Source organism: Triticum aestivum, chromosome 3B, assembly GCF_018294505.1.
Source record: "Triticum aestivum cultivar Chinese Spring chromosome 3B, IWGSC CS RefSeq v2.1, whole genome shotgun sequence".
Taxonomy (NCBI): domain Eukaryota; kingdom Viridiplantae; phylum Streptophyta; class Magnoliopsida; order Poales; family Poaceae; genus Triticum; species Triticum aestivum.
Window position 1 is genome coordinate 157,617,659 of NC_057801.1, and position 144,179 is coordinate 157,761,837.

The 144,179-nt window shown below is 46.0% G+C and overlaps 3 protein-coding genes, 1 long non-coding RNA gene and 3 pseudogenes across 22 annotated transcripts; 3 read left to right on the forward strand and 4 right to left on the reverse strand.

The window, feature by feature from the left end:
• Positions 1–17,096: 17,096 nt before the first annotated feature.
• On the reverse strand, positions 17,097–17,558 carry LOC123067417 (flavonoid 3',5'-hydroxylase-like; annotated as a pseudogene).
• A 3,361-nt stretch (positions 17,559–20,919) lies between these two features.
• On the reverse strand, positions 20,920–27,886 carry LOC123069140 (uncharacterized). Of its 13 annotated transcripts, XR_006432288.1 has the most exons (6): positions 27,367–27,880; positions 25,899–27,290; positions 25,667–25,794; positions 25,164–25,228; positions 24,835–24,960; positions 23,015–23,369 (listed from the first exon to the last, which is right to left on the reverse strand). XR_006432288.1 is itself a non-coding variant. In XM_044491915.1 (5 exons), exons 2-5 carry the CDS (start codon positions 26,621–26,623, stop codon positions 21,694–21,696), a joined length of 783 nt encoding a protein of 260 aa, XP_044347850.1. In that variant the 5' UTR covers positions 26,624–27,290; positions 27,367–27,885; the 3' UTR covers positions 20,920–21,693. The 13 variants fall into 13 exon arrangements, 12 of the variants coding, with proteins under 12 accessions (XP_044347850.1, XP_044347853.1, XP_044347845.1 ...); XM_044491915.1 differs by lacking the exons at positions 23,015–23,369; positions 24,835–24,960 and adding an exon at positions 20,920–21,698 and having other exon boundaries at positions 25,667–26,353; positions 26,598–27,290; positions 27,367–27,885; XM_044491918.1 differs by lacking the exons at positions 23,015–23,369; positions 24,835–24,960 and adding an exon at positions 20,925–21,698 and having other exon boundaries at positions 27,367–27,881.
• A 1,931-nt stretch (positions 27,887–29,817) lies between these two features.
• LOC123065101 (uncharacterized) lies at positions 29,818–33,128 on the reverse strand. Of its 2 annotated transcripts, none has more exons than XR_006430901.1 (4): positions 32,537–33,128; positions 31,508–31,553; positions 30,761–30,921; positions 29,818–30,489 (listed from the first exon to the last, which is right to left on the reverse strand). It is a non-coding gene; the product is annotated as an uncharacterized lncRNA (long non-coding RNA). The 2 variants fall into 2 exon arrangements; XR_006430900.1 differs by having other exon boundaries at positions 29,819–30,489; positions 30,761–30,857; positions 32,537–33,126.
• A 310-nt stretch (positions 33,129–33,438) lies between these two features.
• LOC123069142 (arginine--tRNA ligase, cytoplasmic) lies at positions 33,439–39,604 on the forward strand. 3 transcript variants are annotated; one of them, XM_044491924.1, is made up of 18 exons: positions 33,439–33,609; positions 34,187–34,295; positions 34,886–35,019; positions 35,130–35,205; positions 35,289–35,390; positions 35,492–35,707; positions 35,789–35,869; positions 36,356–36,439; positions 36,523–36,627; positions 36,960–37,138; positions 37,321–37,405; positions 37,552–37,756; positions 37,847–37,916; positions 38,147–38,216; positions 38,346–38,435; positions 38,525–38,593; positions 39,038–39,130; positions 39,174–39,604. In XM_044491924.1, the coding sequence occupies exons 2-18, from the start codon at positions 34,230–34,232 to the stop codon at positions 39,282–39,284; spliced, it is 1,836 nt and encodes a 611-aa protein (XP_044347859.1). In that variant the 5' UTR covers positions 33,439–33,609; positions 34,187–34,229; the 3' UTR covers positions 39,285–39,604. The 3 variants fall into 3 exon arrangements, with proteins under 3 accessions (XP_044347859.1, XP_044347857.1, XP_044347858.1); XM_044491922.1 differs by having other exon boundaries at positions 39,038–39,604; XM_044491923.1 differs by lacking the exon at positions 39,038–39,130.
• Positions 39,605–40,840: 1,236 nt separating this feature from the next.
• Positions 40,841–84,041, forward strand: LOC123069143 (B3 domain-containing protein Os03g0620500-like; annotated as a pseudogene).
• A 1,069-nt stretch (positions 84,042–85,110) lies between these two features.
• On the forward strand, positions 85,111–88,698 carry LOC123069145 (B3 domain-containing protein Os03g0620400-like). 3 transcript variants are annotated; one of them, XM_044491928.1, is made up of 7 exons: positions 85,111–85,233; positions 85,801–85,910; positions 86,403–86,880; positions 87,007–87,233; positions 87,353–87,785; positions 87,883–88,082; positions 88,186–88,698. In XM_044491928.1, exons 2-7 carry the CDS (start codon positions 85,809–85,811, stop codon positions 88,447–88,449), a joined length of 1,704 nt encoding a protein of 567 aa, XP_044347863.1. In that variant the 5' UTR covers positions 85,111–85,233; positions 85,801–85,808; the 3' UTR covers positions 88,450–88,698. The 3 variants fall into 3 exon arrangements, with proteins under 3 accessions (XP_044347863.1, XP_044347860.1, XP_044347861.1); XM_044491925.1 differs by having other exon boundaries at positions 85,193–85,910; XM_044491926.1 differs by having other exon boundaries at positions 85,193–85,910; positions 87,903–88,082.
• A 77-nt stretch (positions 88,699–88,775) lies between these two features.
• On the reverse strand, positions 88,776–94,049 carry LOC123069144 (NF-X1-type zinc finger protein NFXL2-like; annotated as a pseudogene). The gene is made up of 13 exons (XR_006432290.1): positions 92,775–94,049; positions 92,230–92,343; positions 92,100–92,155; positions 91,722–91,788; positions 91,361–91,453; positions 91,050–91,135; positions 90,792–90,954; positions 90,448–90,648; positions 90,109–90,299; positions 89,880–89,960; positions 89,481–89,687; positions 89,267–89,356; positions 88,776–89,183 (listed from the first exon to the last, which is right to left on the reverse strand). The product of XR_006432290.1 is annotated as an NF-X1-type zinc finger protein NFXL2-like (transcript).
• Positions 94,050–144,179: the final 50,130 nt, after the last annotated feature.

Genomic DNA, 144,179 nt, shown 5'->3' on the forward strand with positions numbered 1-144,179 from the left:
TCGTTACCGGCAAGTCTCTTTACTCGTTGCGTAATGCATCATTCTGTAACCAACTCATTAGCTACATTGCTTGCAAGGCTTATAGTGATGTGCATTACCGAGAGGGCCCAGAGATACCTCTCCGACAATCGGAGTGACAAAACCTAATCTCGAAATACGCCAACTCAACAACTGTCTTTGGAGACACCTGTAGAGCTCCTTTATAATCACCCAGTTACGTTGTGACATTTGGTAGCACACAAAGTGTTCCTCCGGTAAACGGGAGTTGCATAATCTCATAGTTGTAGGAACTTTGTATAAGTCATGAAGAAAGCAATAGCAACATACTAAACGATCAAGTGCTAGGCTAACGGAATGGATCAAGTCAATCACATCATTCTCCTAATGATGTGATCCCATTAATCAAATGACAACTCTTTTGTCCATGGATAGGAAACTTAACCATCTTTGATTCACGAGCTAGTCAAGTAGAGGCATACTAGTGACACTATGTTTGTCTATGTATTCACACATGTATTATGTTTCCAGTTAATACAATTCTAGCATGAATAATAAACATTTTATCATGATATAAGGAAATAAATAATAACTTTATTATTGCCTCTAGGGCATATTTCCTTCAGTCTCCCACTTGCACTAGAGTCAATAATCTAGTTCACATCAGCATGTGATTCAACACTAATATTCACATCTGTATGTGATTAATACCCATAGTTCACATCGTCATGTGATCAACACCCAAAGGGTTTACTAGAGTCAATAATGTAGTTCACATCGCTATGTGATTAACACCCAAAAGAGTACTAAGGTATGATCTTGTTTTGCTCATGAGAAAAGTTTAGTCAACGGGTCTATCACATTCAGAGCCGTATGTATTTTGCAAATATTCTATGTCTTCAATGCTCTGCACGGAGCTACTCTAGCTAATTGCTCCCACTTTCAATATGTATCCAGATTGAGATTTAGAGTCATCTGGATTGGTGTAAAAGCTTGCACCGATGTAACTATTTACGACGGGCTCTTTTATCACCTCCATAATTGAGAAATATTTCCTTAGTCCTTACTAAGGATATTCTTGACCAATATCCAGTGATCTACTCCTAGATCACTATTGTATTCCCTTACTAAATTCAGAACAAGGTATACAATAGGTCTGGTACATAGCATAGCATACTTTATAGAACCTATGACTGAGGCATAGGGAATGACTTTCATTCTCTTTTCTATTTTCTGCCGTGGTCGGGATTTGAGTCTTACTCAATTTCACACCTTTGCAACACAGGCAAGAACTCTTTCTTTGACTGTTCCATTTTGAACTACTTCAAAATCTTGTCAAGGTATGTACTAATTGAAAATCTTATCAAGCGTCTTGATCTATCTCAATAGATCTTAATGCTCAATACGTACGTAGCTTTACTGAGGTCTTTCTTTGAAAAAATCCTTTCAAACACTCCTTTATGCTTTCCAGAAAATTCTACATTATTTCCGATCAACAATATGTCATTCACATATACTTATCAGAAAGGCTGTAGTGCTCCCACTCAGTTTCTTGTAAATACAGGCTTCACCGCAAGTCTGTATAAAACTATATGCTTTGATCAACTCATCAAAGCGTATATTCCAACTCCGAGATGCTTGCACCAGTCCATAGATGGATTGCTGGAGCTTGCATAATTTGTTAGCACCTTTAGGATTAACAAAACCTTCTGGTTGCATCATATACAACTCTTCTTTAAAAAATCCATTAAGGAATGAGTTTTGACATCCATTTGCCAGATTTCATAAAATGTGGCAATTGCTAACATGATTCAGACAGACTTAAGCATCGATACGAGTGAGAAAATCTCATCATATTCAACACCTTGAACTTGTCGAAAACCTTTTGCAACAAGTCGAGCTTAGTAGATAGTAACACTACTATCAATGTCCGTCTTCCTCTTGAAGATCCATTTATTTAACATGGCTTGATGATCATCGGGCAAGTCAATCAAAGTCCATACTTTGTTCTCATACATGGATCATATCTCAGATTTTATGGCCTCAAGCCATTTCGCGGAATCTGGGCTCATCATCGCTTCCTCATAGTTCGTAGGTTCATCATGGTCTAGTAACATGACTTCCAGAACATGATTACCGCACCACACTGGTGCGGATCTTACTCTGGAAGACCTACGAGGTTTGGTAGCAACTTGATCTGAAGTTTCATGATCATCATCATTAACTTCCTCACTAATTGGTGTAGGAATCACTGGAACTGATTTCTGTGATGAACTACTTTCCAATAAGGGAGAAGGTACAATTACCTCATCAAGTTCTACTTTCCTCCCACTCACTTCTTTCGAGAGAAACTTCTTCTCTAGAAAGGATCCATCTTTAGCAACGAATAACTTGCCTTCGGATCTGTGATAGAAGGTGTACCCAATAGTTACCTTTGGGTATTCTATGAAGACGCACTTCTCCGATTTGGGTTCGAGCTTATCAGGTTGAAACTTTTTCACATAAGCATCGCAGCCCCAAAATTTAAGAAACGACAACTTTGGTTTACTGCTAAACCATAGTTCATACGGTGTCGTCTCAACGGATTTAGATGGTGCCCTATTAAATGTGAATGCAGCTGTCTCTAATGCATAACCCCAAAACGATAGTGGTAAACCGATAAGAGACATCATAGATCGCACCATATCTAGTAAAGTACGATTACGACGTTCGGACACACCATTACATTGTGGTGTTCCAGGTGGCGTGAGTTGCGAAACTATTTCACATTGTTTTAAATGAAGACCAAACTCGTAACTCAAATATTCGTCTCCATGATCAGATCGTAGAAACTTTATTTTTCTTGTTACGATGATTTTCCACTTCACTCTGAAATTCTTTGAACTTTTCAAATATTTCAGACTTATGTTTCATCAAGTAGATATACCCATATCTGCTCAAATCATCTGTGAAGGTGAGAAAATAACGATACCTGCCGCGAGCTTCGACATTCATTGGACCACATACATCAGTATGTATGATTTCCAACAAATCAGTTGCTCGCTCCATAGTTCCGGAGAACGGCGTTTTAGTCATCTTGCCCAGGAGGCACGATTCGCAAGTACCAAGTGATTCATAATCAAGTGATTCCAAAAGTCCATCAGTATGGAGTTTCTTCATGCGCTTTACACCGATATGACCTAAACGATAGTGCCACAAATAAGTTGCACTATCATTATTAACTCTGCATCTTTTGGCTTCAACATTATGAATATGCGTATCACTACTATCGAGACATAATAAAAATAGACCATTATGTAAGTGTGCATGACCATAAAAGATATTACTCATATAAATAGAACAACCATTATTCTCTGATTTAAATCAATAACCGCCTCGCATCAAACAAGATCCAGATATAATGTTCATGCTCAACGCTGGCACAAAATAACAAATATTTAGGTCTAAAACTAATCTCGATGGTAGATGTAGAGGTAGCGTGCCGACCGCGATCACATCGACTTTGGAACCATTTCCCACGCGCATCGTCACCTCGTCCTTAGCCAATCTTCGCCTATTCCGTAGTCCCTGTTTCGAGTTGCAAATATTAGCAACAGAACCAGTATCAAATACCCAGGTGCTACTGCAAACATTAGTAAGGTACACATCAATAACATGTATATCACATATACCTTTGTTCACTTTGCCATCCTTCTTATCCGCCAAATACTTGGGGCAGTTCCGCTTCCAGTGTCCAGTCTGCTTGCAGTAGAAGCACTCAGTCTCAGGCTTAGGTCCAGACTTGGGTTTCTTCTCTTGAGCAGCAACTTGTTTGTTGTTCTTTTTGAAGTTCCCCTTCTTCTTCCCTTTGCCCTTTTTCTTGAAACTGGTGGTCTTATTGACCATCAACACTTGATGCTCCTTCTTGATTTCTACCTCCGCAGCCTTTAGCATTGTGAAGAGCTCGGGTATAGTCTTGTCCATCCCTTGCATATTATAGTTCATCACGAAGTTCTTGTAGCTTGGTGGCAGTGATTGAAGAATTCTGTCAATGACACTATCATCAGGAAGATTAACTCCCAGTTGAATCAAGTGATTATTATACCCAGACATTTTGAGTATGTGTTCACTGACAGAACTATTCTCCTCCATCTTACAGCTATAGAACTTATTGGAGACTTCATATCTCTCAATACGGGCATTTGCTTGAAATATTAACTTCAACTCCTGGAACATCTCATATGCTCCATGACGTTCAAAAATGTCTTTGAAGTCCCGATTCTAAGCCGTTAAGCATGGTGCACTAAACTATCAAGTAGTCATCATAGTGAGCTAGCCAAACGTTTATAACGTCTGCATCTGCTCCTGTAATAGGTCTGTCACCTAGTGGTGCATTAAGGACATAATTCTTCTGTGCAGCAACGAGGATAAACCTCAGATCACGGACCAAGTCCGCATCATTGCTACTAACATCTTTTCAACTTAGTTTTTCTCTAGGAACACATATAAAAACATAGGGAAGCAAAAACATAGGGAAGCAACAACGCGAGCTACAACATAATTTGCAAAATACTACGAGGACTAAGTTCATGATAAATTAAAGTTCAATTAATCATATTACTTAAGAACTCCCACTTAGACAGACATCTCTCTAGTCATCAAAGTGATCACGTGATCCAAATCAACTAAACCATGTCCGATCATCACGTGAGATGAAGTAGTTTTCAATGTTGAACATCATTATGTTGATCATATCTACTATATGATTCACGCTCGACCTTTCGGTCTCTGTGTTCCGAGGCCATATCTGTATATGCTAGGCTCGTCAAGTTTAACCTGAGTATTTCGCGTGTGCAGCTGTTTTGCACCCGTTGTATTTGAACGTAGAGCTTATCACACCCGATCATCACGTGGTGTCTCAGCACGAAGAACTTTCACAATGGTGCATACTCAGGGAGAACACTTCTTGAATATTTAGTGAGAGATCATCTTAAAATGCTACCGTCAATCAAAGCAAGATAAGATGCATAAAGGATAAACATCACATGCAATCAATATAAGTGATATGATATGGCCATCATCATCTTGTGCTTGTGATCTCCATCTTCGAAGCACCGTCATGATCACCATCGTCACCGGAGCGACACCTTGATCTCCATCGTAGCATTGTTGTCGTTACGCCATCTATTGCTTCTACGACTATCGCTACCGCTTAGTGATAAAGTAAAGCAATTACAGGGCGTTTGCATTTCATACAATAAAGCGACAACCATATGGCTCCTGCCAGTTGCCGATAACTTTGGTTACAAAACATGATCATCTCATACAATAAAATATAGCATCACGTCTTGACCATATCACATCACAACATGCCCTGCAAAAACAAGTTAGACGTCCTCTACTTTGTTGTTGCAAATTTTACGTGGCTGCTACGGGCTAAGCAAGAACCGTTCTTACCTACGCATCAAAACCACAACGATAGTTTGTCAAGTTAGTGATGTTTTAACCTTTGCAAGGACCGGGCGTAGCCACACTCGGTTCAACTAAAGTTGGAGAAACTGACACCCGCCAGCCACCTGTGTGGAAAGCACGTCGGTAGAACCAGTCTCGCGTAAGCGTACGCGTAATGTTGGTCCGGGCCGCTTCATCCAACAATACCGCCGAACCAAAGTATGACATGTTGGTAAGCAGTATGACTTGTATCACCCACAACTCACTTGTGTTCTACTCGTGCATATAACATCAACGCATAAAACCTAGGCTCGGATGCCACTGTTGGGGAACGTAGTAATTTCAAAAAATTTCCTACGCACACACAAGATCATGGTGATGCATAGCAACGAGAGGGGAGAGTGTGTCCACGTACCCTCGTAGACCGAAAGCGGAAGCGTTATGACAACGCGGTTGATGTAGTCGTACGTCTTCACGATCCGACCGATCCAAGCACCGAACATACGGCACCTCCGAGTTCAGCACACATTCAGCTCGATGACGATCCCCGGACGCCGATCCAGCAGGGTGTCGGGGATGAGTTCTGTCAGCACGACGGCGTGGTGACGATGATGATGTTCTACCGACGCAGGGCTTCGCCTAAGCACCACAACGATATGACCAAGGTGGAATATGGTGGAGGGGGGCACCGCACACGGCTAAGGAACGATCATGAAGATCAACTTGTGTGTCTAGAGGTGCCCCCCTGCACCCGTATATAAAGGAGGGAGGGGGAGGTGCGGCCGGCCCCCTAGGGGTGCGCCTGGAGGAGTCCTACTCCCACCGGGAGTAGGACTCCCCCTCTTGCCTTGGTGGAGAAGGAAAGGGGGAGGGGAAAGAGGAAAGGGGGGCGCCGCCCCCCCTCCCCCTTCCTTGTCCTATTCGGACTAGGGGGGAGGGGGCGCGCGGCTTGCCCTGGCCCGCCCTCCTCTTCTCCCTCATGGCCCATGTAGGCCCAATAACCCCCGTGGGGGTTCCGGTAACCCCCCGGTACTCCGAAAAAATCCCGGTTTCTCCCGGAATGATTTCGATATCCAAATATAGGCTTCCAATATATCAATCTTTATGTCTCGACCATTTCGAGACTCCTCGTCATGTCCGGGATCACATCTGGGACTCCGAACAACCTTCGGTACATCAAAACATATAAACTCATAATAAAACTGTCATCGTAACGTTAAGTGTGCGTACCCTACGGGTTCGAGAACTATGTAGACATGACCTAGAACTATTCTCGGTCAATAACCAATAGCGGAACCTGGATGCTCATATTGGCTCCCACATATTTTACGAAGATCTTTATCGGTCAAACCGCATAACAACATACGTTGTTCCCTTTGTCATCGGCATGTTACTTGCCCGAGATTCGATCGTCGGTATCTAATACCTAGTTCAATCTCGTTACCGGCAAGTCTCTTTACTCGTTATGTAATGCATCATTCCGTAACCAACTCATTAGCTACATTGCTTGCAAGGCTTATAGTGATGTGCATTACCGAGAGGGCCCAGAGATACCTCTCCGACAATCGGAGTGACAAAACCTAATCTCGAAATACGCCAACTCAACATCTATCTTTGGAGACACCTGTAGAGCTCCTTTATAATCACCCAGTTACGTTGTGACGTTTGGTAGCACACAAAGTGTTCCTCCGGTAAATGGGAGTTGCATAATCTCATAGTTGTAGGAACTTTGTATAAGTCATGAAGAAAGCAATAGCAACATACTAAACGATCAAGTGCTAGGCTAACGGAATGGGTCAAGTCAATCACATCATTCTCCTAATGATGTGATCCCGTTAATCAAATGACAACTCTTTTGTCCATGGATAGGAAACTTAACCATCTTTGATTCACGAGCTAGTCAAGTAGAGGCATACTAGTGACACTATGTTTGTCTATGTATTCACACATGTATTATGTTTCCATTTAATACAATTCTAGCATGAATAATAAACATTTTATCATGATATAAGGAAATAAATAATAACTTTATTATTGCCTCTAGGGCATATTTCCTTCAAAAGGCGCTTCACTCCCCGGCAAAGGCGCTAGAAAAGAGACTTGATGACCCACAAGTATAGGGGATCTATCGTAGTCCTTTCGATAAGTAAGAGTGTCGAACCCAACGAGGAGCAGAAGGAAATGATAAGCGGTTTTCAGCAAGGTATTCTCTGCAAGTACTGAAATAAGTGGTAACAGATAGTTTTGTGATAAGATAAATTGTAACGAGCAACAAGTAACAAAAGTACATAAAGTGCAACAAGGTGGCCCAATCCTTTTTGTAGCAAAGGACAATCCTGGACAAACTCTTATAATAGGAGAAGCGCTCCCGAGGACACATGGGAATATCGTCAAGCTAGTTTTCATCACGCTCATATGCTTCGCGTTCGGTACTTTGATAATTTGATATGTGGGTGGACCGGTGCTTGGGTACTGACCTTACTTGGACAAGCATCCCACTTATGATTAACCTCTATTGCAAGCATCCGCAACTACAACAAAAGTATGAAGGTAAACCTAACCATAGCATGAAACATATGGATCCAAATCAGCCCCTTACGAAGCAACGCATAAACTAGGGTTTAAGCTTCTGTCACTCTAGAAACCCATCATCTACTTATTACTTCCCAATGCCTTCCTCTAGGCCCAAATAATGGTGAAGTGTTATGTAGTCGACGTTCACATAACACCACTAGAGGCTAGACAACATACATCTTATCAAAATATCGAACGAATACCAAATTCACATGACTACTAATAGCAAGACTTCTCCCTTGTCCTCAGGAACAAACGTAATTACTCACAAAGCATATTCATGTTCATAATCAGAGGGGTAATAATATGCATAAAGGATCTGAACATACGATCTTCCACCAAGTAAACCAACTAGCATCAACTACAAGGAGTAATCAACACTACTAGCAACCTACTAGCACCAATCCCGGACTTGGAGACAAGAATTGGATACAAGAGATGAACTAGGGTTTGGAGATGAGATGGTGCTGGTGAAGATGTTGATGGAGATTTCCCTCTCCCGATGAGAGGAGCGTTGGTGATGACGATGGTGATGATTTCCCCCTCCCGGAGGGAAGTGTCCCCGCCAGAACAGCTCTGCCGGAGCCCTAGATTGGTTCCGCCAAGGTTCCGCCTCGTGGCGGCGGAGTCTCGTCCCAAAAGGTTCTACCTTATTTTTTCTCATCGAAAGACTTCATATAGGAGAAGATGGACATCGGAGAGCCACCAGGGGGGCCACGAGGTAGGGGGCGCGCCCAAGGGGGGCGCCCCCCACCCTTGTGAGCAGGGTGTGGGCCCCCTGGCCTTCATCTTTGGCGGCGATTTTTATTTATTTATTTTAAGGTATTCCGTGGAGTTTCAGGACTTTTGGAGTTGCGCAGAATAGTCCTTCAATATTTGCTCCTTTTCCAGCTCAAAATTCCAGCTGCCAGCATTCTCCCTCTTCATGTAAACCTTGTAAAATAAGAGAGAATAGCCATAAGTATTGTGACCTAACGTGAAATAACAGCCCATAATGCAATAAATATTGATATAAAAGCATGATGCAAAATGGACGTATCATTGTCGCTTTATTGTATGAAATGCAAACGCCCTGTAATTGCTTTACTTTATCACTAAACGGTAGTGATAGTCGTAGAAGCAATAGATGGCGTAACGACAACGATGCTAGGATGGAGATCAAGGTGTCGCGCCGGTGACGATGGTGATCACGACGGTGCTTCAGAGATGGAGATCCCAAGCACAAGATGATGATGGCCATATCATATCACTTATATTGATTGCATGTGATGTTTATCTTTTATGCATCTTATCTTGCTTTGATTGACGGTAGCATTTTAAGATGATCTCTCACTAAATTATCAAGAAGTGTTCTCCCTGAGTATGCACCGTTGCGAAAGTTCTTCGTGCTGAGACACCACGTGATGATCGGGTGTGATAGGCTCTACATTCAAATACAACGGGTGCAAAACAGTTGCACACGCGGAATACTCAGGTTAAACTTGACGAGCCTAGCATATACAGATATGGCCTTGGAACACGGAGATCGAAAGGTCGAACGTGAATCATATAGTAGATATGATCAACATAGTGATGTTCACCATTGAAAACTACTCCATCTCACGTGATGATCGGACATGGTTTAGTTGATTTGGATCACGTGATCACTTAGATGACTAGAGAGATGTCTGTCTAAGTGGGAGTTCTTAAGTAATATGATTAATTGAAATTAAATTTATCATGAACTTAGTCCTGGTAGTATTTTGCAAATTATGTTGTAGATCAATAGCTTGCTTTGTTGCTTTCATATGTTTATTTTGATATGTTCCTGGAGAAAATTGTGTTGAAAGATGTCAGTAGCAATGATGCGGATTGGATCCGTGATCTGAGGTTTATCCTCATTGCTGCACAAAAGAATTATGTCCTTAATGCACCGCTAGGTGACAGACCTATTGCAGGAGCAGATGCAGACGTTATGAATGTTTGGCTAACTCAATATGATGACTACTTGATAGTTTAGTGCACCATGGTTAATGGCTTAGAATTGGGACTTCAAAGATGTTTTGAACGTCATGGACCATATGAGATGTTCCAGGAGTTGAAGTTAATATTTCAAGCAAATACCCGAGTTGAGAGATATGAAGTCTCCAACAAGTTCTATGGCTAAAAGATGGAGGAGAATTGCTCAACTAGTGAGCATGTGCTTAGATTGTCTGGGTACTACAATCGCTTGAATCAAATGGGAGTTAATCTTCCAGACAAGATAATGATTGACAGAGTTCTCTAGTCACCATCACCAAGTTAGTAGAACTTTATGATGAACTATAGTATGCAAGGGATGACGAAAACAATTCCCGAGCTCTTCGTGATGTTGAAATCGACGAAGGTAGAAATCAAGAAAGAGCATCAAGTGTTGATGGTTGACAAGATCACTAGTTTCAAGAAAAGGGCAAAGGGAAAGAAAGGGGAACTTCAAGTAGAATGACAAGCAAGTTGTCACTCCCACGAAGAAGCCCAAAGCTGAACCAAAGCCTGAAACTGAGTGCTTACACTACAAAGGAAATGGTCACTGGAAACGGAAATACCCTGAATATTTGGTGGATAAGAAGGATGGCAAAGTGAACAAGGGTATATTTGATATAAAGGTTATTGATGTGTACCTTACTAGTGTTTATAGTAGCCCCTGAGTATTTGATACTTGTTCGGTTGCTAAGATTAGTAACTCGAAATAGGAGTTACAGAATAAACAGAGACTAGTTGAAGGGGAAGTGACGATGAGTGTTGGAAGTAGTTCCAAGATTGATATGATCATCATCGCACACTCCCTATACTTTCGGGATTAGTGTTAAACCTAAATAAATGTTATTTGGCGTTTGCGTTGAGCATGAATATGATTTGATCATGTTTATTGCAATACGGTTATTCATTTAAAATCAGAGAATAATTGTTGTTCTGTTTACATGAATAAAACCTTCAAATGGTCTTGCACCCAATGAAAATAGTTTGTTGGATCTCGATCATAGTGATACACATATTCATAATATTGATGTCAAAAGATGCAAAGTTAATAATGATTGTGCAAATTATTTGTGGCACTGCCGTTTGGGTCATATCGGTGTAAAGCGCATGAAGAAACTCCATAAAGATGGATTTTCAGAATCACTTGGTTATGAATCATTTGATGCTTGCGAACCGTGCCTTTTGGGCAAGATGACTAAAACTCCGTTCTCCGGAACAATGGAACGAGCTACTGACTTATTGGAAATAATACATACCGATGTATGCGATCCGGTGAGTGTTAAGGCTCGCGGCGTGTATCATTATTTTCTGACCTTCACAAATGATTTGAGCAAATGTGGGTATATCTACCTGATGAAACATAAGTCTGAAACATTTGAAAAGTTCAAAAATTTCAGAGTGAAGTGGAAAATCATCGTAACTAGAAAAATAAAGTTACTACGATCTGATCATGGAGACGAATATTTGAGTTACGAGTTTGGTCTTCATTTGAAACGAAGTGAAATAATTTCGCAATTCACGCCACCTGGAACACCACAATGTAATGGTGTGTCCGAACATCGTAATCGTACTTTACTAGATATGGCGCGATCTATGATGTCTCTTATCGGTTTACCACTATCGTTTTGGGGCTATGCATTAGAGACAACTGCATTCACGTTTAATAGGGCAGCATCTAAATCCGTTGAGACGACACCGTATGAACTATGATTTAGCAGTAAACCTAAGCTGTCGTTTCTTAAAGTTTGGAGTTGCGATACTTATATGAAAAAGGTTTTCAACCTGATAAGCTCGAATCCAAATCGGAGAAGTGTGTCTTCATAGAATACCCAAAGAAAATTGTTGGGTATACCTTCTATCACAGATCCGAAGGCAAAACATTCGTTGCTAAGAGGGTGCCGATGCTCAACAGCAAGGAGGGTGTACTGGCAATATACACATTCGTGTGCAGCCCCAGCGGTAGGAATCAATTTGAATATAATAGCACTTAATTAAACCAAATAAATGAATGAAAGCATTTATAAAAGCTCCTTCCCTTGTATTGCTTTAATGTTGCTAGTGCAAAAAATAGACTGATAAGTTCAATAAAAATGTGTATATTAAAATGGGTATACCTTAACTAAAACTATAACAAATACATCTGCACATTAGCACAATTACTCTGCACTTTTGTAAATTAATTATGGCCACCAAACAGTGCAAGTAAAATTTTAATCAACATGAAAGATGAAGAGTACTCAAAGGCGATAACCAAGTCATGCTATCTATTAAAGAATAAAGATGCCATGAGTAGTACACACCAAGATTAAATCAGTGACCCTGTATAAGCCGTTGGCAGTGCAGCAGCATCAACTCAGACAATCATTATAGGCAGTCCAAGCTGTTTGCATTGTTTTAGACCGGAGAAATTGATTGCACAATTGCATCAGCTACAGTACAGAATTGCCTCACCTATAAGTCATAACATCAATACTCTAATGTATGACCAAACGATCAACGACTGTTGAGAAAAACAAACCGGCTGATCCGATTAGGATGGATTGAATAATTGATGATCGATACGAACTGAATGGCAAAAACGATGAGGATCCCAGATGTGACAAATATAAACATGACTCAAGATGACAAATTAGATGAAGCCTCGCCGTTCAGTCTGTCAATGACGAGGAATCCTTCTGCTTGATGACGGCGACAGTGTCCATGGCATGGATTGACCGAGACCAATGACTTATGGGTAGAAACAAAATAGTTCTGTTGCAGAGCCGGAACTAACACATAGGAGCTAGAGGAGACCAATATCTTGATGGTGATGTTCTACGTACAGATACATGCATGTATGTACCACGCGTGCTAGCAAGCAAGTCAACCGCATCAAGCCGTCAATCTTGGGGCAAACCCGGGAGACGATGGCGGCTATGATGAGCCGGGCTGTGCTCGAGGGCGACCTCTAGGCGCCGTTCTGTCGCCCCATCCTGGTCGCCATAACCTCCCAGAAGAGCCACCGGCGCACGTCTCACCCTCCTTCACGGACGTGTAGATGGCGTAGTATCTATCATGCGGAAGTAGTGTCCTGCGCCGCCATCGTGCAGCCGTTGGACCACGCATAACAACGGATCTCCGACACCAGCGACGGCTTCCACAACACCATCGCCACGTCCTTAATGATGCATCCACTTCTTCATGAAATCCACCGGAGCGTCGCTGCTCGGCCCCACTGGCCCGCTCCTTGCCGAGGCCCGGCGATCAACTCTTCTCAGCAGTCTCCTCATCAAGAGATACAAGAATCGTCTAGAACTCCTATCATCAGCACAAGGAGGGCACCCAGTCGAAGGAACTCGCCCGCGCAAAGGAGGGTAGATGGGAGAGGAATAAAACTAAGACAACAGGAGGCTGCACAACCGGAGACACGCCGCGATCGATCTACTTGTAGACGCAACAATGTGTGGCGTGGACAGAGACCAAGTTAGAAAAGAAACGTTTTTTCCTTGTATATAATCCTGGACGGAAACAATCCGTCGTGTCTCGGCCCACCGGGGATGCCATCGTCGCCAGGATGAGGATGCATCTATGCCTTGCTCGTTCGGGACGTCGCTTATACGTTTTAAAAATTCAAACTGAAAACGTAAATTCACAGGAAGAAAGCGTATTGTGACAGTGAATCCGGAGACTCAATCCGTGCTTTATTATTACTAGCACAAATGCCCGTGCGATGCAACGGGAGACAGAAGACCTCACTTCACTAACCCAATGGCTCAAGATCTCCTCCTCCTCTCCCCATGACCCATCACCAGACATGACATCATCAATAAACTCCTTGAAATCCTCCACACTGCCACACGAGAAACAAAATAAATATTAGCATTGTCCACAGATTCACCACCTTTAGCTGATATAACAGAGGAAAGTGCGGAGTTTGTGTCGCACACAGTAGGGACTCTGAGTCCAACTCCTTGTACTTCGGTGACGGGCGCTAGTGGGTCGAGCTGAAAAATAAGAGTGAAGATTTGTTTTGTTCTTAGAAAAATATAGCATATGACCAACAAATAATGAAAAGTTTTTATTATGATTTAGACATAGTTTTTTTGCATGTGTTATCGCAATATTTTGCTCTTGAGTTAAACAATTCTGATACGTCAAACATTAGTTCACAGTAACGTATATTGGTTTTTGACGTCAACAATTCATATATAAAGAAGTGGTTCAGCCGTGGCATGTGCACCTAAACACAACACCTCACAATTTAGCTACAAAAAAGCGGTTCAAGATGATTTAGACACAAAGAAGAAATTCATCAAATCAATAATTGAATAAGCCTTGGAGCATGTAGAGAAACTATGATATTTTTGGGGCATAATTACCAAAGGTCTTGTATATGGGGTGAAGTAATTCTTGGTTTATGTTCATTTAAACATGGTATTTAATTTTTCTTGTCGAATATCTTATTGTTGTTCAACACACTTATATTCTAATTAGATTGGAATCACATTATAATTTACTTTAACTTTAATCGTATGTTCTGTTTTACTGGTTAAATTTTATGTTTAAGCCCTATAACTTAATTTTAAATAACAGAAATATATTTAACACTTACTTCTTGTTTATTATTTTGCAATTCAGATGTAAATGAAGTTGTATTTTTATCCACCCATTTAATAAAATATGACTAATATTATTATCGGGAATTATAATGCACGGATGTGTCTGCTCATCCTTTCAAGCGCGATGGGTGCCACACCATTTAATGTGTGAGACCGGCCGCGCATGTGATGATGATCCTATTGCATGCTACTGTCGTGTTCGCCGTGGGTGATGCTCTGTAAGTCGCGCCTTAGTGCATCCATTAGTTTTTTGAATTTTCATCGAAATTCATGTTTGTATGCGAAAGATTAAAAGGAAGACAAACTACATGCAAAAAACCAAATTGTTTTTCGCTAGATTTTTGTATTTTTTTTACTTTTAATGAAATTTGGCATGTACTTGGATTTTCATATTTTTCAGGTTTATTATCTTCTTCTTTTTTGGTGGCGACATTGCTCTATTCGCACACATACATTTGTTCCTACTTTTGTCGATGCACAGACGACATTTTTCCTACCAAATATTGGATGTACACATGAACTTTTTCAAACCAGCTACCAATGCAGCACCATTCCAGGCCATACCCACAATCATGTTTTATTAGAGAATCCAATCAGCTTTAATTAAGAGCCATGCATGAGGTGGCTGCACGGCTGGGCCAGGGAGGCTGGTCTTGGGCGCGAGCGCTGTGCTGGGCCTTGGAGGGTCACGCGGCCCACACGAGCGAGCAGGGGAGGCTTGGTCGTCGTTCTCCTCGAACCAGGGCATAGGCAGGAGGTGGCTTGCGGTGGCGCTGGAGGCAAACTCCGACGGGGACGGCGAGGGGTGGTGCAGATCCAACGCGGGAGTGGTGGGGATGGGTTTCCCGCGGCCAGATCCGAGCATGGACGACTCGTGGCGGCGGCTGTGGAGTTCCTGGCGGCCTGAAGAGAGAGATGTGATGTAGAGAGATGAAGAAGGAGGAGAGAGAGATGCGCTGCTCTGCTGGTCCGGCAAGGACCGCTCGTCGGCGGCGAGGCGAGGTAGAGGAGGTCCGGCCGACGCGGTCGGGCGTAGCAGGGAGCTCGAGGGGGCGCTCAGGGAAGCGGCGGCATATTGGCGCAGCTCGTCCCAAATTAGCGGCACGAAACGTTTTTTTTACTTATTTACTGAACTGCGCGTTCAACTACTCAAAATCACAAGGTTTTTTTCGCAAAAAGGACGCGACGGTGAACCCGGAGACCCAATCCGTGCTTTATTATTAGGGAGAGATTATTACTAGCAAAAATGCCCGTGCGTTGCAACGGGTATAAAATAGATCTGAGTGTTCATGTGATATTCAAGAGTTTACTGTCACGGTGAATAATAAGATTTTCCAATTATATTGGTTGTAAGACTCGTAAGAATCCACTTTATGAAGATCTTATTGTATTCCAAAAGCTCGTAATATTTTTCTCTACCAATATAACTACTTCTTCAACTCTCTCCAAAAAAAATTTAATAAGTTGTTATTTAACAACCCCGTGTAAAAATAATTAAAATATCTAAACATTTGTGGATTGAGTAAATGATCGGCTAATCCTTCGATGCGAAAGTAATTGTGCATCATTCACATACTTGTACCTATATCTCTCAATCCCTATTAACATTGATTCATATTTATGCTTTCCCATTTTAAAAATATGATGGCCGAAAAGTAAAGTATTTACAATGCTTGTCGTTCTTTGTTGACACGTTGCCGTCAGCAGTAGGACCACACCCTCCACGCCAACAAGACCACTTCCATGGACATTATCGTTGGGCATCGATGGGGATCAGGATTAGGGTACGCAGAACTGCGGGATAGATGGTACGACGGAGGGTAGTGCTCCCCCTTCCCAGCAGTCGTGTTGGGTGAAATAGGACGCGAGCAAGATGCACCGATGTCGCACTCTCTCTATTCTTCATCCCTCCGTCTCTCCACCCTGTCTCACCCATGGCATCCAGATTTGAGAAATATCTTCATGGACAGCAAGCACTGCTGAGCTTCAAATATCTTCTCCCTTAAGAAATATTTTCTTCTAATATTTTACTCACTTTTAATTACTATACTCCCTCCACTCTAAAATAAATGTTTTAACTTTGTATTAACTATGATACAAAGTTGTAGTGAAATTATGACACTTATTTTAAAAGAAGAACGCATATATAATGTAACAACAAACACCATCAAGTAACAACAAACAACAGCAAGTAATAATCGTCGCTCTTCCAGAAAATAAATATTTGTAATTGATGCTAGCGTGCATGCATCCGGTAGCTTCTAACCGGTACAAGACCAATTCCATTTGGTTTCATCATTAAATAAAAGCACCGACCGGCCAGCACCACTCCTTCTCATCCATCTGCCCATCTGCTTGCCTTATCCTCATCGCCACTCCTCCTTCTCACTCAGCGCTACTCCTCCTCCTCCTCTTCTACATGTTTTGTGCCGACGATGCACTCCACTCTCCTGGAGTGCGCGCGGCCGTGGTGGCTGGCCAGAGCCAGGGCAGCACCCCTTATCGGCGAGGAACCCATAGGCGCCATGGAAGCTCCTCTGTCGTGGGTCTGATCTGGCCGTCCCGCCCCAGTCATCGGCCCGCTCCAGATCCGGCCAGCAGCCTCGCCTCCGATCCGTTTCGGACGGCCCCGCCCACAGCCTCCGCCACCTGTGACATGCCCCCAGAGGCCCGGCCGATCCCGCGGCGCTCATCCTTGCTTCGTCCTCTGCTCGCGACTCGCGTTGTCCGTCTCGCCCCGGCATGCTCCAGGCCACCAACCGGAGCATGTCCACGAAGTCCAGCCGGCACTCCTCCCGGGCGCGCTCCTCGGCCGTTGCCGCGTGCTCCACCAACAGTTTCATGTTGAGCCCGTCGAACTGGCGGTGCACCCGGTGCAGCTTGGCCTGCACTCCCTGCAGGTCCCACGACAGCGCCGCTGATGTTGAACTTCCCCGTTCCGGTTAGGAGCGACACAGTCATCTCCTTGTAGCTGCTGCACTCGTCCTCCTCCCGACCGCAACGCCTGGGCCGGTCCCCACCCCCCCTTCTCTGCTCCGAAGTTGCTAGCTCGTGAGCGCCAAGGCAACCACGACCACTCTATCTTAGGGAGATCGATGGGTTCGGTTCGTTCCACTTGGGAGTTTATTCCTCCTTCTCATTCCGTTTCCCTTTCCTTGCTCCCTCTTGCCCATTACGGAGGAAATTCCGTTCTTTTCCCTTCTCCTCGCAAGAAATTTGTTCCGTTCTCTTCTCCTATGAGGAAATTCGTTTGGTTCCCTTTACTTGAGGGTGGGCCCGGTGGTGGTGGCGCGCGGCGGAAGGCGAGGCCGGCGGCGGCACACGCCGGATGGGCGGTGGCCGGCGGTTACGCCGGATGGGAGGCAAGGTCATGGGTCTCGGGTGTTTTTTTTTCTTTTCTGTTGCCCATACCGGTTCAGGTTGACTGGTTAATAGGATTGCGGGTTGATTATCAGTAAAGTCAGGATGTTTTCTATAAAGTGGATACGGACGACAGAAACCCAATTTTCTTTATTATTATAGGTAAAGAGGTAAAGACTAGGAAAATTGCTCGTGCGTTGCAACGGGTGGAACTATATGTGTTTTACTTCCTCACTGTGTTCGGGTTCATGCCCTACATCGCGTACATCCACGTGAACCGTGGGTCTCATTGCCTAATATCGGATCTGCCTTAACTCCACCAGGAAGTCCGGCTGTCCACCATCACCATGAAGGCCCAATACGGTGGCAAGGTGCAGCAGCCTCGGTGAGGGCGTGGCCTACAGGATGCCAAATGCATTTGAGAAGGTTTCAAGGTACCGAACAGGCACCGATGTCGCCCTCAGCCTCATACTCCTCCTCCACCCAACGATTGGCCTAGGGACCACTCGAGCACTCATCAGAGTGAAGCGGGCATCCCAATTCTGCCTAGGAGGGTACGTTTGCACAAATTGGTGTGAGGCGGGCGTCCTTAGCAAGGTGGTGTGTCTTGCTTCTCTACGTTAGGACCGGCGAGTCAAGAGAGGTGGGCTTCTTCCCGATGGCATAGTCATTGACAGACATCCTGGTGCTTCGCCCACCCATGATTTCATGCTTCGCGCACCCATGATTTCATGCTTCGCGCGTAAAGACATAGATATATAGCTAGAGATGCTCTTTATCTCAGAATCTGAAAGGTACAATGCATAACTGACTGGTATATGTAAGCTATTTACCATTTAATGTTTTGCTGTGTACGTGAGGTCCGTGCGTTGCAACAGAAGGATAAAAGTGTGCCTTCAAATAAGAGAAAATAATATCATTGCTCGTCGCCCTGACCAAGCTGCACGGCGGTGTTGGTCGGTTTCGTGCTACTACAGGAGTCTTGCTGGAAGCATTTTTTTCTGCTTCAATCATGGACGAGCGATGGCGGCGAGCAGGGGCCCTAATTAATTAGCGCCTCAATCAGCCCGCATGCATACTCCCGCGGGAGGAGCAGCCATGCATGTCTCCTCATGCACTCTCCTCCCATTCATTGGATGTATCTCTTTCTTATTCTCACCTTCAATCACAGGGACAATTCACGCCGAGCTAATTCTCATAAATCCACTGCGTATATAAACATGTGAAATTTGGTTTAGAGGGACAATATGGAACTAATTATTAAACGATTAATCTCTTTAGCGCAGGCATATAAGCTAGCTTATATTTATTGCTGATCACGAAAGCCCATGCCCGTAAGCGCATCGTTGTGACCCAGGTACACAGCTGATCGTACTTCTGCTAGCTGGAACGAGGGCTTGGTTCGAATGGTGTTCACTCAGTTTGATGCCGAGGCAATTCTGAAAATCCCATTGTGTACGCGCCGACTAGGATTTCTGGGCGTGGCACCATGATCCTAGAGGAAGATTCAGCGTCCGGTCTGCCTACCACATGATTCTCAAGACGAAGCATAGCAGAGAGGCATGGCTAAATGAACAAGGAGGGACCTCACATGAATTTAGCGAATCCAACAATTGTCTATGATCTGGCACATCCAAGTCCCCTCAAAGCTTAAGATGTTTCTATGGCGTTTAGCTAGGCAGTCAATGCCAACAGGAACAGTTTTGGAGCACCGTCACATGGCAACGGAAAATACCTGTCCACTCTACGGAGCCGTGGACACATGAAAGCATGCTCTGGTCTCATGTCCCATGTCGGCAAGTGTATGGGCGCTGGCCCCCGAAGAGATGGTATACCATATGCTAGAGTGGGGAGAGGAGAACCCGAAGGACTGGCTGTTTGCACTCCATGAAATATTATCTAAGGAGTTTTTTGATCGCTTGGTGGTCTCACTTTGGGCGATATGGGGAGCCAGGAGAAAGGCCATACATGAGAACATCTTTCAATCACCCCATTCGGTTAGTAGTTTCATATCTACTTACTTGGGGGAGCTGCAGTTGGTAATTGCCAAGAACCCGGGCGAGACGGTCCATATAACCAAGAACCCAAGGAGGTGGATACCCCCGACTGGGGGCAATGCTAAGATAAATGTTGACGCGGCTGTGTCTAGGCAGGGATCCGGGTCGATTGGGGTGATATGCAGAGATCAAACATGTATGTTCATGGGTGCCTCCACTATTGGTTTCAGACACATTGTAGATCCACCGACACTCGAAGCTCTAGCAATCAGAGAAGCATTGGCACTGGCGGATGATCTATACTTGCTTCGAATTGAAGTGGCGTCGGATTGCAAAGTGGTAGTGGAGGATTTGCAGAAGGATAATTCGGCGAGCTACGGTGCCATTGTACATGAAATAATAGCCCATACCTCATCTTTTGAATTTTGTAGTTTTAGACATGAATTTAGGAGCTCCAACTATGAAGCTCACAACTTAGCGAGGTATGCTTTATCTCTCGGTGATGGCCGCCGTGTGTGATTAGGCCATCCCAGGAATCTTCGTTTCGTCCCTGTAAACATTGTGACGAATTAATAAAAGCCTCGCGACGTTGTCTCAAAAAAAAAGCTGATTTGCCTAAAAACAGGTACATGGGTGACAAAGGTGGAGAAAAGACGCGGTCCAAAGCCACTATATAGCACTTTGGTTTTGACATACAATGAACCACAACTTGGATGAGTTGGTTAGCTTGATAGGGGCACAATCGATGAGTTGTGAGTTCGATTCCCAATGCAAGCATGAATTTCCTTTAGTACCACCTCGTGTATATGTTTTAAATTCAAACAGGAAGAAAGCGTATTGTGACAGTGAACCCGAAGATCCAATCCGTGCTTTATTATTAGGGAGAGATATCTATAGATATAGATATAGACTAGCAAAAGAGCCCGTGCGTTGCAACGGGAGAAAAATATACCACATTCTCTTCTAATCTAGAAAAGGTGTTACATAATCTAGAAATCTGTTCCACAAGTCCAGATCTTCTATTTCAACATGACTTGTATGTATAGATTTAAAAACTAAATACAAACGGGTAGCGATAATCCATTTATTCATGACATGCGCGGAATGAGGTGTTATTATGGATAAAGGAAAACGACAAGAACATCGGATAATACATTAGCGCACTATGGAGACATGCATGCATCATGGACGGTTTTCGGTTCAAGCGTCACCAACTTATGGTGTGTTCAACAACATTCCTATTGTTAGCTCCGCTCCATGACCTCAAACTCATCCTCGCCTTGTTGTCCCGAGCTCGTCCTTGCTTCAATATGACGTGAAATATTGCTTCGGAACTTCTCATGCCTCCTATATGCTCGTCCAGTTTTGTTCGTCAACATTGTTTGCCTTATAATTCCCACCCCTCTGCTAACGGGTCACTTGGCTTGTTTTTTACAAAGAGTAAGAAGCGCAGGATCATAGTAGGCATGGTTATTAACAAAGCAGAAACAACATGATTTATTTAACCATAAATAGGAATTTTCACCACAACAGCTATATAATTTCTCCAACAGCATACATATAGCAAAGCTTTCACACCTATGAGACCTGGGACCACACTGTAAAACCTGACCAAGTACTGTGCTACCGGAAAAACAAAATCCCTATCGTTGTCTCACTTTTCAAACTTGTAAGATTGCTAACCTTTCGTGTTATTCCTCTGGTTGGATGCTAGTCAAATCTTCGAATGAAATTTTCCGCTAAGCTGAAAAACAACAGAAATAATATATATAATAGAATGTGTGCTTGAAAGGGGGTACATTTGAAAAATAAGGAAGCAACAACCAAGTGTCAAACTACAATCAATTTATCTCCAGATGAATAAATTAGTGAGCTCGGATTCGTACAAAAAGTTGGTTGGCTATGTTCTGTAAGCTGTTTTCTGCCAAGAAAAAGTGTGAGAATTTCAGTATTGTTTCAAAACTGTAATTGATCAGCGGCAAGTTCACTGCATAATTAGGATGCAGAGGTGATGCTGATAAGTGCATGTCCGTACTGATTGTACCTGGCTATAGTACGTTGGTCCCATAATACCAATCATGGGTGACATTGGATTCTGACTAATTGCTGAAGTTTGCCTGGAAGTGTAATGGAGTACTTTACCCAATTGATACAACATTTGGTTAAGCCTATCAGTATGAAAATTAATAGTGCATACCAAGCAGCAGTTCTAAATTCAGCAATCAAAGAAAGTGTTTAGACATGCTAAATTAAGCCTGCGCACTTTATTTCTTAGCGTACGCGCTAATTAGACCAAAGCGCGCGCGTCGTGCAAAATCCACCGTAACGATAACTGGTCCACGTGCTTCGCCAGGCCCTCGCTCCTCTGCGGAAAAATAATAGTAACATGTTACGGTCAGCACACACTAATTAACATAGCGCGACCATGCATGGGGACATCGCCCCAGCCCAACTGTTAGTTCCTATCATCAGTAATTGGGCATGTAGGAAGTAGTAGTATGGTTTAGTTTAGCCCTTGTGTAGTAGCATGATTCAGTTTAGCCCTTGCCTATAGACCTAAATCAAATATGGATCAGACACGATAAAAATGTAAACTCGATCAAAGGGTCTATCGAATTTTCAGAGATGTATTTTATCAGACAACAAACAAGCAGTCTGCAATAACTTTGCTAATCATGAAAATAAGAAATCATATATATGTTGTGATGTTGGATTTTCAATCTCTTCTTCATGGAGTTTCCTTTTGCATCAAGGTTTCCGCATGCCACGGTAGTAAAATCAGGTCAGGGCAAATTCTAAATATAAGAAACAGCAGAATATCCAGTGCTACTGTACTATTGACAAAACCATCAAAATTTCATAAGCCAGTTCATTCAAAGATTACCAATTTAGGCTGCTTGCAACCTCGAAGACGAGGAGAACGTGACCCTGTCCCGTGTGCGTGCGGGATCGACGGCCCAATCACAGATTTCTCATCCCCAAATTAGTACCACCTTGTTTATATTACGATTTTGTCTATGCAAATCGTAAAAGCGTATTACGACATGAGAAGAAAGCGTATTGTGACGGTGAAACCGACAAAGTCAATCCGTGCTTTATTATTACTAGCAAAAGGGCCCGTGCGTTGCACCGGGAGAACAAAATCACATGCCCCTAACCCAATCAGAATCAATCTTAGGAATAGTCATGTAATAAGAGTCAATCTGTACACCCACCACAGCTTCTGATCATGGTGTTTTAAACATAGTTGTACACTTAATTCAGAACCCGCAACAACTACCAGGAAGGCAACCAGCTCGTATGAGGTCTTCCACTGTGTTACAGGTGCCAAATTGTCTAAAAGGTTGTCACATCACCACCGATGCCAAATGAAAAAGTTATTACACCGGCTTCACATCATAGGGCACCGCCCAGTCTGAAAGAAGGAACCCAGGTTTAGATAAAACGCTATATAAAATCATCACTGGAGCATCTCGAGCGAGTTCTTCGTCCGCCGAAAATTCCCTTTGTTCTCCAAATCAATTCTTTCTATGGCTGAAACCACCACCCCGTCATATTTTTATGTTTACTTTAGCACACATAGTTTAGTAGTACAACATAGAGAAAAACATAAATGTATTTAGAACTGAAAGTAAATATAAGAAGCATGACCATATTGTTGGAGATTATTAATCCAAGTCCTATAGAAAATAGAAGTGTTGAAGCAGTCTGTACACAAAGTTGCAAACCCATCCGGATGAAGTAGTCTACAAGTAGTTACGGATTGTAACGAGCTGACGTTAAAACTAAACCCAGAGCAGACACACAATTTCTCTCTCAAAAGAAAAAAATATCATTATTATAGCCGACTACATGAATTTATAAAAAGAGAAGTGAAAAGAAAATCAAGTTACAGGTGAATAAATTACAACTACAGATTTAACAATACCTGCACTGCGTGTAAGGTCAAATTGATTCAATTGATACTAACATTCAGCATTTCTTATGAAAATGTCTAACGCTTATAGCCCGAAAGCTGAAAAATTCTTTGCAAATTGTTTTATTTTTTGGAGCTTATACATGTATGGGTGGGTGCCTCAGTTCAGGATTTAACTAAGTAAACATCTTAATGTTGAAACTTTTGGTGAAATCTTATCACAAAAAGGAATACTTATGCAAATTTCATCAGTGTAGAGTGCCTTATTGCTGGCCTTTCCACCATGATTGCAAGAATCAATTTGCCACCAAAAAGAAACCCCAGAGACATGTGTATTTAGACGATGCTAATGTGCACTGTACAATGGCAGAAATAAAATCATCTCAAAATTAGGTTCAACAATACATTAATTAGGTTTCTTTTAGGAGCAATTACCTACTCACGTCCATGTTCACAGTAGTGGAAAAAAGGAATATAATTTCTACTAAAACAAACAACTATGCTTCCTGTACTAACCTTGGGCATTGCTCGAATGTTTTAGCAGCTGCTTGTGTCATTCTTAGTTGCTAAATACAACCAAAAGTGTAGTATTTAGAAGCAACGGCGTAACTTGCAACAAAATAACTATTTGTATAGTAAATGGCCTAGTTCACTAATCAGGTAGAAACTGTTCAGGCAGGTTGTCCTTGAAGTTCTCCATGTCGTGAGCATAACTTCATTGGCTGAAAAAACTGCTGATACACTTAAAATTAACAACCAACACTATGCTAGTATAGTATAAAAAAACAGTAAGTCTATCTGTTTCACACCAATGTTTCTTCCAACGAAGGATCACCCCCATTGCTATACCAAACTGAGGGCCTGAGGCTATTTCCCTTTGCTATACAGAATAACAAAAAAGGCTCTACACCCAAGCATCACACCACACAATCTTCCAAGGATGCTATACAGAATAAAGCACTACCTTACGAACAATTTCAGATGAGGACACTGACCAACAAATATTGCAGTTAAAATTTTCAAGTCGTGATCTCTGGTGCTCCACGGCTTGGTTGTGATAGTCGTGGAGCACAGCCAGATCCTAGTCCTCCTGTGGACGCGGACGCGCAGATCCGACCATAGGCGAAAGAGGCCATAAACCAAGAGAAACAAATCAATAGTGGCCTAGACCATGCGAGCCCAGCGTCCTCGATCCCAGGAGCCATGGCCTTAGTGGCGACATGGAGATCATGGTCGATGCCCAGCAGAGGAACACAGCTAGCAAAGAAGGATAAATAGGAACCTATTTCTCACCTTGGAGGTGTTGCTGCTGCTGCACTGAATTGTTTGAACCTCGCTTTCTGTACCTCCTTGGAAACCTGAAATATGCAGATGTTAGAAAGCTTATAATTTGTATATGATTATTTTAAGAGAAGGGGAAAAGAGTATCAAGAATAGATTCATACTTTTGGCTGTTAGCCATTACAGGCTTGAATATATCTATTTCTGTATGCATGTGCAAACTATCATAAATCAATAATAGTATTATCGATTAGCTATTCCATGGAACAATTTCTCTGAACATTCTTGCTTCAAAGTTGTCAGAAGTTCTAGCTATGACAAAGACATGTACTAAAAGTTCTCACAAATAACCAAAAATAAAAAGGCATATCAAGACAGGAAGATGTTTGTTTGACCAAATAGTTACCACTCTCTGAACCATATTGCCAAAAATTAGCAGGAACATGGTCGTGAACTCATCCCCAGTGATCTCTCTTTAAACCAAACACTCCCTGACATATGGTCATCCCACTCACCTTCCTGCCACTGAAGAAAACAATCTAGATGCAGAACGTCGCGAGAGGTGGGGAATAGCAGGAGCTTGCGAGGGAACCACTCCAAATCGGCCTTGTACACCTTGAACGCGGAGCATCCATGGTTGCTCCTGTAAACGAAGGACGGCGGTGAGATGATAAGAGCTCCGAGAGAGAGAGAGAGAGAGAGAGAGAGAGAGAGGAGCAAGGGGGGAAGGGGAGAGACACAGGAGACCTGGGCGGCTCCGGCGCGACGGCGCGTGCTGTCCTCCCGCGGCCACGCAGCAGTGGTCGTCGGAACCAGCCCCCGCACGGGATCCCTCCGTCTCCCGCGCCCGTCCGCCATCGCCCGGCTCCGGCGAGCTCCGGCCTTCCCTCCGTCTCCCGCGCCCGTCCGCCATCGCCCGGCTCCGGCGAGCTCCGGCCTTCTTCTCTCCGCACCGCTTTTCCTTTGTCCCTTCTTCTCTCCCTCGCCTCCTTGTCTCCCCTCTGCCCAATAGTCGTGGATGCCATGAACCCGCCCGGGAAGCCGCGCTCCGGCCTTCCTCGTCGTCACCGGCGATCCTCGCCACGCCGCCCGCCTTCGGATCCGCCTCCCCAGCCCCTACCGCGCACGGATCCGGCCCCTGCAAGCTCCAGCCGCTGCCGCCGTTTTGCATCGCGCTGCCGTGCCACCGCGTTGACCCGACCCTAATTAATAACGAATCGTTTTTCACTTATCCATGGACTGCGGGTCAAATACTAAAAAGCACACGGACCTTTATGCAAAAAAGCCACGACGGTGAACCCAACAGATTCAATCCGTGCTTTATTATTACTAGCAAAAGGGCCCGTGCGTTGCATCGGGTATAAAATAAATAAATGCTTAAATAGTTGAAAAAATACCACTTAAACTTCACAAATAATCAAAAAACTATAGAAGAAAAATTGTTACCCTTTTATGTTAATGAGATGTGCCATAGCATTGCATTTTTAAGCTAGGACCCAGCGACTCCTTTTATATGCAATTAGCATATATTTGCATATATTTATGCATATATTTCCTTTCTCTTTATTTCCTTTCTCAGCAGCTACTCCTTCCTTCTTGTATATGCATTTAGCATATATTTTCTTTCCCTACTTGTAATTGCTTATTGGATTCATCCTTTTCCATGCCAGACCTACACTTAAATGTCATGGCAACATACACATCTTGTTTTCTGTATGGAAAGCCCCAACCATAATTAAATATTTGTGAGTACAATACAGTATCAGATGTTTCTCTCTATGTAAGTCATGTCAGGTCTACTGAATAATGCACATTAAAACTTGATTATATAGCAATGTATCATACTGTCATTGTAATTACTCTGAAACCACCATTCTGTCCAAAAACAATAGTGCGTGGTCTTTATTTTTTGCGGGAAAACAATACTGCTTAGTCACCATGAGTTTCATAATATCTCAACTAATCAGATCAAAGTAACTCATGGGGTGCAATAGAAAATACTTCTAGGTCTGGCAGGAATATGTGAGCGCTTAGCTTATCTAACACCAGAGAGACAGGTCAAATCCAAGTAGAACGTGCTTCAAAAATATCTGTGGTTGCTGCATGATCTTGATGTCCACTACAGCAGAAGTTCTTAACCTGCACAACGGAAAGTATGTGACGAGCGAGGAGAGAGGAAACTGAAGAGAGAGAGAACAGTAAGATGGATGCTCACACCGATCTGCTGCCGCGGCCTTCGATCCAGTGTCGCCATGTGCCCTCACTTCGCCGCCGCTGCAGGTCTAAAGAGGAATCTCACGCCGCCGACATCTCCTTGTCATCATCCTCCACTGAGGAGGGGCGGCGCTGCTCCCCTTCATCGTCCTCCACTGCAGGAGGCTCCATCCCATCCTCCTTGTCCCCCCACAGGATGAGATACACATCGCCGCTGCTCCTCTTGTGCCGACTGCCCACCCGCACAGGGCCACGCGACCTTCATCTGGCCACTTCTCGCCACCGTCGTCCACCGCATCCTGGATCTGATCGATCTGGAACTCGTCGAGATCGATGGCTATATCTCACGAGCAGCTGAAGCTGGGTGTCAGGGGAGATGCGGCGTATCCAGCCGATCTCGTCTAGATTTGATTTGACGACTGCGGATCGAGGAAGGACGCCGCAGAGTGGGAGGGACGGCGGCGGTGGAGGGATGGAGGCGCGGCGGCACTTCTCGTGCGGGGCTGCAATTTCAGCTACGGGCGAGTCAGGGCTGCGTACAAACCGTTTTTTTTTGCCACGTATCGTGGACTGCGGGTTGATTCTAAATAACTTCAGGGACTCTTTTACAAAAGCGCCGCGACGGTGAATCCGGAGACCCAATCCGTGCTTTATTTATTAATAATAATTAAATTAGGGAGAGATGAAGAGATTAGGGAGAGAGGAGAGATTAGGAAGAGAAAAGAAAAGTTAAGCCAAAGACGAATTGGCCGGGCAACAATACAACTCGTATCCTCTTCCGTTTCATGTTTAAAGGCCCGTGCGTTGCAACAGGTGAAATTCAATATCAAACACCCCTTGCCTTTTCGCACCTTATCCTCTTCCCCACGCTTCTCCGAGATAGTTGTGATGTCTATGTGATCACAATGACCCAAATGTGAACAATCTCAAGATGATAAGCTGATCCACAACATAACACACTGTCTATGCAGGCTAGCATAACTGACAAGCTCACGTGAAATCCGTTATCATACACGAACATTATTATAGCTAATGACCAACATATGACGAGGTTAAAAGTATCACCCTAAGGCCGGCTCCAATGCAAGAGCGATAAAATCTTGAGCAAATTAACATGCACAATCATACAACCCTAGCAGCTACATTGTGTATACTTTTTTTAGTGGCCGACTCTAGGTTATGTGTCGAGGCCGAAAGTAGCCTTGGCGATGCAAAAGCTGCCAGGATTTTATTCCTAGCGCCCGCATTGTATGTGCCCTAACCAAGTTTCAGGTGACAAAAAATACTTTTAATTTTCTGAAAAAAATGAGATGGTTTTTTGAACTCTTCTTGATCATCTACACCCATATGGAAGAGGGCCTTCCAAAGCTCACAAGCAAAAGAGCAATTGCGGCGAGGCAACATATGTTTATTTCATTGTGGACATTTTATTGTGGAGATGAAGTAGCTCCTCGATCTGCATGGGTTGGTTCCATCGAAAATTGAGCGTAATAAAAATAAAGTTGCTCATAATTTAGCTAATATTGATTGCTAGATAGCAGCGCTAGTTGGTTGCGCCTGTTTCAACCAACTTATCTAAGTTTGTATTAGCATACTATAGCACTCTTACATTTATCCCATGAATAAATTTGTTTGTTGGCAATGGGTGCAGGCTGGTCCTTCAACCGTTTCAATAATATTTGAAAAGAACGTCAAGGAAGTGGAAAAAATAAAAGACGCTCAACACAAAGTCTGAGTATGTGAACCAGGCTGGTCCTTCAACCGTTTCAATAATGACCAACGTGGTTAATTCTTTCCATCATTTACTTTCTTTATTTCTGTCAAGCCACTACTCTTTCCTTCTTTTATTTTCATATATGGAAGGCCTTCCCTCTCCTTATTTTCTGTGACATTGCTTCTCTTTCCTTCTTTAATCTTTTCCTCCCTTCCTTTCCTTATTTTCTGTGACCTTGCTTCTCTTTCCTTCTTTAATCATTTCCTCCCTTTCCTTCTTTTTATTTCTCGTGTAATTGGCCTCATCTCATCCTTCCTCAATCTACCCAAGGCTGCTTGGTGATGTAGTAAAACTCAGAGGCCTATATAAATTAGTGCACTTTAATTGAAAGGGGCGAGGTGGGACTAATTAGTTTGACAATGAACGTTGTTTCTTTTTCTACACCAGGCCCAGCTCGGCCCATGCGAAGGAGCAATTGAGATTGGTGCGTGGCCCAGGCTTTGAGAGTTACATAGAAAAAGAAAAAGTTTCTTTCTATTGCAAGAAACATTAGCCGGGTGAGTTGGCTAGCGGCTACGTGTTCTTTGCTAGACAACCTAAGTTCAAATCACACATTAGCAATTTTTTTATTTTATTTTATTGTGGGTGCAGCATGCCTAAAAGCGAAAGGCACCTTGCTTTATCAAACTGATGAAAGCGTAAATTCATCAGAAGAAGCGTATTGTGACGGTGAACCCACGGAATCAATCCGTGCTTTATTATTAAAAAATAAAAAAATTAATAGCAAAAATGCCCGTGTGTTGCAATGGGAGAAAAAAATGTCACGACCCTAACCCGATAAGTATTCCCTCTCATCCCACACACAATCAAAAATCTATCCTCGACCAAAAATCTATCTTACTGACCTGTTCATTTAATCAAATCGAGACTCATGCAAACTCGAGACTCTGAATATTCAGGATGCGGAATGGAGTGCAGAGTTGAAATCCTAGAATAGAAGTACCACTGTACATGAGGAGGGACATGAACAACCTCGTTCGCAGAATGGCCTTCATGGCAAACTGACCCAAAGATGATGATGTAGATCTTGCGGATGGTCGTCCACCGCAGGTCCAGTACTTCATCATCCACAACCGCCGCAAGCACTGGCCACACGCCCTACCATGAAACGCTGCGCGCTACTGTTTGCCACGCTGCTAGCCCCATCGCCTCCAGCCACCATTGTTGTCGCCACCATCCAGAAGCTTGACTTTGGCACTGCCCAGTTAATCATGCCCAGACTGCAGCTCCCAGATCTTTGGGTCTGAATGTGATGGCGATATGCATCAAGGTGATCCCCTGCTTGTTGCTTTAGTGAACTCGGTAGGCTTGGCATAGGGGATGCAGTTTATTGCCCAACCACATCTCATACTGGAAACATGATGAGCCCCAAATTATTTCTATCTCGAAATAGATATATCGATGCTAAACAGAACTCTGTGCATGGTTAAAACTGACAGACAACATCCTGTTCTTGCTGTACTTTTAAAATTGAATTCAGATTGACCAAAATAGGTACCATTTGAAAGCTTATGACAAAAGACTTCTACCTTTATTTTCAAAATACTAACTGCATCTATTGTGTGCGATTTCTTCTAATCTACACATCAAACTATCATCTTAGGTATTATATAGATGTTACCTTTGAAACGTAGCTGGCCAATTTGATTTCAACTTGAGAACTCAGATGAGTTTCTTCTTAGTGGATATCTGCTTCGTTTGGAGATGCACCCATCAGCCTGAACCAGCACCCAAGTGATGTGAAAATGAATGTTCTTTGCGTAAACATTTCTTCAGCTTTAGCTAGTAACAAATATATCATTCACCATATGAAATCAATACAGTGGAACATATAAGTACGTTCTTTTTCAAAACTTAGCACAAGGAACTAAATCATCCAGTTAGTCGGTTCACTTAAAATCAATCCACATACTTGTCATGACGCAGACATTTTACCTTTGATAAACTAAGTAATTGGCAATTTAGCATTCGCAGATATTGTTATATTTTCTTGTTAGGAAAAGCAATCAAAATTCCCCAAAAGGTGTTAAGTTGTCACACAATTGTATGTCTGTGTCTTGTCCAGAAGGTTTAAGCAACTGGAAAATGTGGGCCATTAAGCAAGTTGAGATTACTTTTTGCGGAGAATAAATATGATCCCAAAAGAATAATTCCCTATGGTTACTTGGAAAATAAATGTGATGCCGAGTAATTAACTTCATAATTAAGCACACAAGCCAACCACAATCAAGCACACAAGTCATCTACATCAGTACTGTTACACTAACATGTAGCAACAACACGTATTTTATCATGATTCCCTTGGAATCTGTACAGTGTGGTGATGAGTGTGTGGCACAAAAAAGAGACCTGGCATTATGGTTGGTACCTTGAAGAAGGCCTTGCTCTTGTGCTGGTTGTCCAGTGCTCATGAACTGAAAGAAACAAGAAGACCAGGATGAAAAACAACCAACGACAACTTTGGCAAATTTTCAGCATATCAGAATCTGAGGAAAGCATGAACACATTAGCGACAATATATGTTAGACAAAATAATCAATTTATTTTATAAACTTAATACCAGCCAATCAGTGCTGTTATCTCGTCGCTCCAACTTTTTGATCTACTCTGTGATGATATTCTTATACAAGGCTTTAGATTGCAGCTTCTGGAGGCAGGTAACAACACAAGTGATCACAAAAACAAGCAGGAAAGCACCGGTTGCGATTTCCAAAACAATAAGCCAAGTCAATTGCTGGACTTTAACATGCTTATGCTCAAAAGTATTATGTTTTCATTGAAAAATCACTCACTTTTCTTTTGATTGCAGAAACTGAAGGTTCATTTTTTAGTCACACTGTCCCAAGACACACCTCAACTTGTATCTTCAAATTCAAGCTTAGCATAGAAAGTGAGAATTTTTTAAAAGTTTAAGACATACACATGATCCAAGTCAACCAGTCTAGGCATGGTAAAGTCTACAAAGATGATTCACTACCTTACTGTGTTATCAATTGATGAAAAATTGGCACAGCTTCTAGGATAATCCTGGTAGTACAACTGTAACAGTTACAATAATAATCTTGGTTTTTCATTTGAATAAAAGAACACAAACCATCATGAGGCCCCTATGGAATCAGTACAACCATGATTCTGATCTCTCTTTTTTTTGCGTGGACCATGATTTTGATCTGCTATAAGATTTATCCTTAAGTTCATAGTATTCAGAGTTCAGACCTCACCAGTGGAAAAATTCCTAGCAAAGCCATGTATGCGTAAAAGAAACATCAACAGTTATCTAGATAATCATGGGAAGAACATATAAAATTAATAAAGTCCTAAAGGAATAAATCAAGCGTGAGAAATTTACATGGTTGCTAGCTAGCTAGCATAGGCTATTGGCCAATGAAACACGTACCAGAGGATCAATCAGGCATGATGTATGGTCGTTTCGTGCACATCTGGTTGGCTTGTTTCATCGTCGTTGCCGGCTACTACTTGTACATCTGGTCAGCTTGCTTCTTCGTACTTCTACAACAGTACCTTGCTCTGAAGTGGATTTGAGTTTCACTCACTCCCTCCAGATCCTCCCGAGGAGAGGCGCTCCTCATGCGGGAGACCAGTGCCCTCACACCGCTGCACCCTGCCGCATCCTTCCTTCTTCTCCTACCTCTCCTCCTCCTTGGATCCTCCTCTGTCTCTCTTTTCTACCAGAAAAATCAAAGCCCCGCCATGACCTTGGAGCTCTCCCTGCCAGCCATGGAGGCCCGCCTCCAGCTGCAAGGACTTCGCCCGCGGCGCCGGATCCCTCATTCTCCCGCGCCCACTGGATCCCGCCGCCGCCGTTCTGCACCGAGCAGATGCGTCGTCCCCAGCCTCTCGAGCAGCTGCGCTGAGCTGATCCAGAAGCTGCGGTCGAGAGCACGGCAGGGGCGGCGAGCGGGCAGAGGTGCGGCCGCGGCGGCGGGCGGGTTGAGGTCGGCCGCGGCGGCGGGCGGGTTGAGGTCGGCCGCGGCGGCGGGCGGGTTGAGGTCGGCCGCGGCGGCCAGGGGATTTGGCTCGGCAAGGCCAGGGTCGTGGGGGGAGGCGGAAGCGTACGGGTGTTTTTTTGCAGCGAACCGTTTTTTCTTCGCACATTAACGATGGATTGCGGGTTCAATGCACAAAATTACATGGGCTTTTCTGTAAAAAGTGCGCGACGGTGAACCTGAAAACTTAATCCGTACTTTATTATTAGGGAGAGAGGAGAGATTAGGGAGAGAAAAGAAAAGTTAAGCCAAAGACGAATTGGCCGGGCAACAATATACAAGTCGTGTCCTCTTCCGTCTCATGTTGGGGCAACAGTACAACTCGTGTCCGCGGGCTGGCACGCAGCACCTTTTATAACCCCTCACGCCGGCGCATCGCGCTCGCCGCCGACCACCACAGCACCTGGCCTCATCGATCGACGCCACCCCGTCTCGCGTATCCTCCTCCGCTCGCTGCCAATCGGTGAGCCTCCCTTCAGAATCCCAGAAAGTTATTTGCCGTTCGAGTGCGTGGCGTGCGTCGTTCGAACTCGACTTACACGTGTGATTGTCTGAGCCAATTTAGCGCGGCAGGGAGAGCATGGGCGCGAATTTGTGGGTTTATCTGGTTCGATATCTGTGGGGCGTAGGATCGCATTCGGATTCGGACCCATTGGGTGGGTGGGGATTAGTGTTGCTCGGTGGACGGTGCAAGGCGGGGGCGGCGGCGGGTGCTCGGGGCTGGGGATAGGAGACGACCTCTGCTGCCCCGCTGACTTCGGTCACGGCTTGTGACGTCGTGCCACCATTCGCCTCCACAGCAGAGTCATCGTACGGCGGCGGAGTCGGAGTCCATGACCATGTCCGCCATGTGTTTGTAGATTTGCTTCTCCTCGCTTTGGTCGTTCCTGCGATTTAGAGATGAAGCTTGTCTCACCTGTCCCAATTTGCTTCAGTTGTGTTATGTTTGTATCCTCTGTTTGCAGGATTAATGGGGATTGGCGTGGTGGCGGTATGTGTAACTAATTAATATTTTGTGTCTGTTTTCTAAATATATGCAGGCGGATCCGAGCAGATTCTTCGTCAATAATTAGAGCTACGACCATGGGTGGCGAGGCGGCATCCACTTCCTCTTCTAATCCCCACTCACAACCTCAAGAATCTGGAGCTGTACGTGTTGCTAAGCCTTTAACTGCATGCTTTGTTCCATGACTATCTATAGAGGAAAAAAAAGAACAAAAGATAAAATAAAATATTTGGCTAACTTGTCAGTGGATATGTAATTACTCTTCCTCTCTGTATCGCAACCTACGGCATGATTCATGAGGCGTACTGTTGTGATAAGTGGCATCACCAATCATGGATGTATCTATGAGGATTTCATTTTAAGAAAGATAATTAAGTGTATCATGAGTAGGAATGCGTAAGACGTGGTCTTATATGTTGGTACTTTTGGGTGTTGCCAGCTTAAAATCTGTAATCGTGTGAAGCTTACGCTTATGAGGAAAACTAGCTTATAGGTGATAAGTAACTGTTTGCCCAGTTCCTATCTTATCCCCATGTGTTATTTTTTTCCTCGATTCATGTCATAATTTTTCTTACATCTTCTCTTACTGCCGAAATCTTAATTACCATATCTGCCATCTCTGTGGTCGTCATTAAAAATGATTATGTGGTTGCTGATTTTAGAGGTACTGTATGCATTTTCTGTGCGGACGTAATCGTTGGTGCTGACAATGCTTCTTTGCCTGCCTTGCTAGACTCAACATAGAGTGGAGAGTGTCAAACGACACCTATCCAGATTGGTTGCGAAGTCTCTCTGTGCAGTGGCAGCTGATCTGGATGTGGAGCCAATGATCGAAGTCTCAAAATCAGGATTTGGTGACTATCAGTGGTATGTCATTGTTCTACATCATGTCAATAATTTGACTATCTGAGTTGAGTATTTGGTTAATGAGATGAGTCTCTCCGTTGAACAAAAAATCATCTGTCAATCATGTGCAGCAACAATGCGATGAGCTTATTTTCACGTATAAGAGAATCAGCAACAAACTTCGGGAACCCCAATGCAGTTGGACAGGCAAAGCTTTCATAACTCAATGTTTTCTTGAAAGAAATCTTGTTCAATTTCTTCCCTAATATCCAAACTAAACATATTTCCAGGCAATGGCAGACAACTTTCCTCCTTCCAGAATTGTTGAATCCATCTCTGTTGTTGGACCTGGCTATGTTAACATAGCCCTATCCAGTGATTGGATCGCACAGGTCTGGTTGAGATGTTCTATAAATAACCTTCGTTATTAACTTAAATGTTACTGGTAAGTGGTAACACAAGTTCACCATACTAATGAGCCTCACAATTGCAGAGGATACAAGACATGCTTATCCATGGTATCGAATCATGGGCACCAATCTTACCAGTTAAGAGGGTGGTGCTTGATTTTTCATCTCCTAATATTGCAAAGGAGATGCATGTTGGGCATATAAGATCAACCATAATTGGAGATACACTAGCTCGCATATTTGAGTTTGCAAATATTGAAGTTCTTCGACGTAACCATGTGGGAGACTGGGGTACACAGGTATCAAATTCACATGTACTGAGGTATTAAAGATTGACACAGATGGAACTCTTTATTTTACTAATATCTTTATTTTATCAGTTTGGAATGCTGATAGAATTTCTGTTTGAGAAATTCGCAAATGGGGAGGAAGCTGGCAACCAGGCCATTGAGAATCTTCAGGTAGATGTTAATAGTACCAGAGCTTAGTATTTATCTAATACTTCAGCTGATGAAACTTAATCTAAGTATGCCAAGATTATTCACAAGGTTAATGTATCTGACCTTAGATGGTGATATACCTGTAGCATCTTACTCTAATACTGAGTGGTTAACCTGCTTCCTTTCTCCAAATGTACAATTGCACCATTGGTGGTAGCACTGGCTGATATATGCCATTTTCTGTAACCCCTAAAGACTGAATTGGTGCATAAAAATCTTGCTCTGAGCAATAGAAATCATGATTATAGTCTGTTCTGCATATGTATATAGAGCATGTTACTGGTATTTATCACAATGGTTGTACCTATTTCTTTTGAGTAATTTTCTTGTCTTACTAAATCTACGAATTGTGACAAAACTATTACTGAATAAAAGCTCCTTTCGAATGTTTCGCCATTATTTTCCTGATCCAGCAACAACTTGTTATGTTCTGCATATATGTTACAGGGTTTCTACAGAAATGCCAAGAAAAAATTTGACGAGAATCCTGATTTTAAAGGCAGGGCTCAGCAAGCAGTAGTTCGCCTGCAGGTGATTTTTTAATCCTTGTTGTTTGCTCAATTTATGACTTACGACATGATTATTCTCACCACCAAACAATAACTGAATTGTAGAGAGGGGAAGATAGATACCTAGCTGCCTGGAAAAGTATTTGTCAAATTAGCCGGAATGAATTTGACTTGGTGTACAAACGCCTTAATGTGGAACTTGAAGAAAAGGTATTGCTGCTGTCCCCTGTTTGCCTACCAACAAATATGGGAGAGAACGTGGTTTCTCTAAAAAATTAAGCATTGTGTTTACTAGTGCTGGAATGTTATGTTCAGTTACTATTGATAAATATACTGTTCGAACATGTTCTGAAGTGGAATTTCAAATTTTCCATTGATTATCTCCAGTTTACCTTTGTTTGATTTTTTTGCCTTATAACTGAAACTACCAATGATCTTAATCTCTAACCAAACTTCACCAATAAGAAGCAGATGATTGTTCATATTTTTGTGTATTTTTTATTCAAAATCAATTAAGCTAACTAAATTGTTAAATTTCTCAGGGCGAGAGCTATTACAATCCTTACATTCCTCGTGTTTTGGAGGAATTGACTAGCAAAGGCTTGATTACAGAAAGTGAAGGCGCTCGAGTTATTTTTATCGAAGGCCAAAAGGCTCCTCTGATAGTGGTCAAGAGAGATGGGGGCTTCAACTATGCTTCTACAGACTTGGCTGCTCTCTGGTCAGTTGCTAAAACATCAATTAACACATTTGTTCCTTTGCAACTCCTCGCCCTAATAAGGACATAAATTCTTTTCACATATTTGTCAGAGAATGAAACTAGCGTTCAATATATCAGATGTAGGCTCCATATTGAACTGCATAGCCTTTTTAAGCTATTAAGTTTTTTTAATCTTCATGAAGGTACCGGCTTAATGTGGAGATGGCAGAATGGATAATATATGTAACTGACGTAGGTCAGCAGCAACATTTCCATTCGTTTTTCAGTGTGAGTACCATATCCATTTTTTTTGTAGGATGCGTCGAAACAGTATTTCAAATCCGATCCTGGTATTACTAGTCGTCTGTTATCATATTATAAGAGGACCAACTGAGATTTTGTGTGTCACAAACCTTTTGTGAAACTGATCATAGGCTGCTAGGCTGGCTGGCTGGCTCCCAGATAAAAAAGAAGAGAAGTACCCAAAGGTGAGTCATGTTGGGTTCGGCTTTGTTCTTGGTGCAGAGGGCTCACGCTTCCGGACACGTTCCTCTGATGGAGTTGTTCGACTGGTAGATCTACTTGATGAGGCTAAATCTCAGAGCCTAGCACAGCTTATCAAACGTCTGACTGAAAATGGTAATTGATGTTTTGTTAATTATTCTCTTGTCCCATTGTTCATAAAAAATGTGCTCTCACTATGCCTGCAATTATGACGATTTTTTCCAGGTCAAATTGCTGACTGGACGGATGAAGAGCTGGATAAAACTTCAGAGGCTGTAGGATATGGTGCTGTTAAGTGAGTTTATATCACTTTCTATCGTGTTTATATTAAATTATATTCCGTTATATGACTATGCTCGTATGCAATAGCTTGTGCCTATGTACATGCACCTGCATGTGTTAAAACTTGGATGCATCTTTAAATTTACAACTTATGAACACTTGTTTACTTTTCCTTATGGTGAATGTTGCTCATGGTTTCACGGTTCTGATGATGCTTTATTTTTCACAATTTCTTTGATTCAGGTATGCAGATCTTAAAAACAATCGGCTGACAAACTACAAATTTAGTTATGAACAAATGCTAAGTGACAAGGTACTCTAGCATCCATGTAACTAGTTATGTGTGATTATTTTATCTCAGTATATTTCGGTACCGAAGTACTCTTTGTAAGCTACCAAAGTATAGTGTATTATGAAGATCTAACCGTGAACTAATGAGCAGGGAAATACCGCTGTGTACCTTCAGTATGCACATGCCCGTATCTGTTCCATAATCCAGAAATCCAACAAGGATGTCAAAGAGTTGAAACTGGTGAGCATCTCGTCATACTTGTAACCCATATACCGTATGTAGCATCGCATGATTGCTGATGGTTGTTACTTTCCTTCCTTTGGATTCAGACTGAATCCATTACTCTCGGCCATCCTGACGAGCGTTCCTTAGGGTTGCATCTCATTCAATTTGCAGAGGTACATGCTTTTGATTATTCATTGAAGTTGTTTAACAAGGTCTTAGATCCACTTACTTGATTGTAATTGAAAATTCTACCTACGGCAGCTTAAGAAATTTTAGCCTGAAAAATACCCGGGATGAAATCTCCATGGGATGCATTTGATAAACAACTACTACCGCTTTAGTAGAGCACCATGGTGTGGGTGTGTGTGTGTGTGGGTGTGTGGGTGTGTGGGTGTGTGTGTGTGTGTGTGTGTGTGTGTGTGTGTGTGTGGGTGTGTGGGTGTGTGGGTGTGGGTGTGGGTGTGGGTGTGGGTGGGTGGGTGGGTGGGTGGGTGGGTGTGGGTGGGTGTGCGCGTGCGCGTGCGCGTGCGCGTGGGCGTGGGCGTGGGTGTGTGTGTGTGTGTGTGTGTGTGTGTGTGTGTGTGTGTGTCGTTAACTCTGGCTATACAATGTTTTAGGTTGTCGAGCAGGCCTGCGACGACCTGTCGCCCCATCGCCTGTGTGACTACCTGTACACCCTATCTGAAAGATTCATTTTTCTATCCGGTCGCGTCATGCTTAACTGCCTTTCCCATTGTACCATGATTCTGGCAGGTTGTCGGGTCACCGGAGGAAACGAGCCGCCTGTTGCTGTGCCAAGCGTCGGCGGTCGTCATGCGGCAATGCTTCCACCTGCTGGGCATAACACCAGTGCACAAGCTATAGAAGTCGATGGATGCTCTAGTTAGTAAATTATCATTGAACTCGTCTAACATGATAGGTTTAGTGGACGCGATCTTGTAAATATTACTCCCTTCCTCCCACAGTATAACTTGAAAAAGGATCTTATATTGTGGGACGGAGGGAGTAGTTGCAAATATCAGTATGTCGTCGATGCCACATAGTAGCTCGCAAGTATGTTTGTCTTTCCTACATCAGCATCAGCATAATAGCAAGGCTGTGGGATTTTATTGTTTGAAACTTTGGTGTGTTCTGGATATATGTTAGTTATAAGGGCAATACAAACGTTCACGAGTTTTCTGGGCGTTTTTGCGTTTGTGCACCATATTAAAAATTTGTTCAACTTACTGAGCAAGTGGTTGCTGTTAAGTTGGAGGCTCAGTTGCTTCCCGAGTGTTGGCCTGGGCTCCTTTTCCTCTGCTTACGCCAGTGCGCTATGCAGTACGCACACACTGAGTGACTGGACATAACTCTGGCTCTGCAGCAGCGACCCTGGTGCAGTGGCATCTTGGCAAAGCTAGAGGTATCTCCTCTGTTTGCATATGTTGCAATAATAACGTTGCATTTATTTTGTCAAGCCTTTTCATCTTAATCTAGCACAGGATATTATTACTGCTGTATCGTAGACTTGCCAGTGCTTCATGATCAGCAGAGAATATCATGACAGATTTCTGCAGATTCCCTATCAGCCCGAGGTAACTTCATGTACTGCCAATACCTGCATATATTGTACTGTCTCTTCATGAAGCTCCTTTCAATACCTTTTCAGGGCAGACATGATTACCGGCATCTCTCTTTTTGGTGTCTTCTTTTGGTTAGGCAAAGATGCTTCATGGTTGCACAAAAATGTACTAAAACTCTCACTACTTTATCAGGCCGCTTGTGTACATATATGTATCGGCAGCGCTGAGTCTTCTTCACTGAATCACCATTTCCTCCTGGAGCTGCTTTGCCAAGGTAAGGTGTCTCCTCCTCTCCCCTACGTCCTACCAGCAGGAAAGGAACGAGAGAGAGGGTTAAGACTTCAGAGTAGCTAGCTATTCACTTTAACCCTGCGATTCTCTGGTTTGGGGTATGAGTGCATGAACATCTTTGCTTGTTTTGATTTTTGTTCGACTCTCCCAGTTTTGCACTGGGTAGCTCTGCTAGATTCGGGCTTTTTCTTTCTTCCTTCGGTTGCAGCTTTCCTGTGTTATTTGCACTTTCAGTAGAAAGACTGTGTCCATGTTTTTAGTTTTGAAGGTAGGAACTTGCAATAAGAGGGACACATACTATCTTTATTACAAACTGTCATAACAAGAAAATGATCGGCACTCTATGGAGGAGAGATTGTCGTTATGCTGATGTGTAGAGTCTGATTTACTACTTTGTTGAATGTGCAACTGACATAAGCTGCACATTTCAGTTCACATGGCTGGACAAGCTTCCCAGGTGAAGAGATACTGTGACTGCTACAAGAGATATGCGGGCCATTTGGATGGAAAGATGAGGTGTTTCCGCGGGCGCATGACTGCTAATTTTAGACATGGCATGGTAAGCCCATTATAATTTGTAGCAGTTTCTCAAGTGTGCCCAGACATCTTCTCCTTCTTTAGAATGTTTTGCATGTAGGATTGGTTGGAATTTGTAATGGGTAGTTGCTTACAGGTTAGACAAAAATGATCCTAGTGCGGTTGGTGTTAAACAGACACACAAGTGAATAGGTTCTGTACATCACTGCTAGTGAGCAAAATATGTGGTTTAAACTTCAGGGTTCAAGGCCAGCAGTAAATCCTGTAAGGCTGGGAAATTGTAGCGAAAGAAATTGTAAACTCCAGATAGCACTTAACACTATCTGTTCTAATTTCTAAACCAATCATGTGATGTGTCATTCCGGTTAATACCACTACATGTTCTCTGTTTATCAACCCATTTCCTGACTAATCCATATATATCACATACTAGTAATTTTTACATTGCATGTACATCGTATTTTCTGTTGCTCTCCTTGTTGTAGGAAACTCAACCAGGAAATTGCTGTGCTTGCCTACATGTTTCTTGCAGGTTATACCGAACAAGTTCATCGACCATTTCGGAGGAAATATCTCAAGGACCATCGAACTGGAATCCCGTAACTGCAGCATGCACACCGTTGAAGTCTCCAAGCTTATGAACGAAATGGTCCTCCGGCGGCGTGGATGGGAGGCATTTGTCGATGCGCATGGCGTCGAGGAGAACGACTCGTTGCTGTTTCGCCACATTGAGAAGTCGCGTTTCGAGGTCCTGGTGCTCGACTCCGATGACTGTGAGAAAGTGCTTCCCTCTGCTGGCATCAAAGTTGCTTCTTGTAATGCTCAAGAAAGCGGCAGAGTGGATTATATTGATATATCAAGCAGCTCGGGTGATGATTGTTGGGGAACGTCGTATAAAATAAAAAAATTCATACGTTCACCAAGATCAATCTATGAGTTCATCTAGCAACGAGAGAGGGAAGTGCATCTACATACCCTTGTAGATCGCGAGCGGAAGCGTTCAAGAGAACGGAGTTGAGGGAGTCGTACTCGTCGTGATCCAAATCACCGGAGATCCTAGCGCCGAACGGACGACACCTCCGCGTTCAACACACGTACGGTCAGCGTGACGTCTCCTCCTTCTTAATCCAGCAAGGGGGAAGGAGAGGTTGATGAAGATCCAGCAGCACGACGGCGTGGTGGTGGATGCAGCAGGGTTCCGGCAGGGCTTCACCAAACGACTACGGGAGGAGGAGGTGTAGCAAGGGGGAAGGGAGGCGCCAGATGTCAAGGTGCGGCTGCCCTCCCACCCCCCTCTTTATATAGGGACCCGGGGGGGGGGGGGGGGGGGGCGCCGGCCCTAGGAGATGGGATCTCCTAGGGGGGGGGCGGCCAAGGGGGAGACTTGCCCCCCAAGGCAAGTGGAGGCGCCCCCTCCCCTAGGTTCCCAACCCTAGGCGCAGAGGGGGGGTGTTGGGAAACGTAGTAATTTCAAAAATATTTCCTACGCACACGCAAGATCATGCTGATGCATAGCAACGAGAGGGGAGAGTAATGTCCACGTACCCTCGTAGACCGTAAGCGGAAGCGTTATGACAACGCGGTTGTAGACCGTAAGCGGAAGCGTTATGACAACACGGTTGATGTAGTCGTACGTCTTCACGATCCGACCGATCCAAGTACCGAACGTACGGCACCTCCGAGTTCAGCACACGTTCAACTCGATGACTATCCCCGGACTCCGATCCAGCAAAGTGTCGGAGATGAGTTCCGTCAGCACGACGGCGTGGTGACGATGATGATGTTCTACCGGCGCAGGGCTTCGCCTAAACTCCGCGACGATATGACCGAGGTGGAATATGGTGGAGGGGGGCACCGCACACGGCTAAGGAACGATCACGTAGATCAACTTGTGTGTTCTAGGGTGCCCCCTGCCCCCGTATATAAAGGAGGGAGGGGGGAGGTGCGGCCGGCCCCCAAGGGGTGCGCCTGGAGGAGTCCTACTCCCACCGGGAGTAGGACTTCCCCCTCTTGCCTTGGTGGAGAAGGAAAGGGGGGAGGGGAAAGAGGAAAGGGGGGCGCCGCCCCCCCTCCTTGTCCTATTCGGACTAGGGTGGGAGGGGGGGGGGGGGGCGGCCTTCCCTGGCCGGCCCTCCTCTTCTCCTTCATGGCCCATGTAGGCCCAATAACCCCCGGGGGGGTTCCGGTAACCCCTCGATACTCCGGAAAAATCCCGGTTTCTCCCGGAACGATTCCGATATCCAAATATAGGCTTCCAATATATCAATCTTTATGTCTCGACCATTTCGAGACTCCTCGTCATGTCCTGGATCATATCCGGGACTCCGAACAACCTTCGGCACATCAAAATATATAAACTCATAATAATACTGTCATCGTAACGTTAAGCGTGCGGACCCTACGGGTTCGAGAACTATGTAGACATGACCTAGAACTATTCTCGGTCAATAACCAATAGCGGAACCTGGATGCTCATATTGGCTCCTACATATTCTACGAAGATCTTTATCGGTCAAACCGCATAACAACATACGTTGTTCCCTTTGTCATCGGCATGTTACTTGCCCGAGATTCGATCGTCGGTATCTAATACCTAGTTCAATCTCGTTACCGGCAAGTCTCTTTACTCGTTACGTAATGCATCATTCCGTAACTAACTCATTAGCTACATTGCTTGCAAGGCTTATAGTGATGTGCATTACCAAGAGGGCCCAGAGATACCTCTCCGACAATCGGAGTGACAAAACCTAATCTCGAAATACGCCAAACCAACATGTACCTTTGGAGACACATGTAGTACTCCTTTATAATCACCCAGTTACGTTGTGACGTTTGGTAGCACCCAAAGTGTTCCTCTGGTAAATGGGAGTTGCATAATCTCATAGTTACAGGAACATGTATAAGTCATGAAGAAAGCAATAGCAATATACTAAACGATCAAGTGCTAGGCTAACGGAATGGGTCATGTCAATCACATCATTCTCCTAATGATGTGATCCCATTAATCAAATGACAACACATGTCTATGGTTAGGAAACATAACCATCTTTGATTAATGAGCTAGTCAAGTAGAGGCATACTAGTGACTATATGTTTGTCTATGTATTCACACATGTATCATGTTTTCCGGTTAATACAATTCTAGCATGAATAATAAACATTTATCATGATATGAGGAAATAAATAATAACTTTATTATTGCCCATAGGGCATATTTCCTTCAGTCTCCCACTTGCACTAGAGTCAATAATCTAGATTACACAGTAATGATTCTAACACCCATGGAGTCTTGGTGCTGATCATGTTTTGCTCGTGGAAGAGGCTTAGTCAATGGGTCTGCAACATTCAGATCCGTATGTATCTTGCAAATCTCTATGTCTCCCACCTGGACTTGATCCCGGATGGAATTGAAGCGTCTCTTGATGTGCTTGGTCCTCTTGTGAAATCTGGATTCCTTTGCCAAGGCAATTGCACCAGTATTGTCACAGAAGATCTTCATTGGTGCCGATGCACTAGGTATGACACCTAGATCGGAAATGAACTCCTTCATCCAGACTCCTTTATTTGCTGCTTCCAAAGCAGTTATGTACTCCGCTTCACATGTAGATCCCGCCACGACGCTTTGTTTAGAACTACACCAACTTACAGCTCCACCGTTTAATAAAAATACGTATCCGGTTTGCGATTTAGAATCGTCCGGATCAGTGTCAAAGCTTGCATCGACGTAACCATTTACGACTAGCTCTTTATCACCTTCATATACGAGAAACATATCCTTAGTCCTTTTCAGGTATTTCAGGATGTTCTTGACCGCTGTCCAGTGATCCACTCCTGGATTACTTTGGTACCTTCCCACCAAGCTTATTGCTAAGCACACGTCAGGTCTGGTACACAGCATTGCATACATGATAGAGCCTATGGCTGAAGCATAGGGAACATCTTTCATTTTCTCTCTATCTTCTGCTGTGGTCGAGCATTGAGTTTGACTCAACTTCACACCTTGTAGTACGGGCAAGAACCCTTTCTTTGCCTGATCCATTTTGAACTTTTTCAAAACTTTATCAAGGTATGTGCTTTGTGGAAGTCCAATTAAGCGTCTTGATCTATCTCTATAAATCTTGATGCCCAATATATAAGCAGCTTCACCGAGGTCTTTCATAGAAAAACTTTTATTCAAGTATCCCTTTATGCTATCCAGAAATTCTATATCATTTCCAATTAATAATATGTCATCTACATATAATATCAGAAATGCTACAGAGTTCCCACTCACTTTCTTGTAAATACAAGCTTCTCCAAAAGTCTGTATAAAACCATATGCTTTGATCACACTATCAAAGTGTTTATTCCAACTCCGAGATGCTTGCACCAGTCCATAAATGGATCGCTGGAGCTTGCACACTTTGTTAGCACCTTTTGGATCAACAAAACCTTCTGGCTGCATCATATACAACTCTTCTTCCAGAAATCCATTCAAGAATGCAGTTTTGACATCCATTTGCCAAATTTCATGATCATAAAATGCAGCAATTGCTAACATGATTCGGATAGACTTAAGCATCGCTACGGGTGAGAAAGTCTCATCGTAGTCAACCCCTTGAACTTGTCGAAAACCTTTAGCAACAAGTCGAGCTTTATAGACAGTTACATTACCATCAGCGTCGGTCTTCTTCTTAAAAATCCATTTATTCTCAATGGCTTGCCGATCATCGGGCAAGTCAACCAAAGTCCATACTTTGTTCTCATACATGGATCCCATCTCAGATTTCATGGCCTCTAGCCATTTTTCGGAATCTGGGCTCATCATCGCTTCCTCATAGTTCATAGGATCATCATGGTCAAGTAACATGACTTCCAGAATAGGATTACCGTACCACTCTGGTGCGGATCTTACTCTGGTAGACCTACGAGGTTCAGTAGAAACTTGATCTGAAGTTTCATGATCAATATCATTAGCTTCCTCACTGATTGGTGTAGTTGTCACAGGAACCGGTTCTTGTGATGAACTACTTTCCAATCAGGGAGCAGATACAGTTACCTTCAACTTCTACTTTCCTCCCACTCACTTCTTTCGAGAGAAACTCCTTCTCTAGAAAGGATCCGAATTTTGCAACGAAAATCTTGCCTTCAGATCTGTGATAGAAGGTGTACCCAACAGTCTCTTTTGGGTATCGTATGAAGACACATTTCTCCGATTCGGGTTCGAGCTTATCTGGTTGAAGTTTCTTCACATAAGCATAGTAGCCCCAAACTTTAAGAAACGACAACTCTGGTTTCTTGCCAAACCACAGTTCATGAGGCGTCGTCTCAACGGATTTTGATGGTGCCCTATTTAACGTGAATGCGGCCGTCTCTAAAGCATAACCCCAAAACGATAGCGGTAAATCAGTAAGAGACATCATAGATCGCACCATATCTAGTAAAGTACGATTACGACGTTCAGACACACCATTTCGTTGTGGTGTTCCGGGTGGCATGAGTTGCGAAACTATTCCGCATTGTTTCAAATGTAAACCAAACTCGTAACTCAAATATTCTCCTCCACGATCAGATCGTAGAAATTTTATTTTCTTGTTACGATGATTTTCCACTTCACTCTGAAATTCTTTGAACTTTTCAAATGTTTCAGACTTGTGTTTCATTAAGTAGATATACCCATATCTGCTCAAATCATCTGTGAATGTGAGAAAATAACGATACCCACCGCGAGCCTCAACATTCATTGGACCACAAACATCAGTATGTATGATTTCCAACAAATCAGTTGCTCGCTTCATAGTTCCGGAGAACGGTGTTTTAGTCATCTTGCCCATGAGGCACGGTTCGCAAGTACCAAGTGATTCATAATCAAGTGATTCCAAAAGCCCATCAGTATGGAGTTTATTCATGCGCTTTACACCGATATGACCTAAACGGCAGTGCCACAAATAAGTTGCACTATCATTATGAACTCTGCATCTTTTTGGTTTCAACACTATGAATATGTGTATCACTACTATCGAGATTCAATAAAAATAGACCACTCTTCAAGGGTGCATGAGCATAAAAGATATTACTCATATAAATAGAACAACCATTATTCTCTGACTTAAATGAATAACTGTCTCGCATCAAACAAGATCCAGATATAATGTTCATGCTCAACGCTGGCACCAAATAACAATTATTTAGGTCTAAAACTAATCCCGATGGTAGATGTAGAGGTAGCGTGCCGACCGCGATCACATCGACTTTGGAACCATTTCCCACGCGCATCGTCACCTCGTCCTTAGCCAATCTTCGCTTAATCTGTAGTCCCTGTTTCGAGTTGCAAATATTAGCAACAGAACCAGTATCAAATACCCAGGTACTACTGCGAGCATTAGTAAGGTACACATCAATAACATGTATATCACATATACCTTTGTTCACTTTGCCATCCTTCTTATCCGCCAAATACTTGGGGTAGTTCCGCTTCCAGTGTTCAGTCTGCTTGCAGTAGAAGCACTCAGTCTCAGGCTTAGGTCTAGACTTGGGTTTCTTCTCTTGAGCAGCAACTTGTTTGTTGTTCTTCTAGAAGTTCCCCTTCTTCTTCTCTTTGCCCTTTTTCTTGAAACTGGTGGTCTTGTTAACCATCAACACTTGATGCTCCTTCTTGATTTCTACCTCCGCAGCTTTTAGCATTGCTGAAAGGATCGATATGGTTGACTAGAGGGGGGGGTGAATAGGCAACTAACAATTTTTAAGCTTTTCTTTACCAAATTAAACTTTGCAACGAAATAGGTTGTCTAGATATGCAACTATGTGAGCAACCTATATGATGCAATAACAACTAAAACAAGAGCAAGCAAGGGATACAATAGGCTTGCAAGAGTAAAGGCACGAAATAACCAAGAGTGGAGCTGTTGGAGACGAGGATGTGTTACCGGAGTTCCTTCCTTTTAAAGGGAAGTACGTCTCCGTTAGAGCGGTGTGGAGGCACAATGCTCCCCAAGAAGCCACTAGGGCCACCGTATTCTCCTCACGCCCTCACACAATGCGAGATGCCGTGATTCCACTATTGGTGCCCTTGAAGGCGGCAACCGGACCTTTACAAACAAGGTTGGGGCAATCTCCACAACAATTGGAGGCTCCCAACGAAACCACGAAGCTTCACCACAATGGAATATGGCCTCGAGGTGACCTCAACCGTCTAGGGTGCTCAAACACCCAAGAGTAACAAAATCCACACTAGAAAGTATGGGGGAAGTAAATATCCTTTGGTGGAAGTGTAGATCTAGGTCTCCTCCTTCAAACCCTAGCAAATCAACAAGTTTGAGTGGCTAGAGAGAGAGATCGGGCAAGAGAGCTTGAGAGCATCAATGGTGGAGTGAGAGAGGTAAGAGGTGGGCGTGGTAGCTGGAGGAACCACCTTATATAGCAGCCCACTAAAATCCAACCGTTACTGCGTTTTCAGTACTGCAGCGGTACAACCGCTCCTTGTCCCGGTACAACCGGGACTCACGATGTAGCTGCAGAACCCTACCAGGCGGTACAACCGGGCCATCGGGCGGTAGTACCGGTCATTAGCAAATAACCGGACCAACCGCCCAGCCACCGCACAACCACCGCACCGAAACAGAACGGAGTCACCCTTGAGGGCGGTAGTTGGGCGGTGCAGGTCCGGTGCAACCGCCTGGTCTTGATTGCTTGAGCGGCTAAGGAATGAGCGGAAGAACCGCTCGAACCTCTGGTTGTACCGGTTAAAAAGGAACAACCGGACCAACCGGGCCACCATCGCCCAGCCACCGCATCAGAACAGAAGCCTGACCGGTACATGGGCGGTGCATGGCCGGAACAACCGCTGCTGGTCATTGCAGAGTCAGGTGGCAGTACCACCGCCCGGAGGCAGCCGTACCACCGCTCGACAATGGCAGAGAAGCGTCAGGAGCCAGCGGTACTACCGCTCAGACGAGCGGTACAACCGCTGGGAATACACAGCAAAGGTTAGATTAAAATGGAGGCACTCTCTCAACAAGAAGAGGGGTGATGGAGGTGTACGTGAAAGGACTCCCCTATTCTTTCCAAAGTGGATTCCCTCTTGATAGTACGGGATCCCTACGACCAAAGAGATAAAAAGCGTAGAGGATTCCGTCTTCAAACGATTCCTTCGAGAGAGAACCACTAACTGATGAAAGCCTAATCATTGAGAACCTGAAACATTTAGCACAGGATTAGACCAGCAAAGGGTTTTCATCATCATCCAAAACATAAGGTAGGGAAATGCCCTTTCAATCTCCCCCTTTTTGGTGGATGATGACAACAACACGATACAAGATAGAAGACTATAGAATCTAGACGGAGCTCCCCCTAGATGTGAGCCCCAGGTCGAGACTCCCCCTAGATTTTATAGGCCAGTCACATAAAGCATATAACATGAAGGTAGCCAACACAATGAAACAAGAGCAATACTACCAATTAAGACCAACAAGCATAACGAATAGATAGCAGGAGTGGCACAAAATCCACACAAAACAAACGAGAACGACCAAAGTTCAACTGGAGACCACAGACAAGTTCAACACGAGACACACACTATGCAACCACCCATGCAACTCCCGAGTCCTATCACACTCTCTCCCCCTTTGGCATCAGGACACCAAAAAGGAAGAGAGCGAAGCTATCGCCCCAGGCTCAGTCGTCCTCCTCCGACTCCTCGGTAGCATCTAGATCTTCATCATTGTCAGAATCTTCACCATCATCAGAAACTTCATCATCGTCCCGATCTGAGTCCTTCATGATATCATCATCAGCAGTAACGGTGGTGGAGGGCTGAGGAGGGGCTTCATCATCAGTCCAGGTGTTGTGGGAAGATATCCAATGCTCCTCCGGTGTGATGCTCTTCTCAGAACCACTCTGAACCGACATGCTTAGGTGCCTCATCATAGCAATTTGGCGACGCTGCGCAAGCTTCTCATTGACATGTGCCTCGTACATCCTCTTCTGGATGTCAGACTAAAGGCAGAAAGTCTTCTTCACCTTGGCAGCGAGCTTGTCCACCCACGAGGGCTTGGCCCCTGGTTCCAACTCAAAATCCTCATCATCAGAAGTGGCATAGACATCCTCAGGAGCATTAGACGGGAAACGTGGCTCGGCGTGCTTCTTCTTCTTAAGGAGCTTGACTTCATGATTGGTAAGATTGTCAGGAGAGGTGAGAGGCTCTCCAGGACGGCGAACTCCCCACACTGAGTTTAGAAAGCACATGACAAACGGAGCATAAATGGGGACCTTCCTGTAGATGACCATGTTGTACATCTCGTGCCACAGCCAGTTGGACACATCAAACGTCTCCCCAGATCCAACCTTGGTCTTCATAGCAACCATCAAGTCAACAAGATAGCCATGGATTTCATCTTGATTCCCCACTTTGGGCAGAAGCACATTGCGAAAAACACGATGCATGATGTCATAGACCTTCACCAAATCCTTAGATTCACCAATAATACCACGGCCCCGAATGTACAGAGGGGCAAGCTTCTCCTTAGGCATGGGGTCAGGATGATCATGGGGGCGAATGCCACCCCTTCCTTCCAGACCGGTATCATCGTACCCAATAGCATTGCAGAAGGTCCTCCAGGGAACTTGAAAGAGCTCATCACGACACATGAAAGTGAGGGTGCGCGCGTCATCTTCTCCAAAGTGAACGGTGGCATAGAACTGATGGATGAGTTGAACATCAAAGTCACAGTTGACGGACATGAGCTTGACAAGATCAAACTCCTCATAGAGAGCCAAGGCCTCACCAAAATACTCCAGGTTGTTCCGCCAATGATCAAGATCGATGGTCCACTGCTTGGCATATCTGTTCTTGTTGTGCTCAAAGAGTTCATGAACAATTCGTACTTGCATCTCATTCCGAAACTGAACAGTGGTCCAACGAGGAGCTACGGGAACCACATAAGGATTCTTTGAGCGGAAGGCTTCCCAATCCTTGGCTTTCCAATGGTGGAGTGGCATTATCACACGTTGCTTGACAGCGGCAGACTTTTCACGACGAGTGGGCTTGGTGGGGATCACAACTTCCTCTTCAGAGTCAGCCGGGCGCGGAGCCCGTCGAACCCTCTTCTTGGTCTTGCGAGGAGCAGGGCGAGAACTGGAGCCACCTGAACACAAACATGAAGGGGACACACGAAACCAACAGGAATGAGAGGAAAGCAAACGGAAAATGCAACACCATAGAAACCAGAACAGTGTTGTGTGGTTCATATATTCCGGTTGAACCGGATCCCCCACCGGTAGAACCGCCCCACCAGTTGTACCGCCCGTCTGGGCGGTAGAACCGCTGACAGTGGCACTACCAGGGTAGTTAGATCTGTTCAAGACGTGCAAATCACTCAAGCAATATTCGGAGTTCTATGTACTTCACAGACACAAGAAAAACAACGATCTCTCCCAACCAAAGAACAAACACAAATCTAGGAGGATAAAGTAATGCCCTAAAACAAGAAGAAAACCTAGAACAAAGAACGAAGAACAAGGGCATTACCACCATCCATGGGAGAAGACCGAAAGGCTTCCACGGAGAACCCTCGGGACCGAAGCGCGGGGCGCACTCCGGGGCGAGGCAGAGGTGACCGGCGGCTAGGGCAAGGAGGAGGCGAACAGGGACGAAGGGAAAAAAAGAAAAACTCTTCGCCCCGTCGGATATAAATAGGCCCATAGCCGCGCAGCGGTAGAACCGCTCCTAGGACCGGTTGTACCGCAAGTCCGGTGCTGACAGATTGTAGTGGGCGGTGCTTCCATTTCCTGAAGGGCACCAGAAGTACCGCCCGGAGACAACCGGTAGAACCGGACGGAGAAGCCCCAGTGAAAATGGGCGGTATAACTGCCCACGCACCGAAAGCAACCCAACTGGGGCAGCACAACCAGGTATCAGCGGTAGAACCGCCCGTGACACCGGTTGTACCGCCCGACCACCAGAGCCCAGACCAAAAAGAAGAGAACAAGACAAACGGGACAACAAAAAGGAAACCAAACACGAAGAACAAATGCAACCGCACACAAGCAGAGCGAGCTCAGTCCTCTCTCTTAAGAGAGGGCGGTGGCCGAAGCCACCTATGTTTGAGTCTAATGGTATGGCACCGCGAAGAATTATCCTTGGGCCCATGACCAAAACTCGTCTTTGAAGCACACATACCATCAAAAATGGCTAATGTGAAAGAGGTGATCGATTTATGCATGATGGGGGGAGGGAGAGTTCATTGAGAGAACAACACTCCCCCTATGTTTATGCCTACACCTAAACTAGACAACACGTTGAGTGTGGTGGGGTGTACGGGTTCAAGTCACATTGCTCAAATCAATGATATTTAGCTCATGTCTTAACTCGCGAAATCTTGCTTCATCCAAGGGCTTCGTGAAAATATCTGCAAGGTTATCATGAGTGTTGACATACTTGAGCTCGATCTCCCCTCGCCTAATGTGATCCTGGATGAAATGATACCTAATCTCAATATGCTTCGTCTTGAAGTGTTGCATCGGGTTGAGAGAAATCTTGACGGCACTTTCGTTGTCACACCAAAGAGGCACTTTGTCACAAGTGGCACCGTATTCCTTTAAAGTTTGCCTCATCCATAGGAGTTGTGCACAACAACTACCGGCCGCCACATACTCCGCTTCGGTGGACGAGAGAGACACACAACTCTGCTTTTTGGAAGACCAACTTACCAAAGAGCAATTGGCACCCTCCGGAAGTGGACTTCCTATCCACTTTGTCTCCCGCCCAATCGGAATCCGTAAACCCTTCAAGCTTGAAGTTTGCCCCTCTTGGGTACCATAAGCCAAAGTTTGGGGTATGAGCCAAATATCGAAAGATTCGCTTGACCGCCACATAGTGACTTTCCTTCAGTGCAGCTTGAAACCGTGCACACATCCCCACACTCAACATGATATCCGGTCTAGATGCACAAAGGTAAAGCAAGGACCCAATCATGGAGCGATATACCTTTTGATCCACCGCTTTACCATTGGGATCAATGTCAAGTTGGCACTTGGTGGGCATTGGAGTAGAGGCCGGCTTGACATCACTTAACTTGAATCTCTTGAGCATGTCTTGAGTGTATTTGGCTTGGTTGATGAAGGTACCTTCTCTTCTTTGTTTGATATCAAAACCAAGGAAGAACTTCAACTCTCCCATCGAAGACATCTTGAACTTAGAGGTCATGAGAGCGGCAAATTCTTCATTGAAGGCTTTGTTAGGGGAACCAAAGATAATATCATCAACATATAGTTGGCATACAAACAACTCCCCTTTGACCTTCTTAGTAAAAAGAGTGGGATCGATTAGCCCCACTTCAAATCCACGATCTTGTAACAACTCAGTAAGGTGGTCATACCACGCACGTGGGGCTTGTTTAAGGCCATAGAGCGCCTTATCGAGTTGATACACATGATCTGGGAAGAAGGGATCCTCGAACCCGGGGGGTTGCTTGACATAGACCAACTCATTAATAGGACCATTAAGAAAAGCACTTTTAACATCCATTTGTTGCAACTTAAAGTTGTGATGGGAAGCATAAGCAATCAACAAACGAATGGATTCAAGGCGAGCAACGGGAGCAAAGGTTTCACCGTAGTCGATACCCTCGACTTGGGAGTAGCCTTGTGCTACCAATCTTGCCTTGTTGCGAATGATGTTCCCATGAGCATCTTGCTTGTTCTTGAAGATCCACTTGGTTCAAATGATGTTATGGTTCCCGGAAGGCCTTGGCACCAATCTCCACACCTTGTTGTACTCGAAGTTGTTGAGTTCTTCATGCATGGCATTAAGCCAATCCGAGTCTTCGAGCGCCTCATAGACCTTATGGGGTTCAACACAAGAGACAAATGCGTGATGTTCACAATAGTTTGCTAATTGTCTACGAGTGCTTACCCCCTTTCTTAGGCTTCCAACCACATTCTCCACGAGATGACCTTTGGTGGTGAGTTTGGAAGCAATCTTCACGGCACGACGCTCCAATTCCTCCTCGGATGTCGAAGGAGGAGGGTTCACTTGATCATCTTGAGCGTCGTCAAGAGCTTGTTCTTGATCTTGAGCTTGCTCGTGATCTTGAACTTGCTCGAGGGGAAGAACTTGACCTTGGGAATCATGTAGAGGTTCACCACCATCTTGTGGTTGATCTTGCCCTTGGTCTTGTTCATGAGGGTGAGGGCCTTCACTTTGTTCTTCGGAAGCGTGTGGGTCTTGGGGAGGTGATGGCTCCACTTGAGTGGAGCATTGTCCTTCTCCTTCGGCCACAAGGGGTTCCTCAATGGGTAGGATATGACCAATACCCATTCTTCTTATGGCTTGGGGAGGAATTTCATCACCTACATCACAAGTACCACTTTGCTCCACTTGGGAGCCGTTATTTTCGTCAAACTCTATGTTACACGTCTCCTCAATGAGTCCGTTGGACTTGTTGAGAACACGGTAAGCATGAGAGTTTGTAGCATAACCAACAAATATGCCCTCATGAGCTCTAGCCTCGAATTTAGACAAGCGAACACCTTTCTTGAGAATGAAACACTTACACCCAAACACTCGAAAGTACTTGAGATTGGGCTTGTTCCCGGTGAGTATCTCATACGGAGTCTTGTTCAAGCCTTTGTGGAGATAGAGCCGATTGGATGCATGACATGCAGTGTTGATGGCTTCGGCCCAAAAGTTGTATGGAGACTTGAACTCCGCCATCATGGTTCTTGCCGCATCCATCAACGTCCGGTTCTTCCTCTCTGCAACACCATTTTGTTGAGGGGTATAAGGTGCATAATATTGATGCTTGATCCCTTCATCACTCAGAAACTCATCCAGGGTGTAGTTCTTGAACTCGGTGCCGTTGTCACTTCTTATTGTCAGGATCTTTGCATTATGTTGACGTTGAGCTTCATTTGCAAAGTCGATGACGGTTTGTTGAGTCTCACTCTTCCTCTTGAAGAAGTATACCCAAGTGTATCTTGAATAATCATCCACAATCACCAAGCAATACTTTCTACCCCCAAGACTATCAAAAGATGAAGGGCCGAAGAGGTCCATGTGTAGGAGCTCCAAGGGTCTCTTTGAGTAGATGATAGTCTTGGGAGGGTGAGCCTTCTCATGAAGCTTTCCTTCGATACAAGCACTGCAAACACGATCTTTGGCAAAACTAACATTCGTTAGTCCATGAACATGGTCCCCCTTGAGAAGACTTTGCAAAGATCTCATATTGACGTGGGCTAAACGGCGATGCCAAAGCCATCCCACATTAACTTTAGCCATTAGGCATGTCGCGGTCTTAGTGGGTTGCTCCGAAAAGTTAATCACATAGAGACCGTTCTCGACATGCCCAACAAAGGCTACTTTAAGAGTCTTGCTCCACAAGAGGGCCACGGTATCAATATCAAAGAAGGTGGCAAAGCCCATGAGTGCGAGTTGACGAACGGAAAGTAAATTGAACGCAAGGGACTCAACAAGCATGACTTTCTCGATCGTTAGATCATGAGAAATGACAACCTTGCCAAGACCCAATACCTTAGAATGTGAGGCATCACCCCATTCGACATTGGTGGGCATAGATGGGATCTTGTGCACGTCCACCACCAAGTCCTTGCTCCCGGTCATATGATTTGTTGCTCCACTATCGAGCAACCATGATCCCCCACCGGAAGCAAACACCTACAAGAGATCAATGCTTGGTTTTAGGTACCCATTGAGTAATGGGTCCTTTGATGTTAGTAACAAGGGTCTTAGGAACCCAAATAGACCATTCAATGTACTCATAAGGAGAACCAACAAATTTAGCATAAACATGCCCATCACTAGCACGGCACAACACATAAGATGGGTTAAAGTCGCCGGCTTTGTTGGGAGAGATGGCTTTGCGCTCTTTGGCATCACCACTCTTCCCATTGTTCTTCTTCTCCTTAGGAGCACCTTCTCCCTCCTTCACAAAGGTTTGCGTGAGCGGAGGAGGTCGATCGGTCTTGCTCTTCTTCTCCTTGTTCTTCTTCTTGTTCTTGGACTTGGGTGAGAACCCAACTCCCTCCTTGCCCACAACTTCCTTTTGATTGCTCAAAAGGTCATTTAGGTTCTTCTCGCCTTGTATGCATGACACAAGACCTTTCTCGAGTTGTTCCTTCAACTTGGCATTCTCCTCCACAAGATGCACATGCTCACAACAAGGGTTAGTAGCATTTGCATTATCAATTAAGACCATGTGAGGAAATGTGGCCTTTTCCTTGGTTAGCTTAACTTGGAGTTGAGCATGAGACTCCTCGAGGGTAGCATGAGCACCTTTCAAGACCTTGTGGGCCTTGTCAAGTATTTCAAACTCCTCCGTGAGTCTAACATGATCAACCCCAAGTTTAGCCTTCTCGGAAGCTAGAACACGAGACACAATAAGAGCATGATCAAGATCTTTCTTTAGTTTAGCATGACCATCGTTGTGTGACTCCTCAAGAGCCAAACGATGCTCACGCTCTTCCTCAAGAGCATTAGAGAGATCCGATATCTCATCGGCATAGTCACGACTATGACTTTCCATCTTAGAGATGGTTTCTTCGTGAGCCTCGATCGCTTCACCAAGTTGTTCCAAGAGAGCAACAAAGTGCTTCTTGGATTTTCCCTTGAGCTTACTCATGAAGGACTCAAATTCATTGATCTCCTCATTAGACCCCTTACCATTATCAAAGTCATCCATTGAAGGAGGGTTAGGAATAATGGTGGTTTTGATGTTGGAGGTTACCTTGTTGGTGGCCTTAGCCATGAGGCACTTGGCGGTGATGTTCTCGTTAGGTGCATCGAAGAGAGACACCCGGGGAGTTGTGACAATGGCAACGGATGCCATGGCCATTGTTTCATCACCTTCATCATCATCGTCATCCTCACGGTATTCTTCTTGAACCACCAACCCGCGAGATGGAGTCTTCTTGGTGAAGTTGTTCTTGTTTGGGAAGGACTTGGCTTTGTCTTTTCGGATGAACTTGCCACCATTGTCTTCCCGCTTCTCATAGGGACAATCCGCAACGAAATGGCTAACATTGCCATAGTTGAAACAGGTTCTAACTCGTTGATTCCCCTTGAGGCCACTTGAGTTGTTCTTGTTGAAGTTGGGTCTTGTATTCTTCTTACTCCAAAACTGTCTTGAGGCAAGAGCCATGTGCTCATGATAATCATACTTCATGTCCTCGGGGTTGCTCTCCTCATCTTCCTCATCTGCTTCTTATTCCACACTAACCTTGGCCTTCAAGGCAAGATTTGGCTTCTTTGCCCTTTGGGAACGGAGCACCGCATTGTCGGCGGTCTTGTCCAAGATGCTCATTGCAACAAACTCATCCAACACTTCACCAGAGGTCATGGAGTGGAAGTCCGGTCTTTGGCGAATGACGGAGGACATGGCCTTGTTGTAGGGCATCATGGCCTTGAGGAACTTGCGCTTGATCCAATTGTCATCCGTGTCCTTGCTCCCATGATCTCTGAGTGTGACCGCGAGTTTGGTCACTCTTCGAAAGAGCTCACGAGGTTCTTCATCCTCTTTCATTGCAAACTCATCGGCTTCATCTTGCACCACTTCATAGTTGGAGCGTTGAATGCTAGCACTTCCTCGATAGAGACGCTCGACACATTTCCATGCTTCTTTAGCCATGGCATGAGGTCGAAGATGAGGGAGATCTTCAGGAAGGATTGCATCTTGGATGATGAAGAGAGCACTCTCATTGAATTGATTGTCCACTTCTTCTCGAGGGGTGAAGTTGCTCGGGTCATGAGGATAGAAACCTTCTTTAATGATTCTCCAAAGGTTAGTATTCACATGTTTTAAATGACGCTTGAAGCGATAAACCCAAGAATCAAAATCTTCATTTTTCACATATTTAGGAGGAGGACCGGCATGATTCAAATGAGTAGAGGGGATCTGTCCTCTATACACTGGGGGTTCCACATTGGCAAAGATGTCGGTGCCATTTCTACCACTAGTAGAAGGACTCTTTTCAATATTAGCTTCCCCCTTGTCGGAGGTAGCATCCGTCACCTTGTTAGTGGGATCACCCACTTTCATCGGCGAGGTAGATAGTTTAAGTCCTTCTAGAAATTCAGTAAACATGCTTTTAACCTCGGCCGTCATGGAGGTTTTCAATGTGTCTAAAGCCACAGTGAATTCCTCACGTGAGAACGAGGTTCCCCCTTCGGCCGAAGACGAGATGGGATTCACACCGGAGTGTTCCTCCGCACCGTCGTTGATGTTCAACCATACTCTTTGGACGGCAAAGTCCTTAATAAAGAGACGAGGCTCTGATACCAATTGAAAGGATCGATATGGTTGACTAGAGGGGGGGGTGGTGAATAGGCAACTAACAATTTTTAAGCTTTTCTTTACCAAATTAAACTTTGCAATGAAATAGGTTGTCTAGATATGCAACTATGTGAGCAACCTATATGATGCAATAACAACTAAAACAAGAGCAAGCAAGGGATACAACACAAGTAGGCTTGCAAGAGTAAAGGCACGAAATAACCAAGAGTTGAGCCGTTGGAGACAAGGATGTGTTATCGGAGTTCCTTCCTTTTAAAGGGAAGTACGTCTCCGTTAGAGCGGTGTGGAGGCACAATGCTCCCCAAGAAGCCACTAGGGCCACCGTATTCTCCTCATGCCCTCACACAATGTGAGATGCCATGATTCCACTATTGGTGCCCTTGAAGGCGGCAACCGGACCTTTACAAACAAGGTTGGGGCAATCTCCACAACAATTGGAGGCTCCCAACGAAACCACGAAGCTTCACCACAATGGAATATGGCCTCGAGGTGACCTCAACCGTCTAGGGTGCTCAAACACCCAAGAGTAACAAAATCCACACTAGAAAGTATGGGGGAAGTAAATATCCTTTGGTGGAAGTGTAGATCTAGGTCTCCTCCTTCAAACCCTAGCAAATCAACAAGTTTGAGTGGCTAGAGAGAGAGATCGGGCAAGAGAGCTTGAGAGCATCAATGGTGGAGTGAGAGAGGTAAGAGGTGGGTGTGGTAGGTGGAGGAACCACCTTATATAGCAGCCCACTAAAATCCAATAGTTACTGCGTTTTCAGTACTGCAGCGGTACAACCGCTCCTTGTCCCGGTACAACCGGGACTCACGATGTAGTTGCAGAACCCTACCAGGCGGTACAACCGGGCCATCGGGCGGTAGTACCGGTCATTAGCAAATAACCGGACCAACCGCCCAGCCACCGCACAACTACCGCACCGAAACAGAACGGAGTCACCCTTGAGGGCGGTAGTTGGGCGGTGCAGGGCCGGTGCAACCGCCTGGTCTTGATCACTTGAGCGGCTAAGGAATGAGCGGAAGAACCGCTCGAACCTCCGGTTGTACCGGTTGAAAAGGAACAACCGGACCAACCGGGCCACCACCGCCCAGCCACCGCATCAGAACAGAAGCCTGACCGATACATCGGCGGTGCATGGCCGAAACAACCGCTGCTGGTCATTGCAGAGTCAGGTGGCGGTACCACCGCCCGGAGGCAGCGGTACCACCGCTCGACAATGGCAGAGAAGCGTCAGGAGCCAGCGGTACTACCGCTCGGACGAGCGGTACAACCGCTGGGAATACACATCAAAGGTTAGATTAAAATAGAGGCACTCTCTCGACAAGAAGAGGGGTGATGGAGGTGTACATGAAAGGACTCCCCTATTCTTTCCAAAGTGGATTCCCTCTTGATAGTACGGGATCCCTGCGACCAAAGAGATAAAAAGCGTAGAGGATTCCTTCTTCAAACGATTCCTTCGAGAGAGAACCACTAACCGATGAAAGCCTAATCATTGAGAACCTGAAACATTTAGCACAGGATTAGACCAGCAAAGGGTTGTCATCATCATCCAAAACATAAGGTAGGGAAATGCCCTTTCAATTGCGAAGAGCTCGGGAATAGTCTTGTCCATCCCTTGCATATTATAGTTCATCACGAAGCTCTTGTAGCTTGGTGGCAGTGATTGAAGAATTCTGTCAATGACACTATCATCAGGAAGATTAACTCCCAGTTGAATCAAGTGATTATTATACCCAGACATTTTGAGTATGTGTTAACTGACAGAACTATTCTCCTCCATCTTGCAGCTATAGAACTTATTGGAGACTTCATATCTCTCAATCCGGGCATTTGCTTGAAATATTAACTTCAACTCCTGGAACATCTCATATGCTCCATGACGTTCAAAACGTCGTTGAAGACCCGGTTCTAAGCCGTAAAGCATGGCACACTGAACTATCGAGTAGTCATCAGCTTTGCTCTGCCAGACGTTCTTAACGTCGTCAGTTGCATCAGCAGCAGGCCTGGCACCCAGCGGTGCTTCCAGGACGTAATTCTTCTATGCAGCAATGAGGATAATCCTCAGGTTATGGACCCAGTCCGTGTAATTGCTGCCATCATCTTTCAACTTTGCTTTCTCAAGGAACGCATTAAAATTCAACGGAACAACAACACGAGCCATCTATCTACAACAAACATAGACAAGCAAAATACTATTAGGTACTAAGTTCATGATAAATTTAAGTTCAATTAATCATATTACTTAAGAACTCCCACTTAGATAGACATCCCTCTAATCCTCTAAGTGATTACGTGATCCATATCAACTACACCATGTCCGATCGTCACGTGAGATGGAGTAGTTTCAACAGTGAACATCAATATGTTGATCATATCTACTATATGATTCACGCTCGACCTTTCGGTCTCCGTGTTCCGAGGCCATATCTGTTATATGCTAGGCTCGTCAAGTTTAACCTGAGTATTCCGCGTGTGCAACTGTTTTGCACTCGTTGTATTTGAACGTAGAGCCTATCACACCCGATCATCACGTGGTGTCTCAGCACGAAGAACTTTCGCAATGGTGCATACTCAGGGAGAACACTTCTTGATAATTTAGTGAGAGATCATCTTAAAATGCTACCGTCAATCAAAGAAAGATAAGATGCATAAAGGATAAACATCACATGCAATCAATATAAGTGATATGATATGGCCATCGTCATCTTGTGCTTGTGACCTCCATCTTCGAAGCACCGTCGTGATCACCATCGTCACCGGCGCGACACCTTGATCTCCATCGTAGCATCATTGTTGTTACGCCATCTATTGCTTCTACGACTATCGCTACCGCTTAGTGATAAAGTAAAGCAATTACAGGGCGTTTGCATTTCATACAATAAAGCGACAACCATATGGCTCCTGCCAGTTGCCGATAACTTTGGTTACAAAACATGATCATCTCATACAATAAAATATAGCATCACGTCTTGACCATATCACATCACAACATGCCCTGCAAAAACAAGTTAGACGTCCTCTACTTTGTTGTTGCAAATTTTACGTGGCTGCTACGGGCTTAGCAAGAACCGTTCTTACCTACGCATCAAAACCACAATGATAGTTCGTTAAGTTAATGCTGTTTTAACCTTCGCAAGGACCGGGCGTAGCCACACTCGGTTCATCTAAAGTGAGAGAGACAGACACCCGCCAGTCACCTTTAAGCACGAGTGCTCGTAACGGTGAAACCAGTCTCGCGTAAGTGTACGCGTAATGTCGGTCTGGGCCGCTTCATCTCACAATACCGCTGAGCCAAAGTATGACATGCTGGTAAGCAGTATGACTTGTATTGCCCACAACTCACTTGTGTTCTACTCGTGCATATGACATCTACGCATAAAACCAGGCTTGGATGCTACTGTTGGGGAACGTAGTAATTTCAAAAATATTTCCTACGCACACGCAAGATCATGGTGATGCATAGCAACGAGAGGGGAGAGTAATGTCCACGTACCCTCCTTGTCCTATTCGGACTAGGGGGGAGGGGGGCGCGGCCTGCCCTGGCCGGCCCTCCTCTTCTCCCTCATGGCCCATGTAGGCCCAATAACCCCCGGGGGGTTCTGGTAACCCCCCGGTACTCCGGAAAAATCCCGGTTTCTCCCGGAACGATTCCGATATCCAAATATAGGCTTCCAATATATCAATCTTTATGTCTCGACCATTTCGAGACTCCTCGTCATGTCCTGGATCATATCCGGGACTCCGAACAACCTTCGGTACATAAAAATATATAAACTCATAATAACACTGTCATCATAACATTAAGCGTGCGGACCCTACGGGTTCGAACTATGTAGACAGGACCTAGAACTATTCTCGGTCAATAACCAATAGCGGAACCTGGATGCTCATATTGGCTCCTACATATTCTACAAAGATCTTTATCGGTCAAACCGCATAACAACATACGTTGTTCCCTTTGCCATCGGCATGTTACTTGCCCGAGATTCGATCGTCAGTATCTAATATCTAGTTCAATCTCGTTACCGGCAAGTCTCTTTACTCGTTACGTAATGCATCATTCCGTAACTAACTCATTAGCTACATTGCTTGCAAGGCTTATAGTGATGTGCATTACCGAGAGGGCCCAAAGATACCTCTCCGACAATCGGAGTGACAAAACCTAATCTCGAAATATGCCAACCCAACATGTACCTTTGGAGACACCTGTAGTACTCCTTTATAATCACCCAGTTATGTTGTGATGTTTGGTAGCACCCAAAGTGTTCCTCCCGTAAATGGGAGTTGCATAATCTCATAGTTACAGGAACATGTATAAGTCATGAAGAAAGCAATAGCAATATACTAAACGATCAAGTGCTAGGCTAACGGAATGGGTCATGTCAATCACATCATTCTCCTAATGATGTGATCCCATTAATCAAATGACAACACATGTCTATGGTTAGGAAACATAACCATCTTTGATTAATGAGCTAGTCAAGTAGAGGCATACTAGTGACTATATGTTTGTCTATGTATTCACACATGTATCATGTTTTCCGGTTAATACAATTCTAGCATGAATAATAAACATTTATCATGATATGACGAAATAAATAATAACTTTATTATTGCCTCTAGGGCATATTTCCTTCAGGGGGGGCCCAGGGGGGCGCACCAGCCCACCAGGGGCTGGTTCCCCTCCCACTTCAGCCCATGGGGCCCTCCGGGATGGGTGCCCCCACCCGGTGGACCCCCGGGACCCTTTCGGTGGTCCCGATACAATACCGGTGACCCCCGAAACACTCCCGATGGCCGAAACTACACTTCCTATATATAATTCTTTACCTCCGGACTATTCCGGAACTCCTCGTGACGTCCGGGATCTCATCCGGGACTCCGAACAACTTTTGGTTTGCTGCATACTCATATTCATACAACCCTAGCGTCACCGAACCTTAAGTGTGTAGACCCTACGGGTTCGAGAGACATGTAGACATGACCGAGACGGCTCTCCGGTCAATAACCAACAGCGGGATCTGGATACCCATGTTGGCTCCCACATACTCCTCGATGATCTCATCGGATGAACCATGATATCGAGGATTTAAGCAACCCCGTATACAATTCCCTTTGTCAATCGGTACGTTACTTGCCCGAGATTCGATCGTCGGTATCCCAATACCTTGTTCAATCTCGTTACTGGCAAGTCACTTTACTCGTACCATAATGCATGATCCCGTGACCAGACACTTGGTCACTTTGAGCTCATTATGATGATGCATTACCGAGTGGGCCCAGAGATACCTCTCCGTCATATGGAGTGACAAATCGTAGTCTCGATCCGTGTCAACCCAACAGACACTTTCGGAGATACCTGTAGTGCACCTTTATAGTCACCCAGTTACCTTGTGACGTTTGGTACACCCAAAGCACTCCTACGGTATCCGGGAGTTACACGATCTCATGGTCTAAGGAAAAGATACTTGACATTGGAAAAACTCTAACAAAACGAACTACACGATCTTGTGCTAAGCTTAGGATTGGGTCTTGTCCATCACATCATTCTCCTAATGATGTGATCCCGTTATCAATGACATCTAATGTCCATAGTCAGGAAACCATGACTATCTGTTGATCAACGAGCTAGTCAACTAGAGGCTCACTAGGGACATATTGTGGTCTATGTATTCACACGTGTATCACGATTTCCGGATAATACAATTATAGCATGAATAAAAGACAATTATCATGAACAAGGAAATATAATAATAATCCTTTTATTATTGCCTCTAGGGCATATTTACAACAGTCTCCCACTTGCACTAAGTCAATAATCTAGTTACATTGTGATGAATCGAACACCCATAGAGTTCTGGTGTTGATCATGTTTTGCTCGCGGAAGAGGTTTAGTCAACGGATCTGCGACATTCAGATCCGTATGTACTTTGCAAATATCTATGTCTCCATCTTGAACATTTTCATGGATGGAGTTGAAACGACGCTTGATGTGCCTGGTCTTCTTGTGGAACCTGGGCTCCTTGGCAAGGGCAATAGCTCCAGTGTTGTCACAGAAGGGAGTGATTGGCCCCGACGCATTGGGTATGACTCCTAGGTCGGTGATGAACTCCTTCATCCATATTGCTTCATGTGATGCCTCCGAGGCTGCCATGTACTCCGCTTCACATGTAGATCCCGCCACGACGCTCTGCTTGCAACTGCACCAGCTTACTGCTCCACGATTCAACATATACACGTATCCGGTTTGTGACTTAGAGTCATCCAGATCTGTGTCGAAGCTAGCATCGACGTAACCCTTTACGATGAGCTCTTCGTCACCTCCATGGACGAGAAACATGTCCTTTGTCCTTTTCAGGTACTTCAGGATATTCTTGACCGCTGTCCAGTGTTCCTTGCCGGGATTACTTTGGTACCTTTCTACCAAACTTACGGCAAGGTTTACATCAGGTCTGGTACACAGCATGTCATACATAATAGATCCTATGGCTGAGGCATAGGGGATGACACTCATCTCTTCTTTATCTTTTCCCGTGGTCGGGCATTGAGCCGAGCTCAATCTCACACCTTGCAATACAGGAAAGAACCCTTTCTTGGACTGATCCATTTTGAACTTCTTCAATATCTTATCAAGGTATGTGCTTTGTGAAAGACCTATGAGGCGTCTTGATCTATCCCTATAGATCTTGATGCCTAATATGTAAGCAGCTTCTCCAAGGTCCTTCATTGAAAAACACTTATTCAAGTAGGCCTTAATGTTGTCCAAAAGTTCTATATCATTTTCCATCAAAAGTATGTCATCTACATATAATATGAGAAATGCTACAGAGCTCCCACTCACTTTCTTGTAAACGCAGGCTTCTCCATAAGTCTGCATAAACCCAAACGCTTTGATCATCTCATCAAAGCGAATGTTCCAACTCCGAGATGCTTGCACCAGCCCATAAATGGATCGCTGGAGCTTGCATACCTTGTTAGCATTCTTAGGATCGACAAAACCCTCCGGCTGCATCATATACAGTTCTTCCTTAAGATGGCCGTTAAGGAATGCCGTTTTGACGTCCATCTGCCATATCTCATAATCATAGTATGTGGCAATTGCTAACATGATTCGGACGAACTTCAGCTTCGCTACGGGAGAGAAAGTCTCATTGTAGTCAACCCCTTGAACTTGCCGATAACCCTTAGCGACAAGTCGAGCTTTATAGATGGTAACATTACCATCCGCGTCCGTCTTCTTCTTAAAGATCCATTTGTTTTCTATCGCTCGCCGATCATCGGGCAAGTCTGTCAAAGTCCATACTTTGTTTTCATACATGGATTCTATCTCGGATTGCATGGCTTCAAGCCATTTGTTGGAATCTGGGCCCGTCATCGCTTCTTCATAGTCCGAAGGTTCACCGTTGTCTAACAACATGATTTACAGGACAGGGTTGCCATACCACTCTGGTGTGGAACGTGTCCTTGTGGACCTACGAAGCTCAGTAGCAACTTGATCCGAAGTACCTTGATCATCATCATAAATTTCCTCTCCAGTCGGTGTAGGCACCACAGGAACATTTTCCTGAGCCGCACTACTTTCCGGTTCAAGAGGTAGTACTTCATCGAGTTCTACTTTCCTCCCACTTACTCCTTTCGAGAGAAACTCCTTTTCTAGAAAGGACCCGTTCTTGGCAACAAAGATCTTGCCTTCGGATCTAAGGCAGAAGGTATACCCAATGGTTTCCTTAGGGTATCCTATGAAGACACATTTTTCCGACTTGGGTTCGAGCTTTTCAGGTTGAAGTTTCTTGACATAAGCATCGCATCCCCAAACTTTTAGAAACGACAACTTAGGTTTCTTCCCAAACCATAATTCATACGGTGTCATCTCAACGGATTTAGACGGTGCCCTATTTAAAGTGAATGTAGCTGTCTCTAGAGTGTATCTCCAAAATGATAGCGGTAAATCGGTAAGAGACATCATAGATCGCACCATATCCAATAGAGTGCGATTACGACGTTCGGACACACCGTTACGCTGAGGTGTTCCAGGCAGCGTGAGTTGTGAAACGATTCCACATTTTCTTAAGTGCGTACCAAATTCGTGACTTAAATATTCTCCTCCACGATCTGATCGTAAGAACTTTATTTTTCGGTCACATTGATTCTCTACTTCATTCTGAAATTCCTTGAACTTTTCAAAGGTCTCAGACTTGTGTTTCATCAAGTAGACATACCCATATCTACTCAAGTCATCAGTGAGAGTGAGAACATAACGATATCCTCCGCGAGCCTCAACGCTCATTGGACCGCACACATCGGTATGTATGATTTCCAGTAAGTTAGTTGCTCGCTCCATTGTTCCGGAGAACGGAGTCTTGGTCATTTTGCCCATGAGGCATGGTTCGCATGTGTCAAATGATTCATAATCGAGAGACTCTAAAAGTCCATCAGCATGGAGCTTCTTCATGCGCTTGACACCAATGTGACCAAGGCGGCAGTGCCACAAGTATGTGGGACTATCGTTATCAAGTTTACATCTTTTGGTATTCACACTATGAATATGTGTAACATTACGTTCGAGATTCATTAAGAATAAACCATTGACCATCGGGGGATGACCATAAAACATATCTCTCATATAAATAGAACAACCATTATTCTCGGATTTAAATGAGTAGCCATCTCGCATTAAACGAGATCCAGATACAATGTTCATGCTCAAACTTGGCACTAAATAACAATTATTGAGGTTTAAAACTAATCCCGTAGGTAAATGTAGAGGTAGCGTGCCGACGGCGATCACATCGACCTTGGAACCATTCCCGACGCGCATCGTCACCTCGTCCTTCGCCAGTCTCCGCTTATTCCGCAACTCCTGCTGTGAGTTACAAATATGAGCAACGGCACCGGTATCAAATACCCAGGAGTTACTACGAGTACTGGTAAGGTACACATCAATTACATGTATATCACATATACCTTTAGTGTTGCCGGCCTTCTTGTCCGCTAAGTATTTGGGGCAGTTCCGCTTCTAGTGACCCTTCCCTTTGCAATAAAAGCACTCAGTCTCAGGCTTGGGTCCATTCTTTGACTTCTTCCCGGCAACTGGCTTACCGGGCGCGGCAACATCTTTGCCGTCCTTCTTGAAGTTCTTCTTACCCTTGCCCTTCTTGAACTTGGTGGTTTTATTGACCATCAACACTTGATGTTCTTTCTTGATTTCTACCTCTGCTGACTTCAGCATTGAAAATACTTCAGGAATAGTTTTCTCCATCCCCTGCATATTGTAGTTCATCACAAAGCTCTTGTAGCTCGGTGGGAGCGACTGAAGGATTCTGTCAATGACCGCCTCGTCCGGGAGGTTAATGTCCAGCTGGGACAGGCGGTTGTGCAACCCAGACATTTTGAGTATGTGCTCACTGACAGAACTATTTTCCTCCATCTTACAACTATAGAACTTGTCGGAGACTTCATATCTCTCGACCCGGGCATGAGCTTGGAAAACCATTTTCAGCTCCTCGAACATCTCATATGCTCCGTGTTGCTCAAAACGCTTTTGGAGCCCCGGTTCTAAGCTGTAAAGCATGCCGCACTGAACGAGGGAGTAATCATCAGCACGTGACTGCCAAGCGTTCATAACGTCTTGGTTCTCTGGGATGGGTGCTTCACCTAGCGGTCCTTCTAGGACATATGCTTTCTTGGCAGCTATGAGGATGATCCTCAGGTTCCGGACCCAGTCCGTATAGTTGTTGCCATCATCTTTCAGCTTGGTTTTCTCTAGGAACGCGTTGAAGTTCATGTTGACATGAGCGTTGGCCATTTGATCTACAAGACATATTTTGCAAAGATTTTAGACTAAGTTCATGATAATTAAGTTCATCTAATCAAATTATTTAATGAACTCCCACTCAGATTTGACATCCCTCTAGTCATCTAAGTGTTACATGATCCGAGTCGACTAGGCCGTGTCCGATCATCACGTGAGACAGACTAGTCATCATCGGTGAACATCTCCATGTTGATCGTATCTTCCATACGACTCATGTTCGACCTTTCGGTCTCTGTGTTCCGAGGCCATGTCTGTACATGCTAGGCTCGTCAAGTTAACCCTAAGTGTTTTTGCATGTGTAAAACTGTCTTACACCCGTTGTATGTGAACGTAAGAATCTATCACACCCGATCATCACATGGTGCTTCGAAACGACGAACTTTAGCAACGGCGCACAGTTAGGGGGAACACTTTCTTGAAATTATTATAAGGGACCATCTTATTTACTACCGTCGTTCTAAGTAAACAAGATGCATAAACATAATAAACATCACATGTAATTATATAGTAGTGACATGATATGGCCAATATCATATAGCTCCTTTGATCTCCATCTTCGGGGCTCCATGATCATCTTCGTCACTGGCATGACACCATGATCTCCATCATCGTGTCTCCATGAAGTTGCTCGCCAACTATTACTTCTACTACTATGGCTAACGGTTTAGCAATAAAGTAAAGTAATTACATGGCGTTGAATCATTGACACGCAGGTCATACAATAATTAAGAAAACTCATATGGCTCCTGCCGGTTGTCATACTCATCGACATGCAAGTCGTGATTCCTATTACGAGAACATGATCTCATACATCACAATATATCATTCATCACTCATCACAACTTTTGGCCATATCACATCACAAAGCAATTGCTGCAAAAACAAGTTAGACGTCCTCTAATTGTTGTTGCATCTTTTACGTGGCTGCAATAGGGTTCTAGCAAGAACGTTTTCTTACCTACGATAAAGCCACAACGTGATTTGTCAACTTCTATTTACCCTTCATAAGGACCCTTTTCATCGAATCCGCTCCAAGTAAAGTGGGAGAGACAGACACCCGCTAGCCACCTTATGCATCTAGTGCATGTCAGTCGGTGGAACCTGTCTCACGTAAGCGTACGTGTAAGGTCGGTCCGGGCCGCTTCATCCCACAATACCGCTGAAGAAAAATAAGACTAGTAGTGGCAAGAAAGTTGACAACATCTACGCCCACAATAGATTTGTGTTCTACTCGTGCAATAGAGAACTACGCATAGACCTAGCTCATGATGCCACTGTTGGGGAACGTTGCATAAAATAAAAAAAATCCTATGTTCACCAAGATCAATCTATGAGTTCATCTAGCAACGAGAGAGGGGAGTGCATCTACATACCCTTGTAGATCGCGAGTGAAAGCGTTCAAGAAAACGGGGTTGAGGGAGTCGTACTCGTCGTGATCCAAATCACCGGAGATCCTAGCACCGAACGGACGGCGCCTCCGTGTTCAACACACGTACGGTCAGCGTGACATCTCCTCCTTCTTGATCCAGTAAGGGGGAAGGAGAGGTTGATGAAGATCCAGCAGCACGACGGCGTGGTGGTGGATGCAGCAGGGTTCCGGCAGGGCTTCGCCAAGCGACTACGGGAGGAGGAGGTGTAGCAAGGGGGAAGGGAGGCGCCAGATGTCAGGGTGCGGCTGCCCTCCCACCCTCCCCCCTCTTTATATAGGGACCCCAGGGGGGTGCCGGCCCTAGGAGATGGGATCTCCTAGGGGGGCGGTGGCCAAGGGGGGAGACTTGCCCCCCAAGGCAAGTGGAGGCGCCCCCTCCCCTAGGGTTCCCAACCCTAGGCGCAGAGGGGGGCCCAGGGGGGGCGCACCAGCCCACCAGGGGCTGGTTCCCCTCCCACTTCAGCCCATGGGGCCCTCCGGGATGGGTGGCCCCACCCGGTGGACCCCCGGGACCCTTCCGGTGGTCCCGGTACAATACCGGTGACCCCCGAAACTCTCCTGATGGCCATAACTGCACTTCGTATATATAATTCTTTACCTCCGGACTATTCCGGAACTCCTCGTGACGTCCGGGATCTCATCTGGGACTCCGAACAACTTTCGGTTTGCTGCATACTCATATTCATACAACCCTAGCGTCACCGAACCTTAAGTGTGTAGACCCTACGGGTTCGGGAGACATGTAGACATGACCGAGACGGCTCTCCGGTCAATAACCAACAGCGGGATCTGGATACCCATGTTGGCTCCCACATACTCCTCGATGATCTCATCGGATGAACCACTATGTCGAGGATTTAAGCAACCCCGTATACAATTCCCTTTGTCAATCGGTACGTTACTTGCCCGAGATTCGATCGTCGGTATCCCAATACCTTGTTCAATCTCGTTACCGGCAAGTCACTTTACTCGTACCGTAATGCATGATCCCGTGACCAGACACTTGGTCACTTTGAGCTCATTATGATGATGCATTACCGAGTGGGCCCAGAGATACCTCTCCGTCATACGCAGTGACAAATCCCAGTCTCGATCCATGTTAACCCAACAGACACTTTCGGAGATACCTGTAGTGCACCTTTATAGTCATCCAGTTACGTTGTGATGTTTGGTACACCCAAAGCACTCCTACGGTATCCAGAAGTTACACGATCTCATGGTCTAAAGAAAAGATACTTGACATTGGAAAAACTCTAGCAAAACGAACTACACGATCTTGTGCTAAGCTTAGGATTGGGTCTTGTCCATCACATCATTCTCCTAATGATGTGATCCCGTTATCAATGACATCTAATGTCCATAGTCAGGAAACCATGACTATCTGTTAATCAACGAGCTAGTCAACTAGCACTAGTGCAGAACCGGGCAATAGCACCGGTTCGTAAGGCCCTTTCGTGCCGGTTCCATAACCGGCACTAAAGGCCCCCCCCTTTAGTACCGGTTCAGCACGAACCGGTGCTAAAGGGAAACCACGTGGCACGAGCCAGCTCCAGGGGCCTGGAGTCCTTTAGTACCGGTTGGTAAGACCAACCGGTACTATAAGGTTTGGGGGGTTTTAGTTTTATGATTTCTTTTTCATTTAATTTTGTGTTTCCATTTTAATTCTTTTTGGTTTGCTGGTATTTTACGATACTACACATTGTACACGTTATGCATATATATATATATATATATGTATATATATATATATAAAAATAGAATTTCTAGTAGAACCAATCATGCATATATATATCATCAATGTCTCACAAACCATCATATTAATTAATTCACACATACACACATGTATAGCTATATACAATTTCTCCTACATATGCATGTTGCCTTTGGAGTCAGTGGCATTATAGCCTAATTGGTGCCTTCGGAGCACGATGACAATTGGAAGTGGTTTTCATTGGGCCGGTAGCGGGTAATAGTATTCTCCCTTCGGATTTATGACCTGGTCGAGCAAAAATCCCGCTATTTCCTCTTGAAGTGCTTCTACGCGCTCCGTTTCTAGGAGCTTCGCCCGCACCTCTCTGAACTGTTAAGAAGGAGATCAATATGCATGTGTATTAGTTGTGTGACTAGATATCGATAATGGTGTAAAAATTGTGAATAGTGTTTTGACAAGCGTACCCATTCCTGTCTTTGAGATCTGCTCCTTTCGGATGCCATCATGCGAATGTTCTCGCAAACGCAGAATGCACACAGATCAGTCCCCTGCGCCTGCTTCAGGGCCTTTACGAGAATGGAATTTGATCAGATAATAATTAATCAAGCATGATAATTAAAGAGATGGCAGCTAGCTAGCTAGCTAGTACTACTTAATTACTTACCTTGGGTCTTCCCCATTTAAGCTTTTCTTTCCATTCGCCGTCCGTGACCCTGATGAACCTTGCCCAAGCCCTGCCCGCCGAAAAAGAAAATGAATAAAGGGGTTATTAAATAGTTCATATCATGAAATGACGAACTAAATAGGCCGAGATATATAGTTAATAATGATTGAAATTACCTGTTGACTATCCCAAACAAGATGTTATAGTCAGTTTTTTCTTTGAGTAGTGAGTCCAGTATTTCAACTGTTCCGGCGTCAACTTTAATGATACACAAGACCCAGTGATATCTGCATGCACACACGTTTGCATGTCTTAATTAAGCGGGCATATGTAAGCAAAAACATGTAGCTAGCTAGTAGGCAAAAACAGAGAATTTGTAGTACAAGACAGTGTGACTCACTGGAAGTTGTAAGGAAGTAGTATATCTTCATTGTATTTGAGGCGCTTCAAGAACTCTAGCATGCTGTCCTCTACGGCCTTTTGATGACGTTCATCTATTTTCCATGTGTATTCATTAACGGTGTTTGGGTCAATGAACCCAATGCCATAGCGTCCACCTTTTCTCATTTCATACATCTTCATCCTGCATATAATACCACAGAAAAGAATATAGTGAGGATAATTACAGGTAATGATAAAGGATCACTACAGCTAGCTTGAGACTTAAATTACAGAAAGAAATCACTTACAGACAATAGCAACTGACGATAGATTTGTCGAGTGTGTCTTGATTGTATAACTGAAACAGTTCAGAATACTCAACGGACACAGCTTTCTCATGGTAGTAATGATCCTCCTTGACATTCACCATGAGGGACAATCGATCGGAAATCTTGGTAATGTTCATGTACCATTGATGCAATTCATACATTCTCGTTGGGAGGTTCTTGACCTTGTCTGGCTCGACCAAAGGTTGGCCCCGGACATATTTCCGTTTTATTTCATCCTCTCTAAGCACAGGCATGGGCTCGATCTCGAGGAGTTGTCCAATAGTGATTTTGAGAACTTCAGCCTGCATTATATGCTCCTCCGTTATTACCACATTGCCCACCTCAGGAACGTAAACTGTTTGCCCACAATAATATTGGGCGCGCGTACTGTCACGTGTTGTTGGCACAACAAGCGAGGGGATCGATTGCGCCGCCTGTTCTCCCAGCTGGGGAATGGTTTTCCCGCATTTTTTGACAGCTGCTTCTTGTTTGCTCGATCCCGAGCTCGCCTCCTTACGTACACGTGCTCGATTTAACTTCCTGATGTGGCGCTCATAGTCTGTGTCAACAGGCTCGGGAGCTGGTGGTTGAGCCATACGAATGAAGTGGTCAATCGTTTCCTCAGGCACTTTCTCCCTTGGCGGCGTTGGCGGTTTCGGTGCAAAATGGGCTTCCACCTCGGACTTCGATATGGCTGCGATTTCCTCCTCGGACCTGTCATAAGCCCTCTGCGGAAGAGGCGTGAGGCTTGGACCATATTTATATCGCTTGCCTCCGCCTGTACTTCCTGTACTACCTCGACTCGTACCGCTACGCACCATAGCTGCGGGGTGTCTCTTCTGTGATTGCTGAGGCGGCGGAGACGGCTGACGGGGCTGAGTTGGACGAGGAGGAGTGGCCGCCTGAAGCTGTGCCGGACTTGGAGGAGGAGTGGCCTGAGGTTGTGCCGGACTTGGAGGAGGAGTGGATGTCTGACGCTGTGGCGGACTTGGAGGAGGAGGAGTGGCCTGACACTTTGCCGGACTTGGAGGAGGAGTGGCCTGACACTTTGCCGGACTTGGTGGACTTGCAGGAGCGGGAGACTGCTGACTCGGTGGCGGACTTCGACGAGGAGTCGGCTGACGCGGTGTCGGTGGCCTTCGAATGATGATGCAATCCTTTTTCCATAGGATGATACGATGTTTGGCGTCTCCGAGAAAGCGCTCGTCGTCACCTCCAGGATAGTCAAGCTCTAGCTCCGAATATGGGTCCACCACCTCATCAACCAAGACACGAGCATAGCCCGCTGGAATCGGGTTGCAATGGAAGGTTGCCTCGGGGGGATTTGTAAAAGCAACGGCGTCCGCCACCTTCATGGATATGTTCTTCATTTTGACGTGTAGCTCGCAGCTAGTGTTCTCCGTGATGTCATCCACGGGGTATCTACCCAGCATTGCATCGTCCGGGGCGGAACCCACGCTGCTTCTCGGCATGGATGGGGCGGTGCTATCCAATGCTGGATCATTCGCTAGCTGCTGCAGCTGCTGAGACCCCCTTTGCTGGGTAAGTGAGTCGATCTGCTCCTGCTGCCGCTGGAATTTGACTACCAATTCCGCTTGACTTGCTTCTAGGCCTTGAAGGCGTTCATAGTCCCGCTTCCTCTGCTCCTCCTCCATCTTCCTCTTCTTCTCCTCCGCAATCTTCTTTCTCGCACGGGTTCTGTAGTCGGTGTTCCAGTCTGAGAACCCCTCATACCACGGAATAGCGCCCTTGCCTCGTGTTCTTCCCGGGTGTTCAGGATTTCCCAGGGCACGCGTAAGCTCGTCGTTCTCTCTGTTGGGCTGGAACACCCCCGATCGTGCCTCTTCTATTGCAACAAGTATCGCATCGTCGGCTCCCTTCAGACTTGCCCTCGTCGAAACATTGCCTGTCTTCGGGTCCAACTCCCCCCCATGCGCATAGAACCAAGTCCTGACCCTGGGGGGCCAGCTCTTAGTAACCGGAGTGGCACCTGCATCCTCCATCTCTTTCTCAGACTTATCCCACTTAGGCATTGCCACCGCATAGCCACCTGGCCCCAGCTTATGGAACTTATCCTTTTTTTCGGCATTCTTCTTGTTTATTCTCGACCGTTCCTTAGCTAATTCCGAATCCTTGAATTTCACGAAATCGTCCCAATGAGCACGTTGGTTCTCTAGTGTTCCCTCGAATACTGGAGTCTTCCTTCCTCCCTTGACGTACTTGTCCCATTCACGATTCTTGTGGTTCTTGAATGCAACCGCCATCTTCCTAAGAGCAGCGTCCTTGACTTTCTGCACATCTGCTTCTGTGAAATGATCTGGTAGGGTGAAATGTTCCATGAGAGTATCCCAAAGCAGATCTTTTTGATTCTTGTCGACAAAAGTAACATCTGAACGTGGAGCAGCGTCCTCTTTGCCTTTTTGTCTTTTGTCTTTTGCTGGCTCTCTCCATTCTTGAAGGGAGATCGGGAGTTGGTCCTTCACAAGAACTCCGCACTGACGAATGAACTTGTCCGCAATCTTCTTAGGCGCTAATGGTTCGCCATTAGGTCTGACTGCCTCGATATTGTACTTTACGCCCTCCTTCAACTTTTTGTTCGGGCCTCGTTTCGTCCTTTTGCCTGAAGATTTGCTCGATCCGGATGGCTGAAAGAACAAAGATCGATTCGTTAATATATCTTCAAGTCATTTAAAACATGTGATGATCACCAGATACCTGCTTATATAAATATATATACCTCGCCGGTCTTTGTTGTTTCAGGATCAACATGTTCTTCGTCATCGTCATAATCGTAGTTCATGACTTCATCAATTCGGTCGTCGCGATCGAATATCATATCACCCTCTCCGGTGTTGTTTAGAAATTCGGAGCCGTCATAATCTTCTTCATTCTGATCATCATTTGGCCCGCGTATCATATCGAACATGGTCTGTTCTCCCTCTCTGTCGGTATTGTCTGCCATAGCTTTTATTTAACTAATTCAAAAGAAATATAAAACAATTTAGTATTCAAATTACATCGTCTCGAATAATAGATATAATCTCGAATACTTCGTCTAGAATAATAGATATAATCTCGAATACATCGTCTCGAATAATATATAATATTGAATAGTACATCACTGGCTAGCTAATTAAAGATCGAATACTACAGAAGAATCTAGGACACTCGCGGTTCCTGCGGCGCGGGCGGTGGACACCCAAAGAGAAGGAACCCTCACAGGATCATAGCTGAAGTGAGATCCCCGAAGATACTGCCAGGTATTGGAGAACCTGCCGCCCTCTAACGCAACCATGTAGCGATGGACGTGCTCGTCCTCCTCCCTGACACGGCGACGTACCACCTCCGGCGGGGCCGGGTCCCTCCGCACCGAAACTGGCCCACGCGAACGCCACCAAACGAGATCAGGGTCGACGACGGGACCCGGGGCCGGGTTCCTCATCAAGCGGCGCGCCCCACCAGGCAGCACCTCCCAGTGCCAGCCCGGCGGAGCCCAGTCCCGGACATGGGTCGGCTGGACGTCGTCGCGGACGGGTCGACGGCGAGGATGCGGGCCGGGCATCGTCGAGAACAAATACTAGCTATATGCCCGCAAAAAGTAACATTTTTTTAATGATTGGATTTTGATAACTAAAATTTCTAACATTTCTATATAACACTAATTATGCAAATCTAAATAATCTAAATAACACTAAAATTTCTAACATTTCTAACATTTCTATATAACACTAATTTCTAACATTTCTATATAACACTAATTTCTAACTGATTAAACACTAATTATATCCATCTAACATGCATTCATACATATATAATAGTGAAAAAATAATAATCTAAATAATCTAAACTAATTAAACATACAAAATACGTGTGTGTGTACTAATTAAACACTAATTATCTAAACTAATTAAACATACAAAATAATAATCTAAATAATCTAAACTAATTAAAGACTAATTATCTAAACTAATTAAACATGCTTGTGTGTGTGTGTGTACGGGCTCGGGGAGGGCTCACAGCGGGCGACGGCGACGGCGAGGCGACGGCGAGGCGAGGCGACGGCGGGGACGGCGCGACGGGGACGGGGACGGCGCGACGGGGATGGGCCCGGGGCGGCGACGGCGACGAGGGCGGCGACGGGGACGGGGGCGGCGACGGGGACGGGGGCGGCGACGGAGACGAGCGGCGACGGAGACGATCGAGGGCGGCGGCGACGGCGACGGAGACGGAAACAGAGGAACGAACAGAGAGCGAAACTGAAATTTTCGTAGCCGTTGTATATATAGAAGGCACATTTAGTACCGGTTGGAACCACCAACCGGTACTAAAGGCCTGTTTTGGCCAGGCCAAGCGGCGGGAAGCGACCCCCTTTAGTACCGGGTGGTGGCACAAACCGGTACTAAAGGCCCCCCCTTTAGTGCCACGACCCGGTACTAAAGGGGGTGCGCTGGCGCAGGTGCGGTGCGGCAAGTTTAGTCCCACCTCGCTAGCCGAGGGGCGACCGCACTGGTTTATAAACCCCCGTGCGGTCGCTCTCTCGAGCTCCTCTCCAAAGCAGGCTTACTGGGCCTACGTGTTCTTTGCAGTCCTGTGGGCCCACTTGGCCTTTGCGGGCCTGCATCCTGGCCCAACGACAGGTTGGGTTTCTAGTCGTATGCAGGCCGCTCTGGCCTAGTAGGCGGGCTTTTTTATTTTATTTTTTGCTTTATTTATTTTTGTGTTTTTTTGTGTATTTAGAGTTTCTTTGTGAACATTTTTGTTTTAGGTACAAAAAATTACAAACTTTCTGTTAGGGCTTTTTTTATTATTTTTTTGCTTTATTTATTTTTGTGTTTTTTTTGTGTATTTAGAGTTTCTTTGTGAACATTTTTGTTTTAGGTACAAAAAATTACAAACTTTCTGTTAGTGCCCGTAGTTTTCAAATTTGAATAGTTTAAATTTTGAATTATTTGAAATTAGTGTGAATCACTAGTTTGTGAATAACTTAACTTTAAAAATCAGTAAAGGCATGAAAGAATTTGTTTGCACATAAAATTTCTTCGCGTTTCAAATGCCAAAACACATAACTACCCTAACTATTACAGAGATTCCCCTCTCGGTGCGAAACACAGAAGAAAGTGATGATAGCTAGTGAAGCCGATCACATCCCAGATCTTTGGGTGTGAAACTTTTTCTTCGCGTGTGTCCCTTTGCGCCGTAACCATGGAAAATCTTCATCATTTAACGGGATGCTCGGGTCAATATTCACTGTGAATGGAGCAATTTCATCAAACTTTTCATAATCTTCTGACTTGTCTGTCTTGTCATCCACTCCCACGATGTTTCTCTTCCCAGAAAGAACTATGTGCCGCTTTGGCTCATCGTACGATGCATTCGCTTCCTTATCTTTTCTTTTTCTTGGCTTGGTAGACATGTCCTTCACATAGAAAACCTGTGCCACATCATTGGCTAGGACGAATGGTTCGTCTGCATACGCAAGATTGTTGAGATCCACTGTTGTCATTCCGTACTGCGGGTCTTCCGTTACCCCGCCTCGTGTCATATTGACCCATTTGCACCGAAACAAAGGGACCTTTAAACCACGTCGATAGTCAAGTTCCCATATGTCCTGTATATAACCATAATATGTTTCCTTTCCCGTCTTGGTTTCTGCATCAAAGCGGACACCACTGTTTTGGTTGGTGCTCTTCTTATCTTGGGCGATCGTGTAAAATGTATTACCATTTATCTCGTACCCTTTGAAAGTCATTATATTCGAAGATGGTAACTGGGACAGCAAGTACAGGTCATCTTCAATAGAGGTGTCATGCATGGTACGTGTCTGCAACCAGCTGGCGAAACTCCTGGTTTGTTCACGTGTAATCCAGTCATCAGACCGCTCCGAGTGTTTGGAGCGTAGCAAATTCTTGTGTTCATCCATATACGGAGCCACCAAGGCGGAATTCTGTAGAACTGTGTAGTGTGCTTCAGTGAGAGAATGTCCGTCCATACATATTATTTGTTCCCCTCCTAGCGTGCCTTTTCCATCCAGTCTGCCCTTATGCCGCGATTCAGGAACACCAATCGGCTTAAGGTCAGGAATAAAGTCAATACAAAACTCAATGACCTCCTCATTTTGATGGCCCTTGGAGATGCTTCCTTCTGGCCTAGCACGGTTATGAACATATTTCTTTAAGACTCCCATGAACCTCTCAAAGGGGAACATATTGTGTAGAAATACAGGACCCAAAACGTTAATCTCTTGGCACAGGTGAACTAGGACGTGTGTCATGATGTTGAAGAAGGATGGTGGGAACACCAACTCGAAACTGACAAGACATTGCACCAAATCATTCTGTAACCTTGGTATGATTTCTGGATCGATTACCTTCTGAGAGATTGCATTGAGAAATGCACATAGCTTCACAATGGCTAATCGAACGTTTTCCGGTAGAAGCCCCCTCAATGCAACCGGAAGCAGTTGCGTCATAATCACGTGGCAGTCATGAGACTTTAGGTTCTGGAACTTTTTCTCTGCCATGTTTATTATTCCCTTTATATTCGACGAGAAGCCAGACGGTACCTTAATACTGAGCAGGCATTCAAAGAAGATTTCCTTCTCTTCTTTGGTAAGAGCGTAGCTTGCATGACCCTGATGTATGCCGTCTTCTCCGTGCATACGTTGCTGGTCCTCCCGTGCCTCAGGTGTATCTTTTGTCTTCCCATACACGCCCAAGAAGCCAAGCAGGGTCACGCAAAGATTCTTCGTCACGTGCATCACGTCGATTGCGGAGCGGACCTCTAGGTCTTTCCAATATGGCAGGTCCCAAAATATAGATTTCTTCTTCCACATGGGTGCGCGTCCGTCAGCGTCCTTTGGAACAGATTGTCCGCCAGGACCCTTTCCAAATATCACCTTCAAATCCTTGACCATATCATGTACATCAGCACCAGTACGGTGGCGAGGCTTCGTCCGGTGATCCGCCTCACCTTTGAAATGCTTGCCTTTCTTTCTTACGGGATGCCTGCTCGGAAGAAATCGACGATGTCCCAGGTACACATTCTTCTTACAACTATTCAAATATATACTGTCGGTATCATCCAAACAGTGCGTGCATCCGTGGTATCCCTTGTTTGTCTGTCCTGAAAGGTTACTGAGAGCAGGCCAATCATTGATGGTCACGAACAGCAATGCCTTTAGGTCAAATTCTTCCTGTTTGTGCTCATCCCATGCACGTACACCTGTTCCATTCCACAGTTGTAAGAGTTCTTCAACTAATGGCCTTAGATACACATCAATGTCGTTGCCGGGTTGTTTAGGGCCTTGGATGAGCACTGGCATCATAATGAACTTCCGCTTCATGCACAACCAAGGAGGAAGGTTATACAAACATAGAGTCACAGGCCAGGTGCTATGGTTGCTGCTCTGCTCCCCAAAAGGATTAATGCCATCTGCGCTTAGACCAAACCATACGCTCCTTGCGTCATCTGCAAACTCCTTCCCGTACTTTCTTTCGATTTTTCTCCACTGCGACCCGTCAGCGGGTACTCTCAACTTTCCGTCTTTCTTACGGTCTTCTCTGTGCCATCGCATCGCCTTGGCATGCTCTTTGTTTTGGAACAAACGTTTCAACCGTGGTATTATAGGAGAATACCACATCACCTTGGCAGGAATCTTCTTCCTGGGGCGCTCGCCCTCGACATCACCATGCTCATCGCGGCTGATCTTATAGCGCAATGCACCACATACCGGGCAAGCGTTCAAATCCTCGTACTCACCGCGGTAGAGGATGCAATCATTAGGGCATGCATGTATCTTCTGCACCTCTAACCCTAGAGGGCAGACAACCTTCTTTGCTTCGTACGTACTCTCGGGCAATTCGTTGTCCTTTGGAAGCATATCCTTTATCATTACCAGCAACTTTCCAAATCCCTTGTCAGATACACCATTCTCTGCCTTCCATTGCAGCAATTCCAGTGTGGTGCCCAGCTTTTTCTTGTCACCTACGCAATTCGGGTACAACAATTTTTTGTGATCCTCTAACATGCGCTGCAACTTCTTCTTCTCCAAATCACTTGCGCAGTTTCTCTTTGCATCGGCAATGGCCCGACCTAGATCATCAACGGGCTCATCTGATGCCTCTTCTTCAGCTTCTTCCCGCATTGCCGGCTCAGCTTCTTCCCGCATTACCGGCTCAGCTTCTTCCCCCATTGTTGTATCATCGTATTCAGGGAACCCATGGCCAGGATAGCTGTCGTCGTCCTCTTCTTCTTCATTGTCTTCCATCATAACCCCTCTTTCTCCGTGCTTGGTCCAAACATTATAGTGGGGCATGAAACCGGACTCAAACAGGTGGACGTGAATGGTTCTTGACGTAGAGTAATTGCGACCATTCTTACAGCCAGCACATGGACAAGGCATAAAACCATCCGCCCGCTTGTTTGCCTCAGCCGCAAGCAGAAAAGTATGCACGCCCTCAACGAACTGGGGAGAGCATCGGTCATCGTACATCCATTGCCGGCTCATCTTCATTACACAACACCGAATAGACCAAATTAATACAAGTTCATACATAAAGTTCATACAACACTTAAATGCAACAAACAAATAACTCTCTAGCTAAAGCATTTAAATGCAACAACAAATGCGATCAAGATCGCAACTAAGGTAACAATTGATCCAACAGCATAATGATACCAAGCCTCACTATCGATGGCATATTTTCTAATCTTTCTAATCTTCAAGCGCATTTTCTCCTTCTTGATCTTGTGATCATCGACGACATCGGCAACATGCAACTCCAATTCCATCTTCTCCCCCTCAATTCTTTTCAATTTTTCTTTCAAGTACTCGTTTTCTCTTTCAACTAAATTTAACCTCTCGACAATAGGGTCGGTTGGAATTTCCGGTTCACATACCTCCTAGATAAAAATATCTATGTCAACTTGATGGGCATAATTTGTCATAAACACGAAATGCAACAAATAGTTTTAAAAGAGAATATACCACATCCGAATCATAACAAGGACGAGGGCCGACGGGGACGGATATCAAAACCATGGCACTATGTATAACAAACAACGTACGGGTAAGATAATTATTATACGAGTAACTATATATCCAAATCACACAAACATCAATTTTTTATATAAAATTTCATGAACAAGAGGCTCACCACAAGGTGGTGCCGGCGACGGGACGGTGCGGGCGATCGACGGTGGTTACGACGGAGATTTAGAAGGCACTAAGTAAACCACACCTACATATGCAAACTAAGTGTTATTTTAACCTCAAATTGCATATAAATCAAATACTAGCACATATATATATTTCCTCCCAAATTACTAAACTCACAAATTAATAACTATATAAAGCATTGCAAGAGCTAATATAGCAATGAGAGATGAAAGGACAAAGTTGCTAACCTTTGTGATCATTTGAATGGATGGGGGCCTTCAAATCTTGACAAATTTTGGGCAAAATGTGTGATGAGCTCGAGAGGAAGAGGGGAAGAACAGAGAGGAGAGGGGAAAGGGGAAGAACAGAGCGAGCTCGGGTGGACGAAGGGTTTATGTAGGACGACTTTTAGTACCGGTTCGTGCCAAGAACCGGTACTAAAGGTGCTGGAGGGGGCCCAGACTGACAACATCCTGCCACCACTATCATTAGTACCGGTTCGTGGCACGAACCGATGCTAAAGGTTAGCCACGAACCGGTACTAATGAGAGCGGCCCGGCTAGCCGTTGGAACCGGCACTAATGTATACATTTGTGCCGGCTCAAATACAAACCGGCACTAATGTGCTTCACGCTTGATCCTTTTTCTACTAGTGTAGAGGCTCACTAGGGACATATTGTGGTCTATGTATTCACACGTGTATCACGATTTCCGGATAATACAATTATAACATGAATAAAAGACAATTATCATGAACAAGGAAATATAATAATAATCCTTTTATTATTGCCTCTAGGGCATATTTCCGACAATGATACCACAAGGTTGCCAGGGAGCCAACTATTTGCTGCGTGTGAAAGAGGCGACTCGAGCCATCCAAGAAAAACTGCTGTAATAAACGACTCCTCGTCTGAGGAGGATTCAGGTTGCATTGTGTTATTGTTTTGTGCGTTAGCACTACCTTCTGAACTATGTATCCACAACACATTTCGTATCTTAGATTTTGTTTATTGCCGTGGTTTTAACTAACTGTTGAGTTACTTCTGTACAGGAGAAGACACTGACGATGCTGAGGAACATTCTGAACATGAACCATCTTTTGAGCTAGATGATGTACGTCAGACACCTTGTGCAGGGCTCGACTATGTCTTGTCTCGGCGTGGTCATCTGTCTGGAGCTCAGGGGGAGAGAGTAACTAGGCTTCTCCAGGATGTTCAAGCTGAGACTCCCGTGTCCGTGGCCATCATGAAAATGAGCACACAGAATCGCACTATTGTAAGTTTTGATCTGCCTTTTTTTCTTCAAGCTTGTAGTCTTGAAATGCTGAACTTGTAATGTTTGATCCACCACCGATACCGCGCCTCCGTCTGGAAAATCAGGTGATCCCCAAGCTGTTTGCAGAGGAGCACTTCCCGCGTGAGAGCCAGAACCTGACGCTACAGCGCCCGGGCAAGAGCAAGAAGTGGCACCCATGGTTTTCCATCAGGAAGGATCGATGTGGGCACGTCCTCAACGGGTCTCGCTGGGTAAGCTTCCTCCGTGACAATGGTGTGCAGGAGGGAGATCTCTGCGTCTTCCAACCAGTGCAGGGCACTGGCACCAGGAGCAAATTCACAGTCCATCTGCTTCACGAGTCCTCGGGTGCAAGTAGAAGTACTGGTCCGAAGAAAAGAGTAGGATGCACTACTACTCATGGTAACACAAGGGTGAACTCGGCTGCCCCTGAAAGAGCGACAACTGCTCATGGTCATGGTGCAACAACAATGGCAAAGGCGGCGCCACCCACCCCGAAAACCCTCCGTGTCAACAAACAGCAAGATGATGGTAGCACACCCAGATGCCCTGCCCTTACTAGTAGACTAGAGCGATTTTGTTCATTTGAAATTCCTCTTCTGTCTAAGTCATGTTGAAATTTTGTTCAGGCTGCAACCATGGTCGTCAGAGTCAGAGAGCACGGCAGCTACCAAAGCTGGAGCCTCCTTACGTGATATCATCCACGGCACGCCTGACTGAGGAGCAGGAGAGGGAGGTGGACCAGACAGCCCGCGCCATCGGGTCTCGGGTCCCCGTCTACGTCTCGGTGATGAACAGGAGCAGCGTCGGCGTAGGCAACGTTATCTACAACGTAGTAAGTCGTAAGTGTTTTCCTAAGCTGTCATTATGATCAGGTGTAATACTAGTACATCTCTGTTGTTGTTCACTTCGTTTGAATGAATGGTTTGGCAGACCATTTCCGGGGCGTATGCTTGTGACGCTTGTGAGGAAGAAGAAGGAGTGGGAGGTCGGATGTGCGCGCGCGGCTGCGGGCGGACGCTTGCGCGGGGCTGGCGTGATTTTGTCCGCGACAATCGGCTGCGGGTGCAGGACGTGTGCCTGTTCCAGCCCACAGAGAAGAACCACGAGAGCCTTACCATGACGGTCCACATCATCCGTCACAGCGGCAAGCGGCAGCAGTAGTTTCTCTTCTCTTTCAGCAGTATCAGCACACGAGGTCGATTTGCCGGTGGTAGCTCTTCTGCTTGTATTGTGTGTGCTTTTGGTGGTCTTGTGCTAGTCTGAAAACTTTGTTGCGGTAGTGGCTACTATCCAGAACCTGTGTTTATGAATTATGATGGCTAACCAGCTGTCTGCTGTGCAATTTATCAAGAGTCCGTCTAGCAACTCAGAGAGTTTAGCTAATGCTAGGCTGGGCTTGCGGACCATTGCGAGTAGTAACCGAGGTCGATGCAAAGGTACATGGACCTGCTGGGCATAACACCAGCGCACAAGCTATAGAAGTCGATGGATGCTCTAGTAGTACTTCATCTCCGGCCTTAGCAGATTATCATCGAACTCGTGTAACATGACAGGTTTAGTTGACGCGATCTTGTAATATTAGTTGTAAATATCAGTATGTCGTCCATGCCACAGTTTCTGGAAGATCATAGTAGCTCGCAAGTATGTTTGTCTTTCCTACATCAGCATCAGCATAATAGCAAGGCTGTGGGATTTTATTGTTTGAAACTTTGGATATAAGTTAGTTAAGTGCAATACAAACATGCATGAGTTTTCTGGGCGTTTTTGCGTTTGTGCACCATATTAAAAGTTGTTCAACTTACCAGCAAGTGGTTGCTGTTAAGTTGGAGGCTCAGTTGCTTCCCTGAGTGTTGGCCTGAGCTCCTTCTCTCCGCACGGCAGTGCTATGCAGTATGCACACACTGAGTGACTGAACATAACTGGTGCAGAGGCATCTTGGCAAAGCTAGAGGTGGCATAATAACGTTGCCCTTATTTTTTCAAGACTTTTCATCTCAGTCTAGCCCAGGATATTATTACTTCTGTATCTTAGACTTGCCAGTGCTTCATGATCAGCAGAGAATATCATGGCAGATTTCTCCAGATTCCCTGCCAGCCCAAGGTAACTTCATGTACTGCCAATACCTGCATGCATATATTGTACTGTCTCTTCATGAAGCTCCTTTCAATACCTTTTCAGGACAGACATGATTACCTTTGGTGTCTTCTTTTGTTTCGGCAAAGATGCTTCATGGTGCACAAAAATGTACTAAAACTACCACTACTTTATAAGGCCGCTTGTGTACATATATGTATCAGCAGCGCTGAGCCTTCTTCTCTGAATCACCATTGCATCCTGGAGCTGCTTTGCCACGGTAAGGTGCCTCCTCCTCTCTCCTACGTCCTACTACCAGCAGGAAAGGAACGAGATGGTTAAGACTTCAGAGCAGCTAGCTGTTCACTTTAATGCTGCGATTTCTCTGGTTTTGGATATGAGTGCATACAACATCTTTCCTTGCTTTGATTTGTCCCAGTCTCCCATTTTTGTACTGGGTAGTTCTGCTAGATTCACACCTTTTCTTTCTTCCTTCGATTGCAGCTTTTCTGTGTTATTTGCACTTTCAGTAGAAAGATTGTGTCCATGTTTTTGGTTTTCAAGCTAGGAACTTGCAATAAGAGGGACATATACATACTATCTTTATTACAAACTGCCATAACATGAAAATGGTTTGCACTCTCTAGGAAGGAGATCACTACTCCCTCCAATACATATTGGTTTAGTACAAAGTTGGTACAATGTTGTACTAAACCAACATCAATTAATATGGATGGAGAATTTTGTACTAAACCAGCATCAATTAATATGGATCGGAGGGAGAACTTGCTTTGTTGAATGTGCAACTGACATAAGCTGCATATTTCACTTCATATGGCTGGACTAGCTTCCCAGATGAAGAGATCTTGTGACTGCTGCAAGAGATATGCTGACCATTTGGATGGAAGGATGAAGTGTTTCTGCAGACGCATGACTGCTAATTTCAGACATGGCATGGTAAGCTCGTTATAAGTTAGTTTCTCAAGTATACCAGACAACTTTTTCTTCTTCTTTTTTAGAATGTTTTATATGTAGGATCTGTTGGAATTGGTAGTGGATAGTTGCTTACTGGTTAGAAGAAATTGATCCTAGTGTAGTTGGTGCTAAACAGACACAGAGAAGTGAATAGATTCTGAAGACCATTGCTACTGAACATAAGTATGTACTAGTTTAAACTTATGGGTTCAAGGCCAGCAGTAAATCCTGTAAGGCTGGAAAATTGTAGCAAAAGAAATTGTACGTTATCTGTTCTGATTTCTAAACCAATCTTGTGATGTGTCGTTGTGGTTAATACAGTACATGTTCTTCATTTATCAACCCATTTCCCCAATAATCTATGTATAACACATACTAGTAATTTTTACATTGCATCTACATCGTATTTTCTGTTGCTAAACCCAACTAGGAAATTGCTGGGCTTGCCTACACCAATTAATATGTCTCTTACAGGCTATACCGAACAAGTTCATAGACCATTTCGGTGGAAAGATCTCAAGGACCATCGAACTGGAATCCCATAACGGAAGCATGTACACCGTTGAAGTCTCCAAGCTTATGAACGAAACGGTCCTCCGGCGGCGTGGTTGGGAGGCGTTTGTCAATGCGCATTCCATCGAGGAGAACGACTCGTTGCTGTTTCCCCACATTGAGAAGTCGCTATTCGAGGTCCTGGTGCTCGACTCTGATGACTGTGAGAAAGTGCTTCCCTCTGCTGGCATCAAAGTTGCTTCTTGTAATGTTCAAGAAAGCAGCAGCGTGGATTATATTGATATATCAAGCAGCGTGGGTTATATTGATATATCAAGCAGCTCGGGTGATGATACCACAAGATCTCCGGGAAGCAAACGGTTTGCTACGTGTGAAAGAGGCGACTCAAGCCATCCTAGAAAAACTGCCGTAAACGACTCCTCGTCTGAGGAGGATTCAGGTTACATTGTGTTATTGTTTTGTGCATTAGCACTACTTTCTGAACTATGTGTCCACAACACATTGCGTATCTTAGATTTTGTTTATTGCCGCGGTTTTAACTAACTATTGAGTTCCTTCTGTACAGGAGAAGACAGTGACGCGAAGGCAGAGGAACATTCTGAAGATGAATCGTCTTTTGGGCTAGATGATGTACGTCAGACACCTTGCACAGGGCGCGACTATGTCTTGTCCCTAAATGCTCGTCTGTCTGGAGCTCAGGAGGAGAGAGTAACTAGGCTTCTCCAGGCTGTTCGAGCCAAGACTCCCGTGTTCGTGGCCATCATGAAAATGAACACACGGATTCATACTACTGTAAGTTTTGATCTGGGCTTATTTTTCCTCAAGGTTAAAATCTTGAAATGCTAAACTTGTAGAATTGTACGTATATGTTTGATCCACCACTGATACCGCGCCTCCATCTGGAAAATCAGGTGATCCCCAAGCTTTTTGCAGAGGAGCACTTCCCGCGTGAAAGTCAGAACCTGACGCTGCAGCGGCCAGGCAAGAGCAAGAAGTGGCACCCATGGTTTTACATAAGGAAGAGTCAATGTGGGCACGTCCTCACCGGGTCTCGCTGGGTAGGCTTCCTCCGTGACAATGGCGTGCAGGAGGGAGATCTCTGCGTCTTCCAACCAGTGAAGGGCACTGGCACCAGGAGCAAATTCACAGTCCATCTGCTTCACGAGCCCTTGGGTGCAAATGGAAGTACTGGTCCGAAGAAAAGAGTAGGAAACACAAGGGTGAACTCGGCTGCCCCTGAAAGATCAACCACTGCTCATGGTCATGGTGCAACAACAATGGCAAAGGCGGCGCCACATCCAGACGCCCCGACAACCCTCCGTGTCAACAAGGAGCAAGATGATGGTAGCACATCCAGACGCCCTGCTCTTAGTAGTAGACTAGAGCGATTTGATTCATTTGAAATTCCTCTTCTGTCTAAGCCATGTTGAATTTTGCTCAGGGTGCAACCATGGTCGTCAGCAAGCACGCCAACACCCAAAGCCGGCGCGTCCCTACGTATTGTCATCCACCGCACGCCTGACCGAGGAGCAGGAGAGGGAGGTGGACCGGACAGCCCGTGCCATCGGGTCTTGGGTCCCCGCCTACGTCTCGGTGATGAACAGGAGCAGCGTCGGCGTGGGCAACAGGATCTACAACGTAGTAAGTTGCAAGTGTCTTCCTAAGCTGTCATTATGATCAGGTGTAATACTAGTAGTACTTCTTTGTTGTTGCTCACTTCGTTTGAACGAATGGTTTTTGGCAGAGCATTTCCTGTGCGTATGCTGCCGAGTATCTTCCACCCGGGGAGCGGGTCGCCGTGACGCTCGTGAGGAGGAAGAAGGCGTGGGAGGTCGAGATGCGCGCGCGCGGCGGCGGGCGAGCGCTGGCGCATGGCTGGCGTGGTTTCGCCCGCGACAACCGGCTGCGGGTGCAGGACGTGTGCCTGTTCCAGCCCATGGAGAAGAACCACGAGAGCCTTACCATGACCGTCCACATCGTCCGTCACAGCGGCAAGCGGAAGCAGTAGTCTCTCTTCTGTTTTAGCGCACCTTGTCGATTTGCCGCTGGCAGTAGCTCTTCTGCTTGTATTGTGTGAGCTTTTGGTGCTAGTGCTGGTCTGAAAACTTTGTTGGTGTAGTACTATGGCCAGTGGATACTCTCCAGAACCTGTGTTTATGATGGCTAACCAGCTGTGTGCTATGCAATTTATCAAAAATGTTAGGCTGGGCTTGTCACTTGTGGACCATTGCGAGTAGTAACTGCGGTCAATGCAGATGTAAAAATGGGCTTAGGGCGTTTGTGCATTTCCAAAAATTCTCAACAAAATGCATGTGCTTGCACAGACGCGTCAAGTTGAAAAAATTGCGGACTCCTAAGTGTTTTCACCACCCATATATTAGGCAGATATCATTTGTGCATTTACAGCGACTCAACAACATAATTCAGACACAATACAACAGTCATCTTCCTTTTGATACAACGAGGGAGCGAAAGAATGGCAACCTTCACTTAAATGTCTCCAAAACTGGACTGCGGCGTCAAACGGTCGTCTCAAAAACTGATTAGTGGGGGCACAACAAGAGTCAATCTATAGTTCTGTACTTTTTACAGCCTTTCAGCCCTCAGAAGCCTTTCCCTGGCCTTCTGCTCTTCCATTTCGTTCATCCAATCCGAAATCTGGTAGACGCCTTTCCAAATAACTAGTCCCAGCACCACCAATCCAGCTAACGCAGTTATCACCACGAGATACCACTTGATTCGCTGCAAAATTGCGAGTGTATTGTAAGGAGAAGATACTTAGCAAACCTAATAATCTGAGCATCACATCTGTATATTTTACACACCTGCCACATTGAAACCTGAACAGGTTCCTGTGCTCCGCGGTCACGCTTCTTCCTACGTTTGGGCACGTTTGCGACTTCTGCAGCAGGGTTCTACATGGAAATTTCAGGATATGAGCACTCATTCAATAATTAACCACAGAATCTAACTGTTTGGTGGTAAAGCCTCAGCAGATAAAAACAATGTGTTCCATACTACGATGGTAGGATCTGGTACCTTATTCTCCTGAACTTTCCGTTGATGTAACTCTGCAGCTGGAACATTGACCTTTTTCACACAATCTCCACCACATGCAATTAGGCCAACTCCAAACTGGCCTTTTGCTACTTCTTTTGGGTCACGACCAGACCTTCGGTACTCCTTGAGAACATCTTGACATACCCACTCTTTTTTCAGGGTGTTGCATGCACAACGTACATTAACCTTCAAATATATCAAACATGCAGAGGAATAAATACAGATAAGAAGGTATAGCTTGAAATTGCAGGATTAAAACTTGCTTTAACCTTTCAACGGAGCAACATATCCAAAAACTTCTCGACTAAAGTTTCATCAGCTAAACAGATCGAGCACCTGATAACTTGCTGGTTACAGATAAATATGCCGATGCCATACCTTTTTCATGCACTGATCCACTGACGGGCATTGACCAGGGTGACATATTTCTGAGCACAGTGGGGGCAATTTGGTAGTTTCCTGCACGATGCCATAAAATAATAGATCCAAGAACTCAGTACTATGAAGTTATAAATTCAATTAAAGAAATTTGAGTAACATTTGTGAACGTGTTTTTGTGCGAGCATTCATAACAGAAACAATTAGAAACCGGGAATTGGTGACTGACCTATGACACGGGCCACCGCAGGACCTCACTTTCAGCTGTTGCTTGGCATTTAAGTTGTTATAGTACATACACTCGAAAGCATGTGTCATAGCACCACAATGACATGATCTTTTAACAAGGGCTTTGCAAGGTAGACAATCGCTTAGATGACACCGCAAAGGGCAAGGATGTGAACAAGGAGGATCCCTGGCCTGGCAGGAGCATTAAGATTAAACATCATGCACCAAGCTTAAAACTTAAAAGAAAAATGCGGAGCTCAACTAGCCATTTCACATTAAAGTTTATAAACAAAACAACCAAACTGAAGGTATTGCAAAGCGAAATAAAAAAAGAACTGACCCTTTGACAAGGAAGATTGCATCTTTCGCAAGGCTCGGCAAGAGTGTTCTTTCTACTGAGAGATAATATGGTATCAGCCTTACGTTGATCCGATGGAATCTCTAACACATGGCAATCCTTTGTGCAGTAATGGTTACCACAGTGGAGAAGGTTTCCACATAAATTCTGACAGGGAAATTGCCTGCTTTTGGAGCAAGGTATCTGCAAAAACACGAAAAAAAGAAATTGTATGTTATAATCAGGTGTAAAAGCAAGCACATGTGAGGCATGCTCAAATGTGCAAGAGAGGGAGAGAAGGGGGGAGGTAAATTGACCAAAAGATGGCCATGTTATTCAAAACTTACTGCACGTTCTTGGCCTAGATGCTCTCCAAAACATGGCACCAAGACTACTTCTTGGCATGGTGGGCATGGAGTTCCAGGCGTACATTCTATATGCTTTTCCATTTTCTTTTTCATTGGTTTAACTGTGAACTCGGGGTTCGGTGGAGGAATAGAGCCATGACACCTGGGTAGTGTTAAGATTGTTAGACATCAGAGGACACTGTAGTTCGTGGAATACTGCTGCTATGACACACTCAGCATATAAATTAAACACTGAACCTTTCTTTACACTTGTGGCCACAAGAAAGTTGTTCCCCGCAGATCAGTTTGCAAGGTGGACAGGCTCCATAGTGGCATTTATGGGGCTAAAGGAAGGAGATCAAAATGTCAAGTAAATTCTGAGGACCAATTTATAATAGCCGAAGTAATTAAATACTCAGGAATGACATGCAACTAAATTCACAAGAACAAACTTTGAACAACAACAATGTGACAAATACCCTTGCAGTGGCAATCAGCAATAAAAGTTATCAAGAGATTATCATTAATGAGCAATGGCAATGTTACAGAAAAGAGGCGGAACAGTTTACCCGGCATTCAAGCTTGTGTCTGCAAAGACGATCTATATTGCATCTTTTTGAGCATTTGGGAGGTTTTTGATTCTTCTCGGTCCCACAAGGAACCTACAAGAGAATTATGCATTCAAATCTACGAAGGAAACTTAGCAACTAGTGGGGCAGGAGACACATGATAAGGAACTTGTACTGTGTAATGAAACTGGAGAAAGAATTAACATTTAGGGAAGTGCACGAGATCGTGTAAAAATGATTTGATTGCAATGCAGCTGTTGCGTGATAATTATGTGTCCTAATCATCTAACGAAGTAGATAGGATCAAATATAACTCATACAACAAAATGAACAACAGAATTAAGAGTCTACCAATTTCAACCTCAAAGTATGTTTTCCCACAGAAACATGAGATGGTCTTCATCAAAGGACAAGGTGAACAAGCGCCTCTGCAAACAAAAGGAACAAAATGTTACTAGAAAAGTAGGGTTTCAGTTCATACAAATGAATTAAGATCACAGCTTCAAAACTACAGACACAGGTTTTCCATCCAAAAATGAAATGGGACTATTCCAGATCAAAACAACACGACATATTTTGATTTTTGAGTTCCTGACATTTGTTGTGTGGCACTTCTGGTATTTTAACATGGTCTTGCAGTTCAAAATGAGAGCACATACATGTATGCCTGTAGCAATGCAAGTAGAACTAAACAATAGCAAGTGACAAGCCAAAGATGCACAGTTGATTACGGCAATACCTGTGGCATGGAGAGAGACACTTATGGTTTCCACATCTGAGCCTCCTATCACAAGTCTACAAGCATTGATCTTTTTAGTGCTTGAAACTTGAAATGAGCCAAAATCATGAAAAGCGAAAAAAAAATGTACCTCTGCGCAGGGTGGGCAATCCCCAACACAACAACGTCGCTTACAAGCGTGGCGTCCACAGGCACGTAAACGCTGACATTTTCTTTCGCAGGTCAAGTCTTGGTGGCAAGGCAGCTGATACAATGCATCACAAGAATTGGGGAATTTAGCCATTTGCTGTCTAATAAGCAATATCATAGAAGTATACATAACGCTGTAGCATTACTACTGGACCAGATTAAGGAGAAAGAAAAATAACCAATTGCTATTTATTGTTACTCTGTTAGGTAGTATGCATTGCAAGGGGTAACGTTGGACTCAAAAATCAATTTGAATCACATGAGCATTCAGGCATTCTATGTTTGTCCACTAACTACTAAGAACTGTCTAAAAGTAAATTTAAACAACTGGTCTTTGCATGCAGCAATTGCTTGCAGATACCATCCTGCCAATCAGGTGCAACTAGTTTAGTGTTGTTAACTGCCTGCAAGTGCTTGAATATCTGTTTTGCTTACTCCTTGCAAGTTTAAAGATTATGATCACAAACATGTTATGTAGATATGTACCTCCTTCTTCAGACCACCACAGCGGCAGGACTTTTTTATCACAAGCCGGCAGGTCACGTCACATGGGCCACGATGGCACCGCTCGGGGCACTTGTGCCGTCCGCACCCAAGCACCTTCTCACAAGTCGATCCACATGTCGCGGCCTCCACATCACACTCCAACCTTGGATAATCCTTCTTGCCACAAGGGCAAGTCCGCTGCCCACGAAGCGGACATTCCCCACACTTCCCACCATGGCATCCCCTCTCACACCGATGCTTCCCACACTCCAGCATCCCACTACACTCCCTCTTACACTGGAAAACTCTTTCAGAGCACAGCCTCTCCACCATTGTCTCTCCACACTCACATTTGTGATTCCCCCGCACAGCACACGGTGGGCATGGCCCATCATGGCAATCCACCGGACAACGGTGGAGTTCACAGCTAAGACGTTTATTGCATTTACCCTTACAAGAATAGCGCTGATGTGCACAGCGCCGGGGCTCACGGTGTGCCCCGCAGAAGCACCGAGCGTTAGGAACAACAGCTGGGCAGGGAGGACATGGTCCAGGGTGGCAAAGCAGGAGGCAGGTGTGCTCGCAGCCGGAGTCGGGGTTTGAATTGAGGCGGCGGCCACAGACGTCGCCACAGGAGTGGGGAAGGATCCAGGGGTCCGCGGGAGGGTCTTCAGTCTTGGAGCAGAAGCAGTGGTAGGAGGTGGGGGTCTGGGATTTGGGGTAGGCGACGCGGCACTTGGGGCAGCCCCAGGTGGGGGAAGGAGCGGCGGAGGCTGACTGGTGTGCCCATGACTGGATGCAGGGGAGGTGGAGAAGGGCAAAGCATGAGGCGGAGCATGACCAGACGGGATCCGAGGGGCGGATGGGGTCCAAGCAGATCAGGCACGGCGGGGATCGGCGGCGCGCGGCGGAGTTGAGGAAGATGCCGACTTTCGAGAGGTCAGCGCCATTCCCGGCGACGGAGAGGTAGGTGGAGAGGACGGACGCAGTCGCCGGGTCGCAGGCGCTGAGATCGGTCTCTTCCCCGGAGGAGGAGTAGGACGAGGGATCAGAATCGGAGACGTGGCTAGGGTTCGACGGCGGGGGCGCGGGGGCAGGTAAGGGTGCTGGTTTACGGGTGGTGGCGGTAGCAGTAGTGAAAGGAGCTGGTTTCCGCGAAGAGGATGCGGCGGCGGCCGCCGCGGCGTAGGAGGACGGCATCGCCGGCGTTGAGGTGGTCGCTGGAGATCGGTGGTGCGCGCGAGATTTGTGAGGGGAATGCTGCTTTTGCAGTTAGGTCCGAGATATTTCGTACACCTATCACTTTTTCTTTTAGAATTGGCATTTTCTTTTTGTAAGAAATGGTACCTCTAAAATTTGTGTGTGTGTAGGGGTGGGGAGCTACACGTGCACAAGCTAAGGCCTCCTTTGGTTTGTAGGAATTTTAGAGGATAGGATTCTTATATGATTTTTTTCTTTAGAGCCCTTTGGTTCATAGGAATGGATTCCTATTCCTATATAGGATTGGTTCCTATCCTCCGCATTTCATAGGAAAATAAAAATGAGCCTAGACTCAATGAAAAAATTCCTTTGGTGTCAACCAAATGACATCTCGTTTTCTATTCCTACTCATAGGATTTGAGATACATGTCATCTCATTTCCTATAAAATTCCTATTCCTACAATAATCCTATCCTATGAACCAAAAGAGGCCTAATCTTTTCAAAAGATCAGCGGCTGAGCAGCACCTCCACCATTGCAACACAGATCTTCTTGCAGAATTTTTTTTCAATAGAGATCTTTTTACAATATTTTTTGCAACAGAGATATTGTTGCGATTTTTTTTACAACAAAGGTATTGTTGAAAAAAAAGTCTACAGCAGAGATCTTGTTGCAGAATTTTTTGCAATAGGGATGATATTGCAAAAGCTTGTCTAATTTATCGTTGTTGTTTGCAACATCGATGCTGCTGCAGAAAACTACAAACAAGACCCTTGTTGCAAGAAAAAAAACATTTGTCGGCCGCCATGGCCATGGACAAGTGAAAGTGCAACTAATCCCCGGATGGTTTTGGTAATTCATAACAACACATAGCCCATTAAACTAATATCCCTTCAAGATAAATATTTCAGAAAGTTCAACGAATGGCATGGCATGGACTAGAGATGTGGACCCCTAAAAATGCTAAGGACAAATATTGGCAAAAGCTCAAGAGTCTTCATCTTTATTTTAGTGATCTAAAATCACATTGAGTCCATAGGAAAGTCAATACTATTAAAAGGGGATGAGGTGTTGTTTAGTGGCTTGCTCAAATGCTTAGTGATATTGCTCCAAAACCATCAACTACTTTCTCCATCCAAATATGTCCAAAACCAAACTTCCACTCGGCCCCACTGATTCTTTCTATCCGGAGCCACCGAGTTCATATGACATAGCCACAGCCAAAAACCCTAGCAATTCGGTCTCACCGATACGGATCTCAGTCTCACCGAGATGCCCTTGCCAGCGCTCTATGACTTGTTGCATTTATTTTGGTCTCACCGAGTTTATGCAATTGGTCTCAGCGAGTTGGCTTGACAGACTCTCTGTTGCTTATTGCTTCATTTCGGTCTCACCAAGTTGATGCAATCTGCGCCACCGAGATGATGTTTGCCCTAAGCCCTAGCATATCGGTCTCATCGAGTTGTTCCAATCGATCCCTTTGAGATTCCTAACGTTCACATTTTTGAACCAATCGGTGCCACCGAGTTTACTATTCGGTCTCACCGAGTTGAGTCAAATGTGTGTAACGGTTGAATTTTGTGTGGAGGCTATATATACCCCTCCACCCCCTCTTCATTCGTGGAGAGAGCCATCAGAACGTGCCTACACTTCCACCCATTCATTCTCTGAGAGAGAACCACCTACTCATGTGTTGAGATCAAGACATTCCATTTCTACCACAAGAATCTTGACTTCTAGCCTTCCCCAAGTTGCTTTCCACTCAAATCATCTTCCCGCCATAGCCAAATCTGAGAGAGAGAGAGAGAGTTGAGTGTTGGGGAGACTATCATTTGAAGCACAAGAGAAGGAGTTCATCATCGACACACCATCTATTACCTTTTAGAGAGTGGTGTCTCCTAGATTGGTTAGGTGTTGCTTGGGAGCCTCCATGAAGATGTGGAGTTGAACCAAGAAGTTTGTAAGGGCAAAGAGATCGCCTACTTTTTGGAGATCTACCCGAGTTAGGCAAGTCCTTCGTGGGCGATGGCCATGGTGGGATAGACAAGGTTGCTTCTTCATGGACCCTTCGTGGATGGAGCCCTCTGTGGAGTTGCGCAGTCGTTACCCTTCGTGGGTTGAAGTCTCCATCAACATGGATGTACGATAGCACCACCTATCGGAACCACGCCAAAAATCTCCATGTCTACATTGTGTTTGCCTTTTCCAAACCCTTCCCTTTACCTTCACGTGCAATGTTTCACTTTCCGCTGCTATACTCTTAGAATTGCATGTGTAGGTTGATTGCTTGACTTGTGCTAATTGCTAAAATCTGCCCACAACTAAAATTGGGAAAACGATAGATTTTTATTTGGTCAAGTAGTCTAATCACCCCCCCCCTCTGGACATACTTTTGATCCTACAAGTGGTATCAGAGCTTTGGTCTCCATTAGCCTTGATTTCCATAGCTTTGGTGATCATAGCCTTGGTTTCACGACCTAGGAGAGTATGGCGTCTAGCGAGGAAAATTATCACCGTAGAGGTCCTTACTTTGATGGTACAAATTTTGCTAGTTGGAAGCATAAGATGAAAATGCATATTCTTGGTCATAAGCCCGTCGTTTGGGTTGTTGTTCGTATTGGCTTGCAAGGTGAATACTTTGAAGATGGAAGAGAACCAGATCGTGAAGCCACCGCAGATGAATTGAAGATGTTGCAATACATTGCTCAAGCTTGTGATATTCTCTTCAATGGATTATGCCCCGAAGAATTCAACAAAATCAACCGCCTTGTGAATGCAAATGAAGTTTGAGATACTTTGATTGATATGCACAAAGGTACCGAGTCCGTCAAGGAATCCAAGTTGGATGTGCTTCAAAGTCAACTTGACAAGTTGAAAATGAAGGATGGTGAAGGTGTCGCTGAAATGTACTCTAGGTTTGCTCTCATCACAAATGAGATTGCCGGCTTAGGAAGTGAAGAGATGACTGACAGATTCATCATCAAGAAGATCCTTAGAGCCTTGGATGGAAAATATGATACCATGTGCACCTTGATCCTAATGATGCCCAATTACAAAGACCTCAAGTCAATGGAAGTCATTGATAGAATTGTTGCTCATGGGATATCACTCAAGGATAAGGATGAGCTCCACAACAAGTCAAGTGGTGCTCACAAAGCTTCAACTGATGCTCGTACAACATCAAGTGACAAGCTAGTCTCCAATGAAGAATTAAGCTTAATGATGAAGAACTTCAACAAATTCTACAAGAATAGAAGCAAAGAGAGAAGTTCCAAGTCAAGGTCCTACAGTGACAAAAGATCTTCTAGTCGTGATCGTAATTGCTACAATTGTGGAAGACCCCGACACTTCTCCAATAAGTGTACGGCTCCCTACAAGAAAAGAGAAGACTCACCTAAAAGGAGGAGTAGAAGAGATGAATCACCTCCAAGAGAGAGAAGGAGTAGAAATGATCGTTATGAACGAAGACCCTCTCGTAGAAGCAATGATTCGGAAAGGAAGGATAAGTCATCAAAGAGCTACACAAGACGAAGACATCAAGCTCATGTTGGTGAATGGGTTTTCGGTTCCGACACCGACAACTACTCAGAGAGAAGCTATCACTCCGACTTGGACTATATTCAAGATGAAGGTGTTGCCAGTCTTGCACTTGTGTCAACCAACTCCAACGACATATTTGACTCACCAAATGAAGGAATTGGAAGATGCTTCATGGCTAAAGGCCCCAAGGCATCTGATACGTCCATTCTGTATCATGTTTACCTACTGTTATTTATGTTGTTTTATTGCATAATAATGCTTTTGGAGTAATTCTAATGCCTTTTCTCTCATAATATGCAAGGTACACACAAAGGGGGAGAATTCCGGCAGCTGGAAATCTGGACCTGAAAAAGCTACGTCAGGCTACCTATTGTGCACAACTCTAAATGAGCTGAAACTTCACGAGGATTTTTTATGGACTAAATGAGAATTTTTGGAGCCAATAAGTACCGAAGGGGGCCCACCAGGTGGGCACAACCCACCTGGGCGCGCTAGGGAGCCCAGGCACGCCCTGGTGGGTTATGCTCATCTTGGCCCACCTCCGGTGCCCCTCTTCTGGTACATAAGTCATTTTGACCTAGAAAAAATAAGGAGAGGACTTTCGGGACGAAGCGCCACCGTTTTGAGGTAGAACTTGGGCGGGAGCACTTTTGCCCTCCGGTTGAGCGATTCCGCCATGGGAACTTCCCTCCTGGAGGGGGAAATCATTGTCATCATCATCACCAACAACTCTCCCATCTTGGGGAGGGCTATCTCCATCGACATCTTCAATACCACCATCTCCTCTCAAACCCTAGTTCATCTCTTGTGTTCAATCTTTGTACCAGAACTATAGATTGGTGCTTGTGGGTGACTAGTAGTGTTGATTACATCTTGTAGTTGATTACTATGTGGTTTATTTGGTGGAAGATTATATGTTCAGATCCATTATGCTATTTAATACCCCTCTGATCTTGAGCATGATTATCATTTGTGAGTAGTTACTTTTGTTCTTGAGGTCACGGGAGAAATCATGTTTTGCAAGTAATCATGTGAACTTGATATGCATTCGATATTTTGATGATATGCATGTTGTGATTCCCTTAGTGGTGTCATGTGAACATCGACTACATGACACTTCACCATATTTGGGCCTAAGAGAATGCATTGTGGAGTAGTTATTAGATGATGGTTTGCGAGAGTGACAGAAGTTAAACCCTAGTTTATGTGATATTCTGTAAGGGACCGATTGGATCCAAAAGTTTAATGCTATGGTTAGAATTTTTCTTAATAATTTTCTCGTAGTTGCGTATGCTTGCGAGGGGGTTAATCATAAGTAGGAGGTTTGTTCAAGTAAGAGGCTAAGAGAAACACCTAAGCACCGGTCCACCCACATACCAAATTATCAAAGTAGCGAACACGAATCGAACCAACATGATGAAAGTGACTAGATGAAAGTCATGTGTACCCTCAAGAACACCTTGCTTATTATAAGGGACCGTTTTAGCCTGTCCTTTGCCTCAAAAGGATTGGGCTACCTTGCTGCACTTTTGTTACTACTACCACTACTTGCTCGTTACAAATTACCTTGCTATCAAACTACTCTGTTACTTACAATTTTAGCACTTGCAGACACTACCTTGCTGAAAATCACTTGTCATTTCCTTTTGCTCCTCGTTGGGTTCGACACTCTTACTTATAGAAAAGGCTACAATTGATCCCATATACTTGTGAGTCACCAAGGCTATTTTCTAGCGCCGTTGTCGGGGAGTGAATCGCTCTTGGTAAGTGGAAATTGGTAAGGAAAAATTATTACTACATGCTAAAATTTACTGTCACTTGTTACTATGGAAAACAATCCTTGAGGGGTTTGTTCGGGGTATCTTCACCTCGACCGGAACCGCAATTAGTTACCCCTCAACCTACTACACCTACTGAAAATATTGAATATTAAATTCCTTCATGTATGGTAGAACAACTGCTAGCTAATCCTTATGCAGGAGATGGAACCGAACATCCTGATATGCACTTGATATATGTGGATGAAATTTAATTTGTGGATTGTTTAAGCTTGTAGGTTTACCCGGAGATGAAGCTAAGAAGAAGGTTTTCCCTTTATCTTTGAAGTGAAAGGCATTGACATGGTATAGGCCATGCAATGATATTGGATCTTGGAACTAGAATCGGTTGAAATTGGAATTCCATCAAAAAGATTATCCTATGCATCTAGTTCATCGTGATTAGAATTATATATATAATTTTTGGCCTCATGAAGGAGAAAGTATAATGTAGCTTGGGGGAGGCTTAAGTCAATGTTATATTCATACCCCAATCATGAGCTCTCAAGAGAAATTATTATTCAGAATTTTTATGCTCGGCTTTCTCATAATGATCAATCCATGCTCGATACTTCTTGTATTGGTTCTTTTATGAAGAAGACTATTGAATTCCGGTGGGATCTTTTAGAAAGAATTAAACACAACTCTGAAGATTGGGAACTCGAGGAAGGTTAAGAGTCAGGTATTGAGCCTAAGTTTGATTGTGTTAAATCTTTTATGAATACCGATGCTTTTCAAAAGTTTAGCACTAAATATGGACTTGACTCTGAGATAGTAGCTTACTTTTGTGAATCTTTTGATCTTCCTAAGGAGAAGTGGTTCAAATATCAACCACCAATTAAAGAAATTAAAGAACCTATAAAAGCTAAAGAAGAAACTATCATTTATAATGTTTATCCAGATGTTCCCACTGCTTATATTGAAAAACCACCTTTCCCTATTAGGATGAAGGAACATGTTAAAGTTTCAACTGTGGTTAACAAAAGTTATACTAGAACACCTAAACCAGCTGAACAAATCAAAGTTGAACCTAGTGTTGCTATGGTTAAGGATATCTTGGTAGATAATATTGATGGGCATGTTATTTACTTCAGTGCTGAAGCTGCTAGAATTGCCAAACCCGATGAAAAAGATAAACATAGACTTGTTGTTGGCATGCTTGTTGTCTTAGTTAAGATAGGAGAACATTGTTATCACAGTTTATGTGACATAGGTGCTAGCGTGAGTGATATTCCTTTTACCTTATATAAATAAATTATGAATAATATAGCACCCACTGAAATAGAAGACATAGATGCACTAGTGCAGGATGCTGCTAACGTGACACTATGATCAGAGACCCTTTGAAGAAACTGTGTGCGATGCATTAATTGCAAATGGTGGTGTAAAAACCGTCAAAAATGTGCAAAACGTCTGTGATGACGGATGCATCAAACACGGTTCAGATTTTAGTTCCGTGTGTAGTGTAGGGCATACGATTCAGTGCAATTAACTGTTTGCGATGAAGAGCAACAAAAGAAACGGGCAGCCAGATGAAGGTGTGTGCGATAAAAAGCATACGGTTCACTTGGATGAACTGTTTGTGATTAGGTAACACAAAAGAAACAGTTAGCGAGATCAAGGTGTGTGCGACATACGACATCTGGTTCACTCGGATGATCTGTTTGTGTTGAGACAAGAGAACATAAATGGGTCAATATAACAAGATGTGTGTGATACGTGGCAAACAAGTCTGTAATCAAAAATATGTGCAAAGACCAATAATAACATAGACGATTGCTGCTAATAAGACGTGTATGTTGTGCGATGGGATTGCATATAGAACAACAACATACACACACACACACACACACACAGAGAGAGAGAGAGAGAGTTATAAGGAAATGGTTGCATAACCAAATTAAATATCCACTTACATAGGTGGCTACTACAACCATGGCATTTGCACACACCAAAGTAAACTATTACATGCATAAGTACATAGGTGGCTACTACACACATGCCATTTACACACACCAAAGTAAACTATATATTACATGCATGATTAACTAGCATAAATGATCATCTAATCATCATCTACTGCTTGTGACGCTTGCTCTGTTTGTGGCTCGCTCCGGGCTCGTTGATTTGGGTAACGATGCACTTCCTCATGTCAACGATCCGCCTGTGCATCTCGTAGCATGTGTACACGCTCTTGGCCGCGAACCTGAGGTGAGGTTCATCCAGTTGCCGCATCCAGGCCCTATACCAGGATATGGGACTTGTTCTCTAGGCATCCTGCTTCATCTTTTCATAGTAGGGGTCGATGATGGCCGAGGCGAGTTCAACCAGGGAGTCCTTCTTCGTGTTGCCCCAGACCCTGTAGTGCTCACGAATTTCGATAAGGTTCTTGCAGGCCAAGCCCGTAACCCTGAGCTCTTTTACATCATCGGTGGTTTCCATCGTAGTGAACTTGTAGTCGGTGCTGTTGACAAACCTGGCAAAACGGATGCAAGGCTCTGTGGCCATGCAGTAGTGGTAGATGAGGACATGATGGCGCACGCACAACTGGGCAACAACAACCTTCTGATCTTTGCCGGGAAGACCAGCGGTGTACTGGAGGTTGATGCCGACCACCTTGTACTTGTCTCTAGCAAGCAACTGCTCAACGATGTTGATGTAGTCGTCCACCACGGTCGGGTCGATGGTGTACACAACCGAGAGATCCGTCTCCCTCACGTGGGTCTCCACTTTATGCTAGCCGAACTCCATTGGAGCGCCGCTAGACATCCCCTCTCTATGTGTCATCGTGGGTGTGCTTGTTGTGTTGTGGGGCGTGATCGAAAAGGTTGAAGAGACTAAGGTTATAACGGCCGCGGGAATTAAAGGGGAAGTTGGACGGCTAGAATATCGATCAGCACTCCCTGATGGCAGTTCTAATTTGCAACGCGTAACTCCATCATGACGCACGTAACTGCATCGCGTGGCAACGCACGCGGCGCAATCACATGCATATGGGCCCCCCAAGATGATCGTGCGCAGGCCCAACTGTTGGCAGAGCACGTGAGGGAGTCCTGGATTAGGGGGTCCTCGGACAGCCGGACTATATGCTTATGCCGGACTGTTGGACTATGAAGATACAAGATTGAAGACTTCGTCCCGTGTCCGGGTGGGACTCTCCTTTGTGTGGAAGGCAAGCTTGGCAATTCGGATATGTCGATTTCCTTATCTATAACCGACTTTGTGTAACCCTAGCCCCCTCCGATGTCTATATAAACCGGAGGGTTTAGTCCGTAGGACAACAACAATCATAATCATAGGCTAGCTTCTAGGGTTAGCCTCTACGATCTCGTGGTAGATCAACTCTTGTAACACTCATATCATCAAGATCAATCAAGCATGAAGTAGGGTATTACCTCCATAGAGAGGGCCCGAACCTGGGTAAACATTGTGTCCCCCGCCTCCTGTTACCATTAGCCTTAGATGCATAGTTCGGGACCCCCTACCCGAGATCCGCCGGTTTTGACACCGACATTGGTGCTTTCATTAAGAGTTCCACTGTGTCGTCACCATAAGGCTTGATGGCTCCTTCAATCATCCACAACAACGAGGTCCAGGATGAGGTTTTCCTTCCCGGACAGATCTTCATATTCCGCGGCTTCGCACTGCGGGCCAATTCGCTTGGCCAGCTGGAGCAGATCGATAGCTATGCCCCTGGCCACCAGGTCAGGTTTGGAAGCCTGAATTACACTACCGACATCCGCGGATACTTGATCTTCGATGGATTTGAGCCCATGACAGGTGCGTCCCACAGTCACGATGAGCATGACTTAGATCTGCCACCGGACGGTGTTTAGGAGATCACACCTGCTGATGAAGTCATGTACCTGGGGTAGGGTCATGGACCTGTCCAAGGTACCCTCCCCGAGGACATCTTTTAGAAGAAGCCGTCTTCCAGTCGACCAAGAGGGACTCCACTCGACGGACTAGAAGACACTCGACGAACCTGAAGACACTCGACCATGAAGACTCACTCGACCACCAGGAGTTCAAGATCTACTCTGTATCCAAACGGTCTATAATTAAGTAGTCTTTATGGTCATGATGACACTTTATGTAGGGCGTTACCAGTAACGCCAGGCCTTAATGTACTTTAAACCCTCCGCTGTGTGGGCTGGCTGGGGTCTTGACATCCACTATATAAGCCACCCCCCTCCACTGGCAGAAGGGTTCGCACCCCTGTAACTCTCACACATATAATCCAGTCGACCGCCTCCGGGCTCCGAGACGTAGGGCTGTTACTTCTTCCGAGAAGGGCCTGTGATGGAGTCATGTACCTAGGGTAGGGTCACAGACCTGATCTAAGTACCCTGCCCAAGGACATCCTTAGAAGAGATCACCTTCCAGTCGACCTATGAGGGACTCACTCGACTGACTTGAAGGACTCAACCACGAAGACTCACTCGACCACCAGAAGGTCAAGAGGCACTCTGCACTGCAACGGTCTGTAATTAAGTAGACTTTATGATAGTAAAGACACTTTATGTGGGGCGTTACCAGTAACGCCCCGGACTTAACGCACCTTAAACCCTCTCCTACGTGGGCTGGCTGGGGTCCTGGCGCACTCTATATAAGCCACCCCCCTCCACAGGTAGAAGGGTTCGGCACCTTGTAATCCATATACACATAATCCACTCGACCGCCTCCGGGCTCCGAGACGTAGGGCTTTTACTTCCTCCGAGAAGGGCCTGAACTCGTACATCTCTTGTGTTTACAACCTCTCCATAGCTAGGACCTTGCCTCTCCATACCTACCCCCCACTCTACTGTCAGACTTAGATCCACGACAGTTGGCGCCCACCGTGGGGCCGGTGTTTTAGCGATTTTGTGGAGAAGTTGCAATTCTTCCGAGTACTTTCATCATGGTAGCTGCTGGAGTTTTGGTCGAGGGTCGAGAGATTCGTCTCGGTGCTCTCACCTTCGTCGCCGACGACTCCGCCTGGCTCCAGGAGGCTCCACTCGACGTCGATGCGCTCCCCGTCCGCGGTGCGACGCATTTTCGCGCATGTGTCCACGGTGTTCTGCTGCGGCAACCGTCGACCCCATATCGGTCGACTCCCCTATCGACCACCCTCCCGGTCTCCCGCCAGCGCAAGCGCTCGGGTCGGTCGAGGCTTCAGCGGTGGGTGAGACACGCGGTGGCTCGCCAGACGGCCACCACCCAAGTTGCGGCAATCGAGCCCGACGAATCTCTCTACGGCCTGTTCGATCTGTCGACTGGCTCCGTAGAGACTGCATCCGAATGCGATAGCAGTGATCCAGCGGCGGAAATCTTGATGGTCGACGGGCCTCGCAGCCCCCCTGGCTTCGCCCGTGATGGTGGGGCAGGCGACGGAGGCGACCCCGCACGAGACCACGAAGAGTACCAGCCCGAGCCACTCGACTCTCTGCAAAGAGAGGAACTTCGCCGTAGGAACATGGATGCCCTGCATACTCCCATCGCAGGAGAAACCCCTGAGGCTCGCGCCTTGGAGGAGGCACGTTTGGCCAATTTGGTCGAATGCGCTCGCCTGGAGAATCTTCAGCGAGCACTCGACGAGCGTGCGCGGCAACGAGTTCCCGACGCCAGTCGACGTCAACTCTTCCCGCCGACTCAGGTATATCGAACCCCAATCCAGAATTTAGCAGCTACGACCCGTATTGCAGAGTCCATCCAGCCCTCTCAGTCGGAAGCTGCCAGAGGCTTGATGCAGATCAGGGATCTGCTCCGGGCAGCAGGAGATCAGAATTCAGCCGTGTCGCAGTCGCGCAACAGAATTCACAGTCGATCCGTCGCTGCAAATACGGTTCAGTCGGCTCACAGTCCCAGATCGCCTCCGCGGCGTGAGGGGCGCGAGAATCGGCGAGACCAATATGGAGACCGACACGACCGAGATGATAGGCGTCGAGTGCCCACTTCTCCTCCGAGGGGTGGGTCTTACGCTCCTCGGCAGCAAGATGACAGACGTCAGCTCAGTGCGGGGCGAAGAGTTCCAGTCGACCCCAGGGAACCAGGCTTCGACGCGCGATCCATTATCGTGCAAGGCTTGGTCGACCGGAACAGAGCCCATCGAGGTGGACTCGACAGAGATGCGCCCACGAGCAGTCGAGTGCACGTTTCTGGTCCGGAATGTTTCAGCAGAGCTATCAGAGCCGCAGTGATTCCTCCCAATTTCAGGTTGGCAACAGGAGTCAGCAAGTTCACCGGTGAGTCTAAGCCTGAAACTTGGCTTGAGGACTACCGAGTGGCAGTTCAGATTGGTGGTGGGAATGACGAGGTGGCCATGAAGCATTTGCCCCTCATGTTGGAAGGTTCTGCCAGAGCGTGGTTGAATCAGTTACCTCCTAGCAGTATTTACACTTGGGAAGATCTGTCCCGAGTGTTTGTCAGAACGTTTGAAGGAACTTGCAAGCGACCGGCTGGATTGACGGAGCTGCAAGTCTGCGTGCAGAAGACCAATGAGACTCTCAGGGAGTATATTCAGAGATGGATCACTTTGCACCATACTGTGGAGAATGTGTCTGATCATCAGGCAGTCTGCGCCTTCAAGGATGGTGTCAAGAACAGAGAATTGAGTTTGAAATTTGGTCGAACCGGAGACATGACCTTGAGTCGGATGATGGAAATTGCTACCAAGTACGCCAACGGCGAAGAAGAAGACCGACTCCGAAGCGGCAAGCACAAGCCGAGCCAGTCGGAGAAGGGAAACACCAGTCGGAAACAGAAGCGGAAGGCTGAACCGGCAGCTCCTGGAGAGGCTCTGGCCGTGGCTCATGGAAAGTTTAAAGGGAAACCAAAAGGATCCTGGAACCCTAAGAAGGTAAAGGATAAAGAAGGGAACGACGTGATGGATATGCCGTGTCACATCCACACGAAGAAAGACGAAGAGGGGAATATCATTTACCCAAAGCATACCACTCGCCAATGTCGACTCCTGATCCAGCAGTTTCAAGGAAAACAGTCTAAAGACAAGGAAAAGGAGTCGGACAAGGCCGAAGACAAGGAGGACAGTGAGGAAGGATATCCGCATGTCAACTCCACTCTGATGATCTTTGCAGATGTGGAAAGCAAGAGTCGATTGAAAGTCATTAACCGCGAGGTGAACATGGTTACCCCAGCAAAAGCAAATTATCTGAAATGGTCCCAAACACCCATCACATTCGACCAATCTGATCACCCGACTCATATTGCCACCCCTGGGAGGCAAGCTTTGGTGGTCGATCCAGTTGTCGAAGGCACTCGACTGACAAAAGTGCTGATGGACGGTGGTAGCGGGCTGAATTTGCTGTATGCAGACACACTGAAAGGAATGGGCATTCCGATGTCCCGACTGAGCACCAGTAACATGAGCTTTCATGGAGTTATACCAGGGAAGAAAGCCGAGTCACTCGGCCAAATAGCTCTGGACGTGGTGTTTGGTGATTCGAAACATTTTCGCAAAGAGAAGTTGACGTTTGAGGTCGTGGATTTTCAGAGTGCATATCACGCCATTTTGGGGAGACCAGCTTATGCACGGTTCATGGCTCGACCATGTTACGTGTACCTCAAATTGAAGATGCCCGGCCCCAAAGGAGTGATCACTGTCACCGGTGATCGGAAAAAGGCAGAAGAGTGCTTTCAGAAGGGCTCAAAGATTGCTGATTCCCAGGTGACAGCGGTCGAGTTTGAAGAATACAAGCAAAACGCAGATCCGAGTGATTTGCTGCGATCCAAGAAACCCGCCACAGAATCTGCATTTCAGTCGTCCGGTGAGACGAAGCCTGTTCACATTCACCCGACCGACCCCGATGCAGCTCCGACCCACATCTCCACAACACTCGACCCGAAATAGGAAGAAGCGCTCATCCAGTTCCTCCGTGAGAACTGGGACATTTTTGCATGGAAGCCCGCTGACATGCCAGGTGTTCCCAGGGGACTGGCTGAGCATCGCCTAAGAGTCGACTCATCAGCAAAACCAGTCAAAGAGCATCTTCGGCGGTCCGCCGTCCAGAAGAGAAAAGCCATTGGTGAGGAAGTGGCTCGACTGTTGGCGGCAGGATTTATCCGAGAGATATACCACTCCGAGTGGCTCGCTAATGTCGTCATGGTTCCTAAGAAGGACAAATCGCTCCGAATGTGCATTGATTTCAAGCACATCAACCGGGCCTGCCCGAAAGATCATTTTCCTCTCCCTCGCATAGATCAAATTGTTGACTCGACCGCGGGATGCGAGAGATTGTCTTTTCTAGACGCCTACTCCGGGTACCACCAGATCCGTCTGTACGGACCCGACGAGGTAAAAACAGCTTTCATCACTCCATTCGGGTGCTTCTGCTATATCACCATGCCATTCGGCCTCAAGAATGCCGGAGCCACATTTATGCGAATGATTCAGAAGTGTCTACTCACTCAAATCAGTCGGAATGTGGAAGCGTATATGGATGATATCGTCGTCAAGTCACGAAAAGGTTCCGACCTGCTCGCTGACCTCGCCGAAACATTTGCCAACCTCAGAAGGTATGATATCAAGCTCAATCCATCAAAGTGCACATTCGGAGTTCCTGGTGGCAAGTTACTCGGTTTTCTCGTTTCCGAGCGAGGGATCGACGCTAATCCAGAAAAGATCGGCACTATTCTCCGAATGAAACGCCCTGTGCGAGTGCACGATGTCCAGAAGCTTACTGGATGCTTGGCCGCATTAAGTCGATTCATCTCACGACTCGGTGAAAAGGCATTGCCTCTTTACCGACTGATGAAGAAGGCAGACAAGTTCGAGTGGACTCCAGAAGCTGATGCAGCGTTTGCCGAGCTAAAAGCTCTGCTCTCCACCCAGCCGGTGCTTGCTGCTCCAATCAGCAAAGAGCCTCTGTTGCTTTATATCGCAGCCACAGGACAAGTCGTCAGTACAGTGCTTACGGTCGAGCGGGAAGAGGAAGGAAAAGCTTTCAAAGTTCAGCGCCCAGTGTATTATTTGTCTGAAGTCTTGACTCCATCCAAGCAGAGATATCCTCATTATCAGAAGCTTGTGTATGGAATATACATGACCACAAAGAAGGTTGCTCATTATTTCTCTGATCATTCCATCACAGTCGTCAGCGACGCTCCACTATCAGAGATTTTGCACAACAGAGATGCAACTGGTCGAGTGGCGAAATGGGCGATTGAACTTCTTCCCCTTGATATCAAGTTTGAGGCAAAGAAAGCCATTAAGTCCCAGGCAATAGCAGATTTCCTCGCCGAGTGGATTGAACAGCAGCAGCCGACTGAAGTTCACTCGGAGCATTGGACCATGTTTTTTGATGGCTCTAAGATGTTGAATGGTTCCGGTGCTGGGGTTGTCCTGGTTTCCCCCAGAGGAGATAAGCTCAGATATGTGCTCCAGATTCACTTTGATTCCTCCAACAATGAGGCAGAGTATGAGGCCCTCTTATACGGATTGCGCATGGCCATTTCACTCGGCGTCCGTCGCCTGATGGTCTATGGCGATTCAGATTTAGTGGTCAACCAAGTGATGAAGGAGTGGGACGTGAGAAGCCCAGCCATGACTGGATACTGCAGTGCAGTGAGGAAGCTGGAAAAGAAGTTCGAGGGGTTGGAGCTCCATCATATACCCCGACTGAAAAATCAAGCAGCTGATGATCTAGCAAAGATAGGTTCCAAGAGAGGAGCCATTCCGAGTGGTGTGTTCTTGGAGCATATACACACTCCGTCAGTCAAAGAAGATCCTTTCACCGAAGAAGCTCCACAGCCCAAGAGTGCCACAGATCCGACTGAGGTTGAAGTCCCAGCAGTGGTCGACTTGGTCATGGAGGTCTTGGTGGTCATTCCCGACTGGACAGTTCCGTATATCGCGTATATCCTGAGAAAAGAGCTTCCGGAGGATGAGGAAGAGGCTCGACAGATCGTCCGTCGATCTAAAGCCTTTACCGTAATCAAAGGACAGTTATATAGAGAAAGCGCGACTGGAGTTGGTCAGAAGTGCATAACACCAGAAGAAGGTCGAATCATCCTTAATGATATCCACTCGGGAACCTGTGGTCATCATGCGTCCTCTCGGACCATCGTGGCCAAAGCATACCGAGCCGGATTTTACTGGCCAAAGGCGAATGAGATGGCAAAGGAAATAGTGGATAAGTGCGAGGGATGTCAGTTCTACTCGAATATGTCGCACAAGCCTGCATCAGCTCTGAAGACCATTCCACTCGTCTGGCCTTTCGCAGTATGGGGGTTGGACATGGTCGGTCCTTTGAGAACAGGGCGAAGTGGCTTCACGCATGTACTGGTGGCAGTCGACAAGTTCACCAAGTGGATTGAGGCTAAACCAATCAAGAACCTTGACGCCGGTGCTGCTGTTAGCTTCATCAGGGAACTGATATTCAGATATGGAGTCCCGCACAGCATCATTACGGATAATGGGTCGAACTTTGACTCGGAGGAATTCAGGGATTTCTGCAACTCTCAAGGCACACGAGTCGACTACGCTTCGGTCGCCCATCCGCAGACGAATGGACAAGCAGAGCGAGCCAATGGCCTGATTCTCAAGGGATTGAAACCCCGACTGATGCGTGATCTCAAGCATGCAGCTGGAGCTTGGGTCGACGAACTTCCCTCGGTGCTTTGGGGACTGCGGACCACACCTAATCGGTCGACCGGAAGAACTCCATTCTTCTTGGTCTACGGAGCTGAAGCAGTCTTGCCGAGTGATCTTCTCCACAATGCTCCTCGAGTTGAGATCTACAACGAAGCAGAAGCTGAACAAGCGCGGCAGGACGCAGTCGACCTTTTAGAGGAAGAAAGGGAGATGGCTCTGATCCGATCGACCATCTACCAACAAGATTTGCGTCGTTTCCACGCCAGAAATGTGAGGGGTCGAGCCTTCCAGGAAGGAGATTTAGTTCTCCGAGTGGATCAGAAGAAACATCACAAGCTTGCTCCTTCTTGGGAAGGACCCTTCATCGTCACCAAAGTTCTCCACAACGGGGCGTACCGTCTTTACAACGTCGAACATAATATCGACGAGCCCCGAGCTTGGAACGCGGAACTACTCCGCCCATTTTACACTTAAGTTTATCACTCGGATGAGTTGCAATAAAGTACTCCTGTAGTTCATGGATTTCAAAATAATAGTGTCATAGTTCCTCCATAATTTTTGTCACTTTTTATTTTGTCCAATAAAATTTTCCCCTCAGTGGGTGACTTAGCCGCGAATCCGTTTCGCCTAAGTTTGTAAAAAATCCTTACCGAGTGGTGAGCCAGACTCCCACTCGGAGGCTTAGCTGCGAATCCGTTTCGCCTAAGATTAAATAAAATCCTACCGAGTGGTAAGCCAGACTTCCACTCGGGGGCTTAGCTGCAGTCCAGTACTCGCCTAAGTTATCAAAATCCTACCGAGTGGTAAGCCAGACTTCCACTCGGAGGCTTAGCTGCAGTCCAAGTACTCGCCTAAGTTATCAAAATCCTACCGAGTGGTAAGCCAGACTTCCACTCGGAGGCTTAGCTGCAGTCCCAGTACTCGCCTAAGTTATCAAAATCCTACCGAGTGGTAAGCCAGACTTCCACTCGGAGGCTTAGCTGCAGTCAAGTGCTCGCCTAAGTTATCAAAAATCCTACCGAGTGGTAAGCCAGACTTCCACTCGGAGGCTTAGCTGCAGTCCAAGTACTCGCCTAAGTTATAAAAATCCTACCGAGTGGTAGCCAGACTTCCACTCGGAGGCTTACCTGCAGCCCAGTGCTCGCCTAAGTTATAAAATTCCTACCGAGTGGTAAGCCAGACTTCCACTCGGAGGCTTAGCTGCAGCCCAGTTCTCGCCTAAGTTATAAAATTCCTACCGAGTGGTAAGCCAGACTTCCACTCGGAGGCTTAGCTGCAGCCCAGTGCTCGCCTAAGTTATCAAAATCCTACCGAGTGGTAAGCCAGACTTCAACTCGGAGGCTTAGCTGCAGTCCAAGTACTCGCCTAAGTTATAAAAATCCTACCGAGTGAAGAGCAAACCTCTCAGTCGAAGGCTTAGCTGCAGTCCAAGTACTCGCCTAAGTTATAAAAATCCTACCGAGTGAAGAGCAAACCTCTCACTCGGGGGCTTAGCTGCAGCCCAGCTCTCGCCTAAGATATAAAAATCCTACCGAGTGAAGAGCAAACCTCTCACTCGGGGGCTTAGCTGCAGCCCAGTGCTCGCCTAAGATATAAAAATCCTACCGAGTGAAGAGCAAACCTCTCACTCGGGGGCTTAGCTGCAGCCCAGTGCTCGCCTAAGATATAAAAATCCTACCGAGTGAAGAGCAAACCTCTCACTCGGGGGCTTAGCTGCAGCCCAGTGCTCGCCTAAGATATAAAAATCCTACCGAGTGAAGAGCAAACCTCTCACTCGGGGGCTTAGCTGCAGCCCAGTGCTCGCCTAAGATATAAAAATCCTACCGAGTGAAGAGCAAACCTCTCACTCGGGGGCTTAGCTGCAGCCCAGTGCTCGCCTAAGTGGATTAAGGAATAAGTCGACTGCAGTGAGCGTCTTGCTTTGAACCTGCAAAAGACATTTCAAGCCAAAAGCAATCATATTCAAACATCAAATTCAAGTTCGGAACGATACCTAAAGGAACCGAAAGTGCTCAGGCGCTAAGCCTGTTAAGGTTTATCGGTTACAACTCCACTCGGCATACCGAGGCAAATTTAAAGCGTCGAGCTTAAAAGAAGTTTTTTACCCCTCCTGTGGAGGGCTGGAAGGTGCAACAAACTCATCAAGATCAATTCCATCTGCGATCCGAGTGGCAGCAGCAATGAAAGTTTCCATAAAGGACCTGAAGTCGTGTTTCTTGGTGTTGGCCACCCGGAGGGCCGCCAGCTTGTCTTCTCGCGCATCTTTGCAGTGGACTCGGGCCAGACACAGAGCAACATCTGCACCGCACCGAGCCGAGGACTTTTTCCACTCCTGCACTCGACCAGGGACCGTGTTCAAGCGAGCCATCAGCGACTCGAGGTCGTGCTGGAGTGTCTCCCTGGGCCAGAGCGTTGAGTCGATGCGAGATGTGGCGACCTTCAGCCTTGCAAGATAGTCCACGACAGCTGCAACACGGGACTCCAGTCGGAAAACATTCATAGCAACTTCGTCGTTCACCGGAGAATTGACGGGGTCAAGGTTTGGTTCCAGCCGGCTAGTCTCTTCTTCAAAGTCTTGACAAAATTCTGCAAGGGCGATCACCGAGTCAAGGCAATGGTCAAATGGAAAAATCACAGTTGAAAATGATTGTTGAGCATAAAGGTTTACCTTCAAGCATAAGGAACAGCTTCTTGGCAAGACCACTCAGGAAGGCCTCCAGATCATTTTTCTTCTCAAGAGCAGCTTTCAGATTGGTATTTTCTTGTTCAAGCTTGGTGACTGAAGCTAACTTCTCGTCGGCAAGCTTGATCTTCTCAGGTAGTTCAAGGTCTTTTTTCTGTTGGGCCTCCTTCACCTTACCTGCAAGTTACAGCAAGATCAGATTTTGAAACAAATAAAGGGAAAAAGCAGTCGTCGAGGTCTCACCAAACATACCTTTGGTCTCCTCCTTTGCCTTCGTCAGATTCTCCTGAGCCAGCTTCAAATCCAGCTCGAGCTAGATGTGCTTGTTTTCCAGCTCAGTGTAGCGAGCCGCAAGGTCACAGGACCTCTGCGAAGAATCAATCGACTAAATGTCAAAGATAATTCACTTCCGAGTGGAAAAGGAAAAATCATGCGTTTCTAAGACTACAGCCGAATACAAGCATTCGACCGTAGTCTCGGGGACTACACCCAGTGGGTGCACTCAGCGTGCCCCCACTAATCCTATTGAAGACAGAGTCGACCAGTCGACCTCAAAAAAAACAAGATGTATTCTTTAAGACTGTAATCGACTGCAAGCAGTCGACCACAGTCTCGGGGACTACACCCAGTGGGTGCACTCAGCGTGCCCCCACCGGTTTGCGAAATCCATTCGCCATAGTCGAATGACGGAAAGACTGAACTTATAAAGCCTAAGGCCGACTGCCAGCAGTCGACCTTAGCCTTGGGGACTACACCCAGTGGGTGCACTCAGCGTGCCCCCACCGGTTTGCGAAATCCATTCGCCATAGTCGAATGACGGAAAGACTGAACTTATAAAGCCTAAGGCCGACTGCCAGCAGTCGACCTTAGCCTTGGGGACTACACCCAGCGGGTGCACTCAGCGTGCCCCCGCTAACACGGAGTTTAAATCGACACACCCAGTGGGTGATTACTATAAATTCTGGAAAGAAAAGTTTTTGATAGCATATCCTAACAGAACAAGCGGTGGTCGACTGACCTGAACATTGCTTTGAAGGGCGGAACTGGCGTCGTAAGCTGCCTGGCTCGCATCCCGGATGGTCTTCAACTGCTCCATCATGATCCCTGCCTGGCGTATCGCCTCCTTCGCGGCGCCAGCTTGGTCCTCTGGGACGTGGTGCGTCGTGAAGAGGGAGGGCTGCAGAGCACTCGTCAGTGGATCTGCGAAGGACACAGTGTGTCGAGTGGTGTTCTCCTCCTCCGCGACCAGAGTCTCAGGCACCGTCACATCCTGGGGCACCCTGCCGGCAGACGCTTTCCTACTCCTTCTGTGCTTCAGCGGTTCCTCATCTTCATCATCATCAGGGAGAGTGATAACAACATTGGATGGAGCTACAGAAAAGAATCAGAATTAGAGATCATGAGTCAGTCGACTAGAAACGGTGTTAAGAGTATAGTACCAGGTTTTGAGGTTGCTGCGTCCTCCATCTCATGGTCGTCAGCCCGGGCTGAGGTCTCAGAAGTAGCAGCACTGCAACTCCAAAGAATCAGTCGACTAACTCCAGCGCCAACCAGAGATAAAGTTCGCACAAAACAAGAAGACTTAAGCAGCATGATTACCCTGATATGGTGGGGATGGACACCTTCATCTTCGGCAGGAGCTTGGTCGGCTTTGACGGGGCCGCCCTGGGCTGCTTCGACGCCTTTTCAGTCGGCGCCGGAGAGGTGGTCCGAGGGCGCTTGGTCGACTGTGTAACAGTCGCAACCCCCTTGCCACGTTCAGTCGCAGGGTCATGGACAAGCTTCGACCGCCTTTCCGAGCGCGGTGGTGCGACCTCCTCCTCCTCCTCCTCTTCCTCGTCCTCATCATCATCATCATCATCGTCATCATCATCATCATCATCCTCAGCGGCGTCCGAGTCCCACTCCTCCTCCTGGCTCTCGCCCCCGCTCGCTTCTCCCTCCTCAGTCGGAGCCTGTGCTCCATTGGGCATCGAGTACAGCTCAGTGAGGGCCTGATAGACATCAAGACAAAGATCAGTCGACCGATCGGCAGAGAAAACAGAAATAAATGTGACGAGAATACAATGGGAAGTGGAGCAGACATACCTTGTTTGGATCACTGTGGCAGTCGAGTGGAGGAATCCTTCTGGCTCCGCGAGGGTTATCCTTGTTCCCAGTAACAGCGGCCATCCACCTTTCCAGAGTGGCATCGTCGACTGCTTCTGGATTGACCCGAGTCACATCCTCAGTCCCGCAGTACAACCACATGCAATGGCTCCGGAACTGAAGAGGCTGGATACGACGCCTAAGAAAAACCTCCAGGAGATCCATACCCGTCACTCCCTCCCGAACCAACTGAACTACACGCTCCATCAGCATCTTCACGTCAGCTTTCTCCTCCGGAATCACCTTCAGAGAGGAGGGCTTGTTCACTCGGCCCATGGTGAACTGAGGGAGTCCACTCGACTGCCCCGGCGTCGACTGATCCTGGCAGTAGAACCAGGTCGACTGCCAGCCTCTGACTGACTCGGGAAATGTCATGGCTGGGAAGGTGCTCTTGTTCCTCACCTGGATCCCCAGACCCCCACACATTTGGACAACTCGGGTTTTTTCGTCGCCTGGGCTCGCCTTCTTCACGGTCTGAGAGCGACACGTGAATATGTGCTTGAACAAACCCCAATGCGGTCGACAACCCAGGAAACTCTCACACATGGACACAAACGCGGCAAGATAGGCGATAGAATTCGGGGTGAAGTGGTGGAGTTGCGCTCCAAAGAAGTTCAAGAAACCACGGAAGAAAATGCTCGGCGGCAAAGAAAATCCGCGGTCGACATGGGTAGCCAGAAGCACGCACTCACCCTCTTCCGGCTGGGGCTGCCACTCTTTCCCCGGAAGCCTCGCAGCTCCATGAGGGATCAGGCCCTCGTTGGCCATGTCGAGGAGATCCTTCTCCGTGATGGTCGACTGGATCCAATCTCCCTGGACCCAGCCTTTCGGCAGGCGAGATCTAGACGAAGACCCGCCACGACTGGTGGATCTCCCCTTCGCCTTCTCCGTCGCCGACGCCTTCTTCGCGCGTTCCAACGCCGCCGTCTTCTCCTTGACCATGGCTGCCGGCGGGACGCGCGAGGGGAAGTTGTGCGGAGGCGAGAGCGAGCGCGTTGGGCGGAGACGAAGGGAGCAGAGAGAGAATGCTGAGGCACTGTTCAAAAAACCCTCGCCGGGCGCATTTATAAGATCCCTTCCGAGTGGATGACAGGTGGGCCCGGTCGATCTAATCATATCCTGAACAGTTACGCGGACGCGATACGTGGCGAAAAAAGCGGCGCGGGGATCGAGGCGTCTATGCCCTGTCCCGTCCGAACACCGCGGTCCGCCCCGCTTCGCGCGCTTCCCCAAATTTCGCATCCCGCGGAATCCGCGAACGGCAGATCGGTCTGCCAAACGCGGGATTTCCTGCGATCCGTCGCTCGGAAATCGGCGAAGTCCAAAAGATCACTCGACGAAGGAAAAGAATGGATCGAGTCGACTGAAGAAAAGTTGCTCACTATCAACAAAGAGATTTTTTGTTCAAAACAACGCACGACCAGTATGCGAAGGCTAATCGGAAACAACATCAACTCCTTCATCACTCAAGCCTCAATCCATTCGGGGGCTAATGATGGAGTCATGTACCTAGGGTAGGGTCACAGACCTGATCTAAGTACCCTGCCCAAGGACACCCTTAGAAGAGATCACCTTCCAGTCGACCTACGAGGGACTCACTCGACTGACTTGAAGGACTCGACCACGAAGACTCACTCGACCACCAGAAGGTCAAGAGGCACTCTGCACTGCAACGGTCTGTAATTAAGTAGACTTTATGATAGTAAAGACACTTTATGTGGGGCGTTACCAGTAACGCCCCGGACTTAACGCACCTTAAACCCTCTCCTACGTGGGCTGGCTAGGGTCCTGGCGCACTCTATATAAGCCACCCCCCTCCACAGGTAGAAGGGTTCGGCACCTTGTAGTCCATATACACATAATCCACTCGACCGCCTCCGGGCTCCGAGACGTAGGGCTTTTACTTCCTCCGAGAAGGGCCTGAACTCGTACATCTCTTGTGTTTACAACCTCTCCATAGCTAGGACCTTGCCTCTCCATACCTACCCCCCACTCTACTGTCAGACTTAGATCCATGACAGCCTGAACTCGTATAACACTTGTGTGCACAACTACTCCATAGCTAGGATCTTGCCTCTCCTTAGTACCCCCCTACACTACTGTCAGACTTAGAACCACGACAGTTGGCGCCCACCTTAGGGCAGGTGTCTTAGCGACTTATTGGAGAAGTTGCAATCTTTTCGATTCCCATCATGATGGTTTCCGGTGGAGTTTTGGTTCAGGGCCGCGAGATCCGTCTCGGCGCGCTCACATTCGTCGCTGACGACTCTGCCTGGCCATAGGAGGCTCCGCTCGACGTGGATGCGCTCCCGGTCCGCGGAGCTACGCACTTTCGAGCATGCGTCCGCGGCGTCCCTCTGCGGCAACCGTCGACCCAGTATCGGCCGGTTTTCGTGTCATCCTCCCTCCCCGCTTCCCGCTGGCGTAAGCGCTCCGGTCGGTCGAGGCTTCAGCGGTGGGTGAGACACACGGTGGCTCGCTAGTCGACCATCACCCAAGTCGCGGCAATTGAGCCCGACGAATCTCTCTACGACATGTTTGACCTGTCGACTGGCTCCGCAGAGACTGCATCCGAGTGCGACAGCAGTGATCCAGCGGCGGAGGTCCTGATGGTCAATGGACCGCACGCTCCCCCCGGCTTTCCTGGCGCCGAGGGAGGCAATGGCGGAGGCGATCATCGCACGACCACGAGGAATATCTCCCTGAGCCCCTCAATTCGCAGCAGAGGGAAGAGCTTCTCCGCCGGAACATGGATGTGCTTCACACTCCGATCGTTGGAGAAACCCGTGAGGCTCGCGCCTTAGAGGACGCGCGCTTGGCCAACCTGGCTGAGCGCACTCGACTGGAGAACCTTCAGCGGGCACTCGATGAGCGCGCGCGGCAACGGATTCCAGACTCCAGTCGACGCCAACTCTTTAAACCTCCGACTCAGGTATATCGAACTCCGATTCAGAATTTAGCAGCTGCAACCCGTATAGCAGAGTCGATTCAGCCTTTCCAGTCAGAGGCTGGCAGAGGCTTGATGCAAATCAGGGATTTGCTCCGGGCAGCGGGAGATCAGAATTCAACTGTGTCGCAGTCACGGAACAGGATTCACAGCAGATCCATGGCGGCGAATACGGTCCAGTCGGCTCATAGCCCCAGATCGCCTCCTAGGCGTGAAGGGCGTGCTGACCGGCATGATCAGTACATGAATTATGAGCAGTATGATCACCGATTCGATCGCAATGATCGACATCGAGTGCCCACTCCTCCCCCCATGGGTGGATCGTATGTGCCTCAACAGCAGGATGATAGCCGCCAACACAGTGGCGGGCGAAGGATTGCAGTCGACCCCAGAGAACCGGGCTTTGATGCAAGATCCATCATCGTTCAAGGTTTGGTCGACCGGAACAGAGCCCACAGGGAGGGTAATGACATAGATGTACCCACCAGCAGCCGAGTGCATGTCTCCGGACCAGAGTGTTTCAGTAGAGCCATCAGAGCCGCAGTGATTCCTCCCAACTTCAGGTTGGCGACTGGAGTCAGCAAGTTCAATGGTGAGTCCAAGCCTGATACTTGGCTTGAGGACTACCGAGTGGTTATTCAGATCGGCGGCGGGAATGATGAGGTGGCCATGAAGCATTTGCCTCTCATGTTGGAAGGGTCAGCCAGGGCATGGCTGAATCAGTCGACACCCAGCAGCATTTACACGTGGGAGGACCTCTCCCGAGTGTTTGTCAGGACGTTCGAAGGAACGTGCAAGCGACCGGCAGGACTGACAGAGCTGCAATCTTGTGTGCAGAAGTCGAATGAGACTCTGAGGGATTACATCCGGAGATGGATCACACTGCATACATGGTAGAGAATGTATCTGATCACCAGGCAGTTTGCGCCTTCAAGGAGGGCGTAAAGTACAGAGAGCTAAGCCTGAAATTCGGTCGAACCGGAGACATGTCTCTGAGTCGAATGATGGAAATAGCCACCAAATATGCCAATGGTGAGGAAGAGGATCGGCTCCGGAGCGGCAAGCATAAGTCAGTCGCCCAGGACACCGGAGGCGGAAATTCCAGTCGAAAGCAAAAGCGCAAAGCCAAGCCAGCCGCTCCTGGAGAAGCCTTGGCCTTGAATCAAGGAAAGTTCAAAGGGAAGCCCAAGGGGCCTTGGAACCCCAAGAAAGTAAAAGATAAAGAAGGAAATGGCGTGATGGATTTGCCATGTCACATCCACACCAAGAAAGATGAAGAGGATAATTTCATTTACCCGAAGCATACCACTCGACAGTGTCGACTCCTGATACAGCAGTTCCAAGGGAAGCAGTCCAAGGACAAAGAAAAATAGTCGGACAAGGTTGAGGACAAGGAGGACAGTGACGAGGAATATCCGCAGGTCAATTCCACCTTGATGATTTTTGCTGACATTGAGAGCAAAAACCGACTGAAAGTTATAAACCGAGAAGTGAATATGGCTGCTCGGTCAACGCCCAATTACCTGAAGTGGTCTCAGACTGCCATTACACTCGACCAATCTGATTACCCGACGCACATTGCCACCCCTAGGAGGCAAGCGTTGGTGGTCGACCCAGTCGTTGAGGGCACTCGACTGACCAAAGTGTTGATGGATGGCGGCAACAGTTTGAATATACTGTACGCTGAGATGCTGAAAGGGATGGGAATTCCGATGTCCAGACTGAGCACAAGCAACATGAGTTTCTATGGAGTCATCCCTGGCAAGAAGGCCGCGTCACTCGACCAGATTGCTTTTGATGTGGTTTTTGGTGATTCAAAGAATTTCCGCAAAGAGAAGCTGACATTTGAGGTTGTGGATTTCCAGAGTGCCTACCATGCTATTTTGGGCAGGCCAGCTTATGCACGTTTTATGGATCGACCATGTTACGTGTACCTCAAACTAAAGATGCCTGGCCCTAAAGGCGTGATCACTGTCACTGGTAACCGCAAGAAGGCGGAAGAGTGCTTCTAGAAAGGCTCAAAGATCGCCGATGCTCAGATGGTGGCAGAAGAGTGGCAGGAACACCAGAGGAATGCAGACCCGAGTGATTTGTTGCGAGCCAAAAAGCCTGCTACGGAATCAGTGTTCCAGTCGTCCGGTGAGACAAAACCAGTTCACATCCACCCGACCGACCCCAACGCTGCTCCAACTCATATCTCCACGACACTCGACCCCAAATAGGAAGAAGCGCTCATCCAGTTCCTTCGTGAGAACTGGGACATCTTTGCATGGAAACCTTCTGACATGCCGGGTGTACCCAGGGGACTGGCTGAGCATCGTCTGCGAGCCGATTCAAAGGCAAAACCTGTGAAGGAACATCTACGACGGTCCACCGTCCAGAAAAGGAAGGCTATTGGCGAAGAAGTGGCTCGGCTCCTAGCAGCGGAGTTTATCCGAGAGATTTACCACTCCGAGTGGCTCGCCAATGTCGTCATGGTCCCCAAAAAGGACAATTTGCTTCGCATGTGCATCGATTTTAAGCATATCAATCGGGCCTGCCCAAAAGATCATTTTCCTCTTCCCCGCATCGACCAAATAGTCGACTCGACTGCGGGATGTGAGCGACTGTCTTTCTTGGACGCTTATTCCGGGTACCATCAGATCCGTCTGTTTGGACCCGATGAGATCAAAACAGCTTTCATCACCCCATTCGGGTGCTTCTGTTATGTCACCATGCCATTCGGCCTCAAGAATGCCGGAGCCACGTTCATGAGGATGATTCAGAAGTGTTTGCTCACTCAAATCAGTCGGAATGTGGAAGCGTACATGGATGACATTGTGGTCAAGTCACGGAAAGGTTCCGACCTGCTGACTGACCTCGCTGAAACATTTGCCAACCTCAGGAGGTACGATATCAAGCTTAACCCATCCAAGTGCACATTCGGAGTTCCTGGTGGAAAGTTACTCGGTTTTCTCGTTTCTGAACGAGGAATCGATGCAAACCCAGAGAAAGTAGGCACTATACTCCAAATGAAACGACCTGTGCGTGTGCACAATGTTCAGAAGCTTACTGGTTGCTTGGCCGCTTTAAGTCGATTCATCTCTCGTCTAGGTGAGAAGGCATTGCCTCTTTACCGACTGATGAAGAAGTCAGACAAGTTCGAGTGGACTCCTAAAGCTGACGCAACGTTTGCAGAGTTAAAAACCCTGCTTTCCACCCAGCCGGTGCTTGCTGCCCCGATCAGCAAAGAGCCTTTGCTGCTTTACATTGCAGCCACATGATAAGTCGTCAGTATTGTACTTACGGTCGAGCGGGAAGAAGAAGGGAAAGCCTTCAAAGTTCAGCGCCCAGTATATTATATTTCCGAAGTCCTGACCCCATCCAAGCAACGATACCCTCATTATCAGAAGCTTGTATATGGGATTTATATGACCACGAAAAAAGTTGCTCACTACTTCTCTGACCATATCATCACAGTCGTCACCGACGCCCCCTTATCAGAGATTCTGCACAACAGAGACACAACTGGTCGAGTGGCAAAATGGGCGATTGAACTTCTTCCCCTAGATATCAGATTTGAGGCAAAGAAAGCTATCAAGTCCCAAGCAATAGCAGATTTCCTCGCCAAGTGGACCGAACAGCAGTTACCGACTCAAGTTCACTCGGAGCACTGGACTATGTTCTTCGATGGCTCCAAAATGCTGAATGGTTCCGGTGCCGGGGTAGTGTTGGTTTCCCCCCAAGTAGATAAGCTCAGATACGTACTCCAGATTCACTTTGATTCCTCCAACAATGAGGCAGAATACGAAGCACTCTTGTACGGGTTGCGTATGGCCATTTCACTCGGCGTCCGTCGCCTCATGGTCTATGGTGACTCGGATTTGGTGGTCAACCAAGTAATGAAGGAGTGGGACATCAGAAGCCCAGCCATGACTAGTTACTGCAATGCAGTCAGAAAGCTGGAGAAGAAATTTGAGGGATTAGAGCTCCATCACGTTCCCCGACTGAAAAATCAAGCAACCGATGACTTGGCGAAGATAGGTTCCAAAAGAGAAGCCATTCCGAGTGGCGTGTTTTTGGAGCATGTTCACACGCCGTCGGTTCAAGAAGATCCTTTCACCGAGGAAGCCCCGCAGCCAAAAAGCGCCACAGATCCGACTGAAGTCAAGGTCCTAGCTGTGGTCGACTTAATCATGGAAGTTCTGGTCATCACTCCCGACTGGGAAGTGCCCTATATCGCCTATATTCTGAGGAAAGAGCTCCCCGGGAATGAAGAAGAGGCTCGGGAGATCGTCCAGCGATCCAAAGCCTTTACTGTCATGAGGAGACAATTGTACAGAGAAAGCGCGACTGAGGTCAGCCAGAGATGCATAACACCGGAAGTGGGTCGAATGATTCTCAATCACATCCACTCGGGGACCTGTGGCCATCATGCGTCCTCTCGGACCATCGTGGCTAAAGCATACCGAGCGGGTTTTTACTGGCCCAGAGCAAATGAGATGGCGAAAGAGATAGTCGACAAGTGCAAAGGATGTCAATTTTACTCCAATATGTGGCACAAGCCCGCCTCAGCCTTGAAGACCATTCCACTCGTCTGGCCTTTCGCCGTGTGGGGGTTAGATATGGTTGGACCACTGAGAACAGGCAAAAACGGCTACACTCATGTGCTGGTAGCAGTCGACAAGTTCACCAAGTGGATTGAGGCTAAACCCATCAAGAATCTGGATGCCGGCACCGCCGTCAGCTTCATCAGGGAGTTGATATTCAGATATGGAGTTCCACACAACATCATCACAGACAACGGGTCAAACTTCGACTCTGAGGAATTCAGAGCCTTCTGCACATCTCAGGGTACGCGAGTCGACTATGCTTCAGTCGCTCACCCCCTGTCGAATGGACATGCAGAACAAGCAAATGGCTTAATTCTCAAAGGGATGAAACCCCGGTTGATGCGCGACCTCAAGCACGCAGTCGGTGCATGGGTCGATGAACTTCTATCGGTGCTTTGGGGAATAAGGACCACGCCAAACCGGTCGACTGGGAGAACTCCGTTCTTCTTGGTCTACGGAGCTGAAGCAGTCTTGCCGAGTGACCTGCTTCACAATGCACCCCGAGTCGAACTCTACACCGAAGCTGAAGCAGAGCAAGCCCGACAGGACGCAGTCGACCTTCTAGAAGAAGAAAGAGAGGTGTCATTGATCCGATCGACCATTTATCAGCAGGACTTGCGTCGCTTCCATGCCAAAAACGTGAAGAGTCGAGCATTCCAGGAGGGAGATTTAGTTCTGCGAGTGGATCAGCAGAAGCCACACAAGCTTGCTCCTACTTGGGAAGGTCCCTTCATCGTCACCAAGGTTCTCCACAATGGAGCATACCGCCTTTACAATGTCGAGCACCAGATTGACGAGCCCCGAGCATGGAACGCGGAGCTGCTCCGCCCCTTTTATACTTAAGTTTTCACTCGGATGAGTTGTAATAAAAGTACTTCTGTAGTTTATTTATCAAAGACAAGAGTTTCATAATTTTCCCAGTGATTGTTATTGCTTTTGTTCTCATAAATCAGTCCCCCAGTGGGTGGCTTAGCTGCGAATCCGTTTCGCCTAAGTTTGTAAAAAAAATCCTACCGAGTGGTAAGCCAGCATTCCACTCGGAGGCTTAGGTGCGAATCCGTTTCGCCTAAGTTTAAACAAAATCCTACCGAGTGGTAAGCCAGCCTTCCACTCGGAGGCTTAGCTGCAGTCCAAGTACTCGCCTAAGTTCAAACAAAATCCTACCGAGTGGTAAGCCAGCCTTCCACTCGGAGGCTTAGCTGCAGTCCAAGTACTCGCCTAAGTTTAAATAAAATCCTGCCGAGTGGTAAGCCAGCCTTCCACTCGGAGGATTAGCTGCAGCCCAGTTCTCGTCTAAGTTTTTGGAAACCCTACCGAGTGGTAAGCCAGCCTTCCACTCGGAGGCTTAGCTGCAGTCCAAGTACTCGCCTAAGTATAAAATACAACGTATGCTCCGCGAAGAGGACGAGGCGCAGGTCGACTCCTGCCTTCTCCTTCCGAGCTACGCCACAAATACAACATGCACTCCGCAAGGAGGACGAAGCGCAGGTCGACTGCTACCTTCCCCTCCAAAACTATGCCACGAAAATCATACCGAGTGGAGAGCAGACCTCCCACTCGGGGGCTTAGCTGCAGCCCAGTGCTCGCCTAAGTTTCTAAAATCCTACCGAGTGGAGAGAAAACCTCCCACTCGGGGGCTTAGCTGCAGCCCAGTGCTCGCCTAAGTTTCTAAAATCCCACCGAGTGGAGAGCAAACCACCCACTAGGGGGCTTAGCTGCAGCCCAGTGCTCGCCTAAGTGTCTAAAATCCTACCGAGTGGAGAGCAAACCTCCCACTCGGGGGCTTAGCTGCAGCCCAGTGCTCGCCTAAGTTTCTAAAATCCTACCGAGTGGAGAGCAAACCTCCCACTCGGGGGCTTAGCTGCAGCCCAGTGCTCGCCTAAGTTTCTAAAATCCTACCGAGTGGAGAGCAAACCTCCCACTCGGGGGCTTAGTTGCAGCCCAGTGCTCGCCTAAGTTTCTAAAATCCTACCGAGTGAAGAGCAAACTCTCACTCGGGGGCTTAGCTGCAGCCCAGTGCTCGCCTAAGTTTCGAAAATCTTGTCGAGTGGAGAACAAATCTCCCACTTGGAGGCTTAGCTGCAGCCCAGCACTCGCCTAAACATGACGAGTACAAGTCGATTGCAATTTGTGCTTCGTCCCTACCTGCAAAAGAGCATCACAGACACTAGTATATATTCCAACCCAAGAAAGATGGTTGCTCGAAAGCAGAAGCAAACATATTTCAGCGGCAAACCAAGTTCAGATAACGTCCTACGGATCCAGAAGTGCTCAGGCACCAAGCCTGTTAAGGTCTGTCGGTTACAAAAATCACTCGGCATTCTGAGGCAAATTCAAAGCATCAAGCATAAAAGTTTTTTACCCCTCCTGCGGAGGGCTGGAAGGCGCAACAAACTCATCCAGATCGATCCCGTCTGCGATCCGGGTGGCGGCAGCAATGAAGGTCTCCATAAAAGAACGGAAGTCATGCTTCCTGGTATTGGCCACCTTGAGAGACACCAGCTTGTCTTCTCTCGCTTCCTTGCAGTGGACGCGGACTAAGGACAGAGCAACGTCGACACCACACCTGGCAGAAGACTTCTTCCATTCTTGCACTTGACTTGGAACTTTGTTCAGTCGAGTCATCAGAGACTCGAGGTCATTCTGAAGTGTTTCTTCTGGCCAGAGTGATGTATCGATGCACGACGTTGCAACCTTCAGTCTTGCAAGGTAGTTGACCATTGCAGCAACGCGAGACTCGAGGCGGAGCATGTTCATAGCGGCTTCATCTTTCACTGGAGAGTTGATGGGGTCCAAGCCAGTCTCCACTCGACTAGTCTCTTCTTCAAAGTTTTGGCAGAATTCTGTGGACACGATTCAAGGATAAGCTAATGTTCCTATAGTAAGTCAGTAATTACCAGTCGGATATAAGGGGTTACCTTCAAGCATGAGGAACAACTTATTGGCGAGTCCCCCCAGATAAACCTCCAAGTCATTCTTCTTTCCCGCCAGTTCGCCAGCTTTGTCACTCAGGACCATCTTGTCATTCTTCAGTCGAGTGACCTCCTGGTTGGCCACGTCGAGAGCAGCTTTCAGATTAGTGTTTTCCTCTTCAAGTTTGTTGACCGAAGCCAACTTCTCTTCTACAAGTTTGGTTTTGTCCGAAGCCGCTTTTTGCGCCTCGGCGAGGTCAAGGCCCTTCTTCTTCAGAGCATCCCTCAATTTATCTACAAAATCACAATAAGATCAGACTCGGAGAAAGGCAAGAAGCAAAGACAGTCGTCAAGATTCTCACCAAACATACCTTTTGCCCCCTCCTTCGCCTTCGTGAAGTTCTCCTGGACAAGCTTCAGATCAAGTTCAAGCTGGATATGCTTGTTCTCCAGCTCGGTATAATGAGAAACAAGGTCACAAGATTTCTACGAAAGATCAGTCGACAGTTATCAAAGACAGATCACTTCCGAGTGACTAAAGAAAAAAAAATTGTAGTGTTTCTAAGACTACAGCTGAATCTAAACATTCAACTGTAGTCTCAGGGAGTACACCCAGTGGGTGCACTCAGCGTGCCCCCACTAGTTCTATCAGCTAGAACCAGAGTCGATCAGTCGACCGGAAACAGCTAACTGTCAGCAGTTAGACACAAAAAAATGAAGAATTATTCAAACCATAGCCGACTGCCAGCAGTCGACCACGGTCTCGGGGACTACACCTAGTGGGTGCACTCAGTGTGCCCCCACCAGTTCCATGATTCCACTCCACCAGTTCGAGTGAAACAAGTAAAAATGAGAAAGTTCAAGGCTTAAAGACTACAGTCGTCTGCAAGCAGTCCACCGTAGTCTCGGGGACTACACCTAGTGGGTGCACTCAGCGTGCCCCCACTAATACAGACATTCCAATTGACACACCCACTGGGTGCATGACAAACACTAAGATTTTCAGTCGGTGTTCAACTAACCTGGACATTGATCTGAAGAGCTGAACTCGCGTCGTAAGCTGCTTGGCTGGCGACTCGGATTGCCTTCACCTGCTCCATCATGATCCCCGCTTGGCGTATGGCTTCCTTGGTAGCGCCTGCCTGGTCCTCCGGGACGTGGTATGTGGAGAAAAGAGAAGGTGGATCGGCACTCGACGATGGAGGACAGGCACTTGCCAACGGATCCGCAAAAGACACAGTAGCCCGAGCAACATTGCTCCCCTCCGGAACCAATGGTTCAGGTGCTGACGCAACCTGAGCAGTCTTGCCAGCAGTCGACTTCCTGCTCCTCCTTTGCCTCAGCGGCGCTTCATCGCCATCGTCAGGGAGATCGATGATAGTGCTAGGTGGAGCTGCAGAAAAGGTTCACAATCAAAAATAAATATCCAATCGACCGAAAGCGAAACTATGCAGATCATACCAGGATGAGAAGTAGCAGCATCTTCCATTTCTTGATTCTCATGCCTGGCTGAAGTTTCAAAAGTAGCAGCATTGCGATTTCAAAAACTAGTCGGTCATCGATCGAGTCGACAAAGAATATATCCATGATAAAAGGAAAAAACATGAGTTATGCTGTTACCCAGAAACAGTCGGGATGTCCATCCTCATCTTCGGTAGGGCCTTCGCTGGCTTTGTCGGGGCCGCTCGGGGTTGCTTCGACGCCTTCTCAGTCGGCACCGGTGAAGTCGTCCGAGGGCGTTACGTCGATTGCCCAGCAGGCACGACTCCCTTGCCGCGTTCGACCGCAGGGTCGTGGGCGAGCTTGGACCTTCTTTCAGAACGGGGAGGCACAACTTCCTCCTCCTCTTCCTCCTCCTCCTCCTCATCAAAGTCTGCATCTTCATCATCCTCGTCGCCGACCGACTCCCACTCCTCTTGACTTTCGCCTCCGCTCCCTTCCTCCTCCTCAGTCTATGCTTGCACCCCGTTGGGCATCGAATACAACTCAGTGGTGGCCTGAAAGACAACAAACAAGACAAAAGTCGATCTACTGATCTATATCAAAACAGAATGGACGAAGCATGATTACAATCGGAGATAAGTGGTCATACCTTGTCTGCCTCATAAGATTGGTCGAGTGGCGGGATCCTCCTGGCTCCATGAGGGTTGTCCTTGTTCCCCGTAATGGCAGTCATCCACCTCTCCAGTGTGTCATCATCGACTTCTTCTGGGTGGACCCGAGTGGTGTCTTCAGTACCAGAGTACAACCACATCGGGTGACCCCGGTACTGGAGTGGCTGGATACGCCGTCGAAGGAAAACCTCCAGAAGATCCATGCCAGTCACGCCATCGCGAATGAGTTGGACTACCCGCTCCATCAACATTCTAACCTGAGCCTTCTCCTCCGTAATCACTTTCAGACGAGATGGCTTGTTCACTCGACTCATGGTGAAGGGAGGGAGCCCAGTCGACTGCCCTGGCGTCGACCGGTCTTGGCAGTAGAACCAGGTCGACTGCCACCCTCTAACTGACTCGGGAAGGGTCATAGCTGGAAAGGCACTCTTACTCCTCATCTGGACCCCAAGACCCCCACACATCTGGATTACTTGGGTTCTCTCGTCATTCGGATTGGCCTTCTTGACTGTCTGAGAGCGGCAAGTGAATATGTGTTTGAAAAGGCCCCAATGTGGTCGACAACCCAAGAAGTTTTCGCACAGAGACATGAAAGCGGCGAGGTAGGCAATATAATTGGGCGTGAAGTGATGGAGCTAAGCCCCGAAGAAGTTCAGAAACCCCCGAAAGAAGAGATGCGGCGGCAAAGAAAACCCACGATCGACATGAGTCGCTAGGAGGACACACTCACCCTCCTGAGGCTGTGGCTGCCACTCCGTCCCCGGAAGCCTCGCTGCTCCGTGCTCGATCAGCCCCTCGTTGGCCAGGTCGTCGGGATCCTTCTGGGTGATGGTCGAATGGATCCAATCCCCCTGGATCCAACCTTGTGGCAGGCGGGACCGCGACGAGGAACCACCCTGACTGGTCGCTCTCCCCTTCGCCTGCGCCGTCACCTTCTTCGCCCGCTCCAAAGCCGCCGTTTTCTCCTTCACCATTGTCACCGACGAGGCTGGAACGGAGCAGCAGTGCTGGGTAGTTGGCGAGCGCGGCGGATGAATCTGGAGACGAGGGAGGGGAAAATGAGGAGGCACTGTTCAAAAAACCTCCGCCCAGTTCCTTATATGGAGTCACTTCCGAGTGGCTGACAGGTAGGCCCAGCCAATCCTGTCAAATCCCGAAACAGTCGCGCATGCGATACGTGGTGAAAAAGGCGGCGCGGGAATCGAAGCGTCCCTGCCTTATCCCATCCGAGTACTGCGGTCTTCTCCGCTTCGCGCGCTTCCCAAAATTCAGATCCCACTAAATTCGCTAACCGCAGGATAACTTGTCAGACGGAAGATCTCCTGCGATCCGTCGCTCGGAAATCTCCAAGTCCATAAAGTTCACTCGACAGATATAAAGAATGGATCAAGGCGACTGAAAGAAAGTTGACATCCTCACTTGAAAGTCATTGATCCAGAGCAAAACACCTTTACAACACCAGAAAGCAGGTCGGAAAGATTGCCAACTCCTTCCTCACTCAAACCTCGATCCATTCGGGGGCTAATGATGAAGTCATGTACCTAGGGTAGGGTCATGGTCCTGTCCAAGGTACCCTCCCCAAGGACATCTTTTAGAAGAAGCCGTCTTCCAGTCGACCAAGAGGGACTCCACTCGACGGACTTGAAGACACTTGACGAACCTGAAGACACTCGACCATGAAGACTCACTCGACCACCAGGAGTTCAAGATCTACTATGTATCCAAACGGTCTGTAATTAAGTAGTCTTTATGGTCATGATGACACTTTATGTAGGGCGTTACCAGTAACGCCAGGCCTTAATGTACTTTAAACCCTCCGCTGCGTGGGCTGGCTGGGGTCTTGGCATCCTCTATATAAGCCACCCCCTCCACTGGCAGAAGGGTTCGCACCCCTGTAACTCTCACACATATAATCCAGTCGACCGCCTCCGGGCTCCGAGACGTAGGGCTGTTACTTCTTCCGAGAAGGGCCTGAACTCGTATAACACTTGTGTGCACAACTACTCCATAGCTAGGATCTTGCCTCTCCTTAGTACCCCCTACACTACTGTCAGACTTAGAACCACGACACCTGCAGCTGCCCCGGCTCTAAATTCGGAGCAGATCGTGCCATACGAGGACGGGTGGATGGACCCCGCCACGGAGGTCGCACACTCAACGGCGATAGAGCCGAACACATATTTCGCCTCTAAGGAGGTCTGTGTCATCGGACGCTTAGACTCGTCTCCGGTCGAAGGCTCCGAACCACGTGCGTCCATGCCCATCGGGTCTAACTGGGCACCGATCATGGAGTTTAGCTCCGCGGATATCTTTCAGCACTCGCCCTTGGGCGACGTGCTAAACTCATTAAAATCTCTCTCCCTGTCAGGAGACTCTTGGCCAAACTATGTCCGTCTTGAGTGGGAAGCGGATGACAAAGGAATTCGTTACCCACCCACCACCTACTTAATAGCCACTGTCGACGAATTAACCGACATGCTTGATTTTGACTCCAAAGACATCGACGGTATGGACGACGATGCCGGAGAAGAACAGGAACCACTGCCCATAGGGCGCTGGACTGCCACCTCATAATATGACATATATATGGTGGACACACCCAAAGAAGACAATGACGAGGGTCAAAAGGATGCAACAGAGGGTGATCCTCTTGAGAAGCAACCAAAGCGGCGCCGGTCTAAATTCCGCCATAGCAAAAAACAACGATATCGGCACAAGAGACAATAGCACTCCGGATGATGCCGAAGACGAAAACAATCCCGACCAGCCAAGCTTCGAGCAGGCCGGACGGGAGGACGGGCAAGCTAGCCCTGATGAACAGGCAATGAATGAAGACTCGGAGGATGACAATTACATGCCCCTCTCCGAAGACGAGGCGAGCCTCGGCGACGAATAATTTATCGTGCCTGAGGATCCCTTCGAACAGGAGCGCTTTAAGCGCCGGCTTATAGCCACTGCAAAAATCCTGAAGAGAAAGTAGCAGCAGCTTCAAGCTGATCAAGATCTGCTCACTGGCAGATGGACTAAGGTCCTGGCAGCCAAGGAATACAGACTCGAGCGCCCAACCAAAAGCTACCCGAGGCGCAGGTTGTTACCTCAATTCGAGGACGAGGCACTAGATCCTACACTACCAGCGCAGGATGCAGCTGACCGACCACCCTCGTGGCTGAGATAAAGTGGCATATCAGCCCGAACACCATCCCACACCCCATCGCCAATCAAACAAAAACACGAAGGCCCGGGGCTACACGCATGACCTACGAGAAGACTTGAAAAACAAAGCAGGATAGTCAAGATCGATCTACGGATCACGGGGGCGCACCCCAACACATGACGATGACCACCACGCCGGATATACTAAATACAAATCCGTCCGGGCCGAATATAGCAGACCAGACTCATTGGAACTGCGTTGCGACGTAGCCCGACATAGAGGCTCTGCACACCCCCTATGCTTCACTGACGAAGTAATGGAGCATGAGTTCCCAGAAGGGTTTAAACCCGTAAACATCAAACCATATGATGGGACAACAGACCCCCGTGGTATGGATTGAAGATTTCCTTCTCCACATTCACATGGCCCGCGGCGATGACCTACATGCCATCAAGTATCTCCCACTAAAGCTCAAGGGACCGGCTCGACATTGGCTGAATAGTCTGCCGGCAAACTCCGTTGGCAGTCGGGAAAACCTGGAAGATGCATTCCTTGACAACTACCAGGGCACTTATGTGCGACCACCGGACGCTGATGACTTAAGTCACATAACCGAACAGCCAGGAGAGTCAACTAGAAAATTCTGGACTTGGTTCTTAACTAAAAAGAATGAAATTGTCAACTGTCCAGATGCCGAAGCCCTAGCGGCCTTTAAGCATAACATCCACGATGAGTGGCTCACCCGACACCTCGGCCAAGAGAAGCCGAAATCCATGGCAGCCTGATACGTCTCCAACGTATCTATAATTTTTGATTGCCCCATGCTACTTTATCTACTATTTTAGGCAATATTGGGCTTTATTATCCACTTTTATATTATTGTTGGGACTAACCTATTAACCGGAGGCCCAGCCCAGATTTGCTGTTTTATGCCTATTTCAGTGTTTCGAGGAAAAGGAATATCAGACGGAGTCAAAACGGAACAAAATCAACTAGAGAAGTTATTTTTGGAAGGAAAGCAACCCAGGGAACTTGGAGTGCACGTCAGGGGAGATACGGGCTGCCCACGAGGGTGGGGGGCGCGCCCATCCCTCCGGGGCATGCCCCCTGCCTCGTGGGGCCCCTGTAGCTCCTCCGACGTACCCCCTGTACCCATATATACTATTGTACCCTAAAACTTCCAGGACAGAAAATAGATCGGGAGTTCCGCCGCCGCAAGCCTCTATAGCCACCTAAAACCAATCGGGACCCTGTTCCGGCACCCTGCCGGAGGGGGATCCCATCACCGGAGGCCATCTTCATCATCCCGGCGCTATCCATGACGAGGAGGGAGTAGTTCACCCTCAGGGCTGAGGGTATGTATCAGTAGCTATGTGTTTGATCTCTCTCTCTCTCTCTCTCGTGTTCTCTCTCGTGTTCCCTCTATGGCACGATCTTGATGTATCCCGAGCTTTGCTATTGTAGTTGGATCTTATGATGTTTCTCCCCCTCTACTCTCTTGTGATGAATTGAGTTTCCCCTTTTGAAGTTATCTTATTGGATTGAGTCTTTATGAGAACACTTGATATATGTCTTGTCGTGATTATCTGTGGTGACAATGGGATATCATGTGCCACTTGATGTATGTTTTGGTGACCAACTTGCGGGTTCCACCCATGAACCTATGCATAGGGGTTGGCACATGTGCTTGACTCTCCGGTAGTAGCTTTGGGTCACTCTTTGAAGTACTTTTATGTTGGTTGGATGAATCTGAGATTGTGTGATGGATATCGTATAATCATGCCCATGGATACTTGAGGTGACAATGGAGTATCTAGGTGACATTAGGGTTTTGGTTGATTTGTGTCTTAAGGTGTTATTCTAGTACAAACTCTTTTATAGATCGATCCGAAAGAATAGCTTTGAGGTGGTTTCGTACCCTACCATAATCTCTACGTTTGTTCTCCACTATTAGTGGCTTTGGAGTGACTCTTTGTTGCATGTTGAGGGCTTGTCATATGTTCTATGTTATTATTGTTGAGAGAACTTGCACTAGGGAAAGTATGAACCCTAGGCCTTGTTTCTTATCATTGCAATACTGTTTACGCTCACTTTTACCACTTGTTACCTTGCTGTTTTTATTATTTCAGATTACAATTACCTTTATCTACTATCTATTTTGCACTTGTATCACTATCTCTTCGCCGAACTAGTGCACCTTTACAATTTACCATTGTATTGGGTGTGTTGGGGACACAAGAGACTCTTTGTTATTTGGTTGCAGGGTTGCTTGAGAGAGACCATCTTCATCCTACGCCTCCTACGGATTGATAAACCTTAGGTCATCCACTTGAGGGAAATTTGCTACTGTCCTACAAACCTGTGCACTTGCAGGCCCAACAACATCTACAAGAAGAAGGTTGTGTAGTAGACATCAAGCTCTTTTCTGGCGCCGCTGTCGGGGAGGCTAGGTAAAGGGTACTCACACTCCGTCACTAAGCTCTTTTCTGGCGAGGTGAGTGCTTGAAGGTATATCTTTAGATCTTGCAATCGAATCTTTTTGTTTCTTGTTTTAGCACTAGTTTAGTTTATAAAGAAAAAATTACAAAAAAATGGAGTTAAGTTTGTCTCATACGCTTCACCTTTTTAATATCTTTCGTGAGTACGATGGAAAGGATAATTGTGCTCAAGTTCTAGAAGAAGAAATCTCTAAAATGTTTGGTACTAAATCTTTGAATGATGAGCATGATTGCAATGTTGTTAGTATGAATTCCTTGAATATCCATGATGCTAATGATATGCAAAGCCACAAGCTTGGGGAAGCTATGTTTGATGAAGATGATATTTTTTGTCCCCCAAGCTTTGATGAGCAAATTTACTATGATGAAAGCATGCCTCCTATCTATGATGATTATTGTGATGACACATATGCTTTAAAGAATAATGATAACCATGAAACGTGTCATCTTGATCTTAATTTTCAATCACATGATAGTTATTTTGTTGAGTTGGCTCCCACTACTATTCATGAGAAGAATTTTGCTTATGTGGAGAGTAGTAAATTTTCTATGCTTGTAGATCATGAAAATAATGCTTTAGGTGCTGGTTATATTGTTGAATTCATTCATGATGCTACTGAAAATTATTATGAGAGAGGAACTTATACTTGTAGGAATTGCAATAATGTCAAGTTTCCTCTCTATGTGCTTAAATTCTTGAAGCTATGCTTGCTGTGCCATCCTATGCTAGTTGATTATTGTTCCCATAAGTTGTTTGCTCACAAAATCCATATGCATAGTAAGTGGGTTAGAATTAAAGGTGCTAGTCATATGCTTCATGATGCTCCCATTATGTTTCAATTCTTATCATTTATGTGAGCATCATTGCCATCATCATGCCTAGCTAAAAGGCATTAAAGAAAAGCGCTTGGAAGACAACCCAATATTTATCCTTACTGTTTTTGTGTGTCCACATAATTATACTACTGTAGTAATCATGTTTTATAGTTTTTGTTTCAATAAAGTGCCAAGTAGAACCTTTGGGAAGACTTGGGTGAAGTTTATGTGATCTTGCTGTGAAAAACAGAAACTTTAGCGCTCACGAGATTATCTGCCATTTTTTTACTGAAGAGTGATTTAGGTTGATTCTTTTTGCAGATGATTAATAGACAAATTACTCAGGTCCATCAATTTATTTCATAATTTTTGGGGTTCCATAAGTATACGTTTGATACAGATTACTACAGACTGTTCTGTTTTTGACAGATTGTGTTTTCTATGTGTTGTTTGCTTATTTTGATGCATCTATGGCTAGTATTAAGTGGTATGAACCATAGATAAGTTGGAGTACAGTAGATATTACACCAATATGAATTTAGAATGAGTTCATTACAGTACCTAAGTGGTGGTTTTATTTTCTTATACTAACGGAGCTTACGAGTTTTGTTTTGAGTTTTGTGTGGTTGAAGTTTTCAAGTTTTGGGTAAGGATTCGATGGAATATGGAATAAGGAGTGGAAAGAGCCTAAGCTTGGGGATGAACAAGGCACACCAAGGTAATATTCAAGGACAACCAAGAGCCTAAGCTTGGGGATGCCCCAGAAGGCATCCCCTCTTTCGTCTTCGTTCATCGGTAACTTTACTTGGAGCTATATTTTTATTCACCACATGATATGTGTTTTTCTTGGAGCGTCATTTTATTTTGTTAGTTTTTGCTTGCTGTTAGTTAGAATAATGTTTTTCATCTTTAGGTTCAATAAAAAAGTCAAGGATAGCCTTTGCCATGCTTATTTTGCTAGTTTGCATGTTGCTGCTTGAAAATAGAAAGTTTACCGCTGTTGCAAAAATTCCCTAGAAAAGTCAGAGCATGGTCTAACGTTGAATATTTTTGCATATTGAGCTCTGATAAATTTAATACAGTGGGAAGTTTAGTTCATAATTTTTGGAGTCAGGGAAGTATTGATACTCTTGCATTCTTTACAGACTGTACCGTTTTGACAGATTGCTGTTATGGTTGCATTGTTTGCATATGTTTGCTTGTTTAATGATTCTATTTGAGGATAGGAGTATTAAATATACATAGGAATTTAGTATTCAATGTTGAATAATAATTTTAGTGATTTGTTACAGTAGAAAATGATAAGGTTTTACATTGGTTTATACTAACCTATCTCACGAGTTCTTGTTGAGTTTGTTGTGAATGAAGCTTTTGATAAAAAGAGAAACCATGATATGAGAGGAATTAAGGAGACACAAAAGTTCAAGCTTGGGGATGCACAAGGCACCCCAAGATAATATTTCAAAAAGTCTCAAGCATCTAAGCTTGGGGATGCCCCGGTAGGCATCCCACCTTTCTTCTTCAACAACTATCGGTTAGTATCGGTTGAACCTAAGTTTTTGCTTCTTCACATGAGTTGTGCTATCCTTGCATTGTAGTTTTCTTTAGCTTTGCTTGCTCTTTGAATAAAGTATCAAGATATGAAATTCTTTAATGAGAGAGAGCCTTACACAAATTGGAATTTGTTAGGATACTCTATGTGCTTCACTTTTATCTTTTGAGCTTGATAGTTTTTGCTCTAGTGCTTCACTTATATCTTTCAGAGCATGGTGGTAGTTTTATTTTGAAGAAATAGATGAACTCTCATGCTTCACTTATATTATTTTGAGAGTCATTAATAGCATGGTAGTTTTCTTAATGTTAATATACTTGGTATTCAAGATATGTGAAACTTTCTTTTAAGTGAATTGAATACTAAGATAAGTTTGATGCTTGATAATTGTTTTGAGATATGGAGGTGATAATATCAAAGTCGTGCTAGTTGGGCGATTGTGAATTTGAGAAATGCTTGTGTTGAAGTTTGCAAGTCCCGTAGCATGCACGTATGGTTAAAGTTGTGTAACAAATTTGAAACATGAAGTTTACCTGGCTTGTGCATCCTTATGAGTGGTGGTCGGGGACGAGCGATGGTCTTTTCCTACCAATCTATCCCCCTAGGAGCATGCGCTTAGTTCTTGATTTTTGATGACTTCTAAATTTTTGCAACAAGTATATGAGTTCTTTTTACTAATGTTGAGTCCATGGATTATACGCACTCTCACCTTTCCGCCATTGCTAGCCTCTTCGGTACCGTACCGTGCATTGCCCTTTCTCACCTTGAGAGTTGGTGCAAACTTCGCCGGTGCATCCAAACCCCATGATATGATACACTCTATCACACATAAACCTCCTTATATCTTCCTCAAAACAGCCACCATACCTACCTATTATGGCATTTCCATAGCCATTCCGAGTTGCCATGCAACTTCCACCATCATCATCATGACATAGATTACTTTTGTCATATTGCTATTGCATGATCATGTAGTTGACATCGTATTTGTGGCAAAGCCACCATGCATTATTTTTCATACATGTCACTCTTGATTCATTGCACCATCCCGGTACACCGCCGGAGGCATTCATATAGAGTCATACCTTGTTCTAGTTTCGAGTTGTAATCCTTATGTTGTAATCAATAGAAGTGTGATGATCATCATTATTAGAGCATTACCCAATGAAAAAAAAGAGAAAGGCCAAAAGAAAAAAAAAGAAAGGCCCCAAAAAAATATATAAAAAAATAAAAAATAAAATAAAAAGGGCAATGCTACTATCTTTTTCCACACTTGTGCTTCAAAGTAGCACCTTGTTCTTCACGTAGTGAGTCTCATGTATTGTGCTTCAAAGTAGCACCTTGTTCTTCATGTAGTGAGTCTCATAAGTTGTCTTTTTATACTAGTGGGAATTTTTCATTATAGAACTTGGCTTGTATATTCCTACAATGGGCTTCCTCAAATGCCCTAGGTCTTCATGAGCAAGCAAGTTGGATGCACACCCACTAGTTTTCTTTTGTTGAGCATTCATAGCTCTAGTGCATCCGTTGCATGGCAATCCCTACTCCTTATGTTGACATCAATTGACGGGCATTCCATAGCCCGTTGATTAGCCTCGTCAACGTGAGACTTTCTCCTTTTTTGTCTTATCCATAGAATCCCCATCATCATATTCTATTCCACCCATAGTGCTATATCCATGGCTCACGCTCATGTATTGCGTGAAGGTTGAAAAAGTTTGAGATTATTTAAGTATGAAACAATTGCTTGGCTTGTCATCGGTGGTATAGAAGTTGGGAACATCTTTATGTGACAAAAATGAAGCATAGCCTAACTATATGATTTTGTAGGGATGAACTTTCTTTTGCCATGTTATTTTGAGAAGACATGATTGCTTTGATAAGTATGCTTGAAGTATTATTATCTTTATGTCAATATGGACTTTTGTCTTGAATCTTTTGGATCTGAATATTCATGCCACAATTAAGAAGATTTACATTGAAATTATGCCAAAGTATCACTCCGCATCAAAAATTCTTTTTTATCATTTACCTACTCGAGGCCGAGCAGGAATTAAGCTTGGGGATGCTTGATACGTCTCCAACATATCTATAATTTTTGATTGCTCCATGCTACTTTATCTACTATTTTAGGCAATATTGAGCTTTATTATCGACTTTTATATTATTTTTGGGACTAACCTATTAACCGGAGGCCCAGCCCAGATTTGCTGTTTTATGCCTATTTCAGTGTTTCGAGGAAAAGGAATATCAGACGGAGTCAAAACGGAACGAAATCAACTAGAGAAGTTATTTTTGGAAGGAAAGCAACCCAGGGAACTTGGAGTGCATGTCAGTGGAGATACGGGCTGCCCACGAGGCTGGGGGGCGCGCCCACCCCCCCGGGCGCGCCCCCCTACCTCGTGGGGCCCCCGTAGCTCCTCCGACGTACCCCCTGTACCCATATATACTCTTGTACCCTAAAACTTCCAGAACAGAAAATAGATCGGGAGTTCCGCCGCCGCAAGCCTCTGTAGCCACCAAAAACCAATCGGGACCCTGTTCCGGCACCCTGCCGGAGGGGGATCCCATCACCGGAGGCCATCTTCATCATCCCGGCGCTATCCATGACGAGGAGGGAGTAGTTCACCCTCGGGGCTGAGGGTATGTATCAGTAGCTATGTGTTTGATCTCTCTCTCTCTCGTGTTCTCTCTCGTGTTCCCTCTATGGCATGATCTTGATGTATCCCGAGCTTTGCTATTGTAGTTGGATCTTATGATGTTTCTCCCCCTCTACTCTCTTGTGATGAATTGAGTTTCCCCTTTTGAAGTTATCTTACTGGATTGAGTCTTTATGAGAACACTTGATGTATGTCTTGCCGTGATTATCTGTGGTGACAATGGGATATCATGTGCCACTTGATGTATGTTTTGGTGACCAACTTGCGGGTTCCACCCATGAACCTATGCATAGGGGTTGGCACACATTCTTGACTCTCCGGTAGTAGCTTTGGGGCACTCTTTCAAGTACTTTTATGTTGGTTGGATGAATCTGAGATTGTGTGATGCATATCATATAATCATGCCCATGGATACTTGAGGTGACAATGGAGTATCTAGGTGACATTAGGGTTTTGGTTGATTTGTGTCTTAAGGTGTTATTCTAGTATGAACTCTTTTATAGATCGATCCGAAAGAATAGCTTTGAGGTGGTTTCGTACCCTACCATAATCTCTACGTTTGTTCTCCGCTATTAGTGGCTTTGGAGTGACTCTTTGTTGCATGTTGAGGGCTTGTCATATGTTCTATGTTATTATTGTTGAGAGAACTTGCACTAGCGAAAGTATGAACCCTAGGCCTTGTTTCTTATCATTGCAATACCGTTTACGCTCACTTTTACCACTTGTTACCTTGCTGTTTTTATTATTTCAGATTACAATTACCTTTATCTACTATCTATTTTGCACTTGTATCACTATCTCTTCGCCGAACTAGTGCACCTATACAATTTACCATTGTATTGGGTGTGTTGGGGACACAAGAGACTCTTTGTTATTTGGTTGCAGGGTTGCTTGAGAGAGACCATCTTCATCCTACGCCTCCTACGGATTGATAAACCTTAGGTCATCCACTTGAGGGAAATTTGCTACTGTCCTACAAACCTGTGCACTTGCAGGCCCAACAACGTCTACAAGAAGAAGGTTGTGTAGTAGACATCACAGCCCTTACGACACTCATGACCCGCTTTTGTGTGGGCGAGGACATCTGGTTGGCTCGTAGCAACAGCACAACAAGAAATCCTGGCACTTCGGACGCCAGAGATAGCAATGGCAAGCCTCGGCGGAACAGACACAAGCGTCGCAACAATAGCGACAACGCCGAAGACACGACTGTCAATGCTGGATTTAGTGGCTCTAAGTCCGGTCAACGGAAGAAGCCATTCAAAATAAACAATTCAGGCCCGTCCAGTCTGGACCGCATACTCGATCGCTCATGTCAAATCCACGGCACCCCCGATAAACCAGCCAACTACACCAACAGAGAATGTTGGGTATTTAAACAGGCCGGCAAGCTAAATGCCAAAAACAAGGAAAAGGGGTTGCATAGTGATGATGGCGAGGAGCCCCGGCAGCCGAACACAGGAGGACAAAAGAAATTTCCTCCCCAAGTGAAACGGTAAACATGATATACGCCACCCACATTCCCAAGCGGGAGCGGAAGCGTGCACTAAGGGACGTCTACGCGATGGAGCCAGTCGCCCCAAAGTTCAACCCATTGTCTTCATGTCCGATCACCTTTGATCGCAGGGACCATCTGACCAGTATCCGTCATGGCAGCTCAGCCGCGCTGGTCCTTGACCCTATCATTGACGGATTCCACCTCACGAGTCCTTATGGACGGTGGCAGCAGCCTGAACCTGCTCAAATAGGATACAGTGTGCAAAATGGGTATCGATCCCTCAAGGATCAAACCCACCAAAACCACCTTCAAAGGTGTCATACCAGGTGTAGAGGCCTGTTGTACAGGCTCAATCACACTGGAAGTGGTCTTCGGATCCCCGGACAACTTCCAAAGCAAGGAGTTAATCTTCGATATCATCCCCTTCCGTAGTGGTTATCATGCACTGCTAGGACGAACCACATTTGCTCGATTCAATGCGGTGCCACACTACGCCTATCTTAAGCTCAAGATGCCCGGACCTCACGGTGTTATAACGGTCAATGGAAATACAGAGTGCTCCCTCCGTACGGAGGAGCACACTGCGGCCCTTGCAGCAGAAGTACATAGCAGCCTCCTTAGTCAGACCTTCAATTCGGCAATAAAGCCCCCGGACACCGTCAAGCGAGTCTGGAGTACTCTGCAGCAGGATCGTCCGGCCCGTCCAGAGCTCACCTAGCAATTCAGCCTCCGTCCTAGTCCCAGTCAAGCGGTGAAATTTGTGCCGCGCGTACATAATTACGCACTCAAAATACCATGGGCATAGACGGAGGCACAGCTAGACCACAGTCCACAATGCGGCTCAACCGCCCCGAAATCCGCATACGTTCATCTTTTTCTTTCTTCAGCTCCCTATCTTCTTGAGGCTCTTCTGATAACCTGACTATCGGACTCATCACGGGACGGAAACGCCAAGGAGGCAAGGAGCTTTGATGTACAAGGGAATCCCCAGGTGGTCCCTGATAACGATCCTATACCTGTTTTACATACCTGCACGCAGCTCGCCCTTGGTTAGGGCATGTTAAATAAGCCATATTTTGCTTATCGCACTACTTGTATACATACGCCTTGACGTATCATTCAAATAACAAGGAAAAATAATTGATAGCATCAGCTTATTACGTCATTTCCTCTTTTCCTTGACTGTTTATTTATTACAAATCGCACCCGTACACTCTGGTACGTTCAGTTCGCCAGGTGAAAGTGCGTTATATCGACTAGAGGGGGGTGAATAGGCGATTTTTATGAATTTTCTTCACTTAGGAATTTGCCGGTGAGGAAATTCTTTAGCGAAGAACTACTTGCAGCGGAATAAGTACTCAGAAGTAAGCATAACAGGATACAGACATAGTCATCATGATGAAATGAAGACAAACACAGAGTACAGAAAGCGTAATCACAGGATAACACAAGATGAAGACAAACAGACTGAAGAAATTGAGCTGAGGAAATTGAGAAAGTCTTCAGTCAAAGTCTTAAAACACATATATGAACAATCACTCAACACAGTAATGAGGAAATGAAAGAGTTGAGGAAATAGAACCAGTTAGGTTGGTGAAGACAATGATTTGGTAGACCAGTTCCAACTGCTGTCTCAGTTGTACATCTGGTTGGAGCGGCTGAGTATTTAAACTCGAGGACACACAGTCCCGGACACCCAGTCGCTGAGCACGCAGCTCAGGACACCAAGTCCTCACCGTATTCTCCTTGAACTAAGGTCACACAGACCTCGTCCAATCACTCGTGGTAAGTCTTCAGGCGACTTCCAAACCTTCACAGACTCGGTCACTCGGCGATCCACAATTCCTCTTGGATGCTCTAGACCATGACGCCTAACCGTCTGGAAGAAGCACAGTCTTTAAAGGTAACAAGCATCGGATTCACGCAGGATCAATCTCTTCAGTGATGCTCAATCACTTTGGGTTTGTAGGTGTTTGGGTTTGGGTTTTTCCTCACTCGATGATTTTCGCTCAAAGTCCTCGGAGGATGGGTTGCTCTCAAATGACAAGTGTCAGTTTCTCTCGGAGCAGCCAACCAGCTAGTGGTTGTAGGGGGCGGCTATTTATAGCCTAGGGAGCAGCCCGACATGATAAGACATAAATGCCCTTGTCTGATATGACCGTTAGGTGGATAAGATATTTTGGGACAGCTGGCGCGCAGCACAGCAACGGTCGGAAATTTGACTCTCAAATTCCTCAGGGCTATCATGTTCCTCATTGTGTAGGCAATCCGCACTGGCGAATTCCTAACTCCTCAGTCAGAACAAATTCCTCAGCGACCAGAAGAACTTCGTCTCTGTCACTGAAGAAATTGACTGAACTGTATGAGATTTCCAAAGGCTTCACTCGAAGGGATTGGTAGGTGTAGGATTTTGAGTTGAGCATCACATGGAAATTTTTCCTTAGTATTTCCTCGACCCCCTTTAACAGTACGGTGTTTCCTATGACTCAAGAAAGAGAAAAACAAAACTATGAAAACAGAAGTCTTCAAGCTTCATATTCCTCGCATGAATATCAAGTCTTCACGGACACACCAATTTCTTCACTTTCAAAGTCTTCATGAAAGTCTTCAGGAATACCAAAATCTTCAGTCGAAGATATTCATTTTTAGGGGTCGACTTTCTCTGTAAATATCAAACTCCTCATAGACTTATAGACCTGTGTACACTCACAAACGCATTAGTCCCTTAACCTATAAGTCTTCAATACACCAAAATCACTAAGGGGCACTAGATGCACTTACAATCTCCCCCTTTTTGGTGATTGATGACAATATAGGTTAAGTTTTCAATGGGGATAAACATATGAAGTGTAAGTACTGATATTGAGGAATTTGATTGCAAGATATAGAAGAACTCCCCCTGAAGATGTGCATAGTGAGGAATTTGCTTTTGAAGCAATGCACACTTGAAGAGTTGAATCATGGAGATCTCCCCCTATATCTTGTAATTCATACACGCATTTGACATATAATATGAAGAATTTGAAATGCATGATGAGATATGGTGCCTGATGAAATTCAGCATGCGTGCAATAATATTAATGAGGAACAAGCATGCAGAATAACGCATCAAGAGTATCAGAGCACAGTGCATCAAAAGTATCAGAGCACCATCGGGTTTAAGTTTACAACTCGATCCAATAAAGTTTCAGAAGAACGAGAGTTGTAACTTAGCAAAAAACGCCCATATAATAGACCCGCTTGAAGACTAACTCAAATTTCTCCCCCTTTGTCATCGAATGACCAAAAGGATCGAAACTGAGGACTAACGCCCCTGAAGAATATCAAGTTGATGGAGGAGCGTCAGCGTTGTCGGGGTCGGTTGTCGTAGTAGGGCCTGCCGCAGTGTCGTCCAAGTCTTCATTTTCATCAGTGTCGCGCGATGAAGAATAGGAGCTGGCCACCAAGGAAGGAACCTTGACCTTCTTGAATTTCTTCGGTGGAGGTGCAGACCAGTCAAATTCTTCCTTGAGACCCATTTTCTTCAGATCTGCTGCGCTGTAGACATGAGATAGAACAACCCAGGTATGGTTGAAGGTTTCATGGAGGTAGTAGTGGTTTTTCTTCACCGCATTGTGTGTTGAGGTCATGTTGTGAAGAATTGAACCAAACTGACGCTTGACCCATTTATGATTGCGATGAACTTTCTGATGAAGACTGAGAAGTAACTCACGATTAGTCATCACCCTGGGTGCAGTGGCTTGAGGATTTTGCTTAGCGGCAGAGTCATGTGTGGCAGAGTCATCATTGGTGGAGTAGGATGCAGCCTTGTGAAATTGACCATCCAATGGACGAATGCCTTCATTTATCATAACAGTTGCCTTGCCTTTGTCATCAGCTGAGGAAAATTTTCGTTTGAGGACTTCAAATGGAGGCAAGTAGCTGCCGTGGTTCAGAGTATCAGCCTTGGAGTTGAGTGAAGACCTTGTCCTGATGAATCTCATAATCCATGGTGCATAAGGCTTCATCTCAAATGGTGACATAGCAATATTCGCCAGAGTCCTCATGAAGAAATCATGGAAGTTGACGGGAACGCCATGAATGATATTGAGAAGCATATTCTTCATGATGCCAACGACCTCTTCATCATTTGAGTTGTGGCCTTTGATAGGACTCATTGTCTTTGTTAGAATGTGATAGACAGTCCGAGGCACATATAGTAATTCCTTGACGAGGAATTTGGTTCGAGGGGCCTGCCCTGGCTTCAAAGGCTTCATCACCACTTGCATGTAATGATTTGAAAGCTCAGGTTCACTGTAGACGCAACAAGCACCGTCAAGGGGAGGACTGAGTGGTAAGACATGAAGCAATTCAGTAGTTGGTGCCTTGTAGTGAGTATTTTCAGACATCCAGTCCAGCACCCATGAATTCACATCTTCAGAATTTCCTGTGATGTGCAGCGTCGCATAAACTGAATAATGAGTTCTTCATTCCAATCACAGATGTCAGTGCAGAAATTCAGCAATCCAGCATCGTGAAGAACATTGAGGACTGGCTCGAAGCACGACAGAGACTCCATGTCCACATGAGGAATATGTTCATGATCGAAGACTTTGTCTTTGTTGAATAGTACCGAGGAATAGAAATTGGCTTGACTAGCAGTCCAGAAATGCCTCTTCCTTATGCAAGCAGAATCATAGGGGTTGT

Coding starts and splice junctions, on each gene's coding strand:
- LOC123069140 (XM_044491909.1), bottom strand. CDS start 26,623: ATGGCACATCTCATTAACATAAAAGG. Junction 26,354..26,597: donor CATCTCATTAACATAAAAGG/GTAACAATTTTT, acceptor GTTATTAATTAG/GGTCGGGTCAACGCGGTGGC. Junction 25,229..25,666: donor TTTTCTTCAGTGGCAGGAAG/GTGAGTGGGATG, acceptor TGCATATTTCAG/GTTTCCAAGGAGGTACAGAA.
- LOC123069142 (XM_044491922.1), top strand. CDS start 34,230: ATGGGTGGCGAGGCGGCATCCACTTCCTCTTCTAATCCCCACTCACAA. Junction 35,020..35,129: donor GGATTTGGTGACTATCAGTG/GTATGTCATTGT, acceptor AATCATGTGCAG/CAACAATGCGATGAGCTTAT. Junction 36,628..36,959: donor ATGTGGAACTTGAAGAAAAG/GTATTGCTGCTG, acceptor TAAATTTCTCAG/GGCGAGAGCTATTACAATCC.
- LOC123069145 (XM_044491925.1), top strand. CDS start 85,788: ATGGCTGGACTAGCTTCCCAGATGAAGAGATCTTGTGACTGCTGCAAG. Junction 87,234..87,352: donor ACACACGGATTCATACTACT/GTAAGTTTTGAT, acceptor CTGGAAAATCAG/GTGATCCCCAAGCTTTTTGC. Junction 87,786..87,882: donor CAACAAGGAGCAAGATGATG/GTAGCACATCCA, acceptor AATTTTGCTCAG/GGTGCAACCATGGTCGTCAG.